A 144,179-nucleotide genomic window follows, 5' to 3' on the forward strand; every position below is an offset into this window, starting at 1 on the left:
CACATAGTTATTATAAGTTGCTGCCTAGTTCCTCCACTCAAGTCTTATCATCAGAGCTGATGTTAGGACAGCCATTCTGCAGGCTGAACCATAGCTGTGTCACCACCATCATCAATTTACCCTGTTAGCCTTTTAACCACTTTCCCTCCAGATAATTTACCCCCCTTCCTAACCAGGCCATTTTTTGCAATATGGCGCTACATTACTTTAACTGACAACTGAGCGGTCATGAAACGCTATACATAAATTAAATGTATGTCCTTTTTTTCCCACAAATAGAGCTTTCTTTTGATGGTATTTGATCACTTTTGCGGTCTTTATTTTTTGTACTATGAACAAAAAAAGACCAACAACTGTGTAAAAACAAAACAATATATTCGACTTTGCTATAAAACATATCCAGTAAAAAAAAGGAAAAAAATACAATTTCTTCATAAATTAAGGCCAAAATGTATTCTGCTACATGTCTTTGCTAAAAAAAAATCCCAATACGTGTAAATTAATTGGTTTACGTGAAAGTTATAGCATCTACAAATGGCAGTACAAATACTGAAATTTTAATTAATTATTTTTTTTACTAGTAATGGCGGCGATCAGTGACTGTGACGGGCATTCTGACACTTGGGTGGGAACTGACTGACATCTCCAGTGACACTAATACACTGATCAGTGCTAATAAAATACTAATGACAGGAAGGGGTTAACATCTGGGGTCATCAAAGAGTTAACAGTGCGCTGTGTTATGTTTTACATAGTGTGCTGTGTGTGTTTTACTATGTAGACAAGCTGATTTGTATTGCTCTGCTGTGCAGAGCAATACAAAGCAGCCTGTTCATGCTGACAGGGGAGAGATCTGTTTTGTTTACACATAGACCTCTCTAGTCAGCTCCGCTAACGATCACTGATTCCGGACGAGAATCGGCGGCCAGAACGTGGTGATTGACATGTTGAGGAGCCAATAGTGGTGGGGTAAGGAGCGTGTGCGCACATGCGCCCCCTACCCAGAAATGCAAATCATGTATATATACGTGATTTTGCACACCCCTGCCACCCTGTAGCAGTACTTCTGCTATAGGGCGGTCAGGAAGCGGTTAAAGAGACCTGATAAAACAAAAAAGAATTGTGCGCTGCCAATGTGCTAAATAAAGTGCTGAATAATGAGCTGCTGCAAACACGTGTTATGTGTGTTCTCATAAAAAACCAAATCAATCAAATAAAATGTGTTGCGCTGCTATCAACTAACAATATTAGTAAAAACAAATCTTAAGACAAACTCAAACATGACTAGAGTCTACGCAAAAAACAATGAAAAACTAATTCTTTAGAATTTCAAATAAAGTGGAACATCTTCCTACTGGTGACTGCACCCAAAATCCCAGTGCTGCAAGTCCTCAATGTACGTGAATCACCACAGTGAACATAGAAGTCCAGGTGGACTATCACCTTCTCACAAGGACCTGTATGTGGACACAGGTCAGAAAAGCATCTCCCCTATAAGTGGGGGTAACACATAACTTGCTCCTCTGTGGGCAATCTTTCCCTTGTGAATCACTACTGAACCTTCCAATGGCACCTCATTTCAGTGGGTAAAGTTTCTTAGGCTCTGCACTAACCGAGAGTCTAAACTGCAGCTTCTCCACCAAGGAGAATTCTGGGTGCAGTCACCAGTAGGAAGATGTTCCACTTTTTTTGAAGTTCTGAAGAATTCGTTTTTTGTGTGGAGTCATGTTTGAGCTTGTCTTTAGATTTGTTTTTACTAATATTGTTTGTTGATAGCAGCACAATACAGTTTATTTGATTTATTTGGTTAAAGAGACCTATTGTGCCAATAGTCGTGCAGTCTAGAGAGAAGTTGCCCTGTGTTAGCAATCACCTCTGCCAGCTTAACATCTTATTGCGCTAGATCTGCTAGTGACTAGTGTTTTAAAGGGCATTTACACATAAGACCAAGGCATGAGGCCTGAGCCACAGGGTTGAAAAAGAGATCCAGGAGGCTTGAATGTTGTTTTGTCATATTGATGATGATAAGCTCCTACGTGGGAAGATATTTTTGTGAATTTTGCTTTTCTGGGGCAGTGGGCAGCAAAGGCCCTAAAATGTACTTCTGGCGTGGAGTAAACTCACTGTATAAACGCATCTGCCATGAAAACTAACAACCCCATGTCACGGTTTGTATATATACACACACTGTGCTCAGAAAAATTAAAGGAACACTTTGAAAACACATAAGATCATAATGGGGAAAAATATCATGATAGATATCTATACTGGTATGGACTGGGTAATGTGTTAGGAATGTAAGGATGCCCATCATTTGATGGAAATGAAAATTATCAACCTACAGTGGACTGAATTCAAAGACACCCAAAAATCAAAGTAAAAAAATGATGCAGCAGGCTAGTCCATTTTGCTGAAAGTTCATTACAGCAATGCAGAATCGTATTCAGTAGCTTGTATGGCCCCCATGTGCTTGTATGCACATATTGATGTGCCATCCTAGAGGAGTTGGACTGCCTGTGCAATCTCTGTAGGATCCAGGTATCGCCTCATGCTACCAGTAGTGACACTAACCTTAGCCAAATGCAAAACTAGTGAAAACCAGTCAGAAAAGATATGTAGGGTAAAAAATGCCAGTGGCCTCCACCTGTAAAACCATTCCTGTTTTGCCCATCTAGTGCACCTGTTGTTAATTTCATTAACACTAAAGCAGCTGCAACTGATAACAACCCCCTCTGCTACTTAACTGACCAGATCAATATTCCAAGAGTTTAATTGACTTGATGCTGTACTCTGATTAAAAGTGTTCCTTTAATTGTTTTGAGCAGTGTATATAGCAATTATAACAAAAAAAAAATCAAACCTAGCTGTGTCCCTATACAGATTTGATTATTCAAAGAATGCCATGAGAAATATATTTATATAATATATACATAAAAACTCAGAACCACTTACTGGGGTTGATATAGTCCTCATTCAAATGGGCACACCACTCTGTACACCCATGTGAAGGGCTGTATTCATTTGCCCAGGATGCACAAGTATTCTGTGCAATTGTATGCAGCTAACCTGTTGAAATCAATGACAGGCAGCCACCTTCATGGACCTTCACACACATTGGATCCACATGGATGTGTGTGCTGTGATATGTGTGAAGGTCCCTGCAGATCAGTACAGCCAACTGCCTCTCATTATTTCAACAAGATACCTGCATTCCCCTATATAAATAGGACACCTGTGCATCTTGGGTGGCTAAAGACAGCCCTTCACAGTAGCTTAGTACGCCCCTGCAAATGCAGTCTAATTAAGGACAAATAGATTATCTGCTTTGCAAGGAGATTTTCCCCAGAGCTTAGTGAGTGAGGTGATTTACACTGCTATCATCCATTCATAAGCAAGAAAACATATTTTTTATTTCCTTTGTCCAAGATTAAGTATTCTTTGAAAAGTGAAATTTCACCACAGCTAGCTTATTTAGCTTTAGTAAATCAACCCCAGTGTCTCATGTAATCATGAGAATCATATATATATATACATATATATATACATTAGGGGTTGATTTACTAAAGGCAAATTGGCCATTCACTTTGCAAGGAAAGTTGCATTTTGCAAGGGAATTTGCTAGAGAGCTTAGTAACCCACATGAAAGAAAAATGTTTTTGAAATATATTTTAAACATATTATTTCCAAATATATTGACATATATTTGAAATACTACAATTTTGGCTGTATTCAATATATTTCAAAACTATATTTACATTTTTATATATATATATATATTGAAATATATTGAATACTGCCATAATTGTAGTATTTCAAATACATGTCAATATATTTGGGAATAATATCTATCTATCTATCTATCTATCTATCTATCTATCTATCTATATCTGTATGTTGAAACTTGTTTTTTATATAGTACAAAATTTATGAAAATTTTTTAAAATATATATATTTTAAATATATTCTTCAGTTTTATTTAACATACAAAAAAGTCATTTTTCCATATATGTTTACATATATATGTAAATGCATTCCAAAAATGTAGATTACATGTATTTCTAAAGACATACAGTATATTTTAAAAAATATTTTTCATATATTTTGCAATATATAAAAAATGCATTTCAACATTCAGTATGTGTGTGTGTATATATATATATATATATATATATATATATATAATACTAGTTTTTCAAACATATGTCAATATATTTGGGAAGAATATTTTTATAATATATTTTTATTCCACATGGAAAGTGAGGTGAAGGTCTATTGGCATCTTTCATCCAACCATGTTCAAGCCAAAATGCTACTTTTTTATTTCCTTATTTGTGTATCCTTTCAAAAGTGAATCTTTGCAACACACTACTGCGTCCAGCTGTCCTTCTCCAGCCTAGATGCACAACTGTAAGTCTTCCCTGAGAATGCGTTTGTGGGATACTGGTAGCCAATCCTTGAAGTTCCAGCCCTCATAAGGCTGTGCACAGCACACAAGAATGAGCAGCCAGTCTTCCACAACTGGCTGCTCATTAATAACCTATGATGACATCACAAATTACTGGTATAATGATGAATTAGTAGGTGTATCTGTGTGACTTGGTTAAAAATAGACATCCAGAAATCAGAGGCAGTCTAGCCAAAATCAGCTTAAGATCTTTAAATTCACACCTCCAGCTCTGAAGGGGTTACTACAAGGATCCCAGTGGGGCACCACCAGAAGGAAAGGCTAATCTGGTCATAGCAGGATAGCAGTCACAGCAGAGGTATGCTCAGTAAGGAGAAGTCATTAAGATGGTAGGGTCAGAATTTGGTGTTACCAACATATAGGCATGGATCCATCCTGCCTTCTATTAATGGTTCAGGCTGGTGGTGTAATGGTGTGGGGGGATATTTTCTTGGCACTAGGAAGGTGTACCTAATAAAGTGGCCAGTGAGTGTATATGTGTAAACTGCAGTGTCAGCATGAGGAAAGGACTGTCGATAACCGGCATTTCCTATTTATCCTGTGATCAGCTGTCATTGGACACAGCTGGTCACATGGTAAAAGCGGCTGTGATTGGCCCATCCATTAGTCATGTGATCAGCTGTGTCCGAAGATCGCGCACATTGCTCACCCCAGGGAGTGTGTGGGGGGTGTGGTTCTGGGAGGACGTCCATGGACACCCTCCCAGAACTTCAATCCACCGTGCTGTATCCGTCTTTTGGCTATAGCACGGTGTCTTGGAAATTCGCTTTAACGAATTTCTCCTTACCGTGAGTACTCGCAGTTGGATGCGCAGAAATCCCCCATAAAGCTGTGCGAATCTCGCTTACCACGACTGCAGCTAAACTACACGATTCCTGCCCATCCAAATACTTTGGTTCTGTTGAGATGTGGGAGAATTGGAGCTCCGTTACCCTAGAATGATCAAACGACACTCTCAGGATGGTGTTGCAACTCACATAAGGGCTGATTTTAGACCCAGCTCTCTGTTTTATTAAAAATACACACTTGCCCCCCACATGAATAAAGTCAATCCCCTCCCACCGAACAATGCAATGGGGAGTACCTATACACAGGATGTACATTCCAATTGGAGCATAGCCTTTCCTATTATCTATCACTGGTCCTCCCCCATGAGTCTTCTGAGGTCAGCAGACTTCCTCCCCTTCCCCCCCATGAGCCATCTGAGGTCATATTTCCTGTCCTACTAGCTTCTATTGGTATGTAAATTCCTTGTACAAGCATCTCCTAAAAATATCAGTCTGTACCTGGATGGGCCCGATACGATCTTTATTAAAACACATCCATCCAAGATACAGTTCAGATTAGTAATGGGTTGTAAGATATGCATAAGCCTACACGTGGAGTTCACACCGCTTGCGCATTGCGTTATGAAGCCCACGTGGTACTATGCTGCTGATATGTGGATACAGGCCCACGGTCTACTGACAGCAGCATTCGCATCGAATGCCGTGGTGGTATACACGCCGGTCTATAAGCGCAGATCTGCCATCTCATCCATTACCGAGCTGAGTACTGTAATACATACATTGTACATGCGCATGGCCCAATTGCAGCCTTCAGAGCTTTAATTAAGCCACACGAGAGACATATGAATAACACGAATATATGACACATTTAAAGTTCGACCAACAATACAAAATTTCCATGACAACGGTCAGGAACTGGTTAAAGGAAATTGAAAAAACATATTTGATGGTCAGATACACCAAGTGAAAATATAAAGGAAAAAAAGGAAACTGATGCTACCACCACATCTAAGAATTGATGAGCTGCAATTTAATAGATTTTTTGTTTTGGGTTTAGTACTTCATAAAGCGGAGTTCCACCTGAACAAAAAAAAAAATAAAAGTCAGCAGCTACAAAAGCTGTAGCTGCTAACTCTTAAAATACAGACACTTACCTGTCCCTCGGTCCAGCGATGTCCTCACCACCGCTGGTTTCACTGGCTGTCTTCTCTTCCTGGTGCCGGCATCTTCAGTGTGGGCACCAGGTTGTGACAGCTTGTGGCATCACAGCTGGGTGCCCAATGCGCATGCACGAGAAGCGCTGCGCTTTGTGAATGGTCCCGTAGTCTTCTGGAACCTGTCACATGTCCCAGAAGACTATGGGGAGGGAAGTGGGGAGAACAACTTCCGCTTCTGATTGCCTAGGCGATCGCAGCTGAAGTGGGAGCGGGTACCTGTCAAATTGGGGTACCCCCCACTCCCCAAAGGTGCCAATACTTAATAGGGAGCAGGGGACAAAGGCTTAAAGCGGAACTTCCCCTTTTGGGTGGAGCTCCGTTTTAAGGACACCCCAGGCATGTTATGTAAATTAATTTTGCATTTTAATGTTTCACTTAAAGCACTAGTAAAATCACTGCTCCCCACCAAGTGTGTTTGTTTTTTTTTTGCATTAGTACATATACCCCAGAGCAATGTTCAGCCCCCACGTCTTTTTTGTACCTATTAGCCTAGAAAATGAAAACATTATTTTTAAAATTTGGCTCATATCCAGTGAGTATGAATTTGGCACCCGAACTTCTGTAATGTAACTTCTTCCTTGAACCAAACCCAAGTACATTAGGCTTATCCCTACTAAGTTTGAATTCCATTCTCTGGCAGAGTACAAACTCTCCATAGAATTGAGCAAGGAGTGCATATGCTGGCATGGACCAGAATATTTCGAGAAGTGCATCTACAGCTTTGTTGGTGATAGCTTTCTGGAATAGGGGAAATGTGAATACAAGTCTGAGAGGAAGGAGCAGGGGAAGTTTCAGTATACGTAAGTGTACCTGCACCACAGGTCTCTCAAGTAATCTATTTGTATGATCAGTAGATTCCATTACATCTGCTGAACAGGCAATATGTAGAATCTAACCAAGCAATAATTGTGTAGGGTATAGTTTAAAGTGTTACTAAATGCATTTTTTTTTCTTTAAAATAAAAAAGAGGCTATACTTACCTGCTCTGTGCAATGGTATGGCTCAAAGCAGATCCTTACCTCCTCTTTTGAAGTCCCTTGCTAGTGCTGTTCACTTCTCCTTCCTCCTGGTGCCCCCTCAGCAAGCCTTGTGCTAAGGGGGAACCCATGTTGACATGTTCCCAAGCTGGGCTTTGTTTGTCCATAGAAAACCATAGCCCCAGTAAGCCAAGCCCCCATTCCTTCACAAGAATTTGACTGATAGCAGAGGGAGCCTATGGTTTCTGCTGCTGCCTGTGTCTTTTGTGAGACTAAGAGGAGGAGCAGTGCTGCAGATGGGGCAGTACTGGATCAGTGAGAGGAGCCAATTAAGTGTTTATTATTATTATTATTATTATTATTATTATTATTATTATTATTATATTATTATTATTTATTTGCTCATCAATAATGTATACATTTGCCTGAAAGGCAAGACTGTTTTTCAAAAAAGGCATACATCAAAAAAATTAGAAAAATAAACATGGTGGCCTATGCACACGAAATTGAAATTAATTATGCTGGAGTACTTTATTATCTATAGAATGTGACATTTTTTTCATTATACTGTTTCTTTGCATTTTAACTGTTTGTCACTATGAGAATCATAACATACATACTTGTAGTCTTGTCAGCAGAAAAAAAGTGTTTAATTCTTATACTTTGCAAGACACATCACTCACATTTTTGTCAGCTGTGTGGAAATACTGCTTTTTCTTTCTCTCTGCCACTTATCCCTACCAAGTGCCATGCTGTTAGCCTGCAGGAAAGAAATAAATTCAACTAACAGCTAAAGAAAGCTGAAGTTACACCCTTTATCCAGCTGCTGCATGAGATGATGAAAAAGTTTTCTTTCTAAATATGCCACTGATCTTTTTATTTATTTATTTTTTTACTTTTACAAAATTGTGTTTTTTCACTTAACCCTTATAGGTGTCTTTTTGCTAAAGAACATTAAAGTATATTTAAACCCTTACCTTCTAAAGCAACCCATACAGATTTTCATAAAAATGAAAGAAAAAACATTGGTGTATAGATATAAAAAACATTATAAATACCTTATTTTCCCTTTATTATAAATGATCACATTCCCTCTGTTCTCAGCTGTATATGAGCTGGGGGAGAAGAAACAGCCAAACACTGAACTTCCCAGTGAAAGACTGTGCATGTGTGTGATGGGAGGGGGAGGTATCAGAAAGAGTCTGATCATTGGAGGAGAGCAGTGTGAGTTCCCAGCACAGCTATAGAACTGGCCACGGTGTGCGCTCCTGCCTAGTGTAGTCAGTTTTTAATAGGAAAGCAGAGAGACTGGAAGGAACACCAGGGATTTCACACAAAGGAAGCAAAGAGAACAGGATTTTTTTTTTCACATAAGTACATGGTACAGCAGGCACATATGAGAAATATGACATGTTGGGTTTACATCTTCCATTTTTTTTTGCATTATATTTTGATATAGCTGTAGCGCATGTGAACATAAAAGCTTTTGTAAACAAATGTCCATAAACACTTAGTGGTGTATTTATAAAGGATTTACAGAGCTATTCGTCCTGTAAAATTGCATGTGCATTTGCATTTATTCTGTGAGAAAGGATACCTAATTGAGTGTTACTGGGCTATTTTCCCTCCAGGTGGAATGTTATTCATTCCTAAAGAAGAATGAATCAAGAAAATACTGCATTATAACCAATAAATGGAGCTGATGATCATATGATATAAATACTTACACAAACAGTAATAAAAAAAAAAACTACCCTGCAAAGCCCAAGTTTATTTATATATATGCTAGGCCAATTCTGGCATATCTCTCCTGCATGTAAAATCATCATTTTGTGCTAGAAAATTACTCAGAACCCATATATATATATATATATATATATATATATATATATATATATATCTGTGTGCAGCAATTGTTGAAATATCTTTTTTTGGGGGAAAAAAACACTTTAATGAATTTATAGAATAGATAACCCCATTTTTTGGTAAAATATAATAGATGATGTTACGCCGAGTAAATACCCAACATGTCACACTTTAAAATTGTGCACACTCGTAACATGGTGCCAAACTAAGGTACCTACAAATTTCCATAGGCAGCACTTTAAAAATTTTTACAGGTTACCAGTTTAGAGTAACAGAAGAGGTCTAACACTAGAATTATTGCACTCACATTGATACGCCACATGTGTGGTACGAATGTTGTTTACATATGCGAGTGCGACCTACATATGTATTCGCTTCTGTATGCAAGCACGAGGGGATGGGGGCACTTTAATTTTTTAAAATTATTATTATTTTATTTTTATTTTTTCATTTTTACGCTGTTTTTTTCTATCTTTTTTAAAAACTTTTATTCCTATTACAAGAAATGTGAACATCCCTTGTAATAGAAATAAAGCATGACAGGTCCTCTTTAAGAAGACAGCTATGGTCAATAAGACCCCAGATATCTCTTCTTCCCTGGAAAGCATGAGATCAAATAAATTAATCTTTGTATTCCAGGAGAAAAAATAGCAGATTTACATCTGCCAGGGCCAGAAGTCACGTCATGACGTGACTTCTGGCCTCTCAGGATCATAGAGATGGCCGGGGACCATCTGGTCCATAGCCAGCTCTGTAGTAACCCAGTGCGACCACCGGATCAGATCCTGGGCTGTGCAATCACACAGGAGAGTCTAGGGAAGAGGGGGGATGTCCCCTCTCACTGCCTGTAAAAGTCATCCAGCAGCTAAGCTATGATATTCCACTCCAGACAGTAATGAGCAGACACCAACCCTCTTTCCAGAGAAATGATGAAAAATTAAGAAAAGAAGAGGAATGCCAGAGATGGAGATGACACTTGTCCGTGTACTCATGAAGGTGCAGGGAGGTATTGTATTTCTACTGCAGAAAAGAAATTAGTAAAAGTGCTAGGAAAGAAAAATAAAGTCTGTCATTGCTACCAACTGTAAATGTAATAAGATAATACAACATTTTACACACATACTTATTGCATGAGTTGTGTTTCGCTACGAATGACTTACTGCTAAAACTAAAGAACACTACTCCATACTCATATTACTATATACTCCATGCACTTTTCTTCCATATTTGCTTCCTGGTTCTCCTCTTACCTTAGTGTTCCTTCAGTGTCACCTAAAATTGCATTTCATCCTTTCTCCTTTTTTTTTGTTTGGGCTCTGTCTTCTGACCCCTTCTGTTCATTATCTACACCTCTTCGATTGTTCAGTTGATAACCTTCCATAGCTTCCAATACAATTACTATGCTGATGACACCCAAACCTATCTTTTTACTCTTATGAGGAAGTCACATTGTGCCGAAATGCGTTGGTGGCATGGTTACGTGATGTCATTACGCTGGAAGTACTGGGTTGGCCATTTTATTTACTGTTACTGTGGAAGGATGTCTCTCCTTAAGGGTGTGATGTGGATTGTTTTTAAAGAAGCAATTACTCCTGTACACGGGATCTGTGCACTTTGTGACTATATTTATCTCTGTAAATAAAGTGATAGTCCGGAATTACTGCACTATGAGGAGTTTCTTTTATTCTACCCCATATCTTACCAGCATATAGGAGTCATTAAAGTCATTAAAACCACTGATCAAAGGCTGTTAAGAGAGTTACCCAGATCAGTGGGAAAGCTATTTTTTGACCAAATCTAACAGTTGGTCAATGAGAGGAGGTAAGGGGTAGTATTAACCGGTGAAGGTGCACTAAGGTGTTACAGCAAGTGGACACTTGGAACACATTTGAGTTTGATTAGTGGATATCACATTGAATTGAAGCATGGGAAGATTTAAATTTATATATTATTAAACTAACTTATTAACCAGCTGCCGACCAGCCACAGTACATACTGTATACTGCGGAAGGGTGGCACTGCTGTGCAAAATCACTTATATATATATGTGATTTTGCACTTCAGGTAGGGGGTACGCACGAGGCGCGTGACCACCCTACCCGCACTGCCAATCACAGCCGCGGGTGTCAATCACCAGGTCCTGACCGGTAATTACCCACAGGAGCCCGAATATTACCGACAAACACTGACAGGGAGGATGGCTGCAGTGTTTACACACGCAGGTCCAGAACGCTGAGCACAACTTTGTGGAACAGTGTGGAACACACCCCCTGCCCCCTAGTAAAACACTCCCCTTACACAGTTAACCCTTTCATTGCCTCCAAATGTTAACCCCTTCCTCCCCAGTGCCATTAGTACATTATCAGTGGTTTTTTTTTTCACCGATCACTGTATTGGTGTCACTGGGGATGTCAGTGACCACAAGTCAGTTCCCCCCCAGTGTCAGAATGTCCGCCGCAGTCCTGCCATAAGTCGCTGATTGCCACCATTATTAGTATAAAAAAAATTATTAATTCCAGTATATATATACCGCCATTTGTAGACACTATAACTTTCACGTAAACCAATTAATTTACTGTACATGTATTGGGATTTTGTTTAGCAAAGACGTGGCAGAATACATTTTGGCCTAAATTTATGACGAAATTTGATTTTTAAAATTTTTACTGGACATGTTTTATAGCAAAAAGTCCAAAATATAGTTTTTTTTCTCAAAAATGGCGGACTTTTTTTTATAGCGCAAAAAATAAAAAAACGCACAGGCGATCAAATACCTCCAAAAGAAAGCCCAATTTGTGGGGGAAAAAGGACGTAAATTTCATTTTGGTGCATGATCACACAATTGTCAGTTAAAGTAACGCAGCGTCATAACACAAACCGCTTATGTAACCGCTTCCTGATCGCCCTATAGCAGAGATACTGCTACAGGGCTGCACAGGTGCGCAAAATCACATATATATACATTATTTGCACTCCTGTGGTTTTCACGCCCCCCCAAATAGCATCAGTACTGCACCAGTAATCACATTTAACCCCTTGATTGCCAGGAACACGCTTCTACACAATAAACCTTCATTGCTAGTATAGAATGTGAACGGATCAATATCTTTGATTAGATCAGCACTATACCAGCGTTCACATTAGTATAGTGTCCCCAAAAACACAGCATTAGTGGGATCAGCCCCGGCACCTGCCAACACTTGCGTTTAGCCCCTATGCTTACCCACCCCCTTCTCCCTCAGCAAGTGCGGTGTCAGTAGGTCACTGTCACTTGATAGAAAGGCATGGTATTCAGGTGGTTTGAAGAGTGAGTGATGTGTGGCATAAACTTCTAATGCTGGGCATAAAATGCCCCCACCCCCCAAAACGACCCCTTTTTGGAAAATAGACACCCCAAACTATTTACTGAGAGGCATGTTGAATCAATAGAAGAATTTATTTTTTTTTTTTAAGTTTTTGGAAAATGACAAAAAAAATATTTTTTTTTTTACACAAAATTGTCACTTAAATGATGTATTGCTTACACATGCCATGGGTTTATGTGGAATGACTCCCCAAAATACATTCTGCTACTTATCCCGAATATAGGGGTGAAAGACATTTTGGCAGTCTAGCCAAGTACAGGACCCAAAATCCAATAAGCACCTTCAGACTTTTAAAGGGCTTTATTTCCTCATTACACTTCCTGACTACCTATCACAGTTTCGGAGGCCCTGAAATGCCAGGATAGCACCAACCCCCCCAAATGACCACTTTTTGGAAAGTAGACACCCCAAGGAATTTGATAAGAAGCATGGTGAGTATTTTGCAGATCTCCTTTGTTGCCACAATTTTTTGGAAAATGAAGAAAAAAAACAAAAACATATTTTTTCTTTTTTTATATTTCAAAACCTTGTGAGAAAAAATAAGATCTGCAAAATACTCACATGCCTCTTTTTAAATTCCTTGGGGTGTCTAATTTCCAAAAAGGGGTCATTTGTGGGGGTTTGGTGCTATCCTGGCATGTCAGGGCCTTCGAAACTCTGATAGGTAGTCAGGAAGTGAAATGAGGAAGTTATGTACCTTCAGGCTTTCAAAGTGGTCATTGGATTTCAGGTTGCTATATGTGGCTAGGCTCCCAAAAAGTCTCACACATGTGATATCCCCATACTTGTTAGAAGTAGCAGAATGTATTTTGGGGTGTAATTCCACATATACCCATGGCTCGTGCAAGAAATATATAATTTATATTTCAATATTTTTAATGAGAAGCAGGCATACAATAGCATAAAGCGAGATGGCAAAAAAGTCCACCTACATGGCGGAACGATATATAGAATCACGATCATAGCACTGATAGGCACGCAAGAAGAATTGACTAACAATGGCAACAGGAATACACACAGAGAGTGCCATTACCATCAAGACGTACAGGTTTCATCAATCAATAAACAGAGACTGAACCGTAGGAATAAACCAAACGTATCAAAAACAATTCAGCGGAGAAAGAAGAAAAAGAGAGAAGAAAGAGAGAAAAGAAAGAGGAAAGGAGAAAAAGGGGGGGGGGGGGGGGTCAGCTGTAAGACTGAAGTAGTGTTTTATAATTGGATTCAATAAGATCAGTGTTAATCGAGATCTTTGATAAAGTAAGAGCCACATTCCGCCATGTATCTAGATCTAATGAACTATTTAAATCCCCCTCCCATTGAGTCATGTAGGATAATTTAGTGAGGGGATCAACAATGGAAGCATAAATAATGGATAAACGACCTCACAGCATCCCATCTGCCCCACAGGAGACCTCAAGGGAAGTAAGCGCACAAGGTTCTGAGAGTAATCTAAATTTGGTAGTGATAAAAGAGTGAAGTTGGTGATAACAAAATATTTCTCCGGGAGGCATCTGATATTTTGTCAAAAAATGTTGAAGAGACCGAGGGCAAAACCCATCTAAATAGTCTCCGATACGCAACAGACCCTTATTAATCCACCATTGGAACACCGATGGAGATAGACCCGGGGCAAACTCAGGATTACCAAATACTAGAGCTAACGGGGTATGTGGGGAGGAGAAAGGTTTGCGAGCTCACCATCTATCCCACACTGATAACGAATAGGATAGAGTAGGACACAAAATAGGAGGACGCAATCCACTGGGAAGCCACATGAGAGTACCAATAGCATATGGATGGCACGATAGAGCCTCAATCCCAACCCACTGGGGGACATACCCCCTGGCCGTAGTACACGATAACTGTGATATTTGAGCCGCCTGAAAGTATGCCAAGAAATTGGGGAGTCCCAAACCGCCATGCCTCTTCAAGGAGAATAAGGTAGACTTGTTAATCCTAGGGAATTTTCCCCTCCATATAAATCTAGAGACTGCTGTTTGTAGTAATAACAGTTCCCGTTTGGGGACCATGATTGGTAGCGTCCGGAAATAGTACAATAGTCTCGGTAAAAAGGTAATTTTAATAGAATTAATTCTACCAAACCAGGAAAGAGGAAAACCTGCCAGTCTAGTAAGTCATGTTTAAGTCATTTGAAAAGCGGGAGATAGTTGGTCTTGCATAACGTCGATATAGATTTCGTGAGGTGAATCCCTAGATAGGGGAGAGAACCAGGGGCCCACTGAAAATCAAAATTTTCCTGAAGGTAACAAACCTCCAAATCGGGTAACAAGATATTTAAGGCAACCGTTTTAAACGAGTTAAGCGTAAGACCAGAGGACTCAGAGAACCGACGAAACAAGTGCAAGAAACCAGGTAGAGACGTTTGAGGATTAGATACATACATGAGAACATCATCAGCAAATAAGGCGCATTTATGATCCCGTTGACAACAGTAGACGCCCGAGATGGTGGGATCAGCGTGGATAGCAATCACAAGTGGTTCCATTGCCAAAGCAAATAGCAATGGAGAAAGAGGATATCCCTGTCTAGTTCCTCGTTCTATCAAAAAAGGGGCTGATTTATATTCACAAATGGAAACTTGAGCAGACGGATTAGAATATAGGGCCGTAACAGCGTCGTAAAATGAGGGCCAAACCCGAATTTGTCTAACGTCTGAAACAAGTAGTCCCAAGACAGACTGTCGAATGCTTTCTGAATATCCAGTGATAGTAGGAGAATTTCCCTCTGTGATGACCCGTCCCAATTGGACTGCACAGCTGACAGCAAAGCTAGAGTCCGACGAATTTGGTCCGATGTTTGTCAACCACTTATGGATCTTGACTAGTCATCATGAATATATAGGGCCATAAATTTATGGGACGTAGGGCCAGGATTTTAGTAAGAATCTTTAAATCTCAATTAATTAAGGGAATAGGCCGGTAATTGGAAACCATAGCGGCGTCTGTGAGGCTTGGGGATGACACTGACGAATGCCTTATTTTCACCTGGGAGTACCATTCCCCCATCCCGCAAATAATTAAAATAGAGGGCCATATGGGGCGTCAGAATATCAGGGAAAGCTTTATAATAATTATTGGGAAGACCATCCCGTCCTGGGGCCTTATGAGAGGCAAGAGATTTCACAGCATTCCTGATTTCTTCACATGAGATAGGCCATTCCATCATCTCCCTATGGGCCTCCTGGAGGGGGGGAAGTGAAACATACCCCAAAAAGGTGTCAAGAGATGAAGAAGTACCCCCCTTGGGCGAGCTATAAAGTTTAGTGTAGAAAGAATGAAATTTGTGGAGGATCTTACTAGGGTCTTGGGATAGCGAATCGTTATCCAATCTGAGTTTGGGGAAAGCCATCTGGGAATGTCTGGAAGTCAGCTTGTGTGCTAATAGAGTGCCAGGTCTGTCCCTCTAAGTAAAGAATTTATGATTAGACCAACAAAGCTGTTTGTCAGCAATGGTAGTAAGACATAAATTAAGTTCCAATCGGCCCTGGTCAAGTTTAAGTAACAAATCTGAACTGGGATTTTGCTTATGTTGAGCAACCAGGTCATTGTATGACTGAGTTTTAGTGGTAAGTAGGTCATTTTGGGCTTTTTTAAGTGGAGAAGAAAGTTGAATAATACACCCCCTGACTGAGGCCTTATGGGCTGCCCAATTAACCGCCAGGTTCATGTCCTCTGCTTTATTGAAGTCAAAGAATGCTTGTAAGTGTGAGGAGATTTCCCGACAATGAGAGGGGTTATCCAAAATAGAGTCATTAAGACGCCAGTGAAAAGCCGTCTTACCAGGTGTCCCGGGTGACAAGGTTATAGAAACTGGGTCGTGGTAAGACCAGGGCGTGGAGAAAATTTTAGCAGTAAGAAGTTTGGGGAGTGAATGTGTATGAAGAAATATATGATCAATGCTGGAATAACTGTTATGAGCCCTGGAGTAATGGGAGTAGTGTCGAGAAGTAGGGTTAGCTTCTCTCCACACATCAATAAAGTCATAGCGATATAATAGTTGGGCCAACTAAAAGGAGGCTGAAGCATAACGGTTTAGGAACAATCCAGAGTCTGGTCCAGTGATAAATTGGAGTCACCGGCCAGAATAACATCACCCTCAAATTCCCCGGCCAGAGTGCTTAGCAGGGACTGAAAAAAAAAATTCCACATTATTGGTATTTGGAGTGTAATAAATTAGAAAGGTGATTAAGTTTCCTCCCAAGTGGCCTTACACCAGAAGATATCGCCCCTCCCTGTCCCGGATAATTTTAGATTTGGTAAAGGACAGTCGGCGAGAGAAGCAAAGGGCCACCCCCCGTTTTTTCTCTGTAGCATTAGCAAAAAAGCAGACAGAGTAATTTTAATGGATATAGCGTGGAGAGAAGGGGGGGGGAGAAATGCGTCTCCTGCAAGGCAACTATGTCTGCCCCAAGGTTGTGGTACGAGCTAAAAGCCTGTATGTGTTTGGAGGGGGAATTGAGCCCCTGAACATTGTGAGAAATTAGACGAATACCTCCTCTAGTAGACCATAGGGAAGACATTATAAATTATTATTATTATACATTATTTATATAGCGCCAAAATGTTTGCTCAGCACTGTACATTATAGTGGGGGACAGTACATGAGACAATACAGTAACAAGACAAAACACGAGGGGTTTGAGGGCCCTACTCTTTCGAGCTTACAATCTAGGAGGGAGGAGATAGTGGTACAGGAGGAAGTGGCTGTGGGGGATGGAGTAGTAGGAGGAGTGTAGAGTGTAGATCAGCAATTAAGTGAGGGTGGGGTAGGCTTCCCTGAAGAGATGGGTTTTCAGGGTGCGCCTAAAGGTAAGGAGGGAAGGTGACAGTCTGATGGATTGGGGTAGAGAGTTCCAGAGGATGGGGGAAGTCCTGGAGAATTCCTGCAGTCAGGCATGGGAGGTGGAGACCAGGGAGCTAGAAAGTAGGAGGTCTTGTGAGGAGCGAAGATTACGAGTAGGGTGGTATTTGGGTATCAGGTCGGTGAGGTAGTTTGGGGCAGCATTATGAATGGCTTTGTATGTCAGTGTTAGTAGTTTGAATTTAATGCGTTGGGCAATCGGAAGCCAGTGGAGGGATTGGCATAGGGGGGTGGCGGATACAGAGCGGTTAGTAAGGTGGATGAGTCTGACCGCTGAGTTCAGGATAGACTGAAGCCGGTATAGTCTGTGATGAGGTAGGCCAGTGAGGAGGGAGTTGCAGTAGTCGAGTTGTGAGATAATAAGGGAGTGAAAGAGTTGTTTAGTAGTGTCTGGGGTTAGGAACGTACGTATTTTGGAGATGTTGCGGAGATGGAGCCTGCATGAGTTTGCCAACGATTGAACATGGGGTTTGAAGGACAGGTTTGAGTCAAGATTGACACCTAGGACTTTGGCTTGTGGGGTGGGACTGATGGTGGCGTTGTTGGTTGTGATGGAGAGGGTGGGGGGCACGGGCTGGGGGGAAAATTAGGAGCTCAGTTTTGGAAAGGTTCAATTTGAGGAAATGGAGCGACATCCAGTCTGATATGTTGTTCAGTAGGTGGGCGATACGGGGCGGAGATTGAGGGGGTGAGGTGAGGGTGGAGAGATAAATTTGCATGTCATCAGCGTAGAGGTGGTAGTTGAAGCCATGGGAGTGTATCAGTTTGCCGAGGGAGGAGGTGTAGATGGAGAAGAGAAGGGGCCCGAGGACAGAGCCTTGGGGGACCCCAACAGAGAGGGGGAGAGAGGGGGAGGTGGTGGCATTATAAATAATTAAGGAGCCAAGCAGGATAGAGATCCTCCATTCCTGAAGAGTGAAAATGTTGCCCTCCATTCCTGAAGAGTGAAAAGAGCCCCTAAATGTTGCCAGCTGACCCCGGAGGAAAACAAAGAAAGACAAAAAGAGAAAAATTGGAATAAAAGAAAAGAGAAAAGAGAAGACATTCGGAACACAAAAGTCTGCATGTCAAGTAACCCAACAGTGGTACACGAAACAATACTATAGAAATGAATTAGACTATGTACCAGGAAAAACAGAGCAATAGCCCTGTAGTGGAATGGATCTACCCAGAGAAAAGATCTCGGGGAAGAGTCTTCCAGTCAGGGAGAGCGCAAACACACTCTCCGGCACCGACAGTAATAGTAACCCATCAGCAATAAATAGTGCATATAAATATAAGAACAAAACAATTGAACCTTCTGAAATTATATTCAGCAAACAGATGTAATGTAATCCCCAGGTCCAACCCCCCCCCCCGCCAATCCCCCCACAACAACAGAGCAGCAGCGGCCAACGCTCCCCAGGAGCCACAGAGAGGCCACTACCTATCAAAAAATCACAGTGAAAAGTCCCCAAAAGGACACGGGAGTTCAAGAGATTTTCCCTGGTGGTTTCCGTGACCCATTCTTCTCAGAATTTGGCGTAGTCCACAATGGTGAGAGCAGCAGAGGTCGAGAAACCGATCCTGTAGGGGAATGGGATGCTGGACTGCGAGAGATAACACCCAGCTGAATCAGCAATTCCTCGCCATCCTGGAATGTAGAAAACCCATAGGGCTTTCCATTAAGAGTGAACTGCAGGCAAAAGGGATAGGCCCAATGATATCTAATGCCCTTCTGAACTAAGTGAGAGAGTACTGGCTTGAGGGAACGCTGCTTCTGGATAGTGGCCGGAGAGACATCAACAAAGATTTGTATCTTGTGCCCTGTAAGCTCCAGGTCCAGATTCTCCCTGCCATACCTCATAACCGCTTCCTTGACCTGGAAAAAATGAGCCTTGACTATGATATCTCTAGGAGGCCCCCCTTGCCGGGGGGGGGGGGATCAATGCTGTTTGAATACAATCTATCTCGAGATGAAGGTCATCAATATCGGGCAAAGCAGACCGCATGAGGGTGTGTGCGCAGCTAGTAAGCTCCTTAACTCAGGGAGTCCTCGAATGTGAAAATTGTATCGCCTGGCCCGATTCTCCAAATCATCAATTTTAGAGTATGCTTCCTCCAGGTGATCTTGCAAGTCGGTAATCATGTTGGAATTTTGGGAGACACTATTGGCTGTCGCATCAACTTTAGCCTCAATACTTTCCAGGCATTGGCCCAAGACCTGAAAATCCTGCCTAAGGTCAGCCGCCAATTTTGAGGTAGCTCTATCCAGTTCCCGTTGCAGCAAATCTGCGAACCAAGCTATCAAGGTCACGTCACCGGAATATTGTGGCAGTCAGGAGGAATTGTTGGCGAGGAGGCCGGGCTGTCATCTGCGGGCTCTGGACCGCTATGCTGGCTGGAGAAGATGGCAGCCATCTTGCTGCTCAATGGCGAGGAGGCAGGGGAGTCACGGCCTAAGGAACAGGCCGAAGCCTGGGACTCTGGTGGTACAGGGCTGGAAGGTGACCGGGGGGGCCGCAGGGGGTCACTCACCCTAGTTGGTGACACTGTTGTAATCCTCCTCGGTCCTGTGAGAGACGAGGTGCTCACTTTTTCCCTCTGGGGGAGAGGTGCTGCCGTGAGAGAGGCAGAGGAGGTGCCAGGAGCCGCGGGCGCCAATCCGTGCACCATCTTGGGCCTCCCTGTCCCCGCAGGGAGCAGCATCTGGGAGCCTCCACGGCTCTCCCCTGCCATTTTCCCCGGCATATTACGGGAACCCAAGGTCCGGTCCATCTCCGGGGGGGGGCTCAGGAGCTAATCAGCACTATGCCCTTATATGGGCTGTTATTGGCCCCAGAGGTGTGCGGAGCTATCGCCGGGACATCTGATCCCGGTGGCTGCGCATGCGCACTCCCCGAAATATATAATTTAAATGACAACTTGTCAAAAAATTTTTTTGTCAGTTTCCATAAACTTGTGGAAAAAAATAAATCTTCCATGGACTCAATCAGACTCCCTTCTGCATAGAAACCAATCAGCTTCCAGGTTTCATTGCCAAAGCTTCATTGAACAAGCTGAGGTTAGAAGCTGATTGGTTTCTATGCAGAAGGAAGTCTGATTTTGGACTCTCCAGCTTTAATAAATAAACCCCAATATGTCTCTCAGCATATAGCTTGGGTGTCTGCTTTCTGAAAAGGGGTCATTTGAGGGTGTTTGTACTGTCCTGGTAATTTAGCACCTCAAGAAATAGGATAGGCAGGCAGAAAGTAAAAGTTGTGTAAATTCCATTATCTATACCATAGTTTGCAGATGCTATAACTTTAACACAAAGCAATCAGTATACACTTATTGGATTTTTTTAACCAAAAACGTGTAGCAGAATACATTTTGGCCTAAATTTATGACAAAATTTTAGTTTTTTTGGATATTTTTTATGACAGAAATGAGAAAATATCGATTTTTTCAAAAACATTTTTTTTCTTAAAACTTTTTTGTTTATAATGCCAAAAATAAAAAGCGCACAGGTGATAAAATACCACCAAAAGAAAGCTCTATTTGCTTGAAAAAAAAGGACAGAACTTTCATTTATGTACCATATTGCATGACTGCGCAATTGTCAGTTAAACTAGTGCAGAACTGTATAACAAAAAAATGGCGTAAATTGCAGTATCTATACTATAGTTTGTAGACGCTATAACTTTCACACAAAGCAAACAATATATATAACTTTGAGTTTATTATATATATTCTATAGCCGAAAGTAAAAAATAATGTTTTTCTTCAAAATTTTTGGTCTTTTTTTATTTATAGCGCGAAAAATAAAAAGTGCACAGTTGATCAAATACCACCAAAAGAAATCTCTATTTGTGTGAAAAAATTTTGTTTGGGTACAGCATTGCATGACCGCACAATTATCAGTTGAATTAGTGCAGCGCCGAGTATCAAAAAGAGGCCTGGTCATTAAGGGGGGAAAATCCTCTGGAGGGCAAGTGGTTAAAGCTGAAACTTATTTCATGCTCTTGTTGGTCTTGAAGTCATCAAAGAAAAAAAACAAAACAAATGTTTTATATACATATATATATATATATATATATATATATATACACTGTGCATATATATTTATTCAATATCATAAGTAAAAGTGGTACATGTTTGTTATACCTTTAAACATATAATTGCAATTATTTGAAATGTCCATTGTTTAAAGTTTTTTTTTTACATTTTCAGCAATATTGAAATATCAAGTCTTTCTTTCCACTTTTATCCAAATACTGTGTTTTGATATTTGTGTTTATAAAGTAAGATATTTCTCTTTTCTGTGAAATATATTAGCCAATTCATCCCAGTCTTGGAGAAATTCCAGGAAGCCATAAAGAAAATTTTAATAGCTTTCACTAATCTGCAGAAATTTTAACTTACATGACTCTGCTGCCACTTCTTCTCCTTTCATCTATTCTTTATAAGGAATCCATTGAACTTTAATTAATATGAAAAATTCTAGTTTTCATCTGATTTAAATTTGACTGTCATAATGCTTATCCTAAAAGTAGCACAGGGTAAAACCAAAGTAGCATAATCAATATGCTTCAAGAAAACTGACAGCTGCAAATTTCACATTTAAAGTAATCAGAGAAAATGGATGGAGTACTATAAAACATCTTGTAGTGCAATACCGTGTATTAGATGATGATATCCTAGAACAACAGCAGCTGCCCTTATTGCTCCAAAAAGTGTGTGTGTATATACTGTATGTACAGTATATACTATATATATATATATATATATATATGTACTGTATATATACACAGTGCTCAGCATAAATGAGTATTCCCCAACAGGGGCAGACTGACAACTCATGGGGCCCCTGGGCAATAGGGAATCATGAGGCCCCTGTGTCCTTGCCCAAACTCAAAAAAGCCTATGAAAAAGGTACTAGGGGCATCTCATGGGGCCCCCTACTGACCCGGGCCCTCGGGCAGTGCCCGAGTTTCCAAATGGTTAGTCCGCCCCTGCTCCCCAACAGATTTGTCAGAAATACTTTCCTTTCCTTTCAGAATCAACAATATTTATTGGACACTATACTACAAAATACAAATGTGGGCGACTTATTGCAAACAAGATTTGTTAATTTGCACACACAAAAAAGTATTTTTTATAACAAATGCATTCAAGACCATGTTGCAAAAATAAATACACCCCAATGAAAGTCTTAGGAGCAAAGCTAAAATTTTAGATTACAAAATCCTAATTAACAAGAATTCCACTATAGGTGAGTCTAATTATTCATTAAACATGTATCTAGCAGATAGTTGATTATAAAAGGGTGTTACTTAAAAAAGAAAACCCCCTTCCCATTTCATGTTGTCAGCAATGGCACCACATGGAAGAGAAATGTCACAAAGCCTGAGAAATAAAATAATGTCTTTACACATGAAAGGTGAAGGCTACAAGAAGATCAGCAAATCTTTACTTATCAATCAGAATACTATAGAAAAAGGGATACAAAAATTTTACAAAGATGAAATTGCAACCATCTCACAGAGACGTCCAAGCCGTCCTCAGAAGTTAACACCTTGACAGGAGCATCCTTCTTGATGAGAAGGATTGAAGAAAATTGTCACGCAAGTTCACTGCTGTTAGCTAAAGAAGTAGCCAAACTGGTGTACAATATGATGTAAACTGCAGAGGAATAGCATGCATGAGTGTCGTCCATGAAGGAAGCCTCTCTTAAAGCCCACGCACAAAAAAGCCCACCTAGAATATGCCAGGGCCCATGCTGAAAAAGAAGAAGACTGCTGGGACTCTGCACTCTGGAGGGATGAGACCAAAATAAATGTATTTGGAACTGATGACTTCAAAACTGTATGTCGCAAAGGTGAGGAGTACAAAGGAAAATGCATGGGGCCTACAGTAAAACATGGCGGTGGCAGTGTCCTTCTGTGAGACTGCATGAGTGCTGCTGGTGTTGGGGAGCTGCATTTCATTGATGGTATCATGAATTCACAGATGTACTGCTCTATATTGAGAGAGAAGATGCTACCATTACTCCTTGGCCGTCATGTACTTTTCCAACATGACAAGGATCCAAAATACACATCTAAGGCCACTGTCACATTTCCAAATAAGAACAGGGTGAAAGTGATTCAGTGGCCAAATATGTTTCCTGATCTGAACCCTATCAAACGCCTATGGGGAATTCTGAAGAGATAAGTTGAGCACCCCTCTCCATCCAGCATCCAGGCTCTAAAAGAGGCAGTTCTTGAAGAATAGAAAAATATAGATGTTGCAGTATGTCTCCAACTTGTTCATTCCATGCCTAGAAGAATTGGTGCTGTTCTTGCAAATCATGGAGGTCATACAAAATACTAGATGTAGTAGTTTTTGTTGTGGGGTGTATTCATTTTTGCATCACCTAATTTGAGTAAAACTGTAGATTTTGTAATCCAAGATATATTATTACCCTTACTTTCATGTAATGAGCTAAACCAGGGGTCTCCAAACTATGGCCCTCCAGCTGTTGAAGTACTACAAGTCCCATCATGCCTTTGCCTCTGAGAGTCTTGCCTGTGGCTGTCAGAGTCTTTCAAGGCTGCATGGGACTTGCTTTTCCTCAACACCTGGAGGGCCGTAGTTTGGAGACCCCTGAGCTAAACAAACGTTCTATAAAACTCAGTTTTGTCTAAATACAAACACTGTAACAGTTCACTATTTTTTAATGCAAATAAAAAAGGGACAATGGATGATTCTTGGTGACTGGTGGAAATAAATTGTAGGCTAAATAGCTATATACACAGAAATGTAGTTTGACCTCTGAGGCACTTCTTTACATGTGAACTGTTGTGCATTTCTGTGTTTGATGCTGTAGTCCAGTGTAGCTGTACTTCTAGAATTAGCAGACACCAGCCTCCAGCACACAGCTAACATCAGCCACGAATTTGTTCCTAAATCCAGCAATAGACTCTGTCAACAAACTATTCATTTAACATTTTGTTTTTACTGATTGGTGTTTTTAGAAAAGCTATTTTAGCAGCCCTCACAATTAGTTATGCTACACTTTATACAAATCCCAGAATGCCTTACTCCTTCATTTTTGTTTCTGTTAAACAACAAACCTCAGCGTTACAACACATCTCTCCTCATCCTGGACTTGCACCTACTTCCAATACCCCTCCCCCTTGCACTAATGTCTGCTTGAACTGGCCGTACACCACCTTCTATAACAAATGTTCTGTATCAGAAAAAGGAGGAATTGGGATGCTTAACAGAATCAAGTTTACAATGTCTCAGAAGCAACATTACTAAAACAGATTAGCAAAATTTATTGACTATGGAGTAGAACTTCTGGTAATCCATTGGTAAATAATAAACAATGTACCAGTGGACTCCAGCAGTCATATAGGGCAACACCACAAAACATGTATCTATCATGTTATCATGTCACTGTTTAATTTGGGGGAAGAGCTGAGCTAATGGACTTCTGGCATACTGTATGTTGCATCACACCAACACAGAGTACAAATGTCTTTCTAAAATGCACAATTCACTTTTAACAATTGACAACAATCTAGATAAATCCAACCTTATTCCCTATGTCTGGTCTGTAATGATGGAGTTAATAGGCATTTTTGATTATTGTCCTAAAGGGATAACCTTTTAAATTAAGTGGGAAAAGACTCAGCAGTATTAAAAACGAAATCCCTTTTGGCTGACGCTGGTCATATACCCCCCACATACATACGTATACAACTCACCTTCTTTAACCAAACTAATGAGTCTACTTCTTCCCAAAGGATAATAGGAAGCTACGAAAGCCTTTTTTAGAGGCCTTTTCTTCAAACACACGAGTACTGTTAATCTGGTAGTAGACAGAGTGAGGAGGAGGTTCATCAGCAAGTCTGCCAGATATTACTTACCTCTCTAGTCTAGTAGAGGAAGACAGGGAAGTCAATGATGGATAACGTGCTCAATTCCAACAGGACAAAACAATGGTAGGAGAATTGACTGCTGCTACTGATTTAACAATCTATGGATCCTTTGATGATTTTGAAAACTTCTGAAGATTTTTACCAAGCATAGTATAAATCTAAAATCAGTTACACCCTTAAGGAGCCTAATACTCTTCTGTACTCTTTTACTTTTCTCCAGTTAACTTAGGCTGACAAGGTTTCCTTGGATGCCCTCCTTTCACAAATTAGACTGCTCCCTATTACACTTAAAACCATTAACAAAGAAAAATGGTTCTTCATCATGAGGGATGCCATTGTTGTGGTTCTTTTGAATAAAAATAAGAATCTACTCTTAGCTGATACTTACAGATCATTTTTACTGTTGAATAGTGATGTAAAAATCTTGGCTAAGATACTGGCAAAGCACCTAGCCAGGGTAATCTCAAATAAAATTGACCCTGATCAAACTGGGTTTATGCCTGCCAAGTTCACAGCAGTCAATATCTGTGGGGTTTGTTTAAATATACAAATTTCAGCAGACAACATGGGAATTAGAGCCTTGCTCAGACTAGATGTAGCTAAAGCTTTTGATAGCATGAATAGCTTTACCTTTAGGAAGTTCTTAAAAAATGTGAGTTTGATTGCAGGTGCAGCTTTTATACACTAATTCCCTAATTTGTGTCAGGGTTAATGGTTCCTACTCCTCCAGTTCCCCCCCCCCCCCCAACCTTACCCCTTCACTATATACTCTTGCAGTTGATCCACTTGCTGCTCTTGTTAAAAAAATCTTGACAGGTGGTGGGCTGTGTCTAAGGAACTGGAGGATAAGATTGCACTGTATGCAATTCATGCAACCCCTGGTGGATCACATATTCATACTGTCAAAGTATTCAAAATTTTCAGAATTTATATCTCAAAATATACAGTATTTTTGTATATCTTTCTCCCAGTCTTGCTTTTCTGATGTAAAATTTAGCAGTAACTGTTCTTTCTGGTGCAAACTAATGTTATCAAATGTTGGTGGAGTAAAACTTCTCAAAATTGGGAAGATTCCACTGCTACTGTATAGTCTCCAAAACTCCCTCTACTGGATTCCCCTGTCCTATTTAAAAAAAAGTAATGGTGTATTCTGAGACCTTATTTGGAAATTTAAGGCACTTAAAATTAACATAATGCCCCTACAGTACCCTGAAGATATGGGAAGCCTCTAAGCTCCAAACCCTGAGATCCACTTCCTTGCCTTCAAATTACAACATCTAGCTGACTAACTATACGTGGTATAACAGCTACCCCTCCTGTTATCATAATATCTACTGATATTTTGGGGGTTAAAACCTAATGCTTACGCTGGAAACAGTTAATAATTATGTAAAACCATATGCCAGCAACCCTATACTGTATCCTCTGGGGAAGTTATGTATGCTGTTTAACTAGCGTTGGGTATCAGGCATTGTCCATGCATAGCCCTCTATGGCATAATAAATGGCATAATAAATCCCTCATTGAACTTTTTAAGCTCCTTATATTCCCACAATAGAAACAAGGTGGATACAGTGGCCACTTTGCATAAGCATGGTGTCCTTAAAAGTTTCAATAACTGTGTCCAGAGTTTGAATGCCACAATAAATCCTATAAATATTTATAACTCCACCAGACCCTGCAAGTGCATGATATATTTAAACCCAAAAGGTTTGACCTCACCCCCCTGCTTGATAACCTGGTTCAAGTGACTAACATGAGTGGACTGATCATATATTTATTCATCACTAATTTGCAGCTAATTACTACATACCAAAATTATTTCCCCTAACAGAGTAAACATGGGTGAACATGAGGTGCTGTGGGAAGGGTGCTTTATGTTGCAGAGCTTACAGCTGGAATTTCAGAAATGTTGGTCTTTATGCCTTGAAAGGTTTGATAACTTTTGGGGGCCCTGTCCCACCTCCTTCTATTCCTATTAAGTTACTAAAATCCTAAATGGTAACGTAAAGTGTAGAAAATGAAGACTTGGTAGCAGGGGTGGACTGACAACTCATGGGGCCCCGGGCAATAGGGGATCATGGGGCCCCTTTGTCCTTGCCCAAACTCAAAAAAGCCTATGAAAAAGGTACCAGGGGCATCTCATGGGGCCTCCTACTGACCCCGGGCCCTCGGCCGGTGCCCGAGTTTCCAAATGGTCAGTCCGCCCCTGCTTGGTAGACAATATAGAGTGGACAGGTGTTTATTGCTTACTAACATACATGAATTGAAAACGTTAATATAAAGACTTAATGAGGATGTCCTTCTAGCATTTTCATGTTCATATAATGTTTATTCATTTTATGTACTGAATATGAACTCAGTTTTTTAAAGATTGGGTTTTACAAAATAGTCTTACATTCAAACCGTGTCAGTTAGTAAATTGGTAATTCATGAGGGTGATCTGAGGAAAAGAGATATAGACTTGAGTGTCATCAGTATAGAGATGGTATTGGAAGCCATAGGAGGCAACCAACTGATCAGAGAGGGAGGTATAGACAGAGAATAGAAGGGGTCCAAGGACAAAGCCTTGAGGGAGCCTTACAGAAAGAGTAGGAGAAGAGGAGTTTTAGGTGACACCAAAAATATTTTAGAAAGGGAGCAGGTGAACCAGGAAAGAGCAGGTTCTTGGAGGTCAGGAGAAAGGAGTTGTGGGTGGTCAACTGTTTCAAAGGCAGCAGAAAGGTCTATGTATGCATACGTAGTAGTGGCCATTGATTTTAATGGTCAGTAAGTCATTAGTGAGTTTTAGTTAAGTATCTGGCCTGGAGTCTTGGCAAAAGTCTTGGGGTCAATAAGGCTATTTTCAGTAAAGTAGCATTTTAGCTTTGTTCATTCTGATTGCCTTTGCAAGTACTGAATTTTTCCTGTTCTTTGTTTTTTTGTTTTGTTAAGGACTGAAAAAAATCAATAAAAATGTATATGATTTTTAAAATGATCTACTTTCTGCTGGTAAACTCTTTCTGACATTTTTCCTGGATGATTTTATTTTTAGGTAACAAAACACCAACCTTATGTCTAAGCCTTTTCACTTATCAATTTTTTCACAAAAGTTTGTGCCTGCCTGCACTTTTTTAAGTATATCTGAGATGAATTTCTAGTGTAGCAAAAAAACAGCTTTAAAGATATACTGCTACAGGGCGGCAGGGGTGCACAAAATTATGTGTATATATACGTGATTTTGCATTTCTGATAGGGGGTGCATGCGTCTCGTGCACGCACTGCCTGCACCGCCATTCGTGGTCGCGACTGTCAATCACCAGGTCCCGGCCAGCGATTACCCACCAATGCCCGGTGACTACCGAGCATCTCCGAAGGGAAGGAGGACTGTCTTGTTTACTAAAAGTTCTCTGCCCTGTTAGCTCAAGCACACCCCAACCATCCAAAGCAGTGTGCTTACAGTGAAGCACACTGACAAGGCCCCCTAGTAAAATACTCCCTGCACACAGTTAACTCTTTGATTGCCTCTCATGTTAACCCTTTCCTGCTGAGTAAACCAATTAATTTACACGTATTGGGATTTTTTTTTTAGCAAAGATGTGTAGCAGAATACATTTTGGCCTAAACTGATGAAATTTCATTTTTTAAATTTTTTTACTGAACATGTTTAGTAGCAAAAAGTCAAAAATATTGTTTTTTTCTTAAAATTGTCGGTCTTTTTTTTTATAGCGCAAAAAATAAAAAACGCACAGGCAATCAGATACCACCAAAAGAAAGCTCAATACGTGGTAAAAAAAAAGGACGTAAATTTAATTTGGGTGCAGGAGAGCAAGTGGCTAATTGTTTCCAAATGTTTGAAATTGTTTGAAATTTTGAAAATGTTTGAAATGTTTCCAAATTGTTTCCAAATGTTTGAAAAATGTTGTATATGAGGACACAGCAGGGGATTGTGGGGCACCTGAAGTGAAGGTTTGTGGTATTATGAGTGCACAGCATCTTTTTTAGACTTTTTTTTAAAAGGATGCAGTGAGGTGCTATAAAAAAGCAACTTTTGAACAGGCTGTAAGAAACAACTGCTTATTCACCCCAAGCTAAAATGATTTTGGTACATAAAAAAGGCACCTCAGTACTTCAGTTCAAAGAACACAAACATAGTTTGGTAAAGTAGATGTAGCACCAAACAGTGAAGTCTTATATAAGCATTAACACATACTTGGAACATAAGAAAGAGAGTTAGGGGAAAAGGAGACATGTTTCAGGCTCAGCTTGCGGTGGTGTACACAGGCATGGCGAAATTGCACTGAGCATTGGTCAGGGTGCATGATTAAATAGTCCAAACCTACACGTTGTGTACACTGTTCGCAGTCTGCAGGCCTTGTACCCACAACATACTCCATAGTCACTGTGCTCTGTGGGAGAGTCTCCTTTATATAAAAGTTCATTATAAAAAAGAAAAACTAAAATCGAATATACATAGATTGCTAATACTTTTTCTAAGCCTAACTCAAAGAATACCTTACTTAAAAAAACTTGCATACTACACAGCAACAAGTAACTATTGAGAAAAGTAACCATTTGGAGAAGTGCAGGAGTCAGTTCTATGTATACAGAACATGGAGAAATAGTGTACAATAGCCACAGTAAAAAGCATGTCATACATATGCTGGAAATTGGGAGGAAAAAATGCCCCACTGTCAGTTGTGGGAAAAAGGCCTGTAGCACTCCCATGCCTTCTCTATCTGCTTCAGACCCTCCCAGTCAAATTCCCAAGCTCTTTTCTTAAATGCGTCAGATGGAATTTCACCATTTTCTATCTCAATCTGCTTCAGACGCTTACTGTCAAATTCCTGGCCTCTTTTCTTAAAATTTCACAATTTTCTATGGGCTAACAAGCAACACACACTGAGTGCTAGTAACCAAGTAAAACATAAACTGAAAAGCAGCATTGGCTTTCCTGATCCTGTTCATATGTCTAGGGCTATAGATTGGAATAAACATGCTGCAACAAAGCTCAAAATCCAACTGAAACAGGCTCAAATGCACTGCCCTTAGCAGGTCCTTTTGTGGTAGCCATAATCACAAAAAATCTCAGCGCATCATCATCCCCTGATAGGATGGACCCTTCAGGCTCTAGTTTGAGATATCCAACTTCTCTTAACTAGATTTGTTTATTCCTGTTACTGTCCGGCTATTGGTCACCCCTCTTTTCAGCCCTTCCTGCTTGCCGGCAGATGTAGGATTCAACATTCAACTGGCAGACAGTCCCTCACATTCAAGCTATGTTGACCTGGGAAACTACCCTGCAGCCTTCTTATTGCACCTGATTAACATGTCTAAGAGATATTAGAAAAACTCCCTTTTGATTCACTTGATAAGTGGGTCCAGAGCATGTACAGTATTCTGCTCAAATGCAAACAAACCTCACCTACTTCTATAGCTCTTTGGCTTTCACAAGTTGAAGATATATACACTATGGAAAGCATTATTTTATATTTGTTATCACAAAAGTGAGACATTTAGAAATATATGGTTTTATTGGGTAGCTTTCACTCTCTCCCAGGAATATGGAAGTGCTCTTGTTGCAGATTAATTTGCTTAACCTTAACACCTTGCTACTGGATGTCCAGGCTTTGGATTATCAAATAACTAATAACTTATCAGGTCCCAACCCCTTCTGGTTTTGTCTTTCCTCCTTTATCTTTCCCTTTCCTGCCCCTACCTCCACTTCCCACCTGCATTCACAACTACCAGTATGAAAAATACTTCTTGTACTAGAAGTATTTGCTCTTACTATGCAGTCGATTTACCATTCTGATGTGACTGTCATCAATTGCTCCTAAACAATTAGGAAAAGCACATATTTGCCAAAACTACTGAACAATTTCATTCCTCCTTTGTTCAGTAGGAGTAGGCATCATCAATTTACTTTACCAATAAAATAAATGCATGATTTACTCATGGGGAACTCAAAATCCATGGATTCATATGAATGAATAGTAGCAAGAAACCTGTAACAGTAAAAGCCTTGAAAATCCACTAGAGAGCTATAAAGATCATTACTAGAGTGAACAGTGGGCACAAAAAGTGATAAGAGTGGTACTGCAGGAAAAAAATACACTCTTTTGTCCACTTATGTCTACTTTTGGACAATTGGATTTTTCTCAGGACTGTAATGGAGCTTATGTAATGGCAATTTTATTCAGAAATATTTGCTTAATTTTGTTATTTGTTTTTTACATTAGAACTAAATGCAATTTTGATGAGGATGGGGATGAGAATGATCCAGATGAGCAAGCTAGAAATTATGCTATGAAGGGGTCAAGACTGCCATCATTATCCAGGAAGCACAGGAGGAGGTGGTCCTTCTTATTCAGTGGCGTCACATCCACAATCAGCTTCCAGCATACAAGGACAACAAACCCCCCCCCCCTTTCACAGATACTGGTAGGGAGGCAACCTAGCAAAAATAGAGGTTGGAAAGAGAACCACATTTTTACTGTTTGATTCTTTTTGTAGCCCCTCCTGTTAAAGGTGTCAGAGGAAAGATTGGTCTCTTTGAGACAGAACATGCTTGATCTGATCTCTGCTTACTAGAATGATACATCACTAGTGTAAGCAGCCAAGCATGTTGGCACCACCATTTTAAACACTTCTCCTAACCAGGGCCCCTATAACTCCAAACAGGAGTGTCCTGTGAAGACGTTTGGATACTGAACTTGAACTGAACTGAAATCAATAGGAGCTGAATCTGTCAAATTAAAAAGATCTCTTTTCCAGGCTAATAGGCAAAGGTTTGCAAGAAACAAAAAGCATGGATGGTGAATAAAGCACCTGGACCAAATTACTTACACCCAAGGGTCCTCAAAGAGCTGAGCTCTGTTATATCTAAGCTATTGTTGCTAATTTTTAGAGACTCTTTAATGACTGGCATGGTATCACTGGATTGGTGTAAAGCCAATATGGTGCCTATTTTTAAAAAGAGGGGCAGAGGACACTATTGTGGGGGGCTGAAGGTGCCACCTAGTAACCCTACCCCCTGGGGATCTTTGCTTTTCTCCATGTCATCCAGGTAGATTCCAACCTTTGAAAAGTTGCCTACCCCTGGTCTAGTGTATATTGAGATTTTCTATGTGCGTTTGTTTGTTTTTTAATTTGTTGAACTAGATAGACTACAACAGGGGTTGGGCTTGGCCCCTTAGTGCCAGTGAAGGGAATTTGTAAGGCGTCAACATACCAAGACATTTTGGACAATGTCATGCTCCCAACTTTGTGGGAACAGTTTGGGGATGGACCCTTCCTGTTCTGATATGACTGCGCACCAGTGCACAAAGCAAGGTTCATAAAGACATGGATGAGCGATTTTGGGGTGTCGGAACGTGACTGGCCTGCACAGAGTCCTGACCTCACCTTTGGGATGAATTCAAGTGGAGACTGCGAGCCAGGCCTGACCTCACAAATATGCTTCTGGAAGAATGGTCAAACATTCCAATAGACACAATCCTAAACCTTGTAGACAGCCTTCCCAGAAAAGTTGAAGCTGTTATAGCTAGAACCTGTCAGGATGGGACCAAAGGTCATTGTAAAGGGTCCAAAATTGCCCCTTCTTTTCCCTTTCTGTGAGCAGAAGTGAACCCATATACCATACCTACAACTACATCATCTTAACATGGCAAAGTCACACAATACGATCGTGCCAGGGAGAGCAGACATTGTTCAGGGACAGGTGAGATCCTCCACACACAGTGCACACTGCAAACAATGAAAAGCCTGTAGAAGAAAAAAGTTAAATCACAGTAACTTATCTTTCCATATGTAGTTTGTCAGCAACACTCCCTATGCTTTCCCTTTTACAGCTAAAGCCCATTATCAGCGTTGCTGTTGTGATGGGCTGGCTTATCCAAAAACCCCTTATTGGCTCTTTGAAATCATCTGGTCTGGCAAATTCATGCATTCATTCGCTAGAACCGCAAACCTTGAACACACAGGTCTCTCTTTGAACCCATGATAGCTGTAAACCTGAACCTCATCCATACTCCAAAATATTGTTTATACTCACATTTCATGATTAGCAGCATAAAAAAAAAACACATACAAAGGATTACCAATACAATTTAAAACTTTTACATTCAAGGAATGGACTTATATTTGCTAATATAATTTTTTAATATTTGTGAAACTACTTATTTGTTTAACAAGTAAGGAATGTTATTTTCATAAAAATGCATGCTTTGAAAGACGTACATGATTTTTAACACATTATTAACAGCTAATTAGAAATGCTGAGTTAAGCTAGGAGTAACTGGAAAATGGAAATTTGCTTACAACTAATGATTTATTATAAACATTAAACAGAAAATACTACTCATTAAACAGCACAGCAGTACTCTTTTGTGAACGACTGCTTCTGACTTCGATTTACTGTCTCCAAAGTGAAATATTATTTATAACATAGAAAAACAACTTCAAAACTATTATCAGTAAAGAGGTTTTAAACTAAAAAAAACAAAAATTATTATATTAAAAGATACAAATCTGTAATCGTGGCAGATACATTTGTCTTGTTTAGGCCTTCTTTTTTTTTTTACTTTATTTTAACCTGGTGATCTGACCATCAAGATACTCCCTTTATTAGATTTGCTCTACTTCAGTGGAGTAGCAAAGGAGCCACTTTTGACCGGCAACATTGTCAGTCTAGGGAAAGGGTAATGTTAGATGCAGATGCAGATTTAGATGGATTTGACTATCAAATTAAAGCTGAACTCCAGCTAACATTTTTAAGCAATTACAGCAAGTTTATTTTTTTTTTTTGGGATAATGGTTTTACATAAATAATTAAAGGGAGGACATTATAAGAACCCCTGTCAGTTTTAAATGATTTGTCTCAACTCTCTAACTGCCAGTTTTGCAGGACAGCTTGGTCTGTTAAAGAATGTTGGATTACCAGGTGAAAATAAATTAAAAAACCTAGAAATTAATCAGTGTTGCTAAACCCCCAAAGTAAGATTTACTGACAGGAAGCCCAAAATTTACAAACAGCGACAATTTTTTTTTAATCGAACACAACAAACACTTTTCTCCTACGCTAGGAAAAGACTCAGTGGACCCAATAGGAATGTTCTAGAATTTTCTGGAATATGCACTGCTTGCTGCCCTCAACAGACCGGGGTGGTCCAAATACACTGGATGCAAATAGAGAAACAGAAAAAGGGCGCACCAACCTAGTGCATTATCGTTTAAAGATTTATTGAAGAAATAAAATATGTATCATACTCAGAATAGACATAAAAACACAGGCATGTCAAACTGAACAAGATGTAGGATCCAAACAACATCTGAGTCCATACGATGGAACCCTGGATGACCAACTGGCTAACACTTTTCTAGGACACAACCTCTTCCTCAGAGCCAACCTGAGGAAGAGGTTGTGTCCTCAAAACGCGTTGAGATCTCTTTCATTGGAGCTGTGAAAATGTGTGTCACATTTGCTCAGCTATTTTTTACATACTTTTGTGCACTAGTATGACAGCACTGACTCACTGTACTGTACTTGGGGAAGAGCAGCGTTTTCACACTCAGAGAGAGGATGTAGAACTACAGAACAAACCCTCTCCTCATCTTCATAAAATCTTGAACAATGTAGCTGATAACCTTTGCACCCTTTACAGGCAAAAAGCACAGGAAATGATAAACTCACAAGTATTTTAGAAGGATAAACATACTTTTTTACACTCAATGTACAGGTTCCAGCACAGCATGTTTTTAACAGCTCATTAATTTCAATGGACTGGCACACCTGCGAGAATATGCAAAAAGTATGGCAGGTGAAACTTTCAAAATGAGCTGCACAAAACCGTCTGGTACTGTGGTACCATGGGTTTTAGTGGCAGCAATGTGCTTGTGTTTTGTAGATGTGTTTTGAGTACCATTAATAATTAATGGCACATGTTTTCCCATGCGGTGTGGGAAACGTGCATAGAAATGCACATTTTTTGACCAGCAATTGGTATAAATGGGCTCTTACTGACAGACTGCATCATAGATGTCATTTTTTGTTTTGCCTTTGAAACTCCTCCCAATCACCAAACACATGAGGTGTGAGTCTGCCCCCCCCCCCCCACAATGATGCCAGTCTGTGCACGCCCTACTTAATGACAGTGCCTAGGTGCAGAGTCAGCAGTGTCCTGAGGCCACCAGCATCACACTATTTAATAGTAATAGAAGAACAACACATTGCAGAGACTAAAGACTAGCCACCCCTGTACAAAGAGAACACTAACAAAATAGGGAATGTGCTAATAAGAGTTTCTAAAAAATAAAAAGAAAGAAACCTCAGCGCCCAGGACCTCCTTCCCCACACACTTAACCACGTGAGATGCTTCTGTGCATAAGTATAAATCCAAAAAATATTTTTTTCAACTAAAAACAGCGCAAAACACACCAGAAAGCAATCTATAAAATACCCAAACTATAAGCAATATTAATGCAAATTATTACAATTTATATATAAGTGTCAAAAAACAAAATATTTTGTGGCACATACAAAAAACAAAAAAATAAAGTCCAGTGACATATCCAAAAAAACGTCCCGTGATAAAAAAACAAGCTAAAAATTCTTCAGTGCCAATAATAGTCCTTCCACCATCCACCAGTGCAAAACCAACATGAACCGCACTCACCAGATGTTTGGTGAGTATAACACCTTTCAGGATTATTAAGGACTCCTGGACCCCCTTTTTATTAGCCTCCAGATACTGCCTCCTCTAGAACATAGATAACCTCCTCCGATTCCTCCCCTCACCGACTCCACCAAAATTCAGGAAGAAAAAAGCCAAATAGCGTGATACCGTTATGACTTTCAATCCCAATAACCCTTAAACCAGACCACTCACATTTATAAGTATAATAACCAGCATTTTATTGTTATAATAACAATTTTCCATAAATCTTCTAGTAAGACCCCACAGCCAGGTAACCCAGCAGGATGACAGACCTCAGAATCAGCTTCCTCCACTAGGCAAGATGGCCCCTGGAACGCACCGCTCAGCGTGCGTTCCACTTCACTGGAAATGATGTCGGACGCCGGGACGGCCAGCCGGAAATACGTCAACGTGTTTCACCCCACCCACAGGGCGTTCTCAAGACCTGCTGAAAGCCAGATTCTCCAACTCTCCCTACCCCCACATTCATAAGCTGCAGGAGAAAAATGGAGGGCATTGGTTCCTTTATATGCCACCCCTGCTGCATGGTTTGTTGCACTGGGGCCCTCTGATATGAATAACAAGAATTTTAGCAAATAATGAATAACAAATACAAATGACTTTGGTGAATCCTTCATTCACCAACAAAGGTTTTATTGTTGGTGATCTAATTGTTTATTGTTGGGCTCTAATTGTCTAATTGGATGTAAACAGACATGTGTCCATTTATATCCAGCAGAGAGGAGAATGGAGGTTTCAATCAGGTAAGCCTGAAAAATGAACAGGTGGACTCAATCGGAACATTTGTGTGAAAGGGGTCTTATTGTCGCATTCATAAAATGCTCTCCTGCAGCTGGTAAGTCTTGCTTTTGATTTTTTCATAAGGACGGATTTTAATTTGTCCTGGAGGTTTTGGAGTTGGCTCCCACTTGTATTGCCAATGACTTCTTGTGTACCTTTTCCAAAGAATGGATTTCCAAAAAGGGAGTCTGTCTGAGAGTTGAGGTATTTCTTCCCATGAAACCCTAATTAGAATTATCCCTCATATTGCACATTTGTGCATTTTCCAGAGACTGAAAGAAGAAATGTGCTTGGTATTGTTTGGGGTAAAGAACAAATCTAGTCTCTATAGAATATTACTTTTTAAGTCAGGTTCTATATGAGTGTCTCATTTAGTTTCTAATGCTATGCACTGGGTGATGGGTCACCTAACTCAGGGAGCAATGTGTGAGGATGTGGTTGAAAAGGGTGAAGGAACCAACAGAGGTGGATAAATGCAATACGAAAATGCAATTAATTTTGGTTTGTTGCAATATGAAAATGTAATTGATTTTGGTGTGCTCTATATCCTATGGTGGGCCAAGTAAAAAGTGTAGTCTCTATCAAGTGTGTTGAGAGTTCTGCGGCTATCCACTAAGTGATGGTAGTGGAGCAGTTTTTTGGTCTTTCACAATTTTGAGCATGATAAGTGAGATGTGTTCTTAGAAATGTCCAGCAATGGGTCTAACACCAAGTTACAGTCACCCCCTAGAAGGAGAATTCCCACTTTATGTTGTTCTACCTAGGTCTAGAGATGAAACCTGGCCCTCATATGGTAAATGTAAACTGACTAGAGTATGGGAAGGAAGGGGAAGAGAGTACTGCTTCGCTAGGGAAGGAGGTTTATAGGTATGGGTAAACTCCCACTGAAGGACAGTAGAGATGAGCGAATTATTCAAAAATTCGATTCGACTGATTCGGCGAATTCGTGAAAAAATTTCGATTCGAGTCGAATATATTCGCTGCGAATTTAACTTATAAAAGGGTGTTTCTAGGCTTCAGAGAGCCTTTATATTAGTGCAGAACACTGTACCTTTAATTTAAATGCCCTTGGAGTCTGCTGGGGAAGAGAAATAATACTGTCAGTCAGTATGACATGCAGATGAGTGCCGTCGATCTTAGAATCACCGCACACTTCACTCATTTGGGCAGTCACGGGGCCAAAACCAGAGTGTGGAGCCACAGTGTGGCGGTGGAGGCAGCAGCAATGGGAGGCCATACAGCACCCTATGACAAAATGGAACCCACCAGCAGTGTGAGGAGACCTGAAAGTGGCACATGGCAGAGTGTGGCGATGGAGACAGCAGCAATGGGAGGTGGTACAGGGACCCATGGCACACTCTGGACCTGGCAGCAGCATGAGGAGGCGGTACAGGGGCCCATGACAGATTACGGGCCTGGCAGCAGCATGAGGAGTTGGTACGGGGGCCCATGGCAGATTACGGGCCTGGCAGCAGCAATGGGAGGCCGTACAGGGATCCATGACACACTCTGGACCTGGCAGCAGCATGAGGAGGCGGTACAGGGGCCCATGACAGATTACGGGCCTGGCAGCAGCATGAGAAGTCGGTACGGGGGCCCATGACACACTCTGGACCTGGCAGCAGCATGAGGAGGCGGTACAGGGGCGCATGACAGATTACGAGCCTGGCAGCAGCAACTTGGACAGGAGGACGTTCAGCTTCTGCACCGTCGGGTGCGTGCTCGCAAACTGTTGTCTCTTGGAAACGGATTCCAAGAAAGACTGCTGACGGAATCCGTGAAGAGGAGTAGCAGGAGAAGGAGCATCTGAACGAGCGGAATATGCCAACAAGCGACAACAGGGGCCCATGACAGATTACGGGCCTGGCAGCAGCACGAGGAGTCGGTACGGGGGCCCATGGCAGATTATGGGCCTGGCAGCAGCAATGGGAGGCCATACAGCACTCTATGACAAAATGGAAACCCTCCAGCAGTGTGAGGAGACCTGAAAGTGGCACATGGCAGAGTGTGGCGATGGAGACAGCAGCAATGGTAGGCCGTACAGGGACCCATGAGACACTGTGGACCTGGCAGCAGCATGAGGAGGCGGTACAGGGGCCCATGGCAGATTAAGGCCTGGCAGCAGCAATGGAAGGCCCGTAATCTGCCAGCACCCTATGACAAAATGGAACCCTGGGCTGGGGCAGGCAGAACCGCCGTATCTTTATCACGGTTTTCCAAGGCCACCGAATGGCGACGCTGCATATGCTGACGCAACGCTGTAGTCCCAACATGGGCCCCCTGGCCACGCATGACTTTCTGGCCACATAGTCGACATACGGCTACGTTACTCGGGCGGCTTGATGAAAAATTGCCACACCGCCGAGTAGGAAACTTTGCCCCCGCTACTCCTCACTGGCTGACTGCTACTTCCTCTGTGCACACCGGCACCACTACTGGCCGTGGTGGTAGGCTGCAGTGGAGCTGGTGCTCTACTCTGTGGCCGTTTGCCTCCACTGACACTGCTGCGACCCTGCTGCCTCCTGGCAGCAGCAATGGGGAGGAGAAGGCAGTACAGGGGACCATGGCAGATTACGGGCCTGGCAGCAGCAATGGGAGGCCCGTAATCTGCCAGCACCCTATGACAAAAAATGGAACACACCAGCAGTGTGAGGAGACCTGAAAGTGGCACATGGCAGAGTGTGGCGATGGAGACAGCAGCAATGGGAGGCCGTACAGGGACCCATGAGAGACTGTGGACCTGGCAGCAGCATGAGGAGGCGGTACGGGGGCCCATGGCAGATTACGGGCCTGACAGCAGCAATGGGAGGCCCGTAATCTGCCAGCACCCTATGACAAAAAATGGAACACACCAGCAATGTGAGGAGACCTGAAAGTGGCACATGGCAGAGTGTGGCGAAGGAGACAGCAGCAATGGGAGGCCGTACAGGGACCCATGAGACACTGTGGACCTGGCAGCAGCATGAGGAGGCGGTACAGGGGCACACGGCAGATTATGGGCCTGGCAGCAGCAATGGGAGGCCCGTAATCTGCCAGCACCCTATGACAAAAAATGGAACACACCAGCAGTGTGTGAGGAGACCTGAAAGTGGCACATGGCAGAGTGTGGCGATGGAGACAGCAGCAATGGGAGGCCGTACAGGGACCCATGAGAGACTCTGGACCTGGCAGCAGCATGAGGAGGCGGTACAGGGGCCCACGGCAGATTACGGGCCTGGCAGCAGCAATGGGAGGCCCGTAATCTGCCAGCACCCTATGACAAAAAATAGAACACACCAGCAGTGTGAGGAGACCTGAAAGTGGCACATGGCAGAGTGTGGCGATGGAGACAGCAGCAATGGGAGGCCGTACAGGGACCTATGAGACACTGTGGACCTGGCAGCAGCATGAGGAGGCGGTACAGGGGCCCATGGCAGATTAGGGGCCTGGCAGCAGCAATGGGAGGCCCTTAATCTGCCAGCACTCTATGACAAAATGGAACACACCAGCAGTGTGAGGAGACCTGAAAGTGGCACATGGCATGACGCACTGTGGACCTGGCAGCAGCATGAGGAGGCGGTACAGGTGCCCATGGCAGATTAGGGGCCTGGCAGCAGCTATGGGAGGCCCGTAATCTGCCAGCACCCTATGACAAAAAATGGAACACACCAGCAGTGTGTGAGGAGACCTGAAAGTGGCACATGGCAGAGTGTGGCGATGGAGACAGCAGCAATGGGAGGCCGTACAGGGACCCATGAGACACTGTGGACCTGGCAGCAGCATGAGGAGGTGGTACAGGGGCCCATGGCAGATTAGGGGCCTGGCAGCAGCAATGGGAGGCCCGTAATCTGCCAGCACTCTATGACAAAATGGAACACACCAGCAGTGTGAGGAGACCTGAAAGTGGCACATGGCATGACACACTGTGGACCTGGCAGCAGCATGAGGAGGCGGTACAGGGGCCCATGGCAGATTAGGGGCCTGGCAGCAGCTATGGGAGGCCCGTAATCTGCCAGCACCCTATGACAAAAAATGGAACACACCAGCAGTGTGTGAGGAGACCTGAAAGTGGCACATGGCAGAGTGTGGCGATGGAGACAGCAGCAATGGGAGGCCGTACAGGGACCCATAAGACACTGTGGACCTGGCAGCAGCATGAGGAGGCGGTACAGGGGCCCATGGCAGATTAGGGGCCTGGCAGCAGCAATGGGAGGCCCGTAATCTGCCAGAACTCTATGACAAAATGGAAAACACCAGCAGTGTGAGGAGACCTGAAAGTGGCACATGACATGACACACTGTGGACCTGGCAGCAGCATGAGGAGGCGGTACAGGGGCCCATGGCAGATTAGGGGCCTGGCAGCAGCTATGGGAGGCCCGTAATCTGCCAGCACCCTATGACAAAAAATGGAACACACCAGCAGTGTGTGAGGAGACCTGAAAGTGGCACATGGCAGAGTGTGGCGATGGAGACAGCAGCAATGGGAGGCCGTACAGGGACCCATGAGAGACTCTGGACCTGGCAGCAGCATGAGGAGGCGGTACAGGGGCCCACGGCAGATTACGGGCCTGGCAGCAGCAATGGGAGGCCCGTAATCTGCCAGCACCCTATGACAAAAAATAGAACACACCAGCAGTGTGAGGAGACCTGAAAGTGGCACATGGCAGAGTGTGGCGATGGAGACAGCAGCAATGGGAGGCCGTACAGGGACCCATGAGACACTGTGGACCTGGCAGCAGCATGAGGAGGCGGTACAGGGGCCCATGGCAGATTAGGGGCCTGGCAGCAGCAATGGGAGGCCCTTAATCTGCCAGCACTCTATGACAAAATGGAACACACCAGCAGTGTGAGGAGACCTGAAAGTGGCACATGGCATGACACACTGTGGACCTGGCAGCAGCATGAGGAGGCGGTACAGGTGCCCATGGCAGATTAGGGGCCTGGCAGCAGCTATGGGAGGCCCGTAATCTGCCAGCACCCTATGACAAAAAATGGAACACACCAGCAGTGTGTGAGGAGACCTGAAAGTGGCACATGGCAGAGTGTGGCGATGGAGACAGCAGCAATGGGAGGCCGTACAGGGACCCATGAGACACTGTGGACCTGGCAGCAGCATGAGGAGGTGGTACAGGGGCCCATGGCAGATTAGGGGCCTGGCAGCAGCAATGGGAGGCCCGTAATCTGCCAGCACTCTATGACAAAATGGAACACACCAGCAGTGTGTGAGGAGACCTGAAAGTGGCACATGGCAGAGTGTGGCGATGGAGACAGCAGCAATGGGAGGCCGTATTGGGACCCATGAGAGACTCTGGACCTGGCAGCAGCATGAGGAGGCGGCACGGGGGCCCATGGCAGATTACGGGCCTGGCAGCAGCAATGGGAGGCCCGTAATCTGCCAGCACCCTATGACGAAAAATGGAACACACCAGCAGTGTGTGAGGAGACCTGAAAGTGGCACATGGCATGACACACTGTGGACCTGGCAGCAGCATGAGGAGGCGGTACAGGGGCCCATGGCAGATTAGGGGCCTGGCAGCAGCTATGGGAGGCACGTAATCTGCCAGCACCTATGACAAAAAATGGAACACACCAGCAGTGTGTGAGGAGACCTGAAAGTGGCACATGGCAGAGTGTGGCGATGGAGACAGCAGCAATGGGAGGCCGTACTGGGACCCATGAGACACTGTGGACCTGGCAGCAGCATGAGGAGGCGGTACAGGGGCCCATGGCAGATTAGGGGCCTGGCAGCAGCAATGGGAGGCCCGTAATCTGCCAGCACTCTATGACAAAATGGAAAACACCAGCAGTGTGAGGAGACCTGAAAGTGGCACATGGCATGACACACTGTGGACCTGGCAGCAGCATGAGGAGGCGGTACAGGGGCCGATGGCAGATTAGGGGCCTGGCAGCAGCTATGGGAGGCCCGTAATCTGCCAGCACCCTATGACAAAAAATGGAACACACCAGCAGTGTGTGAGGAGACCTGAAAGTGGCACATGGCAGAGTGTGGCGATGGAGACAGCAGCAATGGGAGGCCGTACAGGGACCCATGAGACACTGTGGACCTGGCAGCAGCATGAGGAGGCGGTACAGGGGCCCATGGCAGATTAGGGGCCTGGCAGCAGCAATGGGAGGCCCGTAATCTGCCAGCACCCTATGACAAAAAATGGAACACACCAGCAGTGTGAGGAGACCTGAAAGTGGCACATGGCAGAGTGTGGCGATGGAGACAGCAGCAATGGGAGGCCGTACAGGGACCCATGAGACACTGTGGACCTGGCAGCAGCATGAGTAGGTGGTACAGGGGCCCATGGCAGATTAGGGGCCTGGCAGCAGCAATGGGAGGCCCGTAATCTGCCAGCACTCTATGACAAAATGGAAAACACCAGCAGTGTGAGGAGACCTGAAAGTGGCACATGGCATGACACACTGTGGACCTGGCAGCAGCATGAGGAGGCGGTACAGGGGCCGATGGCAGATTAGGGGCCTGGCAGCAGCTATGGGAGGCCCGTAATCTGCCAGCACCCTATGACAAAAAATGGAACACACCAGCAGTGTGTGAGGAGACCTGAAAGTGGCACATGGCAGAGTGTGGCGATGGAGACAGCAGCAATGGGAGGCCGTACAGGGACCCATGAGACACTGTGGACCTGGCAGCAGCATGAGGAGGCGGTACAGGGGCCCATGGCAGATTAGGGGCCTGGCAGCAGCAATGGGAGGCCCGTAATCTGCCAGCACCCTATGACAAAAAATGGAACACACCAGCAGTGTGAGGAGACCTGAAAGTGGCACATGGCAGAGTGTGGCGATGGAGACAGCAGCAATGGGAGGCCGTACAGGGACCCATGAGACACTGTGGACCTGGCAGCAGCATGAGTAGGTGGTACAGGGGCCCATGGCAGATTAGGGGCCTGGCAGCAGCAATGGGAGGCCCGTAATCTGCCAGCACTCTATGACAAAATGGAACACACCAGCAGTGTGTGAGGAGACCTGAAAGTGGCACATGGCAGAGTGTGGCGATGGAGACAGCAGCAATGGGAGGCCGTATTGGGACCCATGAGAGACTCTGGACCTGGCAGCAGCATGAGGAGGCGGCACGGGGGCCCATGGCAGATTACGGGCCTGGCAGCAGCAATGGGAGGCCCGTAATCTGCCAGCACCCTATGACGAAAAATGGAACACACCAGCAGTGTGTGAGGAGACCTGAAAGTGGCACATGGCATGACACACTGTGGACCTGGCAGCAGCATGAGGAGGCGGTACAGGGGCCCATGGCAGATTAGGGGCCTGGCAGCAGCTATGGGAGGCACGTAATCTGCCAGCACCTATGACAAAAAATGGAACACACCAGCAGTGTGTGAGGAGACCTGAAAGTGGCACATGGCAGAGTGTGGCGATGGAGACAGCAGCAATGGGAGGCCGTACTGGGACCCATGAGACACTGTGGACCTGGCAGCAGCATGAGGAGGCGGTACAGGGGCCCATGGCAGATTAGGGGCCTGGCAGCAGCAATGGGAGGCCCGTAATCTGCCAGCACTCTATGACAAAATGGAAAACACCAGCAGTGTGAGGAGACCTGAAAGTGGCACATGGCATGACACACTGTGGACCTGGCAGCAGCATGAGGAGGCGGTACAGGGGCCGATGGCAGATTAGGGGCCTGGCAGCAGCTATGGGAGGCCCGTAATCTGCCAGCACCCTATGACAAAAAATGGAACACACCAGCAGTGTGTGAGGAGACCTGAAAGTGGCACATGGCAGAGTGTGGCGATGGAGACAGCAGCAATGGGAGGCCGTACAGGGACCCATGAGACACTGTGGACCTGGCAGCAGCATGAGGAGGCGGTACAGGGGCCCATGGCAGATTAGGGGCCTGGCAGCAGCAATGGGAGGCCCGTAATCTGCCAGCACCCTATGACAAAAAATGGAACACACCAGCAGTGTGAGGAGACCTGAAAGTGGCACATGGCAGAGTGTGGCGATGGAGACAGCAGCAATGGGAGGCCGTACAGGGACCCATGAGACACTGTGGACCTGGCAGCAGCATGAGGAGGCGGTACAGGGGCCCATGGCAGATTAGGGGCCTGGCAGCAGCAATGGGAGGCCCGTAATCTGCCAGCACTCTATGACAAAATGGAAAACACCAGCAGTGTGAGGAGACCTGAAAGTGGCACATGGCATGACACACTGTGGACCTGGAAGCAGCATGAGGAGGCGGTACAGGGGCCCATGGCAGATTAGGGGCCTGGCAGCAGCTATGGGAGGCCCGTAATCTGCCAGCACCCTATGACAAAAAATGGAACACACCAGCAGTGTGTGAGGAGACCTGAAAGTGGCACATGGCAGAGTGTGGCGATGGAGACAGCAGCAATGGGAGGCCGTACAGGGACCCATGAGACACTGTGGACCTGGCAGCAGCATGAGGAGGCGGTACAGGGGCCCATGGCAGATTACGGGCCTGGCAGCAGCAATGGGAGGCCCGTAATCTGCCAGCACCCTATGACAAAAAATGAAACACACCAGCAGTGTGAGGAGACCTGAAAGTTGCACATGGCAGAGTGTGGCGATGGAGACAGCAGCAATGGGAGGCCGTACAGGGACCCATGAGACACTGTGGACCTGGCAGCAGCATGAGGAGGCGGTACAGGGGCCCATGGTAGATTACGGGCCTGGCAGCAGCAATGGGAGGCCCGTAATCTGCCAGCACCCTATGACAAAAAATGGAACACACCAGCAGTGTGTGAGGAGACCTGAAAGTGGCACATGGCAGAGTGTGGCGATGGAGACAGCAGCAATGGGAGGCCGTACAGGGACCCATGAGAGACTCTGGACCTGGCAGCAGCATGAGGAGGCGGTACGGGGGCCCATGGCAGATAACAGGCCTGGCAGCAGCAATGGGAGGCGCGTAATCTGCCAGCACCCTATGGCAAAAAATGGAACCCACCAGCAGTGTGAGGAGACCTGAAAGTGGCACATGGCAGAGTGTGGCGATGGAGACAGCAGCAATGGGAGGCCGTACAGGGACCCATGAGAGACTCTGGACCTGGCAGCAGCATGAGGAGGCGGTACAGGGGCCCACGGCAGATTACGGGCCTGGCAGCAGCAATGGGAGGCCCGTAATCTGCCAGCACCCTATGACAAAAAATGGAACACACCAGCAGTGTGTGAGGAGACCTGAAAGTGGCACATGGCAGAGTGTGGCGATGGAGACAGCAGCAATGGGAGGCCGTACAGGGACCCATGAGAGACTCTGGACCTGGCAGCAGCATGAGGATGCGGTACGGGGGCCCATGGCAGATTACGGGCCTGGCAGCAGCAATGGGAGGCCCGTAATCTGCCAGCACCCTATGACAAAAAATGGAACACACCAGCAGTGTGAGGAGACCTGAAAGTGGCACATGGCAGAGTGTGGCGATGGAGACAGCAGCAATGGGAGGCCGTATTGGGACCCATGAGAGACTCTGGACCTGGCAGCAGCATGAGGAGGCGGCACGGGGGCCCATGGCAGATTACGGGCCTGGCAGCAGCAATGGGAGGCCCGTAATCTGCCAGCACCCTATGACGAAAAATGGAACACACCAGCAGTGTGTGAGGAGACCTGAAAGTGGCACATGGCAGAGTGTGGCGATGGAGACAGCAGCAATGGGAGGCCGTACAGGGACCCATGAGACACTGTGGACCTGGCAGCAGCATGAGGAGGCGGTACAGAGGCCCATGGCAGATTAGGGGCCTGGCAGCAGCAATGGGAGGCCCGTAATCTGCCAGCACCCTATGACAAAAAATGGAACACACCAGCAGTGTGAGGAGACCTGAAAGTGGCACATGGCATGACACACTGTGGACCTGGCAGCAGCATGAGGAGGCGGTACAGGGGCCCATGGCAGATTAGGGGCCTGGCAGCAGCTATGGGAGGCCCGTAATCTGCCAGCACCCTATGACAAAAAATGGAACACAGCAGCAGTGTGTGAGGAGACCTGAAAGTGGCACATGGCAGAGTGTGGCGATGGAGACAGCAGCAATGGGAGGCCGTACAGGGACCCATGAGACACTGTGGACCTGGCAGCAGCATGAGGAGGCGTACAGGGGCCCATGGCAGATTAGTGGCCTGGCAGCAGCAATGGGAGGCCCGTAATCTGCCAGCACTCTATGACAAAATGGAACACACCAGCAGTGTGAGGAGACCTGAAAGTGGCACATGGCATGACACACTGTGGACCTGGCAGCAGCATGAGGAGGCGGTACAGGGGCCCATGGCAGATTAGGGGCCTGGCAGCAGCTATGGGAGACCCGTAATCTGCCAGCACCCTATGACAAAAAATGGAACACACCAGCAGTGTGTGAGGAGACCTGAAAGTGGCACATGGCAGAGTGTGGCGATGGAGACAGCAGCAATGGGAGGCCGTACAGGGACCCATGAGACACTGTGGACCTGGCAGCAGCATGAGGAGGCGGTACAGGGGCCCATGGCAGATTACGGGCTTGGCAGCAGCAATGGGAGGCCCGTAATCTGCCAGCACCCTATGACAAAAAATGGAACACACCAGCAGTGTGTGAGGAGACCTGAAAGTGGCACATGGCAGAGTGTGGCGATGGAGACAGCAGCAATGGGAGGCCGTAAAGGGACCCATGAGAGACTCTGGACCTGGCAGCAGCATGAGGAGGCGGTACGGGGGCCCATGGCAGATTACGGGCCTGGCAGCAGCAATGGGAGGCCCGTAATCTGCCAGCACCCTATGACAAAAAATGGAACACACCAGCAGTGTGTGAGGAGACCTGAAAGTGGCACATGGCAGAGTGTGGCGATGGAGACAGCAGCAATGGGAGGCCGTACAGGGACCCATGAGAGACTCTGGACCTGGCAGCAGCATGAGGAGGCGGTACGGGGGCCCATGGCAGATTACGGGCCTGGCAGCAGCAATGGGAGGCCCGTAATCTGCCAGCACCCTATGACAAAAAATGGAACACACCAGCAGTGTGAGGAGACCTGAAAGTGGCACATGGCAGAGTGTGGCGATGGAGACAGCAACAATGGGAGGCCGTACAGGGACCCATGAGAGACTCTGGACCTGGCAGCAGCATGAGGAGGCGGCACGGGGGCCCACGGCAGATTACGGGCCTGGCAGCAGCAATGGGAGGCCCGTAATCTGCCAGCACCCTATGACAAAAATTGTAACACACCAGCAGTGTGTGAGGAGACCTGAAAGTGGCACATGGCAGAGTGTGGCGATGGAGACAGCAGCAATGGGAGGCCGTACAGGGACCCATGAGAGACTCTGGACCTGGCAGCAGCATGAGGAGGCGGTACAGATGTCCACGGCAGATTACGGGCCTGGCAGCAGCAATGGGAGGCCCGTAATCTGCCAGCACCCTATGACAAAAAATGGAACACACCAGCAGTGTGTGAGGAGACCTGAAAGTGGCACATGGCAGAGTGTGGCAATGGAGACAGCAGCAATGGGAGGCCGTACAGGGACCCATGAGAGACTCTGGACCTGGCAGCAGCATGAGGAGGCGGTACTGGGGCCCACGGCAGATTACGGGCCTGGCAGCAGCAATGGGAGGCCCGTAATCTGCCAGCACCCTATGACAAAAAATGGAACACACCAGAGCTGTGTGCGGAGACCTGAAAGTTGCACATGGCAGAGTGTGGCGATGGAGACAGCAGCAATGGGAGGCCGTACAGGGACCCATGAGACACTGTGGACCTGGCAGCAGCATGAAGAGGCGGTACAGGGGCCCACGGCGGATTACGGGCCTGGCAGCAGCAATGGGAGGCCCGTAATCTGCCAGCACCCTATGACAAAAAATGGAACACACCAGCAGTGTGAGGAGACCTGAAAGTGGCACATGTTTGGGGCATGATTCATGGCGGATTTAGTCAGTTGTGTCAGGAACTGGTGGTTTTCAAATCCAGACTAATCCACGCCTGATTCTTTTTCACAAACGTGAGTCTCTCCACACTTTGGGTGGACAGTCGTGTCCTCCGCGGGGTTACAATACCTCCTGCCGCACTAAACACGCGCTCCGATGCCACGCTACTGGCCGGGCATGACAGCCTTTCAAGGGCAAATTCAGCTAGTTGGGGCCAAAGGTCAAGTTTCGTTGCCCAGTAGTCAAAGGGATTGTTTACCTCGGTTGGCAGGGTGCTGTCCAAGTAGGCCCAAGCCTGTTTTTTGAGGTCCTGCTCCAGGTCCACCTGATGCTGCTGCTGCTGCGGCTGGTTAGTAGTTTCCTCACTGCGCTGGTGAAGAAAGCTACTCATCATCGACCGCAGACTGAGGCAGCCGCTGCTGGTGGAGCTGCCACTGCTCCTACCACCCCACCCCTCCCCTGCTGCCATGGCAGCGGAACGCGAGCGCACAGGGCCCACAGTGTCTGAGGATGGACGTTGGCGCACAAAGGCAGAGACCAACTGACTACATAGATAGTTTTTATAGTACGTTATTTTGGCCTCCCTCTCAGCAGGTGTGAAAAAGGCCACCATTTTTGAACGGTAGCGAGGGTCCAACAAGGTGGACAGCCAAAAGTCATCCCTCTGTCTGATGGTTATTATTCGGCTGTCGCTACGCAAGCAAGCGAGCATGCTATGGGCCATCTGTGCCAAGGAATGCGAGGGACTCCCTGCCTCCATCTCCACAGCATACTGCCACGGTGCGTCTGGGTCCTCTGTCTCCTCCTCCTTCTCCTCTACCAGATGCTCCTGCTCCTCCACTCCTGTCCGCTGAGTTGAAAAACCACCCATTTCACTCAATAATTCCTGAGCACCAATGTCCTCCTCTACCTCCTCCTCTTCTTCCTGTCCTGCCCCCACAGGGGTCATGTGGCGTTGAGATCTGTGCGCCACGTCTACCGCACCCTGACCAGCCATTGTTAACAGCATTTGTTCCAGGACGTGCAACAGAGGAATGACGTCGTTCATCCCATAGTCCTGGCCTCCTCAAAGGGCCTGAGCAAGCGGCAGGTGTCACGCATGAGCTGCCAATGGCTGACATCGAAGTTACACAGGGGAGTACCTTTATCCGCTTGTAACATCAGGAAATCGGTGATGGCCTTTCGCTGTTCGTAAAGGAGGTCTAACATGTGTAGGGTTGAATTCCACCTTGTTGCAACGTCGCAGATCAGGCGATGCTGTGGAATTCCGTTCTGCCGCTGCAGCTCAAGGAGGGTGTGCTTTGCGGTGTAGGAATGGCTGAAATGCATGCAAAGTTTACGTGACATTTTAAGGATGTCTTGCAGTGGGATGGTGGATTTTAGGAACCGCTTGACAACCAGATTGAACACGTGAGCCATGCATGGCGCATGGCACAACCTTCCTTGACGCAGAGCAGACACCATGTTCTTTCCGTTGTCGGTCAACATGGTTCCGATTTTCAGTTTGCGCGGAGACAGCCATCTGTCGATTTCTCTGTTCATCACACTGAGAAGTTCCTCCCCTGTGTGACTACGTTCGCCAAGGCATACCAGGTGCAGCACAGCGTGACACCGTTGCGCCCTGCACATGTGATATGCCGGTCGGGTAATGGGACTTGGCACGGGGGTGGCGGCTGAGGACACGGCGGAAGAAGAGGTGGTAGAGGCGGACATCTTTTGTGGACCAAGGACGTGCAAACGTGGAGGCAAAAGCGGCGTGACCTGTCCAAGTTGCTGGTGCGGCTGTGCCGGCACCACGTTCACAAAGTGGGCCGTAAATGACATGTACTGTCCCTGACCGTAGTTACAGCTCCACACGTCGACGCTGCCGTGCACTTTGGCAGAGACCGACATGCTCAAAGACTGGCCCACCATCTCTTCTACATGTGAATGCAGGGCTGGCACTGCCTTTTTGGCGAAGAAATGACGGCTTGGCACTCTCCACCGCGGCGCGGCACAACCCATCATTTCTCGGAAAGGTGCTGAGTCCACCACTTGGAAAGGGAGGGACTGCAGCACCAGCAACTTGGACAGGAGGACGTTCAGCTTTTGCACCGTCGGGTGCGTGCTCGCAAACTGTTGTCTCTTGGAAACGGATTCCAAGAAAGACTGCTGACGGAATCTGTGAAGAGGAGTAGCAGGAGAAGGAGCATCTGAACGAGCGGAAGATGCCAACGAGCGACAACTCCCCTCAGCAGAGGTGTTGGAGCCTTGACTGGCTGATAGAGGGCGATTGCCGTCGGGTGATGGAGCAAGTAACGGAGCGGGTGATGGAGCGGGGGCTGGGGCAGGCAGAACCGCCGTATCTTTATCACGGTTTTCCCAGGCCACCAAATGGCGACGCTGCATATGCTGATGCAACGCTGTAGTCCCAACATGGGCCCCCTGGCCACGCTTGACTTTCTGGCCACATAGTCGACATACGGCTACGTTTACTTCCTCGGGCGGCTTGACGAAAAATTGCCACACCGCCGAGTAGGAAACTTTGCCCCCGATACTCCTCACTGGCTGACTGCTACTTCCTCCGTGCACACCGGCACCACTACTGGCCGTGGTGGTAGACTGCAGTGGAGCTGGTGCTCTACTCCGTGGCCGTTTGCCTCCACTGACACTGCTGCGACCCTGCTGCCTCCTGGGCAACCCACCGACTGTTTTGCTCACTGCCAAGCTGCCACCCTCTTCTCCTGATGATGCAGAAGCAATAGCCTGATGACGACGAGGCTGCCAAGTGCGATCAGCCTCATCATCATCAATTAGGGTCTCCGCCTCACTACTAGCCCCCTCGGCTGCGTGTGGGTCAGGAGACAGACCTGACTCTAGACCGGCTACCGAGCCACTCTCCTCACCACTACTTCTTCGCCTGGCTGCTGAAGAGGCGGATGTCTCCCCCCGTTCCTGACCGCCCTCTGTTAGCTCTTCCTCACTGTACAGTGGGGCTGAGCCCACAGCATGCGATACTTCGCTTGGTGAGGGAACACCAAAGGACAGGGGCAGGTCGAGGACACGTGATTTCAGTGGGCTTGCTCCCGGGCCATGCCAACTAACGGTTGTGTCTGACGTACCCACCGACCGTTGGCTGTAGGTGTCAGAGGTGACCTGGGAAGAGGAAGACGACCGAGCCAACCAATCGATGACGGCAGGGTTGTCGGTGGAGACATGACCGCTGAATGACACCGGGAGCAATGGCTTCTGGCTGCGACTAGTGCTGCCTCGACCCCTTCCTCTGCTGCCACGTCTGCTCGCTCCTAAAACATTGCCTCCTCTGCCACTCCTCTGCATGTTGTCTGACATACTCTTTAATTCAACGATTATGTGTCCCTGAGTAACAATTCTGTGTCCCTGAGTAACAATTCTGTGTCTGTCCCTGAGTAACAATTCTGTGTCCCTGAGTAACAATTCTGTGTCCCTCAGTAACACTTCTGTGTCCCTCAGTAACAATTCTGTGTCCCTCAGTAACAATTCTGTGTCTGTCCCTGAGTAACAATTCTGTGTCTGTCCCTGAGTAACAATTCTGTGTCCCTCAGTAACAATTCTGTGTCCCTCAGTAACAATTATGTGTCTGTCCCTGAGTAACAATTGTGTGTCCCTCAGTAACAATTGTGTGTCCCTCAGTAACAATTCTGTGTCCCTCAGTAACAATTCTGTGTCCCTCAGTAACAATTCTGTGTCCCTCAGTAACAATTCTGTGTCTGTCCCTCAGTAACAATTCTGTGTCCCTGAGTAACAATTCTGTGTCCCTGAGTAACAATTCTGTGTCCCTCAGTAACAATTCTGTGTCTGTCCCTGAGTAACAATTCTGTGTCCCTGAGTAACAATTCTGTGTCTGTCCCTGAGTAACAATTCTGTGTCCCTCAGTAACAATTCTGTGTCCCTCAGTAACAATTCTGTGTCCCTGAGTAACAATTCTGTGTCCCTCAGTAACAATTCTGTGTCCCTCAGTAACAATTCTGTGTCTGTCCCTGAGTAACAATTCTGTGTCCCTCAGTAACAATTCTGTGTCCCTCAGTAACAATTCTGTGTCCCTCAGTAACAATTCTGTGTCCCTCAGTAACAATTCTGTGTCCCTCAGTAACAATTCTGTGTCTGTCCCTGAGTAACAATTCTGTGTCCCTGAGTAACAATTCTGTGTCTGTCCCTGAGTAACAATTCTGTGTCCCTCAGTAACAATTCTGTGTCCCTCAGTAACAATTCTGTGTCCCTCAGTAACAATTCTGTGTCTGTCCCTGAGTAACTATTCTGTGTCCCTGAGTAACAATTCTGTGTCCCTCAGTAACAATTCTGTGTCCCTGAGTAACAATTCTGTGTCCCTCAGTAACAGTTCTGTGTCCCTCAGTAACAATTCTGTGTCCCTCAGTAACAATTCTGTGTCCCTCAGTAACAATTCTGTGTCTGTCCCTGAGTAACAATTCTGTGTCCCTGAGTAACAATTCTGTGTCCCTCAGTAACAATTCTGTGTCCCTGAGTAACAATTCTGTGTCCCTCAGTAACAACTCTGTGTCCCTCAGTAACAATTCTGTGTCCCTCAGTAACAATTCTGTGTCTGTCCCTCAGTAACAATTCTGTGTCTGTCCCTGAATAACAATTCTGTGTCCCTGAGTAACAATTCTGTGTCCCTGAGTATCAATTCTGTGTCCCTCAGTAACAATTCTGTGTCTGTCCCTGAGTAACAATTCTGTGTCTGTCCCTGAGTAACAATTCTGTGTCCCTCAGTAACAATTCTGTGTCCCTCAGTAACAATTCTGTGTCTGTCCCTGAGTAACAATTCTGTGTCCCTCAGTAACAATTCTGTGTCCCTCAGTAACAATTCTGTGTCTGTCCCTGAGTAACAATTCTGTGTCCCTGAATAACAATTCTGTGTCCCTCAGTAACAATTCTGTGTCCCTGAGTAACAATTCTGTGTCCCTCAGTAACAACTCTGTGTCCCTCAGTAACAATTCTGTGTCCCTCAGTAACAATTCTGTGTCTGTCCCTCAGTAACAATTCTGTGTCTGTCCCTGAGTAACAATTCTGTGTCCCTGAGTAACAATTCTGTGTCCCTGAGTACCAATTCTGTGTCCCTGAGTATCAATTCTGTGTCCCTCAGTAACAATTCTGTGTCTGTCCCTGAGTAACAATTCTGTGTCTGTCCCTGAGTAACAATTCTGTGTCCCTCAGTAACAATTCTGTGTCCCTCAGTAACAATTCTGTGTCCCTCAGTAACAATTCTGTGTCCCTCAGTAACAATTCTGTGTCTGTCCCTGAGTAACAATTCTGTGTCCCTGAATAACAATTCTGTGTCCCTCAGTAACAATTCTGTGTCCCTGAGTAACAATTCTGTGTCCCTCAGTAACAACTCTGTGTCCCTCAGTAACAATTCTGTGTCCCTCAGTAACAATTCTGTGTCTGTCCCTCAGTAACAATTCTGTGTCTGTCCCTGAGTAACAATTCTGTGTCCCTGAGTAACAATTCTGTGTCCCTGAGTAACAATTCTGTGTCCCTGAGTATCAATTCTGTGTCCCTCAGTAACAATTCTGTGTCTGTCCCTGAGTAACAATTCTGTGTCTGTCCCTGAGTAACAATTCTGTGTCCCTCAGTAACAATTCTGTGTCCCTCAGTAACAATTCTGTGTCTGTCCCTGAGTAACAATTCTGTGTCCCTCAGTAAAAATTCTGTGTCCCTCAGTAAAAATTCTGTGTCCCTCAGTAAAAATTCTGTGTCCCTCAGTAAAAATTCTGTGTCCCTCAGTAACAATTCTGTGTCCCTCAGTAACAATTCTGTGTCTGTCCCTCAGTAACAATTCTGTGTCTGTCCCTGAGTAACAATTCTGTGTCTTTCCCTGAGTAACAATTCTGTGTCCCTCAGTAACAATTCTGTGGCCCTAAGTAACGTTTCTGTGGCCCTAAGTAACGATTCTGTGGCCCTAAGTAACGTTTCTGTGGCCCTAAGTAACGTTTCTGTGGCCCTAAGTAACTATTCTGTGGCCCTAAGTAACGTTTCTGTGGCCCTAAGTAACGTTTCTGTGGCCCTAAGTAACGTTTCTGTGGCCCTAAGTAACGATTCTGTGTCCCTAAGTAACGATTCTGTGGCCCTAAGTAACGTTTCTCTGGCCCTAAGTAACGTTTCTCTGGCCCTAAGTAACGTTTCTCTGTCCCTAAGTAACGTTTCTGTGTCCCTAACTCTCTCCCTCATTACAGACAGCTCTGCCTCTCTTGAATGACTGGAGGCAAATGGAGAATTCTAAAATGGCCGCCATTTATAGCTCGACCATTACACAGTGCTGGCTGGCTGGCTGCTGATTGGCTAATGCGATCACATGTCATGAATGAATGCATTATGGGTCAGCGCGCCTTGTCTGCGCGCCTTCCCAGACATCCCCGCTCCATCGCCGCACATGTCGCCGCCATTTTAGGAAAAATTTCGATTCGCGCATCCGAAGTATGCTAATTTTCGGATTCGTCGCAAATCGAAATTTTCCTAATATTCGAAACGAATTCCACTTCGCCTAGTTCGATTCGCTCATCTCTAAAGGACAGTACAGCAATAGCAAATGTATGCAACTATGGGAAGAAGTGAGATAGTAGATCTAAGCAGGGTACAAACTTTTGGACCTGTCAGAATTTCCTGTCAAAATAAAAAGAGGATGGGAGTTAAATGCCTCTGGTTCACCTCCAAGTGAATGAGAAATGTCGGGGAAAGTGGTCAAGAACGGTTAGCACCTAGGGTGTGACAAAATAGCAGGGAAGAACCCTATAATGCAGAGATTCACCTTAATCCTTTAAGCAGTTAAAATAATAGTAATGTAACAAAAATGACTTCTTTAACATAACTGTCCTATGCTGTTGGTTGGAGGAGAAAGTAAAGTGCAACTCTTAGATAACAAAAGAGAGCAGTACACTCTTAACTACATTAATCAGGCCAATCCTGAGGAACAGTGTGGATTGACATTGCAAATATTGTGCCAACTTCAAGGCAGTCCCTTCCTTCCACCAAGCAAAAACACAGAAATATAAGCAACAAAAAAATGAAATACCAACTTAGGCTAACTTAGGAAGGAAACAAAAAAATACAAAATAATAAGTAGTCAAGTCTAACAGGAACACATCGTGTGTCAGTGGTAAGCAGTGAGGGAGATATTCACCCTCCACCTGTCAGGGCTCCCAGGTATGACCAGAGGTGTGTGACTGATGCAGGGAAACGCAGACTTCAGATATGTGATAAACAATACAATTTATTAACACTAACCATACAAACATAAACGCAGTGCAATACTAAACATAATACAGTGCAAACAAACCCAACCAATCACCCACAGATAACAGTACATACAAGCAAGCGTCGTCAGGCAGGCCGGGTCAATATCAATTGGGCAGGTAGGTACAGGGGGAGCAAGCAGAGAATGGTCGGGGTCACAGGCCAGGTTCAGCAGGTAGCAAGCAGCGTAGTACAGAGGGTCAGGCAGAGGGACAGAAACAGGATGCAGGACAGATACAGGGCCCAGGACAAACACAATACCAAGGCAGAGTCTGTGGGTCTGGCCATCCCTTAAATACCCCAGCATCATCAGTTCCAGGTGTTAGCTGGCTGAAAGGTTGAGTCTCTGATTGCTGGGAGCACCCGCTGGCCAGCCCTGGTACTGCAGATCAAAAGGCAGGTGAGTCCCACCATTGCTGGCCAGTCCATTCCTGACACCACCCCTGAACATGGAGGGCTCCCATTGAATGTCTTCAGGAATGTTACAACTAGTTGTGTGATGGACTAGGAGCGAGTAACCTCCCCAACATTCCCTAGGTACATCCACCCGGTTTAACCTGAAGTTCTAAACTTTTTGCTCTGACATATACAAGACTAATAGCCATGTCCATCCACTACAAGCAGCACATATAGTAAGACCAGTTGCACATCATAGCATTTCTGATCATGGGAGGGTAACACCTTCATTCTTGTCCATGTAGTTTGGACTACACTTGAGTGGTGAAGTCATCCTGTTCCTACTGCTAGCTGTAAGGGGGAAATTAAAATCAGTCTCCAAGAATAAGTGTGAGGAGAATGAGTCCAACCTAGTATTCCACCACATGTAGAGATGGGAATCCAGAAGGTAGCAGTAAAGGGCTCACAGAGAGGAAACCCCAGTGTCTGGGCTGAGTACGGCAAGTTCTCACAGATTGCAATTGTTAGGATAGATGTTGAGTCTGAGACATAAAGACATGACTTCACACTCCTCAGGTCTTTGGAGATGCTGGCAACAAAAGAATAGATGAAAAATAGTCCCAGGACAATCTGCTAGGGAATTTGACTCTCGGACGATCTGTCTTTCTTTACTCCAGGGTCAGTTTGAGAATGAGTGTGCTGCAGGTATCGGGAGCAAGATCTCCATTGTCTCTATGGTATTGTTTGTAATGATCTTCATGGCTCTTGGATGTTCTGGAAATGGATGCAGTTTGGGACCTCAATATCCTCACAGATCAAAAACTGAAACAGAAGCGGAAACTTTGAAGATATTTAAATAAAGAGGGTAGCCTCCCCTGTATGTCGCTGCCAGGGCCCATAGGTGATTTAGAAGAGGTTTAGAGGACAGCACCTATATATTGTCTAGAGGCACGTATAAAAGGGTAAAATCTGAATAGCTGCCTCATGAAAATGTAGAGTTCCTTACTGCCATTCCTTATGGATTATAAACTCTTTGATAGTAAAAATGTGGACCCAACAGAGAATATCGTGTTTGCATAGAAGTATGGGCAGCCGGCAGCCTTTGGACATGATCTAGCTCTATTGAGGTGGCAGGGGGGGGGGGGGGGGTTGCCCACTAAGATATTAAATATGGCAGTTACCATTGTGTGGAGATCAGGTCCTGCTGTGGCTTCAGGGATGCCCCATAGTGGAACATTATTGCTTCTGCTTCAACTCTCTGCATCCTCTAACTGGAGCTGCAGAGAATTGAAGCACTGGTGCTGGGTTCTGACCCTCTCCTCCAGGGCTGTAATTTGGGCTTTGATGTGATTCCAGAGAATGGAGTTTATGGTCAGACAGGGCTGCTTTGGCAAGTTGCCTGAGCATCTGCTGTATATTCATTTTGGTCAGGAGAGCTTGAAGGAGCCTGTGGATGTTGTGTCCTCTGATGAGACAGAGCTTACTATTTGAAGGAGGAATCCAGATACAACAGAACTGATGTAGGGATGGGAGAGGCCCGTATACTCAGTTCAGGCAGTGCTGCTGCCCAACCTGCAGGGCAGGACTGAGACAAAGAGCTACATCCTACAGGAATGCCTGGGGTTGCAGCCATGTGGGCGCCATGGTGAGACTCATGATCTTTGGTGCACTCGTCTGGACTGACCAGTAGAAGTGGAAATACTTGAAGGTCTCTGAGGCTTTCCTACTTTTAGGCATGGATCACAGAGATTGTTATTCTGAAGATTAAGCTGATAAGTCCCCCCCATGCTGTACAGAGCTCAGGCAAAGAACATCCTCATCCTATCAGGGTTCAACAACACCCCCAATTTTCTCTATTTTCAAGACTAATAAGCAAGGGATTGACAAATAAAGAGCATGGGGTACTGGGCACTGCCAGGTAGACATATAAAATGCAAAAAAAATTACATTTCCTCTTAATAACATGCTAGGGGGATGCTTTACACCTGCTTATTCAGGGAAACCTCTGTATGATGTACTTACAGAGAAAACATTACCAATCACCAGCTGATAAATTAGATTTCCCTGCTGGTTTGTTCTTTTTTTGTTGTAAAAAACAGCATTAAGATCCCCAAATCTAACAAAGTGCATAGGGAGCTAGGCAATGTCCCCCGATTCTTTAAAAAAAGGGATATCCCTCCCCTAGCATTCTTGAGAAATGGGGCACATAGTAACTCAATTACAAAAAAACAAACAAGTAAATAAAAGCACTGACACCTTACAAAAAGTGCTTGTGTGAATTTTGGGTGTACCCACATTATTTCCAAACTTACCATTGGTTGTTATGGTGTACTGTAATTTGCATCCACAGCATCACAGTTTGGTGGCAGCAACAACAAACCTAAATGTAGATATACTAGGCACAGGCAGCCTACTCTCTAAAAAATAAGAGCTAAAACCCTTAGGTATGGGTGGGAAAATTAGTCAGTTGCACCATGGTTTGATGCTAGTGTCATCAGACCTAAATTGGAGTCATAGATATATTTCATAAAAAAATTAGTGCTGCTGCACTTACAGTATCAGTGTTTTTTTTAGCTAAGGGGGGAGGAGGTGATGGAGAGGTGGATTTTTTTTTGAGCTTGGCAGCACCACTATGTCTTTTCCCCTCTTCAGCTGCAGCAGTGCATTTTAAAGTGTTACTAAACCAACAACAGTAAAATCAGTCTGTATATGCAGTAGAGCATGCTTGTTATACTCACTGTAGAACCTAAGGGGTTGATCCTCTTCATTGTGTAAAAATGCTGTTTGATCCTGACTACTCTGATCCTCCCCTTCTTCCAGTGTCCCCCTCTTATCTCCTGATAAGAAATATGGTGTGGAGACACTCTGCACATGCTCAGTTTGGTGTATATTGCTAGAGAGGTTTTTTTTTCTTGGGAGAGTGCATATGATCAGCACAGTCCAGACAGAGGTCAGGGGTTCTGCATCCTCCTAGAGCAGAAAGAAAACTCCTCCTACAAGCTTTAACCAATGCTCTGCTGAACACTGATAGAAGTCACAAGTCTGCTCTAACTGCTGATGAGAAAAGGTATTTAGCAGTTTACGTTTACTAAAATAATTGCATTTCCATGTTCTGTGTACTGTAGGAGCCCGGATAGAGTGAATGCAGGGTCCTGGGTTTAGTAACACTATTCTTTGTAAAACTGAGAAAAATTTTACAAATTAAAATTTAGAGTGACTCCCTGGAGAAGAACTCTCAGTATGAGAACAACAAGTAGGACAAAAAGCTTTCACCTGCTACATCCTTTTCAGTCACCCATGGATCAGCCAATGTGCAATGAATAATTAGTTTCTACAACTTAAAGTGATTCTAAAGTCATTAAAATTACAAACATGTCATCCTTACCTACTCTGAACCTCCTCTTTTGGGTTCTCCCGCAGCAGGGGAAAGCGTTGGATCCCTGACAGGCTCAGCAAAGTGTTTAAAGAGGATGGAGGGAAATATTTAGTGGGGTTAGAGAATGCATTAAGGTAAAAAACACCCAGCCTTAAGAACCACTTTAAAAAATCTACATAGTCATATAATTTTTTCCAAGAGCAAGAATATTGTTGTAGATAGCATTATGGATCATTATTTTCCTCTGTGCAATCACTTTTGAAAAATATTCCAATTTTCTATGGAGACAGTTGAATCCTGGATTATACATTATTTGCTATACACCATGAGGCTGATTACCAAAGATGTTTAGAATGTTCACACCAAACAATGTCAGGTAATTTACCTAAATTTTAAAATCATGTGAAATAAAACTCCTGCTTTCTTGTTTCATCTGCACATGATTTTATAATTCAAATGAATATTCACACAACTAATTAATATATACAAAGATCGGTGCTTGCTCAGTATATAGTGGTATGCATAAGTCCATAAAACCTGAAATATAATTCTAAACAAAATAACAAAATAAAAGCCCACTTAAGTGCATTTCCCAACACCATACTGTGCTATGGGTCCTTTAAATGGATGCTGGATCATGCCAATCTCCCAAAACTTTTTCACCACTTGTGTCCATAAAAAAGTGCACACTTACCAGAGGATATTGATCCCTTTTAACAGGATGGTCAGACAACACTAAATTCCCCAAGGATGTTTTCTCATGAGGTAAGTCTCCAAACTTGCCTTTATGTGGTTGTGGCATTCAAGTGCACTCAGTGATCAAACAGAGAAAATCCATTTAAAAGCATCTTAGTGTAGTATTTATTATAAATAGGTATTCAGATAAACTATAAAAATATCACTCACATTTGACAGTGCCTGCAATAATGACACCAGTGTATACAGTCTGTGTAATTTCTTGGTTACCGCACCACCTCAATTGGTTGGCGTGCATTCCAAGCCTCCGTTTCATGGGTCGTATATGATATCATATTGGACCTGGAAGTAATGGTCCTTAAGCTTCTTCTATGTATGTTTCACCAGAGTGGTATCTTCAGAAAGTAATGAGCCACCATTTCAGGGGATGTTTATAGGAACAAAACTGATTTGATTGGACGGCCACAACAAAATGGCCTCCACTACTACTACCAATAGACTAATATAAATACCATATTTCACTGGCTGTATATTTTGATATGGTTTACAATAACAAATAAAATAAATTAAAAATGAGAATAAGAATAAAATAAAGAGAAATGGTCCATATCTATCTCTAGCTACCTACACTTTTTCAATAAAACTCTATGTATATAAAATATGGGTGATAACCCCTAGAGGTCCTATAACTCAAATCCATATAAAGGCCATAGCTCCCTCTTGTGGTATTAATATATATAGGTGGAATATCTCCCAACAATATGGGGATATACATAATTTAACCATCCATTACTCAATTTTTCTACAAAAAAGGTAAATAATATAATATTTTATTTAAAATAGATATGTTTATAAAGACATAGAGGGATAATTCCACCGTACTGGATATTTTTCTCTTCATACATATGCAGACCCCTATACAATTATTTAACCCCATCAGAACCAGGGGCGGACTGACAACTCATGGGGCCCCCAGGCAATAGGGGATCATGGGGCCCCTGTGTCCTTGCCCAAACTCAAAAAAGCCTATGAAAACGGTACCAGGGGCATCTCATGGGGCCCCCTACTGACCCCGGGCCCTCGGTCATTCCGCTCCTGATCAGCACCCCAAATCTTTGGAGAGATCTGAACTATAAACAATTAAGATCCATATATAAATTTAACTTCATTAGGTCCAGGGTCTGTAATTTATATATCCATTGGGTTTCCATTTGGGAAACCTTTTTCCGCATGTCTGTTCCCCTCTAGTGTTTTGAAACCGTATCTATTGACCAAAATGTTAATAGTGTTTGCTCATAGTTGTGCTTTAATCTAAAATGATGTGTTGGCTTACCCACTTTTTTTATATTGGTGACATGCTCAGCAATTCTTTTAGAGAGTTTCCTGGTAGTCCTTCCTATATATTGCACTTTGCAAAGGCATGTTAATGAATAAGTCACATACCTAGAATCACATGTAATGAATTTCTTAATACCATAATTTGTATCCGTTACCCTCAATGTAAATTTTCTATATTTCTTAGGTCAGGAGCACTTTTATAAATAAATTAGGGACTTTTCGGGAGAATATTTTTTTGGTCCCTCAATAATATGGGCCAGTGTTTCTGGATACTTTTTTCCACCTCCTCATATTGTAGATTGTATCTGGTCACAAATTCCATATCAAACTTGGTTTCGTTTTTTGGTTTGGGTACCAGGAGGGCATCCCTATCCATATTCTTAACCAAATTTCTGGTCCTTTCTAACTCTTGTCTTTGGTACCTATTTCCTGGAATCTGTTTATCAATTTATTTGTTTGCATCATATGATCCTCCTCCCTGTCACAATTGTGCCTAATCCTCATGAATTGTTTTTTTGGGATAGCCCTCACCCACCATGGATGGTGGCAGCTTCTGACTGAAATGTACCTATTTCGGTCAGTTTCTTTGAAGTAGGTTCTGTTACCCAAACCTTTCTCCTTTTTATATACTTCCAGATCCAAGAATTGAATTACCTGCTGGTTCCATGTACTTCTGTAAATCTGATCCCATATTGGTTACAATTCATATGATCTAGCAGGATCTGCAGATCTTCCTGCTTTCCCTCCCAAATCATAAAGCTGTCATCAGTATATCTACTATATATCTTTAGTAGGGGCAATTTTAAAGAGAACATCTCCTCTTCCTCCCATTTATTAAGGAAGATGTTGGCAATACTTGGGGCATATCTTGCCCCCATCACCACCCCTTTGATTTGATTCAAAAATTCCCTGTTGTAGCAGAAGTAATTGTTTGCCATAGCCATCTCTAGAGTGTCTAAGAACTCTGTTGGGGAGATTTTAGTTTTGAATATTTTTGTAACGCCCATTTAGCAGCATTCAAGGGATTAGGCTGCTTGATGTTAGTATAGAAAGACTCAATGTCTACTGTAACCAGTAGTGTCATTTCTGTGCTGTCTACCCCTCTGAACATATTGATGGCTTTAAGATAGGCTTTCCCTTCCATAGCTATGGGCTGTAAAAAGAAGTCTATGTACTCCCCAACCCTGGAGTAAAGTGAATTTATACCACTTATGATGGGTCGTTCAGGTGGGGTAGTTTTATTTTTGCAAATTTTTGGAACTGGGTAAATGACAGGCATTTTGGGGACCTTAGTGACTTTTCTTATTCAAAATTCCTGTTTTGCTCTCTTTCTTCACTAGTTTCTCTAATTTACCTTTTATTTTTTTTTGTGGGGTCCCCTCACAATTTTTTATAAGTACTAATATCCTGCAAAATCTGTTGCATTTCTCTTTTATAATCTTCCTTATGTAACTGATTGATTATTTAGTCTGTTATGTATAAACTCATCATTAATAGTTTGTTCTCCCTTTTTTGGATTCTCCCCAAATCATTTTTTTTATATTAAGTTTTCTTGAAAATTTCTCAATATCAGTGTAGGCATCAAATTTGTCCAAATATTTGTCTGGGGCAAACTTGAGACCCTCATTCAAAATGGACAATTCTGCTTGGGCAAACTGAAAATTTGTTAAAGTAAAAATTCCTGATTCAAGATATCTCTTTTTTAGGGATGTCCTTGATGTTCAAGTCAAACATAAGTTCTACTCAAACATCAGGTGTTCATGTGTTTTGGGAACACAGGAACCGGTAGGGCGTTCGGTGGGCTATTCGCCCGCTGCACTCCACAATGCACTGCACTCTGACAGTATGTTGTGATTGGCCAAAGCAATGCACCTGACCACAGGGCATGCTGGGTCAATGATGTCACAAGGTGACGGGGTCACCCAATTGATGTCACCAGGTGGCCCTACCCCTTAGATATTTAAGAACTGTCAGGCCAGTGGAGCTGTCAGATGACAGGAGCCAGCTTTGAGAGCAGAACCTTTTTTTTTTCTTTTTCTTGGGTCGGCAGTGGCATCGTGATTAACGTTGGATCTACTTCGAGGGCGTTTTTTTAATTTAATAAAGGACTCGTCAAAAACTGTCTACTGTAATTTTTTACACTGCCCTTTTTTTGTAAATGAGTAGTAGTACTGTGTACCCCATACTCATTCACATGGGGGGCAGGTTCTGGGAACCCCCCTTGTTAAATCTGAATCCCCCTCTTTCCCTCATTCCCAATAGCGCATGCCATTTTATTGCTATCTTTCTGCTCTATACAGCTACTAAGAGCAAATAAAATGCCTGGTATTTCACTGTTACTTGATACATTGCACACAAAACTGCAGTGTTTGCAGAATCAGGCCTGATCTCTGTTAGCACTTGCCGGTACATTTTGATGACTCTCATATGCAGCAGAGTGCCAGTACTAGTGCCGCTCTACCTTTTGGTGAACTGGCGAGCACCAGCGGCCTAGTACATCCTGGTCTTTCACATACCAGCACTGCAGTATCACTTGGTGACGTGGCGAGTCCCATAAGTGCAGTACAAGCTGGTGCAGTAGCAAGCGCAAGTATTATCCTGCAGCCAACAAGAATTCGCACACAGGTCCATAAAGCCCCTCATATCCTCCCAGATATGCTTGCAAATCCCAATTGGCAGCCCATAAATTCTGCAGCACCCGTACTTCCCCCATTCACTGCCCAAACCAGAATTCAGGTGGAAACAGCAAATTTAACTACTCCCCTTGATTTTTTGGAGCTGTTTTTTATGGAAGATCTGTATGCATTGATTGTGGATCAAAGCAATTTATATGCACAACAATTTATTGCCGCCAACCCAAATTCAAACCTTGTCAGACCATTCACATGGAATACCATTACGGTTTCTGAATTTAAAGTTTTTTTGGGCCTAACTCTCAACATGGGTATTACTAAAAAAAATGAATTGTGGTTGTGTTTCTCCACAGACCCGATTCATCATATGCCCATGTTCTCTGATGCCATGGCCAGGCATAGATATGAGAGTATAATGTGTTTTATGCATTTCAACGACAACACACTCTGTGTCCTTGGGGTGACCCTGAATTTGACCGGCTCCACAATATTTGCCCCCTTGTAAATCACCTTAACCAAAAATTTGCAGATGTCTATACTCCCCAGCAAAACATCTGCATTGATGAGTCCCTCATTCATTTTTCTGGCCGCCTTGCATTCAAAAAAATTCTCCCCAGCAAATTCTCCCCAGCAGACATGGGGTTAAGATGTATAAGACCTGTGAGAGGGCAACAGGCTATACATATAAGTTTTGGATTTACGAGGGAAAAGATAGTCACGTGGAGCCCCCCAGATGCCCAGACCACATGGGGAGCAGTGGCAAGATAGTTTGGGACTTGGTGTCATCTTTTATACATATGGAGTACCACTTATAACTGGACAATTTTTATATAAGTATGCCACTATTTAGGCATTTGTACAATCTTTTATGACTATAAGTACGGTATCAACTACCACTAAGCTAACCTAAATATCCTTTCACATAATAGAAAAACTTTCACCCTTGAAAGTGCAAATCAACACACAAAAATCTAATAAGTAAATAAATATCTGTTAAATTCATTCACAGCTGTATGGCATATGAAGCCAAGCGCGTTTCGACAATTCCTCAAAGACAACATACTGGACCTCAGCACTGGGAAGTCCTGCAGCTCGTACTGGCATGGACTCCGGATGGTCACCATCAATTTATTTACATATTAGATTTTTGTGTGTTGATTTGTACAATCTTGGAATTGGCGCATGTTGCACCGTGCAACCTAATGTGTGCCCACCGTTAGAAGTGGGTGGGTGCAGGGTGGTATATTCTAATGATGGACATACCACACACTTTTCTGGCAGAGATTTCTTTTCTTTTTTCATTCAGCCCACAGGCTGCATAAAAAAAAGAACTTTGAATATGTACCCAACAACTGGTACATCACTGGACTTTGGATGGTTATACCAGGAGGATGCCTACAGCTGCAGGCATCATCCTGGTATTGTTTTTTTCAGCTGGCGATTGGCTTTCATGTAAAAGCAATCCAGTGGCTAATTAGCTGCAAGATTGCTTTTACTAGCTGCCTTTCACAGCATTCTCAAGCAGTCCTGTGCCATCGAGGGAACCTGAGAATGCAGCCGGTGTTTCTGCCAACTGACCATAGAGCTGATTGGAGACCGAAATGGTGCCAATCATCTCTATAGTCTAAGAAATCGGAAGCTATGAGCATTTCATCACTTCAGTTTCACAGGATATAAACAGCTCCATTTGTAAATTGGGAAAGCATCTGATCACACTGATCTTGGTTTTATTAGATAATGTAAGGGCAGAGGAGATATCTAGAGTCTTATAGACCCCAGATTTCTCAAAAAAGAATATATGACAATGCCCATTGAAGTTATAGGGGATATTTGCATTCCCTGTGATAGCATTAAAAGTGTTAAAAAAAAAATGAAAGGGACAGTATAAAAATAAATCAAAATAACTTTAAAAAAAAAAAAAAAAAGCACCCTCGGCCCCCCACGCGAGCACACCTGTATGCGCAAGCATTGACCCTGTGCCGGTATGTAAACAGTGGTTGCACCATGCATGTGAGGTATCACCGTGAACATCAGATCATGGGAAGTAATTCTAATACTAGATATACTCTGTAAATCTAAAATGGTAACTTGTAAAGGCTTTTAAAACGTTGCCTTTGGATATTAAAAACGTATGCAGTTTTTCACCATTGCACTGGGCATGCACAGTTTTAAAGCATCTCATGTTTGATATCTATTTACTCGGCATACCATCATCTTTTATATGTTACCAAATAATTGCCCAATATATTGAGTACTATGTAACATAAAAAATTTCAGCACCCACCATTTTATTTACTAGGGTATCTGCTTTTAAAAAATATATAATGTTTGGGGGTTCAAAGTAATTTCCTAGCAAAAAATACTGATTTTTTTCATGTGAACAGAAAAGGCTTGGTCTTCAGGTGGTCAGAAGAGTGAATGATGAGTGGCATAAACTTCTAATGCTGGGCATAAAGTGCCCAGACCCCCAAATCGACCCCTTTTTGGAAAGTAGACACCCCAAACTATTTGCTGAGAGGCATATTGAGTCAATAGAAGAATTTATTTTTTCACCACAAGTTTTTGGAAAATGACAAAAAAAATTTTTTTTACAGAAAATTGTCACTTAAATGATTTATTGCTCACACATGCCATGGTACATCTGGAATTACTCCCCAAAATGCATTCTGCTACTTATCTCAAGTATGGGCTTACCACATGTGAAAGACTTTTTGGCAGTCTAGCCAAATACAGGACCCCAAAATCCATTTTTAAAGGGCTTTTTTTCCTCATTACACTTCCTGACTACCTATCACAATTTTGGAGGCCCTGAAATGCCAGGATAGCACCAAACCCCCCAAATTACCCCCTTTTGGAAAGTAGACACCCCAAGGAATTTGATAAGAAGCATGGTGAGTATTTTGCAGATCTCATTTTTTGCCACAAATATTTGGAAAATGAAGGAAGAAAACAAAAACATATTTTTTCTTTTCTTTTTTTATTTATTTCAAAACCTTGTGAGAAAAAAATGAGATTGCAAAATACCATGCCTCTTTTTAAATTCCTTGGGGTGTCTACCTTCCAAAAAGGGGTCATTTGGGGGGGGGGGGGTTTGGTGCTATCCTGGCATTTCAGGACCTCTAAGACTGTGATAGGTAGTGAGGAGGTGAAATGAGGAAATAAAGCCCTTTAAAATTGGATTCTGGGGTCCTGTACTTGGCTAGACTGTGAAATGAGGAAGTCACGCACATTCAGGCTTTCAAAGTGGTTATTGGATTTCAGGCTCCTGTATGTGGCTAGGCTCCCAAAAAGTCTCACACGTGTGGTATCCCCATACTCGGTAGAAGTAGCAGAATGTATTTTGAGGTATAATTCCACATATACCCATGGCATAATTTAAATGACAACTTTGTGCTAAAAAAAATTTTTTTGTCATGTTCCAAAAACTTGTGGAAAAAAAAATAAATCTTCCATGGACTCAATATGCCTCTCAGCAGATAGTTTAGGGTGTCTACTTTCCAAAAAGGGGTCATTTGGGTGTGTTTGTACTGTCCTGGTATTTTAGCACCTCAAGAAATTTGATAGGAAGTCAGAAAGTAAAAGCTGTGTAAATTCCATTATTTATACCATAGTTTGTAGATGTTATAACATTCACACAAAGCAATCAATATACACTTATTGGGATTTTTAACCAAAAACATAGCAGAATACATTTTGTCCTAAATTTATGATGAAATGTGAATTTTTTTATATTTTTTATGACAGAAATCAGAAAATATAATTTTTTTTCGAAACTTTTTTTGTTTATAGCACCAAAAATAAAAAGCGCACAGATGATCAAATACTACCAAAAAAGAGTTCTATTTGTGTGAAAAAAGGATGTAAATTTCATTTATGTACCATATTGCATGATCGCGCAATTGTTAGTTAAACTAGTGCAGCGCTGTATAACAAACAATGGGGTAAATTGCAGTATCTATATCATAGTTTGTAGATGCTATAACTTTCACTAAAAGCAATCAATATACACTTATTGGGATTTTTTTTACCAAAAACATGCAGCAGAATACATTTTGGCCTAAATGTATGACTAGTTTTGAGTTTACTATATATTTTTTATAGCCAAAAGTAAAAAATATTGTTTTTCTTCAAAATTTGCTGTCTTTTTTGTTTATAGCGCGGAAAATAAAAAGCGCACAGGTGATAAAATACCACCGAAAGAAAGCTCTGTTTGTGTGAAAAAAAGGACATAAATTTTGTTTGGGTACAGCTTTGCAATTATCAGTTGAAATAGTGCAGTGCCGAATAGCAAAAAGAGGCCTGGTCATTAAGGGGGGTAAATCCTCAGGATGGCAAGTGGTTAAAGAGACTGTGCAAATCAACACTGATCCCTCCCTTTTGTGTAGAACATGCAGAACTACAGGCACTCTGTTACTGTAACTGCAAGTAGAAAAGATTAGTACTGTATCATAAGAAAGTAACAAAATATCCATGTGTTTATCATAAATGTTCAATACATGGCTTGGGCAATGCACTGTTGTTGCAGAGCTCCTCATTCAGCCTCAGGCTAAAGGATTCATTCAAGTTGTGCCTGGAGCTGTGTGATCTTACAAAGTAAAAACAAACAGATTGAGGAAACGTGTTGCAGAAACATTCTCTGCTTCGATATGATTATTATTATTGAATAATCACACTGCTCACATAGTCATGAATAAATCTGATTGGTTCCCAATTAGATCTCTAGCTAACAAGACTGAAAGTGATGGGAATTGACCCTAATTGGGACAAAGACAGCAAAATAAATCTCAACACTGACAGAGAGTCCAACCTTTCTCTGGTATGTCCTAAAACTAGACAAAAAAGATAGTCGTATCATTTAGGAGAATTACCAACAAGGACCTTGATTCACTATGGACCATCATAGGAGGTCATAGCAACACTCCTACTGTGTTGTTGTACTTTTGTTTTTTCTTCTACCCTACTGAGATTTGCACTATCATATGTTTCTCCATTGTGCCACTCCTAGCTTCCCAGGTGGTGTTACTGTAAATATTTTTCTACTTCAATGGGCAATCATTGTTTTTCCATATCACATCCCACATTGGTTGCAAAAGGAAACCTTTGAATCTTGTGCCAAATACACATTTGCTAGGTATAGTGACCAATTTGGATGGATTATATTAGTCAGTGTACAGAAAGGAGAGGTGGATATAATGAATTATTACTTTCTGTTTGTCCTGGGACACCAAAACAGTCAGTATGACCAGACCTGAAGCTGCGAGATAAACTAAGGCAGACCATAGATTATACATTTTTTTCTGTTGCATCACAAGTGGAAGGAAAGAAAATTGCTTGATTCCACCATCAACACAATCAGTGTTGATGGGAAATCCCTCTCACAGCACTATTGCATTCTTCCAGTTGTAGGGATATTGTAATTATATATATATATATATATATATACACATTTTATGTGGTGTATTCTCATGTTATTGACCAAGCCAGAATATGACCGAGCTAGATGTATTTTAAACAACAAAAGCAGCCAAGAACTCTTTGCTATATTAATTTTATGCAAGATAACCTGGGCACTCAGGGGCCGCCTTGTTACATTTCAAAGTAGGTAATTTGCAAGGGTGATAAAATGCAGATAGCTCACTCAGACTTGAAAGGAGTTGGTCAACATCTGCTAAAAGAGGTATTAAATATGGTAAATAGCATTCTTCAAAAGGTAACTTGTATATCCAATTAATAGTAAAATAATGCATCTGTCCAAGCCCAAAAGGCATTACCTATCACCCAGAAGATCAAAGGGGCTACTAAAAATGGCCAATCAGAGTGCTTGCCATTGTACTGAATGGGAAAAATGTGTAAATTAAGGAAATTTATTTTTGGTTAAATGTCACAGGAAGGTTCTCTTAAGGTTTCTAATGATTGCATGAATATTCTAAGTATCCTGTCATCTGCCTTGTCTGTACTTCTGTCTTATGAAATATCACTGAACTGATTAAATGCATCTCCCTGGAAAATAACTGTTAGTTGCTGCGGGAAAAGTACATATATAAATATACACTGGTCATACATCCTCCATCATTGATATAAGACAACAGATTTGTCTTATGAACTGTTTTTGTGTGGACTCATAATTGATAAGACAACACCGGTGAAGAGCCTTTCTGGAGTTATGCCATACTTGTACTGTACATTGTATTGTAAATATGGTTTTGTGTGTAATTTTTAAATATCATGTAACTCACCATACTTATAATGTACACTTTGTTATAAATACGGTTTAGTGTGTAATTTGTATATATTGTGCACTCCTATCAATAAACGTATATTGCAGTTTGAACTACAGTCAGGTCCATAAATATTGGGACATCGACACAATTCTAACATTTTTGGCTCTATACACCACCACAATGGATCTGAAATGAAACAAACAAGATGTTCTTTAACTGCAGACTGTCAGCTTTAATTTGAGGGTATTTACATCCAAATCAGGTGAACGGTGTAGGAATTACAACAGTTTGCATATGTGCCTCCCACTTGTTAAGGGACCAAAAGTAATGGGACAGAATAATAATCATAAATCAAACTTTCACTTTTTAATACTTGGTTGCAAATCCTTTGCAGTCAATTACAGCCTGAAGTCTGGAACGCATAGACATCACCAGACGCTGGGTTTCATCCCTGGAGATGCTCTGCCAGGCCTCTACTGCAACTGTCTTCAGTTCCTGCTTGTTCTTGGGGCATTTTCCCTTCAGTTTTGTCTTCAGCAAGTGAAATGCATGCGCAATCGGATTCAGGTCAGGTGATTGACTTGGCCATTGCATAACATTCCACTTCTTTCCCTTAAAAAACTCTTTGGTTGCTTTTGCAGTATGCTTTGGGTCATTGTTCATCTGCACTGTGAAGCGGCGTCCAATGAGTTTGGCTGAATATGAGCAGATAATATTGCCCGAAACACTTCAGAATTCATCCTGCTGCTTTTGTCAGCAGTCACATCATCAATAAATCCAAGAGAATCAGTTCCATTGGCAGCCATATATGCCCACACCATGACACTACCACCACCATGCTTCACTGATGAGGTGGTATGCTTAGGATCAAGAGCAGCTCCTTTCCTTCTTCATACTCTTCTCTTCCCATCACTCTGGTACAAGTTGATCTTTGTCTCATCTGTCCATAGGATGTTGTTCCAGAACTGTGAAGGATGTTTTAGATGTCGTTCACAGCTCCTCCATTCACCCCCTCCTCCATCATTCGAACCCTCACCCACATCTTCAATCTCTCCCTCTCCACTGGCACATTCCCCTCCCCCCTAAAGCATGCACACATCACCCCCATACTCAAAAAAACCTCCCTTGGCCCCACTGACCCAAACAACCTTAGACCCATCTCCCTGCTACCATTCACTTCCAAGCTCCTTGAGCGCTTGGCCTACAATCGCCTAAGCGCCCATCTCACTGATAACAACCTCCTTGACCCACATCAATCTGGCTTCCGTCCCCTACACTCCACCGAAACCGCCCTACTTAAAATCACTAACGACCTGCTGACCGCCAAAGCTAATGGCCATTACTCAGTCCTCCTGCTCCTCGACCTCTCCACGGCCTTCGACACAGTCGACCACCCCCTTCTCCTTACAAAACTGCACTCCCTTGGCATCAGGGACGCTGCTCTCTCCTGGTTCTCCTCCTACCTATCCCAACGCTCCTTCAGCGTCACCTATAACACTACCACCTCCCCCACTCTCCGCCTCTCTGTTGGAGTCCCCCAAGGCTCTGTCCTCAGACCCCTCCTCTTCTCCATCTATACCTCCTCCCTTGGCAAACTGATACACTCCCACAGCTTCAACTATCACCTCTATGCCGACGACACACAAATTTACCTATCCACCCCCCACCTCACCCCATCACTCTCCGCCTCATCGCCCACCTCCTGAACGACATGTCAGACTGGATGTCGCTCCATTTCCTCAAGTTAAACCTGTCCAAAACCGAGCTCCTGGTTTTCCCCCCAGCCGCGCCCCCCCCCCATCCTCTCCATCACTACTAGCACCGCCACCATCAATCCCACCCTACACGCCAAAAAAATGGGTGTCACCCTGGACTCGAACCTTCCAACCTCATGTCCAATCACTATCAAGGTCATGCAGGCTCCACCTCCGCAACATCTCCAAGATACGTACATTCCTCACCCCAGACACTACTAAACAACTCGTACACTCCCTCATCATCTCACGCCTGGACTACTGCAACTCCCTTCTCACTGGCCTACCCAAACAAACGCTATCTCCACTCCAGTCTATCCTGAATTCGGCAGCTAGACTCATCCACCTTATCAACCGCTCCACATCTGCCACCCCCCTCTGCCAATCCCTTCACTGGCTCCCGATTGCCCAGTGCATCAAATTCAAATTGCTAACTCTGACCTACAAAGCCACTCACAACGCCGCCCAAACTACCTAACTGACCTGATACCCAAATACCACCCTACCCGTGCCCTTCACTCCTCACAGGACCTCCTACTCTCTAGCTCCCTGGTCTCCTCATCCCACGCCCGACTGCAAGACTTCTCCAGGACTTCCCCAATCCTCTGGAACTCCCTACCCAAATCCATCAGACTGTCACCTACCCTCCTCACCTTCAGGTGCAACCTGAAAACCCATCTCTTCAGGGAAGCCTACCCCACCCTCACCTAACAACCGATCTCCTCCACTTCTCCCACCACTCCATCCCCCACAGCCACTTCATCCTGTACCACTTCCCCTCCCTCCTAGATTGTGAGCTCGAAAGAGCAGGGCCCTCGAACCCCTTGTGTATTGTACTGTTACTGTTTTGTCTCATGTTCTGTCCCCCTTGCTATTGTACAGCGCTGAGCAAACCCTTTGGCGCTATATAAATACTGTATAATAATAATAATGTAATTTGGCAAACTCTAATCTGGCCTTCCTGTTTTTGAGGCTCACCAATGGTTTACATCTTGTGGTGAACCCTCTGTATTCACTCTGGTTAAGTCTTCTCTTGATTGTTGACTTTGACTGACACACACCTACCTCCTGGAGAGTGTTCTTGATCTGGCCAACTGTTGTGAAGAGTGTTTTCTTCACCAGGGAAAGAATTCTTCGGTCATCCACCACAGTTGTTTTCTGTGGTCTTCCGGGTCTTTTGGTGTTGCTGAGCTCACCGGTGCGTTCCTTCTTTTTAAGAATGTTCCAAACAGTTGTTTTGGCCACACCTAATGTTTTTGCTATCTCTCTAATGGGTTTGTTTTGTTTTTTCAGCCTAATGATGGCTTGCTTCCCTGATAGTGACAGCTCTTTGGATCTCATCTTGAGAGTTGACAGCAACAGATTCCAAATGCAAATAGCACACTTGAAATGAACTCTGGACCTTTTATCTGCTCATTGTAATTGGGATAATGAGGGAATAACACACACGTGGCCATGGAACAGCTGAGAAGTCAATTGTCCCATTACTTTTGGTCCCTTAACAAGTGGGAGGCACATATGCAAACTGTTGTAATTCCTACACCATTCACCTGATTTGAATGTAAATACCCTCAAATTAAAGCTAATAGTCTGCAGTTAACGCACATCTTGTTTGTTTCATTTCAAATCCATTGTGGTGGTGTATAGAGCCAAAAATGTTAGAATTGTGTCGATGTCCCAATATTTATGGACCTGACTGTACCTCTGTTGTCTTCATATCTAGCTGTGTACAGTGTATATAAATACTCCTATAGTGACTGTACTATATTCACAAATACTGTACACTTAACATAGTTAACAGATGGTGAACTACTCATTGGTCTCAAATTTGGTAGTCTCTTTTAGCAATACTTTAGGTGGGTGCAATATTTACAAAAACACACTAATGAAGGGTTTTCTATTGAATGCTAACAATGAACATTGGGTGCCTTGTATGCTTAATGTAGATATGTCCAAAAACAAATTAGCTTTGTTGTGCAGTTTGTAATCAATTGGTAGCTTACAGGTAATATATTAAGGAAGATATAATTTTAGGTGTATGTTTTAAAGGCTAAATATAATATAATAATTGAAGATATTACCTCCTTTTTTGGGCTGCTAGTTTTAGTCTTTCTGGACATGAGTGAATACACTGAACCTGACAAGATGGCCCTCTGCCAAGGAAAGTAGCCATAGGTCTAAAGCCTTTATCCTTTATAACAGAAACCAAGGCCTTCAGGGCAACACTACCTTCTCTTTTGTTGGATATTCTAGCACATGGGAAAAGGTGTAAATTTGCAGAATAGTTCATTTGTGTTCTAACAAATCTGTTCCCAGTGCACAAGGATCCTGATTCTGGGGAAGTATATCAGCAAGAAATCATTGTGATTGAGGGTCATGGGGCCTGAGAGACTGGCATCTGAGGTTACCAAAATCTAGTTTCCTGGGCTGAGGGACGTCCCCAAGCCAAAACAGTTCAAAAAGTTTACCAGGAAAAGGCGCTTTTCACTTGTTCTGAGATCCATATTTGAAAGGTGCTTGTCTCAGTGCAGTTAAGAAGATGCAAAAAGATAACTGGAGCCTCCAGAGATGCCATCTTGCCCATGAAATTGCCAGAATAGTAGCCAGTAGAACTGACAATAACTGTTGGACTGACAGAAAATGGCACGTTTGCATGTCCTTTATCTTCTAATTAAATGCAGTAACTTTCTTCCGCTAAAGATGCATCTTCCCTGCACATTGAGATGCACCTGATTTTGGTTAGGCTTTAAATGTAACATTTGGTCTCGGTTGACTATCATCACTTCTCTTGGTTTGCCCACTATCATGATATTGCCTTGGTGGTTATACATTTGCACTCCCATTTCCCCAATAACTGCTATCAGGGCCAGAAGAACCTTCATGATTGTTTTTTGAATGGCATCCAGTGTTACATATGAAGAATTTCCTTCCAATGCGGTTCTGAAGTGGACTGTGTGGGGGGAGATGCTTAAGGACATGTACAGTAACTGTTTAATTGTTTATTATGTCATCAATAAAAAACAGTGCTCAAAGCTCTTGTATTAAATACTTGGCCCAGCCTTAAGTCTGCAATTGTTGCTTAAATGGCCTGCTACATGTGGTGTCATATTTTATTTGCTGGTCTTGCAAACATGGACATTATATTAAGCATTATTACACCTGCATACTGTACTCTACAGCTTTATGTAATGTTACAATGCATACGCTGTTATTTAGTTGTTATATAGAGATGAGAGAATCGAAGTAGCCGAAGTGGAATTCGAGTCGAATATCGGAAAAATTTCGATTCGCGCCGAATCCGAAAAATAGCCTACTTCGGACGCGCGAATCGAAATTTTTCCGAAAATGGCGGCGGACATGTGCGGCGACGGAGCGGGGATGTCTGGGAAGGCGCGCAGACAAGGCGCGCTGACCCATAATGCATTCCTCAATGACATGTGATCGCATCAGCCAATCAGCAGCCAGCCAGCCAGCACTGTGTAATGGTCGAGCTATAAATAGCGGCCATTTTGGAATTCTTCATTTGCCTGCAGTCATTGAACAGAGGCAGACCGCTCTGTATTAGGGACAGAGTTAGGGCCACAGAAACGATACTTGGGGACAGAGAAACGTTACTTAGGGACAGAGAACCATTACTCAGGGACACAGAATTGTTAGTGAGGGCCACAGAATCGTTACTTAGGGACAAAGAAACGCTAGTTAGGGCCACATAATTCTTACTCAGGGACAGACAGAATTGTTACTGAGTGCCAGAGAATTGTTACTTAGGGCCACAGAAACGTTATTAGGGCCACAGAATTGTTACTCAGGGACAGACAGAATTGTTACTGAGTGCCAGAGAATTGTTACTTAGGGCCACAGAAACTTTAGTTAGGGCCACAGAATTGTTACTCAGGGACAGACACAGAATTGTTACTGAGGGCCACAGAACTGTTACTTAGGGCCACAGAAACGTTATTAGGGCCACAGAATTGTTACTCAGGGACAGACAGAATTGTTACTGAGTGCCAGAGAATTGTTACTTAGGGCCACAGAAACTTTAGTTAGAGCCACAGAATTGTTACTCAGGGACAGACACAGAATTGTTACTGAGGGCCACAGAACTGTTACTTAGGGCCACAGAAACTTTAGTTAGGGCCACAGAATTGTTACTCAGGGACAGACACAGAATTGTTACTGAGGGCCACAGAACTGTTACTTAGGGCCACAGAATTGTTACTCGCACAGACACAGAATTGTTACTCAGGGACACAGAATTGTTACTGAGGGCCACAGAACCGTTACTTAGGGCCACAGAATTGTTACTCGCACAGACACAGAATTGTTACACAGGGACACAGAATTGTTACTGAGGGCCACAGAACCGTTACTTAGGGCCACAGAATTGTTACTCAGGGACACAGAATTGTTACTGAGGGCCACAGAACTGTTACTTAGGGCCACAGAATTGTTACTCGCACAGACACAGAATTGTTACTCAGGGATACAGAACTGTTACTGAGGGCCACAGAACTGTTACTTAGGGGCACAGAATTGTTACTCGCACAGACACAGAATTGTTACACAGGGACACAGAATTGTTACTGAGGGCCACAGAACCGTTACTTAGGGCCACAGAATTGTTACTGAGGGCCACAGAACCGTTACTTAGGGCCACAGAATTGTTACTCAGGGACACAGAATTGTTACTGAGGGCCACAGAACTGTTACTTAGGGCCACAGAATTGTTACTCGCACAGACACAGAATTGTTACTCAGGGACACAGAACTGTTACTTAGGGCCACAGAATTGTTACTCGCACAGACACAGAATTGTTACACAGGGACACAGAATTGTTACTGAGGGCCACAGAACCGTTACTTAGGGCCACAGAATTGTTACTGAGGGCCACAGAACTGTTACTTAGGGCCACAGAATTGTTACTCGCACAGACACAGAATTGTTACTCAGGGACACAGAACTGTTACTGAGGGCCACAGAACTGTTACTTAGGGCCACAGAATTGTTACTCGCACAGACACAGAATTGTTACTCAGGGACACAGAACTGTTACTGAGGGCCACAGAACTGTTACTTAGGGCCACAGAATTGTTACTCGCACAGACACAGAATTGTTACACAGGGACACAGAATTGTTACTGAGGGCCACAGAACCGTTACTTAGGGCCACAGAATTGTTACTCAGGGACACAGAATTGTTACTGAGGGCCACAGAACTGTTACTTAGGGCCACAGAATTGTTACTCGCACAGACACAGAATTGTTACTCAGGGACACAGAACTGTTACTGAGGGCCACAGAACTGTTACTTAGGGCCACAGAATTGTTACTCGCACAGACACAGAATTGTTACACAGGGACACAGAATTGTTACTGAGGGCCACAGAACCGTTACTTAGGGCCACAGAATTGTTACTGAGGGCCACAGAACTGTTACTTAGGGCCACAGAATTGTTACTCGCACAGACACAGAATTGTTACTCAGGGACACAGAACTGTTACTGAGGGCCACAGAACTGTTACTTAGGGCCACAGAATTGTTACTCGCACAGACACAGAATTGTTACTCAGGGACACAGAACTGTTACTGAGGGCCACAGAACTGTTACTTAGGGCCACAGAATTGTTACTCGCACAGACACAGAATTGTTACACAGGGACACAGAATTGTTACTGAGGGCCACAGAACCGTTACTTAGGGCCACAGAATTGTTACTGAGGGCCACAGAACTGTTACTTAGGGCCACAGAATTTTTACTCGCACAGACACAGAATTGTTACTCAGGGACACAGAACTGTTACTGAGGGCCACAGAACTGTTACTTAGGGCCACAGAATTGTTACTCGCACAGACACAGAATTGTTACACAGGGACACAGAATTGTTACTGAGGGCCACAGAACTGTTACTTAGGGCCACAGAATTGTTACTCGCACAGACACAGAATTGTTACTCAGGGACACAGAACTGTTACTGAGGGCCACAGAACCGTTACTTAGGGCCACAGAATTGTTACTCAGGGACACAGAATCGTTTAATTAAAGAGTATGTCAGACAACATGCAGAGGAGTGGCAGAGGAGGCAATGTTTTAGGAGCGAGCAGACGTGGCAGCAGAGGAAGGGGTCGAGGCAGCACTATTCGCAGCCAGAGGCTAGTGCTCCCGGTGTCATCCAGTACAGTGAGGAAGAGCTAACAGAGGGCGGTCAGGAACGGGGGGAGACATCCGCCTCTTCAGCAGCCAGGCGAAGAAGTAGTGGCGAGGAGAGTGGCTCGGTAGCCGGTCTAGAGACAGGTCTGTCTCCTGACCCACACGCAGCCGAGGGGGCTAGTAGTGAGGCGGAGACCCTAATTGATGATGATGAGGCTGATCGCACTTGGCAGCCTCGTCGTCATCAGGCTATTGCTTCCGCATCATCAGGAGAAGAGGGTGCCAGCTTGGCAGCGAGCAAAACAGTCGGTGGGTTGTCTCCATCGCCACACTCTGCCATGTGCCACTTTCAGGTCTCCTCACACACTGCTGGTGTGTTGAATTTTTTGACATAGGGTGCTGGCAGATTACGGGCCTCCCATAGCTGCTGCCAGGCCCCTAATCTGCCATGGGCCCCTATACCGCCTCCTCATGCTGCTGCCAGGTCCACAGTCTCTCATGCCATGTGCCACTTTCAGGTCTCCTCACACTGCTGGTGTGTTGAATTTTTTGACATAGGGTGCTGGCAGATTACGGGCCTCCCATAGCTGCTGCCAGGCCCCTAATCTGCCATGGGCCCCTATATACCGCCTCCTCATGCTGCTGCCAAGTCCAGAGTCTCTCATGGGTCCCTGTACGGCCTCCCATTGCTGCTGTCTCCATCGCCACACTCTGCCATGTGCCACTTTCAGGTCTCCTCACACACTGCTGGTGTGTTGAATTTTTTGACATAGGGTGCTGGCAGATTACGGGCCTCCCATAGCTGCTGCCAGGCCCCTAATCTGCCATGGGCCCCTATACCGCCTCCTCATGCTGCTGCCAGGTCCACAGTCTCTCATGCCATGTGCCACTTTCAGGTCTCCTCACACTGCTGGTGTGTTGAATTTTTTGACATAGGGTGCTGGCAGATTACGGGCCTCCCATAGCTGCTGCCAGGCCCCTAATCTGCCATGGGCCCCTATATACCGCCTCCTCATGCTGCTGCCAGGTCCAGAGTCTGTCATGGGTCCCTGTACGGCCTCCCATTGCTGCTGTCTCCATCGCCACACTCTGCCATGTGCCACTTTCAGGTCTCCTCACACACTGCTGGTGTGTTGAATTTTTTGACATAGGGTGCTGGCAGATTACGGGCCTCCCATAGCTGCTGCCAGGCCCCTAATCTGCCATGGGCCCCTATACCGCCTACTCATGCTGCTGCCAGGTCCACAGTCTCTCATGCCATGTGCCACTTTCAGGTCTCCTCACACTGCTGGTGTGTTGAATTTTTTGACATAGGGTGCTGGCAGATTACGGGCCTCCCATAGCTGCTTCCAGGCCCCTAATCTGCCATGGGCCCCTATATACCGCCTCCTCATGCTGCTGCCAGGTCCAGAGTCTGTCATGGGTCCCTGTACGGCCTCCCATTGCTGCTGTCTCCATCGCCACACTCTGCCATGTGCCACTTTCAGGTCTCCTCACACACTGCTGGTGTGTTGAATTTTTTGACATAGGGTGCTGGCAGATTACGGGCCTCACATAGCTGCTGCCAGGCCCCTAATCTGCCATGGGCCCCTATACCGCCTACTCATGCTGCTGCCAGGTCCACAGTCTCTCATGCCATGTGCCACTTTCAGGTCTCCTCACACTGCTGGTGTGTTGAATTTTTTGACATAGGGTGCTGGCAGATTACGGGCCTCCCATAGCTGCTGCCAGGCCCCTAATCTGCCATGGGCCCCTATATACCGCCTCCTCATGCTGCTGCCAGGTCCAGAGTCTGTCATGGGTCCCTGTACGGCCTCCCATTGCTGCTGTCTCCATCGCCACACTCTGCCATGTGCCACTTTCAGGTCTCCTCACACACTGCTGGTGTGTAGAATTTTTTGACATAGGGTGCTGGCAGATTACGGGCCTCCCATAGCTGCTGCCAGGCCCCTAATCTGCCATGGGCCCCTATACCACCTCCTCATGCTGCTGCCAGGTCCACAGTCTCTCATGCCATGTGCCACTTTCAGGTCTCCTCACACTGCTGGTGTGTTGAATTTTTTGACATAGGGTGCTGGCAGATTACGGGCCTCCCATAGCTGCTGCCAGGCCCCTAATCTGCCATGGGCCCCTATATACCGCCTCCTCATGCTGCTGCCAGGTCCAGAGTCTGTCATGGGTCCCTGTACGGCCTCCCATTGCTGCTGTCTCCATCGCCACACTCTGCCATGTGCCACTTTCAGGTCTCCTCACACACTGCTGGTGTGTTGAATTTTTTGACATAGGGTGCTGGCAGATTACGGGCCTCCCATAGCTGCTGCCAGGCCCCTAATCTGCCATGGGCCCCTATACCGCCTCCTCATGCTGCTGCCAGGTCCACAGTCTCTCATGCCATGTGCCACTTTCAGGTCTCCTCACACTGCTGGTGTGTTGAATTTTTTGACATAGGGTGCTGGCAGATTACGGGCCTCCCATAGCTGCTGCCAGGCCCCTAATCTGCCATGGGCCCCTATACCGCCTCCTCATGCTGCTGCCAGGTCCACAGTCTCTCATGCCATGTGCCACTTTCAGGTCTCCTCACACTGCTGGTGTGTAGAATTTTTTGACATAGGGTGCTGGCAGATTACGGGCCTCCTATAGCTGCTGCCAGGCCCCTAATCTGCCATGGGCCCCTATACCGCCTCCTCATGCTGCTGCCAGGTCCAGGAGAACGTAGTCACACAGGGGAGGAACTTCTCAGTGTAATGAACAGAGAAATCGACAGATGGCTGTCTCCGCGCAAACTGAAAATCGGAACCATGTTGACCGACAACGGAAAGAACATGGTGTCTGCTCTGCGTCAAGGAAGGTTGTGCCATGTGCCATGCATGGCTCACGTGTTCAATCTGGTTGTCAAGCGGTTCCTAAAATCCACCATCCCACTGCAAGACATCCTTAAAATGTCACGTAAACTTTGCATGCATTTCAGCCATTCCTACACCGCAAAGCACACCCTCCTTGAGCTGCAGCGGCAGAACGGAATTCCACATCATCGCCTGATCTGCGACGTTGCAACAAGGTGGAATTCAACCCTACACATGTTAGACCGCCTTTACGAGCAGCGAAAGGCCATCACCGATTTCCTGATGTTACAAGCGGATAAAGGTACTCCCCTGTGTAACTTCGATGTCAGCCATTGGCAGCTCATGCGTGACACCTGCCGCTTGCTCAGGCCCTTTGAGGAGGCCACGCTATTCGTGAGTCGGCAGGACTATGGGATGAACGACGTCATTCCTCTGTTGCACGTCCTTGAACAAATGCTGTTAACAATGGCTGGTCAGGGTGCGGTAGACGTGGCGCACAGATCTCAACGCCACATGACCCCTGTGGGGGCAGGACAGGAAGAAGAGGAGGAGGTAGAGGAGGACATTTGTGCTCAGGAATTATTGAGTGAAATGGGTGGTTTTTCCACTCAGCGGACAGGAGTGGAGGAGCAGGAGCATCTGGTAGAGGAGGAGGAGGAGGAGACAGAGGACCCAGACGCACCGTGGCAGTATGCTGTGGAGATGGAGGCAGGGAGTCCCTCGCATTCCTTGGCACAAATGGCCCATAGCATGCTCGGTTGCTTGCGTAGCGACAGCCGAATAATAACCATCAGATAGAGGGATGACTTTTGGCTGTCCACCTTGTTGGACCCTCGCTACCGTTCAAAAATGGTGGCCTTTTTCACACCTGCTGAGAGGGAGGCCAAAATAACGTACTATAAAAACCACCTATGTAGTCAGTTGGTCTCTGCCTTTGTGCGCCAACGTCCATCCTCAGACACTGTGGGCCCTGTGCGCTCGCGTTCCGCTGCCATGGCAGCAGGGGAGGGGTGGGGTGGTAGGAGCAGTGGCAGCTCCACCAGCAGCGGCTGCCTCAGTCTGCAGTCGATGATGAGTAGCTTTCTTCACCAGCGCAGTGAGGAAACTACTAACCAGCCGCAGCAGCAGCAGCATCAGGTGGACCTGGAGCAGGACCTCAAACAACAGGCTTGGGCCTACTTGGACAGCACCCTGCCAACCGAGGTAGACAATCCCCTTGACTACTGGGCAACGAAACTTGACCTTTGGCCCCAACTAGCTGAATTTGCCCTTGAAAGGCTGTCATGCCCGGCCAGTAGCGTGGCATCGGAGCGCGTGTTTAGTGCGGCAGGAGGTATTGTAACTCCGCGGAGGACACGACTGTCCACCCAAAGTGTGGAGAGACTCACGTTTGTGAAAATGAATCAGGCGTGGATTAGTCTGGATTTCAAACCACCAGTTCCTGACACAACTGACTAAATCCGCCATGAATCATGCCTCAAACATGTGCCACTTTCAGGTCTCCTCACACACTGCTGGTGTGTTCCATTTTTTGTCATAGGGTGCTGGCAGATTACGGGCCTCCCATAGCTGCTGCCAGGCCCCTAATCTGCCATAGGCCCCTATATACCGCCTCCTCATGCTGCTGCCAAGTCCAGAGTCTCTCATGGGTCCCTATAGGGCCTCCCATTGCTGCTGTCTCCATCGCCACACTCTGCCATGTGCCACATTCAGGTCTCTTCACACTGCTTGTGTTTTCAATTTTTTGACATAGGGTGCTGGCAGATTACGGGCCTCCCATAGCTGCTGCCAGGCCCCTAATCTGCCATGGGCCCCTATATACCGCCTCCTCATGCTGCTGCCAAGTCCAGAGTCTCTCATGGGTCCCTGTACGGCCTCCCATTGCTGCTGTCTCCATCGCCACACTCTGCCATGTGCCACATTATGGTCTCTTCACACTGCTTGTGTTTTCAATTTTTTGACATAGGGTGCTGGCAGATTACGGGCCTCCCATAGCTGCTGCCAGGCCCCTAATCTGCCATGGGCCCCTATATACCGCCTCCTCATGCTGCTGCCAAGTCCAGAGTCTCTCATGGGTCCCTATACGGCCTCCCATTGCTGCTGTCTCCATCGCCACACTCTGCCATGTGCCACTTTCAGGTCTCCTCACACACTGCTGGTGTGTAGAATTTTTTGACATAGGGTGCTGGCAGATTACGGGCCTCCTATAGCTGCTGCCAGGCCCCTAATCTGCCATGGGCCCCTATATACCGCCTCCTCATGCTGCTGCCAGGTCCAGAGTCTCTCATGGGTCCCTGTACGGCCTCCCATTGCTGCTGTCTCCATCGCCACACTCTGCCATGTGCCACTTTCAGGTCTCCTCACACACTGCTGGTGTGTAGAATTTTTTGACATAGGGTGCTGGCAGATTACGGGCCTCCTATAGCTGCTGCCAGGCCCCTAATCTGCCATGGGCCCCTATATACCGCCTCCTCATGCTGCTGCCAGGTCCAGAGTCTCTCATGGATCCCTGTACGGCCTCCCATTGTTGCTGTCTCCATCGCCACACTCTGCCATGTGCCACTTTCAGGTCTCCTCACACTGCTGGTGTGTAGAATTTTTTGACATAGGGTGCTGGCAGATTACGGGCCTCCTATAGCTGCTGCCAGGCCCTTAATCTGCCATGGGCCCCTATATACCGCCTCCTCATGCTGCTGCCAGGTCCAGAGTCTCTCATGGGTCCCTATACGGCCTCCCATTGCTGCTGTCTCCATCGCCACACTCTGCCATGTGCCACTTTCAGGTCTCCTCACACACTGCTGGTGTGTAGAATTTTTTGACATAGGGTGCTGGCAGATTACGGGCCTCCTATAGCTGCTGCCAGGCCCCTAATCTGCCATGGGCCCCTATATACCGCCTCCTCATGCTGCTGCCAGGTCCAGAGTCTCTCATGGGTCCCTGTACGGCCTCCCATTGCTGCTGTCTCCATCGCCACACTCTGCCATGTGCCACTTTCAGGTCTCCTCACACACTGCTGGTGTGTAGAATTTTTTGACATAGGGTGCTGGCAGATTACGGGCCTCCTATAGCTGCTGCCAGGCCCCTAATCTGCCATGGGCCCCTATATACCGCCTCCTCATGCTGCTGCCAGGTCCAGAGTCTCTCATGGGTCCCTGTACGGCCTCCCATTGCTGCTGTCTCCATCGCCACACTCTGCCATGTGCCACTTTCAGGTCTCCTCACACTGCTGGTGTGTAAAATTTTTTGACATAGGGTGCTGGCAGATTACGGGCCTCCTATAGCTGCTGCCAGGCCCTTAATCTGCCATGGGCCCCTATATACCGCCTCCTCATGCTGCTGCCAAGTCCAGAGTCTCTCATGGGTCCCTGTACGGCCTCCCATTGCTGCTGTCTCCATCGCCACACTCTGCCATGTGCCACTTTCAGGTCTCCTCACACACTGCTGGTGTGTAGAATTTTTTGACATAGGGTGCTGGCAGATTACGGGCCTCCTATAGCTGCTGCCAGGCCCCTAATCTGCCATGGGCCCCTATATACCGCCTCCTCATGCTGCTGCCAGGTCCAGAGTCTCTCATGGGTCCCTGTACGGCCTCCCATTGCTGCTGTCTCCATCGCCACACTCTGCCATGTGCCACTTTCAGGTCTCCTCACACACTGCTGGTGTGTAGAATTTTTTGACATAGGGTGCTGGCAGATTACGGGCCTCCTATAGCTGCTGCCAGGCCCCTAATCTGCCATGGGCCCCTATATACCGCCTCCTCATGCTGCTGCCAGGTCCAGAGTCTCTCATGGGTCCCTGTACGGCCTCCCATTGCTGCTGTCTCCATCGCCACACTCTGCCATGTGCCACTTTCAGGTCTCCTCACACACTGCTGGTGTGTAGAATTTTTTGACATAGGGTGCTGGCAGATTACGGGCCTCCTATAGCTGCTGCCAGGCCCCTAATCTGCCATGGGCCCCTATATACCGCCTCCTCATGCTGCTGCCAGGTCCAGAGTCTCTCATGGGTCCCTGTACAGCCTCCCATTGCTGCTGTCTCCATCGCCACACTCTGCCATGTGCCACTTTCAGGTCTCCTCACACACTGCTGGTGTGTAGAATTTTTTGACATAGGGTGCTGGCAGATTACGGGCCTCCTATAGCTGCTGCCAGGCCCCTAATCTGCCATGGGCCCCTATATACCGCCTCCTCATGCTGCTGCCAGGTCCAGAGTCTCTCATGGGTCCCTGTACGGCCTCCCATTGCTGCTGTCTCCATCGCCACACTCTGCCATGTGCCACTTTCAGGTCTCCTCACACTGCTGGTGTGTAAAATTTTTTGACATAGGGTGCTGGCAGATTACGGGCCTCCTATAGCTGCTGCCAGGCCCTTAATCTGCCATGGGCCCCTATATACCGCCTCCTCATGCTGCTGCCAGGTCCAGAGTCTCTCATGGGTCCCTGTACGGCCTCCCATTGCTGCTGTCTCCATCGCCACACTCTGCCATGTGCCACTTTCAGGTCTCCTCACACACTGCTGGTGTGTAGAATTTTTTGACATAGGGTGCTGGCAGATTACGGGCCTCCTATAGCTGCTGCCAGGCCCCTAATCTGCCATGGGCCCCTATATACCGCCTCCTCATGCTGCTGCCAGGTCCAGAGTCTCTCATGGGTCCCTGTACGGCCTCCCATTGCTGCTGTCTCCATCGCCACACTCTGCCATGTGCCACTTTCAGGTCTCCTCACACACTGCTGGTGTGTAGAATTTTTTGACATAGGGTGCTGGCAGATTACGGGCCTCCTATAGCTGCTGCCAGGCCCCTAATCTGCCATGGGCCCCTATATACCACCTCCTCATGCTGCTGCCAGGTCCAGAGTCTCTCATGGGTCCCTGTACGGCCTCCCATTGCTGCTGTCTCCATCGCCACACTCTGCCATGTGCCACTTTCAGGTCTCCTCACACACTGCTGGTGTGTAGAATTTTTTGACATAGGGTGCTGGCAGATTACGGGCCTCCTATAGCTGCTGCCAGGCCCCTAATCTGCCATGGGTCCCTATATACCGCCTCCTCATGCTGCTGCCAGGTCCAGAGTCTCTCATGGGTCCCTGTACGGCCTCCCATTGCTGCTGTCTCCATCGCCACACTCTGCCATGTGCCACTTTCAGGTCTCCTCACACACTGCTGGTGTGTAGAATTTTTTGACATAGGGTGCTGGCAGATTACGGGCCTCCTATAGCTGCTGCCAGGCCCCTAATCTGCCATGGGCCCCTATATACCGCCTCCTCATGCTGCTGCCAGGTCCAGAGTCTCTCATGGGTCCCTGTACGGCCTCCCATTGCTGCTGTCTCCATCGCCACACTCTGCCATGTGCCACTTTCAGGTCTCCTCACACACTGCTGGTGTGTAGAATTTTTTGACATAGGGTGCTGGCAGATTACGGGCCTCCTATAGCTGCTGCCAGGCCCCTAATCTGCCATGGGCCCCTATATACCGCCTCCTCATGCTGCTGCCAGGTCCAGAGTCTCTCATGGGTCCCTGTACGGCCTCCCATTGCTGCTGTCTCCATCGCCACACTCTGCCATGTGCCACTTTCAGGTCTCCTCACACACTGCTGGTGTGTAGAATTTTTTGACATAGGGTGCTGGCAGATTACGGGCCTCCTATAGCTGCTGCCAGGCCCCTAATCTGCCATGGGCCCCTATATACCGCCTCCTCATGCTGCTGCCAGGTCCAGAGTCTCTCATGGGTCCCTGTACGGCCTCCCATTGCTGCTGTCTCCATCGCCACACTCTGCCATGTGCCACTTTCAGGTCTCCTCACACACTGCTGGTGTGTAGAATTTTTTGACATAGGGTGCTGGCAGATTACGGGCCTCCTATAGCTGCTGCCAGGCCCCTAATCTGCCATGGGCCCCTATGTACCGCCTCCTCATGCTGCTGCCAGGTCCAGAGTCTCTCATGGGTCCCTGTACGGCCTCCCATTGCTGCTGTCTCCATCGCCACACTCTGCCATGTGCCACTTTCAGGTCTCCTCACACACTGCTGGTGTGTAGAATTTTTTGACATAGGGTGCTGGCAGATTACGGGCCTCCTATAGCTGCTGCCAGGCCCCTAATCTGCCATGAGCCCCTATATACCGCCTCCTCATGCTGCTGCCAGGTCCAGAGTCTCTCATGGGTCCCTGTACGGCCTCCCATTGCTGCTGTCTCCATCGCCACACTCTGCCATGTGCCACTTTCAGGTCTCCTCACACTGCTGGTGTGTAAAATTTTTTGACATAGGGTGCTGGCAGATTACGGGCCTCCTATAGCTGCTGCCAGGCCCCTAATCTGCCATAGGCCCCTATATACCGCCTCCTCATGCTGCTGCCAGGTCCAGAGTCTCTCATGGGTCCCTGTACGGCCTCCCATTGCTGCTGTCTCCATCGCCACACTCTGCCATGTGCCACATTCAGGTCTCTTCACACTGTTTGTGTTTTCAATTTTTTGACATAGGGTGCTGGCAGATTACGGGCCTCCCATAGCTGCTGCCAGGCCCCTAATCTGCCATGGGCCCCTATATACCGCCTCCTCATGCTGCTGCCAAGTCCAGAGTCTCTCATGGGTCCCTATACGGCCTCCCATTGCTGCTGTCTCCATCGCCACACTCTGCCATGTGCCACTTTCAGGTCTCCTCACACACTGCTGGTGTGTTGAATTTTTTGACATAGGGTGCTGGCAGATTACGGGCCTCCTATAGCTGCTGCCAGGCCCCTAATCTGCCATGGGCCCCTATATACCGCCTCCTCATGCTGCTGCCAGGTCCAGAGTCTCTCATGGGTCCCTGTACGGCCTCCCATTGCTGCTGTCTCCATCGCCACACTCTGCCATGTGTCACATTCAGGTCTCTTCACACTGCTTGTGTTTTCAATTTTTTGACATAGGGTGCTGGCAGATTACGGGCCTCCCATAGCTGCTGCCAGGCCCCTAATCTGCCATGGGCCCCTATATACCGCCTCCTCATGCTGCTGCCAAGTCCAGAGTCTCTCATGGGTCCCTATACGGCCTCCCATTGCTGCTGTCTCCATCGCCACACTCTGCCATGTGCCACTTTCAGGTCTCCTCACACACTGCTGGTGTGTTGAATTTTTTGACATAGGGTGCTGGCAGATTACGGGCCTCCTATAGCTGCTGCCAGGCCCCTAATCTGCCATGGGCCCCTATATACCGCCTCCTCATGCTGCTGCCAGGTCCAGAGTCTCTCATGGGTCCCTGTACGGCCTCCCATTGCTGCTGTCTCCATCGCCACACTCTGCCATGTGCCACTTTCAGGTCTCCTCACACTGCTGGTGTGTTGAATTTTTTGACATAGGGTGCTGGCAGGTTACGGGCCTCCTATAGCTGCTGCCAGGCCCCTAATCTGCCATGGGCCCCTATATGCCGCCTCCTCATGCTGCTGCCAAGTCCAGAGTCTCTCATGGGTCCCTGTACGGCCTCCCATTGCTGCTGCCAGGAGGCAGCAGGGTCGCAGCAGTGTCAGTGGAGGCAAACGGCCACGGAGTAGAGCACCAGCTCCACTGCAGCCTACCACCACGGCCAGTAGTGGTGCCGGTGTGCACGGAGGACGTAGCAGTCAGCCAGTGAGGAGTAGCGGAGGCAAAGTTTCCTACTCTGCGGTGTGGCAATTTTTCGTCAAGCCGCCCGAGGAAGTAAACGTAGCCGTATGTCGACTATGTGGCCAGAAAGTCAAGCGTGGCCAGGGGGCCCATGTTGGGACTACAGCGTTGCGTCAGCATATGCAGCGTCGCCATTCGGTGGCCTGGGAAAACCGTGATAAAGATACGGCGGTTCTGCCTGCCCCAGCCCAGGGTTCCATTTTGTCATAGGGTGCTGGCAGATTACAGGCCTCCCATAGGTGCCGCCAGGCCCCAAATCGGCCATGGGCCCCCGTACCGCCTGGTCACGCTGCTGCTGAGCCCACAGTGTGACCTGGGTCCCTGTACGGCCTCCCATTGCTTCCACTCTGCCATGTGCCACTTTGAAATCTCCTCACACTCCTGCGGTTGTCCATTTTGTCATAGGTTGCTGGCAGATTACAGGCCTTCCATAGGTGCCACCAGGCCCCAAATCGGCCATGGGCCCCCGTACCGCCTGGTCACGCTGCTGCTGAGCCCACAGTGTGACCTGGGTCCCTGTACCGCCTCCCATTGCTCCCACTCTGCCATGTGCCACTTTGAGGTCTCCTCACACTGCTGGTGTGTTCAATTTTTTGACATAGGGTGCTGGCAGATTACGGGCCTCCCATTGCTGCTGCCAGGCACGTAATCTGCCATGGGCCCCCGTACCGACTCCTCATGCTGTGACGTTGCAACAAGGTGGAATTCAACACTACATATGTTAGACCGCCTTTACGAACAGCGAAAGGCCATCACAGATTTCCTGATGTTAAAAGCGGATAAAGGTACTCCCTGTGTAACTTAGATGTCAGCCATTGTCAGCTCATGCGTGACACCTGCGCTTGCTCAGGCCCTTTGAGGAGGCCACGCTATTCGTGAGTCGGCAGGACTATGGGATGAACGAGGTCAAATCGGCCATGGGCCCCCGTACCGCCTGTTCACGCTGATGCTGGTCCCACAGTGTGACCTGGGTCCCTGTACCGCCTCCCATTGCTCCCACTCTGCCATGTGCCACTTTGAGGTCTCCTCACACTCCTGCGGTTTTCCATTTTGTCATAGGTTGCTGGCAGGTTACAGGCCTCCCATAGGTGCTGCCAGGCCCCAAATCTGCCATGGGCCCCCGTACCGCCTGGTCACGCTACTGCTGGGCCCACAGTGTGACCTGGGTCCCTGTACCGCCTCCCATTGCTCCCACTCTGCCATGTGCCACTTTCAGGTCTCCTCACACTCCTGCTGGTTTCCATTTTGTCATAGGTTGCTGTATGGCCTCCCATTGCTGCTGCCTCCACCGCCACACTGTGGCTCCAAACACTGGTTTTGGCCCCGTGACTGGCCAAATGAGTGAAGTGTGCGGTGATTCTAAGATCGACGGCACTCATCTGCATGTCATACTGAGTGACAGTATTATTTCTCTTCCCCAGCAGACTCCAAGGGCATTTAAATTAAAGGTACAGTGTTCTGCACTAATATTAAGTCTCTATGAAGCCTAGAAACACCCTTTTTTAAGTTAAATTCACAGCGAATTTATTCGACTCGAATCGAATATTGTCCACGAATTCGCCGAATCAGTCGAATCGAATTTTTCATTTCTTCGCTCATCTCTATTGTTATATTCAATAAAAATGTATTGAATATAAAATCAATGTGCAAAACCAAAAATCAATGCAAAATCAATGTGCAAAACCTTTCTCTTCTTCCTCCTTAAACAATTTATCAGTTTAATTCACCAATGAAGTGCCAGTTGAAGTAGGAGGTTCTCTTCACTCCATGTTTTCTTTTAAAGCTTGATTGAAATGTCTGCATGCTTTTTGGCTACTGCTTAATGTATTAAGGATTTGACCTCTGATTATGTAACCAGAGCAGCTTCTAAATATCTTTAGCATTCTCAGAGCTGTGCAGACCCAGCACAACCTTTCTGTGTCTGAAGATAGGGTTGTGGGCAGAGAGTACTTGTTTTCAACCTGAATGTCACAAAGGAGATCAATCAAATGATGTTTTATCTCTGTGGTAAACTAAGGAAGCATAACTGGTGGGAGAGGGGTCTCTGTCACCATAACTTGATTTTTCTGACTTCTTGCTGTAGTTTATTTTACCTCACTGCTTAACCTATCTCTATATAATGAAATCCAGCTCACAGGCTGCTAGTCAGTGTGGCATACTTCATAGGATTGGAGTGTTTATAAAAACCATCTTCCACCCGGCCACTGTATAAAAATGGAGCTTCTTTGTTTTGGGAAGACATTCCACAAGGAACACAGACGTAAAAAAAAAATCATCATGCCTCTTACTAAATACTTTGGACTGTCTACTTTCCACAAATGGGTATTTTGGGGATATTTGTACTGTGCTGTCATTTTAGGGCTTCAGGAGATTATATATGCGGTCAGAACATCAGGATTGATCTATTTTCAAATATGAATGCCATAGCTTATAGACTCTATAACTTTCCCACAGACTAAATAATATACACTGGTCGAGTTTTTTTTTTACCAAAAAAATAAGCAGAATGCATTTTGGCCTAAGTTTATGAAAAACGTTTATTTATTTGCAAAAATGTATAACAGAAACTAAGTAATTTTAAGTTTTTTTTTTTTTTTTTTTGGTCTTTTCATTTATATAGCAGACATAAAGAAAAAAAGCAATGATTACATACAACCAAAAGAAAGCTTCATCTGTCTTAAAAAATTATATAAAATTAATTTGGATATAATGTTGCAGGACTGAGTAATTGCCATATAAAGTATGACTGCTCAATTCTTACAAATAGCCTGGTCTTGAAGTGGTTAATGACACTGCATAGCTTGTATGTTACATTATACTATTGTGAAGCCAGTTTTATACTTACAGCTGTGAATGTTATTTGTCTTAAAATAGTTTACATGATGAGGCCAGTGTGCTCTGGTGTCTGTTTATGTTTTATACTAATGGAATTTTGAATTTATTATACATATTAAAGGTTAGGAGTTTATATTTTACCTAAAACAGCACTAAACTTAAACCAGTGTGAAGGTACTTCACAAACTTAAAATCTGGTAAATATAATCTTAAAATGAAGGCAGTACACTATCTCCATTTGATGTTTTAGGAATATTAACTTTTTACATTTCTTCAATCTGATGTTTAAAACTATGCAGTGCATAGTTTACAAAGTCATATTTATTTTTTAAATAAACAAAAATGTTCAGATTCTATTAATAAGTAATAGCAATGGTGTTTGTCAGCTGTGATATACCTTTTTTCCTACATGTATAGTTCTATAAAAGCACAATAATAGGTGTTCTGCATTCCTCTAATTTACTTTACAAATAGAAGAGAGAATAAAAAAACAGTTCTTAAAATAAACACATTGCTGCTCTAATTGGGTTTAGTGCTGACATTATGAAAAGAAAAGTGTGGGTTTGCTCAACTAAAAGCAGAGAACTATATAACATACGTTGGTATTTGTTCTTTTCTTTAATAATATAGTCTAAAACAATTGCATGGTGATACTGGGGTGACAGCCCTAATTTAGTTTCATTTGAAATAAGACCACCTTGCACATTGAACAATTCAAATTTATAGACAATACCCGTCTAGTTCTGTTAAATTTGTGACCAGTTTAACCACTATTTCCATATTTTTCTAAAAAAAAAACCCACATCTCAAAAGAAGTTAAATGTTTTTCTGATTATTAGTTGTTTGAGCAGATGATCAGCTTTTCTATCCATGTTTTTACAATACATTGAAAATGTAACTCTGCCTTGCTGTAAATTTCAAGCAAATTTAAAGGCAATATAATAAGATATATATAACAAATATGTGATAATAAATATAACCACAAAAAATAGCGCTCACAAAATGTAACCAATTATATGAATATATGTATATATATATATATATATATATATATATATAAATATTACTTATAATACTATTCATAATATTAATCAACCACACGCTCTTGACCACACCCTATTATCACATATTTGTTATATACATTTTGGGTCATTGCTGTATAATAGCAGCTCCTACCTCAGAGAATTGATTAATTATTTTCTCAGTTCAACATTCTTAAGGCGAGATGATGTAGGCTTTGGTATATGTTGATTTTTTATTAATATAATTCACCAAGGTTTATATTATTACATAAAATATAATAAGATAATCAGCTTATAATTGATATTAAATTCTGCGTAAAAATAGGTCACATTTATCATTTGTATTAAGTTAGAATTGTTCTTGGTAAATAAACAAGCAACTCAATTCACAATTTGCACCAGAAATGACACACATAAGAATGTGCGGAGAGAAGAATGGAGGTTACCATTACTGTTCTCTTTCTGGAAATTCTAGCAGCTTGGCTTTTATGTTCATCTCATAACTTCAATATATTCTGAGAAGAAGTAAATCTCGTATTTATTATAATTGCCTATATGTCATGATAACAAAGTGTATTGAACTGCGGATTTCAGTAAAGGTAAAAACCAGAGGAGCTTTACCCCAAATCTTGGCACATTATGAAATTACTTTTCAAAATTTCAATTTGTTAAAGGCTGTCCTAATGGAGGAGTATGGGAGACAGATATATGAAACTATAAAAGCTTGCTCAAGTATTTTTTTTCTTGCACAGTAAGGGACAAGGATTTGGATGTGGTGAGGGAGCTTGTTCAAACACAATTCAGTATCAGATAGCTGTGAAACCACTCGATTATTTTTTTTTCTTTTCCTTTCTTTTCCAGAAATGTTATATTTTAACTTTTACAGCACAATTACAAAATTACAAAGAAAACTTTTTAAAAATTTGTACACAGAGGAGTGGGATACATTATTGATCAGAGGAGGCAAAATAAAGTAAAAAAAAAAAGATGTGTTGTCTGTGTCTTCCATAGCAGGACAACTTCCATGTGTCAGAATGTGTGGAAATACTTAACCAGATTTGTTAGAGGAAGTTGCAATGTTTGCTGTTCTATAGAGGTACTGTGACATCAATAATACCAACCATATTACAAGTAACATTATAACAATGGGAACTGTCACATGGCATTCCATTATGAGTATGAACAATGAAGAGATTTGTGGGGTACCTTGGATAGGGTACAAGTCAGCATATGGTTAGTCAGGAGGTTTTTCTTTTTTGGTTGAATTATTCTTCCTAAGGGCTCATTCACACTATATGCATTGGGTTGCTGCAGGTAGCATGGGGCCGCATTGCTCACATGTTATATAGCACAGACCTTCTTAAAACAAGGTAAAATTACGTCTTATTCCATCACATTAACATAATTAAAATGATTATTACTCTTTTCAGGACAATGAGCAATGCCAATGAAATCATTGCTTTTCACCCCCCTAGCCAGATGCACATCCAGAACAGCTGATGTATAGTGCCAATATAGCTTAATATTATAGTGCAATTTAGTGCATACAACTTTTTTTGTTTTATTTAAGTCCGCGGAGGTGCCACAAAACCCGTAAGTTGAGAAAAAAACGTGCAAGTGCAAAACACCAGCAGAAAAAAGTGCCCTTATGGGTGTTCTTTTGTCCACCTCCCGAAGGATAAGGACCTCTACCCTGTTCCCCTGAGGCACAAGGCTCCTGACAGGGACAAAGTGTTTCCAACATGGTCCACCTAGCCAAAAGGATAGGCAGGCCCCTTTCTTTGTGGTCAGTTGAAGCTGACCACCAAGTACTTAATCTTCCAAAGAAAGACCCCCCCAAGAATCAGGGGAGGAAGGAACCTAAGTGTCACATATCCTCCCCCTAGATGTTAGGGTAGGCCCAAGGACCCACAGCCTCCATCCATTGAGAAAAAAACACACACATAAGTGAAAGATGACAAACACGTGGAGAAAAATAAATGAATAAATATGTGGCTGTGCAATTGTGCACTGGCTAGACCCTTAGGCCTGTAGCAAAAAAATTGCCATGGACTGGAAAATTGCCAAAAAGCCTAGCCCTAAAAGTCGCAGTGCAAAAAAAGTGCTGTGACCATGTGCACTTCTCATACGTGGTATCCCATCCCCATTTGTTACTAAGAGTATCCCTAGGGTGACCACTCCCAGGGGGCAGAGCTCCACAGACTTTTTGCCTCCCTGGCCCCTAGGCAGACAAGGTAGACCCATTCAAATCAGGAAGAACTGGGCCCATCTGGTTTTCTCAGGGCAATTACTCCTGTGCCCCAACTGCCTGTGGGTGCCCCGGTTTCTGTTCCAGCCAGTACTAGCCTTCAGAGCCCCCATCATACCAGCAGGGGTACTATACAGCCAGCCATTCTCACCAAAAGGCAAAAATGATGGTGGAGCACCCCTAATAAACACTGATAAGAATGGATAATACACTTGAACTTACCCAAAAAGCAGAGAAACAACCAGCAATACAGTATAACCATGAAGGTTATGGTGAAAAGGAAATAAAGCAAACAAAAAAAATAGGCTTTTTTGGTTGCTTTAATCCCTTCTTACCATATTCTGTATAGTTATACCAACAAGCATTAAAGGAATAGTAATTTAGCTTCGGCTATGAAAAAAAAAAACAATCAGAGCAACACAAAATGTTAAAAAGCTCATGACAATGCACACCAATATGCATGTTAATTATAACATATGCAATGTGAATCCAGCCATACTCACATGGAATTATTTTAATGTGAAAATAAACTCAACATAGGACATTTTCTGCATCTGTGAGTATATTAAGCATAAAAACTTGTATGTGCCCATATCATCCAAAGCCTTGATGTTTATGAGAATGTCACTGTTTATTTTTCCTGTTCACATCACTTGTGCATTCTCAGATTTTCACACAATCACAACACACTTGTCTGTGCCATGATCTGCAAGAGCACCTTGTTGTGCTGACATCACCATAACTCTCTGGGACAGGTGCTCATCTTGAGAATTTATATTGAGTTCCTTAAACCCTATGTGAATACCGACATTACTGGGGTTAAATATATGTGTCAGTTTTCACATCTGCATAGTCCACAGCTGACTATTAATTGCCAAGGGGATGTGCTGCGACATTGATAACCATGACACTGCATCATGGCAACTTATTTTCAAACTGAGGCCTGACTATCTTGCACTGCATATGCAATTTTGCTAAAGGCTGTCCATGCAGGCTGTCCATTCCTAAATAGGGTTTAGGAAAAAGAAAGGAGGACATTTTTAAAGGCTGTGTCTGCTTCAGGAGGGAATTTAGGGGAACTAACCAATTGAAAAAAAAAAAGAGCAATAATACAGCAACATAGAATGACAGTCACCAGAGTTTAATTATTTTTAAAGTAAAATTTAAACTCTTAAGCATTTGCACAATTGGATTCTTGAAACAACCAATGGATAGTTAATGTAAAAGAACCACTCAGTGTTATCATGTTTAGAGTCCAGTACAGGGGTGGACTGACCATTTGGAAACTCGGGCACTGCCCGAGGGCCCGGGGTCAGTAGGGGGCCCCATGAAATGCCACTGGTACCTTTTTCATAGGCTTTTTTGAGTTTTGGCAAGGACACAGGGGCCCCATGATCCCCTATTGCCCGGGGGCCCCATGAATTGTCAGTCCGCCCCTGGTCCAGTATACATGATCTTGTCATCTGCCCAGCAAGAACTCTTGCCTCCATCATATTCTTGTTCAGATATTGGTTTTGCTCACTGTGCAATCTCCTTTCACAGAATGGAATACATTTCTTCCAAAGTTTGGCAGAAATGGCAGCTTTTCTTTTTATCTCTGCAAATGCCATGGAACGGCATGGTGTTGCCAAGGCATGGTGTTGCCTTCCAGCCAGTTTTTTTTTCAGGTTACCAGCATCTTTCAGTATCAAGCAACTTAGCAAGAGCAAAACACAATACATGACAGGAATTGTGCAGAAGTAGTCAATACTTCTCACACATATGAACTGTCTTAAAATTCTTGCCTGTAAATTGGAATGATCACAGTGCAATAAAAACTTGGTTTACAAAACCATGTTCTTTCATATATCAGCTACAATGTATTTAGGTAATAACTACAATTTATTAATTTCTTGAAATTATATATAATTTCTATAAACATTTCCAAAATGGCTTGATAATAAGTCAGTAGTAAAGGAAAAATAGAAAGGAAACAATATCTAGACTTTTAATCATCAAGAACAACTATTATTTGAGTGTTGCAGCAATTGCAAGACATTGTTAACAGGGTGGTCACAAGGGAATTACAGTGTTCTATACTCAAGCTTTATTACAGGATTAAGAGATTTTTTTTTATCTCTCCTATCTTGAAAAGAAGTACATTTATAGATATTAAATGCTCTCTCTCACAGGTTTTTCAGCAGTTATTTGTCAAGTGTGACACACTGCCAACTGCATCTTTCAGAAAAGTTTTTAGTTCACATCTCATTACCCTTCATGTCAGAGCGCTTCTATGCTGTTTTAGCCCTTTCTAGCTCTGATCGTGTTATTATCTCCACTTGCAGTGCTGATGCGTGAGTTTGAGCACCACAGGGCATTTGATGTGTTGTGCTCACTGTTTTTTTCTTGTCTTAAACCTTCCTTTGGAAAACTGATGGCTCATTCTGTATGTGGTTTGGGTAATAATAGCATTAGCAGCTAAGGTGCTTTAACAAGTAATAATGTCTTACATTTTGTGAATCCTCTCATTCAAATATAGTATTTTATTTTCCTGGCCAATTCTTTTTTAATCTTATTATTATTAATATTCATTGTATTGTATGAGCTGAAACTAAAGTTATGCAATGGTTTCAACATTTTTTAATTGGCAGCAATATTGTGTTGTTTTATGTTTTCCATTGCATATTAATATTACCTTTTTAGGATATCATTTATAAACTTATAAAAATGTAAGTATACAGCACAAAAACATTTTTTTATCATTGTCACGCACTTTGTTTTTATTTGTTGTTTTGCACATCATGCTAGGGGCATTTTTAGAAGATGCAGTCACTTTTGTACTATCCCGATGCTCTACAGTATATACACTGTTCAAAAAAATGAAAGGAACACTTTTTAATCAGAGTATAGCATCAATTCATTTAAGCTTCTGGGATATTGATCTGGTCAGTTAAGTAGCAGAGGAGGTTGTTAATAAGTTTCAGCTGCTTTGGTGTTAATGAAATTAACAACAGGTGCACTAGATGGGCAACAATGAGACTACCTCCAAAACAGGAATGATTTTACAGGTGGTGGCCACTGACATTTTTTCCCTACTCATCTTTTCTGACCGTTTTTCGCTAGTATTGCATTTGACTAGGGTTAGTGTCACTACTGGTAGCATGAAGCGATACCTGGACTCCACAGAGGTTGCACAGGCAGTCCAACTCCTCTAGGATGGCACATCAATACGTGCCATTGCCAGAAGGTTTGCTGTGTCTCCCAGCACAGTCTCAAGAGCATGGAGGAGATTCCAAGAGACAGGCAGTTACTCTAGTAGAGCTGGACAGGGCTGTAGAAGGTCCTTAACCCATCAGCAGGATCGGTATCTGCTCCTTTGTGCAAAGAGGAACAGGCTGAGCACTGCCAGAGTCCTACAAAATGACCTCCAGCAGGTCACTGGTGTGAATGTCTCTGACCAAAAAATCAGAAACAGACTTCATGAGGGTGGCCTGAGGGCCCAACATCCTTTAGTTGGCCCTGTGCTCACTGCCTGACACCATAGAGCTCAATGGGCATTTGCCATTGAACACCACAATTGGCAGGTCCGCCGCTGGCGCCCTGTGCTTTTCACAGAAGAGAGCAGGTTCACCCTAAGCACATGTGACAGACTTGAACGGGTCTGGAGAAACTATGGAGAATGTTCTGCTGCCTGTAACATAATTCAGCATGCCTGCTTTAGTGGTGGAACTGTGATGGTCTGGGGAGGCATATCCATGGAGGGACACACAGACCTTTACAGGCTAGACATTGCCACAGGTATCAGGATGAAATCCTTGGACCCATTGTCAGACCCTACATTGGTGCAGTGGATCCTGGGTTCCTCCTGGTGCACAACAATGCCCGACCTAAATCCAATAGAACACCTCTGGGATACCATGTTTCGGTCAATCCGATGCTGTCAGGTTGCACCTCAGACTGTCCAGGAGCTCAGTGTTGCCCTGGTCCAGATCTGGAAGGAAATACCCCAGGACACCATCCATAATCTTATTATGAGCATGCTCTGATGTTGTCAGGCATGCATACAAGCACATGGGGGCAATACGAACTACTGAGGACCATTCTGAGTTGCTGCAATGAAATTTGAGCAAAATGGACTAGCCTGCTGCATAATTTGTTCACTTTGATTTTCAGGGTGTCTTTGAATTAAGTCCTCTGTAGGTTTTACTTTTCATTTCCATCAAACGATGGGGCATCCTTACATTTCTAACACATTACCCAGTCCATAACAGTATAGATATCCAGCATGATATTTTCCCCATTGAGATCTGATGTTTTCAAATTGTTCCTTGAGCAGTGTATGTATCCCCATACCTTTCTCAGTGTTGTGCATTTAAGTATTTAGAGCAAATCATTTTTAAGCCACTCCTGTAATGTATCCACTCTACCATAACTATACTTTCACTCTGCTTCTTTACGTAGGAGCCTCTGCACAGTGTCTCTACCTTTTTTCCCTGGATTGTATTTGATTGTGGATTTCCTCCTGTGCCACGGAAATCCTCATGCACCCCATCAATTCACTTCCTAAAGTGACTAAAGCTAGTAAATGTCTTTAAAGTCAACTTATTATAAAAATTAAAATGTTCTTTATTCTAGCAGCTGGCAAACAGATAAACATTTTAAACAATTTTATCTAGTCTTCTTTTTTCTGATGAAAGCTCCTACCATGTACCATGATCTAGTACTTTGTATATACTTTTGGAAAATTATTAGAGACCATTTTGCATCAAAAACTGTAAACCGATATATATAAGGGGGAATCTAAAACTGAAAATGAACCATCAACACCATAAACGTCTATACAAATTTAAGCCCAAAAAGTGCATCAAGCCATTTAAAGTGAAAAAATGCAAATTAAAAATAAAATACATTATTAAATATGAAAACTGTGAATTTTATTGATCAGTATATGGTTGTTATTATTGGAAGGGGACTCACTCAATTGATAGCTCTACGGGATAAAGGCAGCATACAATGCAGCTCTTTAAGGGATTATTGGTACCATGTTTATTTGTAGGTGTTCATACAAAAACAAATTGCTTCACTTCACCATAAAACAAAACAAAAAGGCCTGATTGATAAAAATGCTAAGTCGGCACTTAGTGGACAAGAAACAGCTAGCACCAGAGAACAAAATGCCCAATTCCCCTTGATATATGTAAAGATACATGGGTGTAGCGTGAAAAAAATGTAAACATCAAAAATTATATACCATTAATCAGTAAAAAAAAACCTCAGTGCAAGTAAAAAAAATATTATGTAGAACTAAATTAACAAAAAAAAAAGTTAATGTGAAACAATAATGAACAAATATGAAACCAATCAGTCCATATATCAGTGTGTATAATAAGTCCACCAGTTCCTGAACATATGGTGCATAAATTCCTCCTTTACTTCATTTATGATGTGTAAATAGCACTGTCAAAATCTACTGTGCCAAAACCACCACCAGCACTCCACACTCAATGGAATGCCAAAAGTTATAAGCAGCAACAGCGCTCTACAGTATGTAATCACCCAGGTGACAATAGCTCTCTCATGGAAGCGGTCTCAGGGGTGCTGAGGATACACTAGAGAGTGAAACACATTGGGTTGAGTTTAGAGTGCTGATGTCAAGCCACCACATTCGTAAGTGCTGTCAATTTTATGTTTGATTTTCAGCTATGTTTTGTGCTGCAGGAGCAGATTTTATATAACTACTACAGTATGGAAGTTATATTTGGTTCCGTTTGCTGAGCATCTATCCCATACAGCCACACTCATTCATGTACCCTGGGCCGTGAAGATCTAGTTAGTGGACACGTGTAAAAGTACCATTTCCATGAGAGAGCAGTTGTCATCTGGGTGATTACATAGAGTGCTGTTGCTGCTAATAACGTTTGCCAGCCACATGGTCTAGTGAATGAGGAGTACTGGCGGTGGCTTTGGCACAGTAGATTTTCACAGTGTTATTCACACATCTTGAATGAAGTAAAGGAGGAATTTATACACATATGTTCAGGAACTGGTGGACTTATTATAAACAGTGATACAGACTTTTGATTGGTTTCATATTTGTTCGTCATTTTTTCTTGTTAATTTAGTTCTATATATTAAGTTTTTACTGTTACTGAGGTTTTTTAACTGATTAATGGTATATACTTTTTGTCATCTCTCTCTAGCTGCAGGTAACAGCTGGATGTGTGGATACATGTTGCTCTGAGGAAGAAGGGATCACCCTTCGAAACGCGCCAGGTTCACCCTGAGATTCTTCCCTTTCGATGGGATTCGCACGAACTATTCCAGTGCTTCAATTTTGGATTTTATATGCCTTATATATTGCCACTTTTGTGAGTATATTTCTTAATTTAATAAATTCACCATTTGCTTACTGAGGTAATGTGCAAGGTTAATGTGCTTTTGTTTTTGTTTTTTGTGCAGTTTGTATCGGGCTTCCCCAGCATCGTGTTAGAGCTTCACAACCTTTGATCGGTTTTTGGATGAACTTTCATATATTGTTCCATTGGCCCACTTCTGATCTGGGTCCCTGAGAGCAGGTGTTGTATCTTTTTCCCCTGAAAAACGACCCCACACCATAATCCCCCCTCCACCAAACTTTACATTTGGCACAATGCAGTCAGGCAAGTACCATTCGCCTGGCAACCGCCAAACCCAGACAAGTCCACTGGATTGCCAGACAGAGAAGCATGATTCATCACTCCAGAGAACATATCTGCAGTGCTCTAGAGTCCAGTGGTGGCATGCTTTACACCATTGCATCCAACACTTTGCATTGCACTTGGTGATGTAAGGCTTAGATGCAGCTGCTCGGCCATGGAAACCAATACCATGAAGCTCTCTACACACTGTTGTTGTGCTAATATGAAGGCCACCAAACTTTATCAATTGTCTATCTGCAGAGTGAAGCAGAGAAGAAGCTGAAAAAAATGTATTCATTCTTTTCTTGTACAGTACAGAGTTTCAAATCCCTCAGTGTATTGTTATGTGGCTCCATTTCTTGCTGACAGTGTGAAGTCATGGAAACAAAAGGCACATGACAGGCAGTCATGTTCCAGCTTGTGTCTCTGTGAGAAAAACGCGGTCACAGCTGAGAGCTAAAGTAAGAGAGGATGAGGGAGGCAGCTCACTCCAAACATAACCACCCACTTAAAACTTTCAAACCTGAAGAGGACCATTACTCAGCTTTAACCAGGACTTGGAATGGGGATACAGAAAAAATGGAGCAACATAGGAAAGAAAGAAAAGCTGTTCTGTGGTAAGGGTTGTTAATGATATCTATTTGTACTATCCCATACTTCTCCTTTAAGGAGACATCAGGAGTCTATTAGACTCCAAAGGTCTCCCCTGTCCTCCACTCCAGTTAATCGAGCACAGATCATGCTTGCTTAGCTATTTCCTCAGGTACAGTAGCTGGGGAATGACAACTCTGAACCTAGGAGTGACATAATACACGTTGTTTCCGGGTACATTTATTGCAGAAGATATCGGAATGCATGTTCCTCTATCTCTTCCCACACAAAATATTCAAACATTTGATCATGGCTCTTTGGTTTTTATTGTGGATGGAATCAGAGGAAGTGGGAGGCAGCACATTCTCAGTACTGTAAAAGTGATCTGGGTAGCTATACAGCCACTCAGATTGCATGTACATAAAAGCCAATCACTGGCTTAAAAAAAAATACCAAGCCCAACAGTGAGCTTATTTTAACCAACTGAATACCAGGGTTAAACATGTAAAAGTATTATTTTTTTTATTCATATTAAAAGTCTAATGATGAAAACATACATTTTTATCCTTTTCAGTGTTTCCATTATCATGCTATTTCTATAACTTTACAGCTAAGTATCTATTTTTCTGTCTTTAGACAATGCTGCTGAAGCTGTTTTACTGGCCGTTTTCCAAGAAAGACAATAAAATCTATCAAACAGTTATCTACTACATTTCTGTTGAAGCGGATGCTTAAGTTCAATTTGTGAAGAGACACGTGGAGCCCTAAGGACAAGCTTGAAGAGAATGTTATGCCATGCAGAGAAAACTACACATTTTCAAGTCACCTAATGTCATTCTGATGATTTCACATTTTCTATTATTTAAAACATATGCAGTTGAAATATGAGGACCTAGTACATTATTTAAAAAAATATAAAAAATATTTATATATATATATATATATATATATATATATATATATATATATACTGTATATATATATATATATATATATATATATATATATATATATATGTTAATACTGTAATATGTACCATGTATCTTTAGTGTGATAGAATATAAAAATACTGTGATCCTTAAAAAGATGTTTTTGGCATTGCTCTTTGTGTCCCTTGGGGGTATTTTTTTTTCACTTACAGTCCCAAAGACACAACATGGGAAGTTGTTACTTGAAGGAGTGCATTTCTCTTTATGTTCTATCCCTGTGACAAAGTCTTTGGGATAAATAGTGAGGGTGATTATAGATGCCAAGCACACAGGGAAACAATGCCTTTGCATGCACAATTTATACCGCCCTACCTACAGTACTTAGTGCAGGCAAACAAACTGTAGACTTTGCAAGTGCAGTTGCTCAAGAGCTTGAGTAAATGAGGTAAAGCTTCACTTTGAAAAAAAATCCAATCACATGGAAAGAAAAAATAAATAAAACAGCATTTGTTCTTGCACATGATTAGATGATGGAAGTCAGCAGTGCTTCCCCTCATTTACTAAGCTTTTGAGCAACTGTACTTACAGAGTGCAACATTTTGAATTCCTTTTATTTTTGCCCTTTAATTTATTAAAGTTTTTTGTGAAAGTGGTTCCAAAGCCCAAAGGTTTTTTACCTTAATTCAACCATTCAGTATCACAGAACTCCCCCAACCCCCACTTATACTCACATGAGCCCATCTTCAATCCAGCACTGTGCATGAGAGCAGTGGCTCTCTTGGCTCTGTCCCTCCTCATCCTGCAGATTGATATCAGCAGGAGGCATTGGCTCCTGCTGCTGTCAATCAAAATCTGTGATGAGAATTCAGGGGGGGGGGGGGGGCTGGGCCGACCCTTCTTGTCTGTGTCAAAAGATGCAAACAGGGCAGCTCAGGAGCAAGCAATGCCACCATGGGAAGTGGATTCTTATGGGGGCAATAAACAACAAATAAAGGAGCACTCCCAACCTTGTGGAAGTCAATAGAATCACAAGCCCAGGAACAGTTTAAAACAAGTTTAAAAGAATGATATGCAGGAGTGCCCAGATTGATACATTTCCAAGCCAGTGGAGAGGAGAAACACGTATTCCCAGAAGCTGGAGGATAACACATGATCCTGGACCCAACAGTTGCTCAGCCCAGGAGTCTCAGGACAATGGAAGGAGTGTGTGGATGGCAGACGCCAGGATCACTAAGATGGATGTCCACCAGATGTCACGTGTCCCAGATCAGGTTGTAATGTAAGTTGTGTTCCTAAGTTCTCTGCTTTTCCATCCTCAGTATAAAAAAAAAGATACTCCATTTTTATTTCCTAATGCTAAATATCTGCTCAATTGATATGAGATTGTAACCTGTCCAAATAGACTGTGCTGCAAAACTATGATTTTTCCATTTTCAGTGTCCAAAAAAGGCACTTTTTTCATTTGAAGATGATAAATGCCTGCTCAGTCTCTCAGAAATTGCAACCTGCCCAACAGGATGTCTAGCTGTGGTGCAAGCCTGTATGCTATTTCCATTGTCATTGTGCAAAAAAGACACTTATTTTTAATTTGAAGATGCTAAATGCCTTCTAAATTGCTCAATAGTCATCACTTGCCCACACAAGCTTGCTAGCTGTGGTATGATATTTCCAGTCAGTGTCCAGAAAATAATTTTTTGGATGCTAAATGCCTGATCAATGTTTCAGAAATTGCAGCTATGGAGCCCACCAATGTACTTTTTTTCATAACTGAAAAATTAGCAATTTTTTTCAGATGCTAAAAGCCTGCTCAATCCCTTTACAAATTGAAGCATCTCCACACAGGCTTGCTAAGTTTAGTGTCAAATTGTATGATATTTCTATCAACAGGGAAAAAAAAGACACTTTTTTGTATGGATGCTAAATGCCTTCTTAACAGCTTCCTGACCGCCCTATAGCAGAAATACTGCTACAGGCCGACACGGGTGCGCAAAATTATGTATATATACATGATTGTGCATTTCCAGGTAAGGGGCTTGCGAGAGGTGCATGCGCGCCCTACATGTTCTGCCATTTGTGGCCGTGGCTGTCAACCACGGATCCTGGCCGATGATTACTCGCCATTGCCCGCTAATTGCTGATCATTTCCGACGGGGAGGAGAACTGTTTGTAAACAAAACAGTTCTCCTCCCTGTCAGCTCATGCACACTGCTTTGGATGGCAGTGCAGAGCACAGCCATCCAAAGCAGTGTGCTTACAGTGAAGCACACAGACACAGCACTTAGTAAACAGCACACAGTTAACCCTTTGATCGTCCCTCATGTTAACCCCGTCCTGCCCAGTGCCATTAGTACAGTGTCAGTGCTTTTTTTTTAGCACTGATCACTGTATTGGTGTCACTAAAGATGTCAGTGACACCAAATTAGTTCCCCCCAGTGTCAGAATGCCTGCTGCAGTCCCGCTATAAGTTGCTGATCACCGCCATTATTAGTAAAAATAAAAAATAATTAAAAAATCCCAGTATACCGCCATTTGTAAACCCTACAACTTTCACGTAAACCAATTAATTTACACGTATTGGGCTTTTTTTTGTAGCAAAGACATGTAGTAGAATACATTTTGGCCTAAATTTATGACAAAATTAGTTTTTTAAAACATTTTTACTGGACATGTTTAATAGCAAAAAGTCAAAAATATTGTTTTTTTCTCAAAATTGTCAGGCTTCTTTTTTTATAGCGCACAAAATTAAAAATGCACAGGAGATCAAATACCACCAAAATAAAGCTCAATTTGTGGGGAAAAAAAAGGACATATATTTAATTTGGGTGCAGTGTTGCATTACCGCGCAGTTGTCAGTTAAAGTAAAGCAGCACCATAATGCAAAAATGGAAGGGGGGTAAATCCTAAGGAGGGCAAGTGGTTAATTTTTCAAAAACTGTGGCCTCTCCACACAAATATGCTAGCTCTGGTGCAAACCCATTTTCTATTTCCCTTATCCATGTTAAAAAAGACACTTTTTGTGGATTATAAATACTTGCTTAATCACTGCTTATCCAAACAGGCTTGCTAGTTGTCATGCAAACCTGTATGGGTTTTCCATATTCAGTGTCTAAAAAAAGAAACTATTTTTTTTTAATTTAGATGCATTATGCCACCTGAATCCCTTAGAAATTGTGAACTGTCACAAAATGCTTACTAGCTGTGTCAGATGTCTGTGATAGTGAGCACTTGCAGATCACCAACTCAGGGTTCCCCACAACGTGGACTGTATGCTCCAGCCTGCTTCTTCACCAGGGTCCCTGATGATGGGGATAGACTTGAAGCAAGCTGGAACCAGGTAGTGGCCCGCAGGTACACCCAGCTGACGATGCAGAGTCCACTTGAATGTGCAGAGTACAAATGACAGAAGACAGACGGAAATTCAGGAAGCAAGCTAAGATCAGGGCTGCCGTCAGGCAAACATGGGTGGTAGATGAATCCGGGGTCTGTACATCTGAAGTCAGACACTGAACACGCATATTAGTAGGTAAAAATGAAGCTCAGAGAACTGGGAAGTTTCTCAGGCAACATGGACTGCTCTAAGCATGTCTTATATAGGGAAGCAAACTGGGAGGCAGGATAAGAAGCAATGGAAGGGAAAGGAAATATAAACTCACAAAATAGCAGGTGTCACCCATAGATGAGCACAGAAGCCAAACAAAACATGTGAAAGAAATACAGGTCTACAAGAAGCACTGCAGCAAGGAGGTAAGAATTACGCAGGCAGGAAATTTGCAGGCTAAATTTTGAAAAGCTGTGCTGCAAAAGCATATGATTCTTCCACCTTCATTGTTAAAAAAAGACAACAATTTAAGATGCAATTTGAAACAGAAATAGTGGCCTCTCTATAACGGCTTAATAACTGTGCTGCAAAAGTGTAACATTTTATCCATCTTTGGTCTGCAAAAGAAGACACTAACTTTAGATTTCAGGGTACAATTTGATTTCACCTTTTTTGTTTAAATGTTTTATTTATTAAGTAAATAGCTCTAAATGTTGTTGTTTTTTTTCATGTAACTTGCCTGCTTTCTCTCTTTGGAATAGTGCACTAGCAAAACAAGGCTTCAAGATGTCTGCAATAATTTCGTACAATTTTTAGTACATACTGTCCAAATAATCAGTTCAGTTTTTCTGCCTTTTGGTTTTTCTGCCTAATTTATACTTTAGGTGTACCAAACCTGTCTAGTCCCTCCATCTTGTATTGTGTGCCCATCAAGGGCGTATTTACCACAAGGCAAACAAGGCACTTGCATAGGGTGGCATTGTTCAGGGGGGAAGCACCTCCCCTCAGAAGAAGGGAGGAAAGAAGGGACACATGCACCATGGGAACCAAGTGGGATCTGAGAGAGGCTGTGGGCTGCTTGATGGTGTATGTAGAGCCTGGCTCTCATTACCGGGGATGTCTGGAGCTGTGAAGATGAGTGTCTCTCTATCGCTGGAGGGTGAAGGGTAGTGGAAGGCTCTCCCGGGTGGGAAGCAGGGGTGTTGTTGGTCAATGTCATTCTCTCTCCATGGGAGGGGGAAGGGGGGTTGTGTTGGTCGCTGTCCATGGGGCAGACAATTTTTGTGTTGCCTAGGGCAGCACAAAACCTAAATACACCACTGGTGCCCATGCAATATTTCTTGTTCTTGGCTAGGACATAACAAACTGATTTGTTTTTTAACCAAATAAAATATCCCCAATTCCTACTCTGACATATTGGCCAAATAATAAGAAGTGAGTTTCTATAGTATTGAGGACTGCTGTGTTTGAAATATCTTACTCTACTTATTTTTTGGAAAAATAAAAGTAGTCATCTCTCACTCTTATATTGCTGTTTTGGGCCCCAGTCAAAGTTTTTGCATTCGCTCTTGCTACTGTTTGAAAATTTAGCTTTTGTCTTTGAAACATGGCACTGTGATTTTTTGTTTCTTCTTCACAAACTGCCTCAGCTCTACAATATGAGTTTGTGGTTGGAGGTGTTTTGATGCAATCTGAGTTTACACTTTGTTCAAATGTACACAATGCATTGTGCTACTGAATAGAAGATATGCTATGTTTTGTGGCTTGTTTCTCAAATTATATTTGTGATCATTTGGCAATATATATGATATTGATAACTTTTGCATTTGTTTTAAGAATATAGCTTACAATAGTGTTTTGCTGTATTGCCTCTGCTTCCTCCAATGCCTAATTAAGGCTTATTATTGCTGCAAAGAAATAAGTTGTTTTTGTGAAGAATAACTACTAAAAAGTGCTTTGAGAGTAGAAATCAATCATATTGGGTTGCTGCTACTGCATGTAAGTCAAGCAATTATGTAAAACTAAAGTAAAATATTTGAATTTGTGTGATACAAGAATATGGTGTGACTGATGCTGTCTCTAAAATATAATGTTCTGTAATTCCAGGTATAGGTATTCCCCAAATGTATTATTTAAATTAATTGTGTATTTTAATGTTGCCTTTTAAATCACCTGAAAATAACCTCTCCCCGTCAGTACCTTCCCCCTTCACCCTTTCTTTGCCCATTCCTTGACTTTAAGCGTAGAAAATGGTTATACTGAAAACAAAAGTTCAGCTCTGATTGATTGCATTGGGGTTCAAATTCTGTCTAACCCCTAAAGGTTTAGGAGTGTGTCTATGGGAATGTTTGACTAATCTTCAAGGTTGTGGACAGCCTTCCCAGAAGAGTTCAAGCTGTTAAAGCTGCAAAGAGTGTGCCAACTCAATATTGAACCTGACAGACTAAGACTGGGATGCCATTAAAGTTCATGTGTGCAAAGGCAGGCATCCCAATACTTTTGGCAATATAGTGTGTGTGTGTATATATATATATATACATATATGTATAGGGTTTGGACAAAATTATTGAAACAGCAAGTAAAAGAACAAAATCGTTACCCAATATGGTGTTGGACAATTTTTGGCATTCATGATTGCCTGAATTCTTCTGGGAATTGACACATATAAGTCTCAGATGGTCGATAATGGAATCTGATATCACTCTTCATGAAAAAATCATTTGAGTTCTCGTAGAGATGCCGTAGACGGAAAATGAGCCCTAACCTTTTTCTCCAAAATTGATCATAGTGGCTCTGAGGTCCAGCGACTGCAGTGCCCAGTCTGCATGCTCATCAAACCATGCTTTGACAACAACACCAGCTGTGTGAATTGGAGCATTATCATCTTGGTAAAAGGTGCTGTCTTTGGGAAACAATGTCTTCACTATAGGGTGCTCATGGTTGGCCAAAATTTGTACATAGTCGCTCGTAGTGACGTAGTGACAAGGGGTTGATGGAGTCTGCAGAACACCAAGATATGTCTGTCCAAACCATGATTGTGCCACCATGCTTTACTGTTCACCATTTGTAAACATGTCCATGGTTGGGAACAATGTGAAACCTGATTTATTGGACCGTAAAAGATTCCATTAATCAATAGTCCACGATGTATGGGTGTTGCACTACTCTCTCCTCTTCTGAGCATTAATATCGGTCACTAGTGGTTTGGCAAGTGTAGCTCGCCCCTGAATGTTTTGCTTATGGAGTTCCCTCCACAGGTTTTGTGGACACAGGCTTTGGAAGACTGAGACTGAGCTCTGCAGTCACTTTTATAGCAGCTGTTTTCTTATCCTGGGTCACAATCCTGTGCAATATTCTTTGTCTCGTTCGGTCAATTGACCATGCCAACCGCGCTTATGCTTATACAATGTTTTTCCGGAAACTGTATATGCCATCATAATCTTTGATACTGCACCTCGCAACATTGCAATAAACTGGCAACTTTTAGCTAGGCATCTCATCACACAGCACATCATCACTTCCACTTTTAATGTAAAACATGGCATCACTTTCACACCTGTAAATTATTATTATTATTATTATACAGTATTTATAAAGCGCCAATAGTTCGCTCAGCGCTGTACATTACAAAGGGGAACAGAACATGTGACAGAACAACAACAATACAATGCAAAAGATGAGGGGATCGAGGGCCATGCTCTTTCGAGCTTACAATCTAGGAGGGAGGGGATGGTGGCACAAGAGGAGATAGCTGTGGGGGATGGGGTGGTAGGAAGAGTGGAGGAGGTTGGCAAGTTAGCAGGGGGTGGGGTAGGCTTCCCTGAAGAGGTGGGTTTTCAGGGTGCGCCTAAAGGAGAGGAGAGTAGGTGATAATCTGATGGGTTGGTGCAGGGAGTTCCAGAGAATGGGTGACACCCTGGAGAAGTCCTGGAGTTGGGAATGGGAGGAGGAGACCAGGGAACTAGAGAGAAGGAGGTCTTGTGAGGAGCGGAGTGTGTGTGTAGGGTGGTACTTGGATATTAGGTTGGTGATGTAGTTTGGGACAGTATGGTGGATGGCTGTGTACGTCAGTGTTAGGATTTTGAATTTGATCCGTTGCGCAATCGGAAGCCAGTGGAGGGATTGGTAGAGGGCGTTGTTGGATGTGATGGTGAAGTCAATGGGGGGTGGTGTCCGGGCTGGGGGGAAGACAAGAAACTCGGCTTTTGAGAGGTTCAGTTTAAGGAAGTGGAGCAACATCCAGTCTGATATGTCGCTCAGTAGGTGTGTGATTCGGGCGGAGACTGAGGTGGTGAGGTGGGGGGTTGAGAGATAGATTTGTGTGTCGTCGGCATATAGGTGGTAGTTGAAGCCGTGAGAGTGTATGAGTTGGCCAAGGGAGGATGTGTAGATGGAGAAGAGAAGGGGCCCGAGGATGGAGCCTTGAGGGACCCCAACAGGGAGGGGGAGTGAGGGGGAGGTGGAAATCATATAGGGTTTCCGTATTTTTGTCTAACCTCTGTGTATGTATATATACACTGCTCAAAAAAATCCAGGAACACTTTTTAATCAGAGTATAGCATCAAGTTAAATAAACTCCTTGGATATTGGTCTGGTCAGTTAAGTAGCAGAGAGGACTGTTAATCAGTTTCAGCTGCTTTGGTGTTAATGAAGTTAACAACAGGTTCACTAGATGGGCAACAATGAGATGACCCCCAAAAACAGGAATGGTTTTACAGGTGGAGGCCACTGACATTTTTTTCCCCACTCATCTTTTCTGGCTGTTTTTCACTAGTATTGCATTTGGCTAGGGTCAATGTCATTACTGGTAGCATGAGGCGATACCTGAACCCTATGGAGGTTGCACAGGCAATCCAACTCCTCCAGGATGGCACATCAATATGTGCCATTGCCAGAAGATTTGCTGTGTCTGCCAGCACAGTCTCAAGAGCATGGAGGAGATTCCAGGAGACAGACAGTTACTTTAGGAGAGCTGAACATGGCCGAAGAAGGTCCTTAACACATCAGCAGGACTGGTATCTGCTCCTTTGTGCAAGAAGGAACAGGATGAGCACTGCCAGAGCCCTTGTAAGGGATTTCAGGTGAGATGAATCGTGAATAAAAATGCGCATGCGCATAGAAAATCCCCGGAGAAGAGTGGTCGGTTGTGCGCATGCGCGCAGAAATGCACGATCGCGCACATGCATGTCCACACGCACGACGATTTAAAGAGTGCCTCTGCCCACGCACCACCACTAGAGGATCCACACATCCCATTCCCATGCCACCTTCCTCACCCTTCTCCTTCTCCTAACCGCCGGTGATATCTCCCCGAACCCTGGCCCCCCACCTCCCCACTCCCCCTCTAGGCACCCTCCTGCTCCCGCCAGCTGCCGCAACCCCCTCAACCTCATACCCGTCCCCCTCCTCCCCGCATCCACCCCTCCTCTCTCGGTTGCACTCCTGAACGCCCGTTCGGTTTGTCTCCCACTCCCTCAACCTCCTAGCGGTCACCGAAACCTGGATCCAACCCACCGACTCCACCTCCCCTGCAGCACTCACCTATGGAGGCCTCGTCTGGACCCACTCACCCAGACCGAGTGGTCGCAGAGGCGGCGGGGTCGGCATGCTCCTGTCACCGCTGAGCACCTTCCAGGTCCTCCCTAACGCCCCCTCTCTATCCTTCTCCTCCTTCAAGGCCCACTGCATCCGGCTCTTCTCTCCCACCCCTCTGAGGATTGCAGTAATCTATCGGCCTCCTGGATCCATATCCCTCTTCCTGGACGACTTTGCCGCCTGGCTTCCCTTCTTCCTCTCTTCTGAGCTACCGACCATCATCCTCGGGGACTTCAATATCCCCATCAACGTCAACAACCCGGCTACTTCCCAACTCCTCCTCCTAACCTCCTCTTTCGCGCTCACACAGTGCACACAGTCCTCCACCCACACCGATGGGAACACCCTGGACCTTGTCTTGTCCCACCTCTGCACCCTCCACAACTTCACTAACACCCCCTTCCCCCTCTCTGACCACCGCCTCCTCACGTTTTCCATCTCCCCCTCCTCTAACTCCTCCCCCCCAAAGCGCCAAACCATCACCAGCCGTAACCTCCTCAACCTGAACCCGGCCCATCTCCACTCGGCAGGTGACCGTCTGTACGACAGTATCCTTCCACTGTCATGCCCTGACCTGGTCACTACTACGTACAACGACTCACTGTCAGCTGCCCTAGACTCCCTGGCACCCCTATCCACGCGTAACATCAGATGCCGACCGCTTCAACCCTGGCAGAATGACCATACAAAATGTCTCAAATGACGCAGTCGTGCGCTGGAGCGATTATGGGTCAAAACCAGATCCCCTTGTGCGTTCTCCCTCTACGAATCCGCGTTCCTCACCTACACCACCTCCCTCCACGCCGCCAAGCAAGCCTATTTCGTAACCCTCATCAACACCAATTCCACCTGTCCTCGCCGGCTCTTATCCACTTTCAAATCCCTGCTCTCTCCCCCCCACCTCCACTCAGAACCTCACTCACCACCCACGAGATTGACAATCATTTCCAAAACAAGATTGACACAATCCGTAAGGACATTGTCAATTCACAATCTAAGTCTCCACCTAGCCTCCCTCCCTCCATCACCCCCTCAACTCTCCCCTCCTCTGACCTCGCAACCGCACCGCCCCCCACCATACCTAATGCCCTGCACACTACAACCTCCCCAACACTCCGCTCCTTCAGCCCTGCTACCACTGAGAAGGTCACCAAGATCTTCACTGAAGCCCGCCTCACCACTTGCCCCCTGGACCCTATCCCCTCACAACTCCTCCAGTCACCCCCCTCCTCCATCATTCACTCCCTCATCCACATCTTCAATCTCTCCCTCTCTACTGGCATATTCCTCTCCACCCTAAAGCACGCACACATCACCCCCATACTCAAAAAACCCTCCCTTGACCCCATGGACCTAAACAACCTTAGACCCATCTCCCTGCTACCACTCACTTCCAAGCTCCTTGAACGCATAGCCTACAATCTAAGCGCCCACCTCACTGATAACAACCTCCTTGATCCACTACAGTCTGGCTTACGTCCCCTACACTCCACCAAAACCGCCCTACTTAAAATCACTAACGACCTGCTAATCGCCAAAGCTAATAGCCACTACTCAGTCCTCCTGCTCTTCGACCTCTCTGCGGCCAGTTGACCACCCCCTCCTCCTTACTAAACTGCACTCCTTTGGCATCAGGGATGCTGCTCTCTCCTGGTTCTCCTCCTACCTATCCCAACGCTCCTTCAGCATTACCAATAACGCTGCCACCTCCCCCTCTCTCCCCCTCTCTGTTGGAGTCCCCAAGGCTCTGTCCTCGGACCCCTCCTCTTCTCCATCTACACCTCCTCCCTTGGCAAACTGATACACTCTCACGGCTTCAACTATCACCTCTATGCCGACAACACACAAATTTACCTCTCCACCCCTCAACTCACCCCCTCACTCTCCGCCCGCATTGCCCACCTCCTGAACGACATATCAGACTGGATGTCGCTCCATTTCCTCAAGTTAAACCTGTCCAAAACCGAGCTCCTAGTCTTCCCCCCAGCCGTGCCCCCCCATCCTCTCCATCACGACTAGCAACCCCACAATCAATCCCACCCCACACGCCAAAGTCCTGGGTGTCACCCTGGACTCAAACCTTTCCTTCCAATCTCATGTCCAATCACTATCAAAGTCATGCAGGCTCCACCTCCGCAACATCTCCAAGATATGTACATTCCTCACCCCAGATACTACTAAGCAACTGGTACACTCCCTCATTATCTCACACCTGGACTACTGCAACTCCCTTCTCTCTGGCCTACCCAAACAAATGCTATCCCCACTCCAGTCTATCCTGAACTCAGCGGCTAGACTCATCCACCTTACCAACCGCTCCACATCTGCCACCCCCCTCTGCCAATCCCTTCACTGGCTCCCGATTGCCCAACGCATTAAATTCAAACTACTAACTCTGACATACAAAGCCATTCACAATGCTGCCCCAAACTACCTAACCGACCTGATACCCAAATACCACCCTACCCGTGCCCTTCGCTCCTCACAGGACCTCCTATTCTCCAGCTCCCTGGTCTCCTCCTCCCACGCCCGACTGCAGGACTTCTCCAGGACTTCCCCCATCCTCTGGAACTCCCTACCCCACTCCATCAGACTATCACCTACCCTCCTCACCTTCAGGCGCACTCTGAAAACCCACCTCTTCAGGGAAGCCTACCCCACCCTTACCTAACAACCGATCTCCTTCACTCCTCCTACCACTCCATCCCCCACAGCCACTTCCTCCTTTACCACTATCCCCTCCCACCTAGATTGTAAGCTCGAAAGAGCAGGGCCCTCAAACCTCTCGTGTATTGTATTGTACTGTTTTGTCTCATGTTCTGTCCCCCCCGCTATTGTACAGCGCTGAGCAAACCCTTTGGCGCTATATAAATACTGTATAATAATAATAATGTTAGGTGCTGACTGGTCTTCAGCTCCCCTGTGTCCTGCTTGTTCCTGCGTGATTCCTTTGTTGCTGACCCGGCTTGTTCCTGACCTGACTCTGATTGCTCTCCTGATTGATACTGGTTCTTGACTTCGGCTCTGCTCCGGACCTTGGGTTTGCTTCTGATTCTGTACGTGCTGTGCTCCTGTTGATGACCCTGGCTATTCCTATGACACTGCTCCTGTCTCTTACCCTCGCTACCTGCCTTGCTCTGGTGCACGCCCGGCGATCTACAAAACCCGCTCTGCTTGTTACTACTGTACCTGAATAAGAAGATCATCAGTCTTCCAAGGTCATCATCTGCAAGAGCTACAGACAACATCTACTGGCGCTCTTGTCCCCCTGGTCCCTAGACTCCCTCTGTTCCAACTCCAGTGGGGTCAGGGCTAGTGACACAAGTGAGGCCGACCTCGTCATTTCAGTCTCCCATCAGGTACATGACAGCCCTACAAAATAACCTCCAGCAGGCCATTGGTGCGAATGTTTATGATCAAACAATCAGAAGCAGACTTCATAAGGGTGACCTGAGGGCTCGATGTCCTCTAGTAGGCCCTTTGCACCATAGAACTTTGCTGCCCAGCACCATAGAACTTGATTGGTATTTGCCATTGAACACCAGAATTGACAGGTCCACCACTGGAGCTCTGTGCATTTCACAGATGAAAGCAGGTTCACCCTGAACACATGTGACAGATGTGAAAGGGTCTGGAGAAGCTGTGGAGAATGTTATGCTGCCTGTAACATCGTTCAGCATGACCATTTTGGTGGTAGGTCAGTGATGGTCTGGGGAGGCATATCCATGGAGAGACGCATAGACCTTTACAGGCTAGACAATAGCACCCTAACTGCCATTAGGTATTGGGATGAAATCCTTGGATCCACTGTCAGACGCTACGCTGGTGCAGTGGGTCTTGGGTTCCTCCTGGTGCACGACAATCAGAATATGGCGTTCCTGGAGGATGAAGGAATTGATACCATTGACTGTCCCCCACACTCACTTGCCCTAAATCCAATAGAACACCTCTGGGATATCATGTTTCGGTCCATCTGACGCTGCCAGGTTGCACCTCAAACTATCCAGGAGCTCAATGATGCTCATCATTGCTGAGGTTCAGGCAGCCCTGTCAGGCAGCACAGTAAACCTAGATACCAGCCTTTTCTCCACTGCAGTTAAATAATACATCTAGATCCTGATCTTCTTACCGGACTGTGATTGGGCAGTGAAGGAGAATAGCACACTGATATATTCATCCCTCTATCGCTCCTTTCTCCTCTTCTCAGCATGATCCTTGTAACACATGAGCAATGCAGCACACCTGATTGTCTCCTTCTGCTGAATCTTCCTCTCCTCATATGAGGGCTGCTGTACGGGAAATTGGAAGAAGTTGATACAAGGTTACATTCAGTGACTTATTCTAGCTTTTTGAAAAATATACTTAATGATTTTTTAAAATGCCTACATGAATTTGTGTTTTTATCTACCCAGAGTTCACCTTTAACAATAAAGGCAATGCTGCTAATTGATGTACTATGTTTCTATATTTATAGGTGCTTTGTAAAAAATCATAATTACTATTACTGTTGCTATGATAAACATATTTGGGACAGTACTAATTATTACATTGCTTTACAGGTTAATATTTTCACAATGTATTTAGCAGTTGCAGAACATTAACCACTTCCCGTCCGGCACATGTATATAAAAGGCCAGTCGGTGGCAGTGCAGGGTCAGGTGGCCGTTTATAAACGGGCTCCCCGAACCTTGCTTGTGCGCACTCCCTGGGAGCACACAGCACTGCGATCCGGTGCCCGCTGTGTCCTCCAGACAAAGTGGAACACCGATCGTCGGACGAGACCTCTGTGCGAGGTCCCGATCATGTGATCACTGATTGGCCAATCACTTCAATGATCACTTCTGACATCATTGCTTACTATGTGTGAAATCTGTGAATGATCACAGAGGTCACATGGTACAAGGCTATTCACAACAACCTTGTACCATGTGACAAGCTGTGACCAATCACAGCTCACACAGTAGTTCTCAATGGCTGCAAGAATGCAGCCAGAGAGAAGGAGAAGTGATTGCTTTTACAGCCTTTATGGGTGTAAAAGCAATCAGTGTAAAAAAAAAAAAAATCTTTATCACCCCCCACAAGTAGTACAGTGTCACCATGGTACTGCTAGGGTGACAGTATGTAAAAAAAAACACACATAAATAATAATATAAAAACATAAAAAAAATTTAAAAGTTTAAAAATTATAATTTTTGGTTATAAACTAATAGGGGTTATTTTTTTTTACTAAAAAGATAAAGGAATACATTTTAGCCAAGATTTATGATGAAATACTATTTATTTGCAAAATTTTAATATAATAATAATAAATAATAATAAATAAGAAAACCACTTTTTCATTTACATAGAAAAATTTTTTAAATCCCAGTGGTGAATAAATACTTCCAAAATAAAGCTTTATCTGTCTCAAAAAAAATGCTAAAAAATTCATATGGGTACAGTGTTGCATGACCACACAATTGTCATTCAAAGTGTGATAGCGCTGAAAGCTGAAAATTGGCCTGCACAGGAAGGGGGTAAAAGTGTCCGGAGTGGAAGTGGTTAATAGACCATGCCATACCAGGACAAGTACTTGAAGAGTTGCTAATATTATCTGCAAAATAACCAATAATTACAATTGTATTGAAAAAGAAGTATCAGTATAAGAAGGGCAGAAATACACTGAATGCAAAGTAATGCTACTGAAAAACTTCCAAAAAGAAGCCTCAAGGTACCTAAAAATATATATGATCAAACAAAAATTCCTATTCCAGGAGACCCTAGACACCAAGCCAATGAGAAACTAACAGAAAAAGAACTAAATGTGGACTCAACCAGAATAGGAAATTTGTAAATACTCAAGAAAAATAATTCAAACAAAGGAGGAGGTGATCAGTGGCGCACAAAAACATCTTTATTATAGACAAAATTAAACGTATAAAACAAACACAAAAAATAGTACCACACTCCACAGTTCCCAAGTAGGTAAATCCCCATCAGGGGAAAACTCATTAGTAGAAAGATAATTGTATGGATGACTCATATGTAAGACTCATTTGTAAGCTATAACATGTTCCATGCAGGAAAGAGTGCAAAGGCATAATAACAAAAAAACTCCTATGCTCAGAATTGAGAAGCCATAAGCACCAGGATAAACCCAGCACCAGACCAATCATACAATAAAGCTGATGTAAATATTAGTGTAATACAGGGAGGGATACAGGAAGGATAGCATACACTATACACCAAGGCATAAAAATCACAACAGCAACTGATCCTAATTGTATGACCACATGTAGTTCAGAGGAGGATGTAAATAATGTTATATGAAAAGCCTTTGACTCTCTCAGGTGCCAAGCTGTAGGGCACCATCCCGGGGAGATCCGAACAGGCCACTGTAAATTTCCCTCATACATGATCAGGTCAAGGACTAAGCTGGTGTATTGATGGATGTTCTTGAGAGTAGGTATGCTCTAGTAGTTGTTTTAGATGGAAAGTGCACTCCCTTGAGGGGATGTAATATGTAGCCGCCGTAGATAAACTAGCAGCGGGATTTGCCTCAAATTGAAGGTAATTAGTATAGTCAGTAGACACACAGAGTATGCAATAACTTCTCAATTAAAGGAATGGCATTAGTTGAAGAGAGGCACATTCCCTTTGATACACGGAGGTGCACATGATGAGACTTGTAAGTAATCATAGTAGGCAACAACTTGTCAATACACAAATTCTGGCAATTGAACAAGTTCAATTAAAAAATATATACCTTCACAAGAGAAACAGACCCCTGAGAGACAACAGGGAATAAGTGGAAGATGTGAGATGGAAAACAGTATCGGAGAGTGCTCCAGGTTATCTCTAGGAATGGCTAATATCAGCCAAAATATAGAAGATCGAGATATCGAAAAAATAGTGAATTCAGAGAATGTAGAAGAACAAGAGAAGACCTCACAATTGCCCACTAAAATAGAAATAGCAGAAATGTTTAAAGGACTAGAAAGATCCATAAAACAGGAAATGGCGAAATTACATAAAGATCTGGGACATGTATTATCAAGGGTGGAGGAGATGGAAGAAAAAATGGATAAACATTCCCAAGTCATACTGAATTTAGAAAAATGGATGATGGAAATGAGAAAAGAACAGAGGAATCTGCTATATAAATTGGAAGACCAGGAGACTAGGGATCGAAGATGTAATCTAAGGATACGAGGTCTGCCAGAGATCTCTCAAGGAGAAGATTTGATGGAAATAATAGGGAAAATGCTTGATATAGTAATGGACAGATCTGCAACAGAGCCTCTCAAAATTGATTGAGTATACGGAATTGGAAGATTCCAGCAAGAAGGTAGAAAGGAAAATCCGAGAGATGTGATTGTTCAATTCCATTACTACCAACATAAAGAAAAGCTTTGGAAGAAGATAAAAGGAAGAGCAGCAATAAAATATGGAGAAATAAAACTACAGATCTTCGACAGATTTAGCAGCTGAAACTTTAATAAGAAGGAGAACATTGAAACCATTGCTAGAACAAATAAGAAAGCAGAACGTTCGATCGGATGGAAAACCAAGACTGAGGTTCCCAGAAGACTTGAGAGATGTTTGTGAAAGTCTTGAGTTGCAGAAAATAGTTATTCCTGGTTGGGAGGAAGGGGAGAGGGAGATGGGGGGTATAGAAAAATAGGGGTGGCAGGTAGCTCCTAGGGGGAATAGATAGAAAAAATAATAATGGGAGGGGAGGAGAAGAAGGAGAAGTGGTGTTTTTTTTTTTGCTCCCCCTTCCGCACCATGGATCCCACATTTGTATTGGTGTGGAGGGGGAGGGGATTAATAATTTTTTTTCTTTCTCCCCCTTCTGCACCATGGTCCCCATATTTGTATTGGTGTGGAGGGGGAGGAAATTTCTTTTTTTTTCTTCATCCCCTCTTTTACATCTCCCCTGATTCCTAGAATATAGCGGGATATGGGAGATGGGACATGCAAAATGGAGAGGTGTGCATGGTCAGAGCTCCACCTTAAGGTTGAAGCAAAGGTGTAATTAGGACCACAAATGATTCGTAGGTAAAGTATAAGCCTAAAGGAGGTTATGGAGGAGAAGTTATATACCCGTTCGGAGTGTGGGAAATGTTTTTCAGAGAAGCCCTTTTCTTCATATATGACAGAGATCTCATACGGTGGAAAAGCCGTATTGGGGATAAGAGGGTGAGTGAGAGCAGCAAAAGTACTGAGATTAATATATTGCATGGGAACTGAACTGTATGTATTGAACTATATGTTTAAACTGAGGAGGGGTTTACCCAGGGGGTCTTAGAGGAAAATCAGAAGGAGGACAATGTAAAACAGATAAAGACCTAGAAGAATAGGACCTGAGTAGATGAGTTCGGGAGTGGGGGGAGAGAAAAAGGAAGAAAAGAACTGAGAGGGGGATACCCATGGAAGACAACCCATTTTGATATCAAATCAAAAATAGATCCCCTCCCAAAAAAAACAGAACTGTGGAAAATGTAAATAGTCCCTGACAGCATGAAAAACAAAGTATCAAAGGGAGGAGGGCCTAAGGCTTCCCAAACAGGGTCAATTAAAAATATATACCCTCACAGGAGAAACAGACTCCAGAGAGACAACAGGGAATAAGTGTAAGAGGTGAGAGGGAAAACAGCGGGGAATGTTCCAGACTATCCCTGGGAATAGCTAACAGTAGTCAACATATGGAAGAAGAAGTGGATATGGATAAAGTAGAAGAACAAGAGGAGAGCTCACAGATGCCTATTAAAGCAGAAATAGAAGAAATGTTTAAAGGACTTGAAAGATCCCTAAAACAGGAACTGGCAAAATTACACAAAGATCTGGGGCAAATATTATCAAGGGTGGAGGAGACGGAAGAAAAACTAGATAAACATGCCCAAATTATACAGAAATTAGAAAAACGGATGATGGAAATGAGAAAAGAACAAAGAAATCTGTTATATAAATTGGAAGACCAGGAGAATAGGGATAGGAGATGCAATCTAAAGATATGAGGCCTTCCAGAGATCTCCCAAGGAGAAGATTTGATGGGAATAATAACGAGAATGCTGAATACTATAATAGATAGAACTATAACAGAGCCTCTCAAAATGGAGGGAGTATATAGAATAGGAAAATACATACAAGAAGATAGAAAGGAAAAGCCAAGAGATGTAATGGTGCAATTCCATAATTTTCGGGATAAAGAAGAGCTTGGAAGAAGATAAAAGGAAGAGCAATAATAAAATATGGAGAAATAAATATACAGATCTTTGCTGATTTAGCAGCGGAAACATTAATAAGAATGAGAACTTTGAAACTGTTACTGGAACAGATGAGAAAACTGAATGTTCGATACAGCTGGGGGTTTCCAGCATGTTTGATCGGATGGCGAAATGGACGTTCAGCAAGACTGAGATTCCCCGAAGATCTGAGAGACTTTTGTGAGAGACTTGATATACAGAAAATAAATATCCCTGGTTGGGAGGAAGAAGAAGGAGAAATGTGGGCTATGGAAAATGAGGGGAGGCAGGTAGCTCTAAGGAAAAATAGAGAGTAGGAATAGTAAATAGGAATAAGATGGGAGGGAGGGGGGGTTCTCTCCCCTTTTTTTTCTCTCTCTTTCCCTCCATTTCTGCCTCTCTCTTATGATCTTTGAAGTTTACTAGAGTATGGCAGTACACAGAGGATGAGACACGCTTATTGGAGAAAAGTTCATGGTCAGAGCTTCACCTTAAAAGCTGAATCAAAGCTGGGGTTAGGACCACAAATGATTCATAGGCAAAATGTAAGTCTAAAGGGAGATGGGGGTGGGGGGCAAGAGGAGTGGGAGGGAGGAGGAGTGGAGGAGGGACGGGAGGGTGGGTGGGTGGTAGGAGGGTATGGGGAGGGGATAGGTAGTTTAAGACTCTGAGAAATAGTGAGAGAAACATCAGTCTGGAGAAATCCTAGAGATCAATGGGGAAGATGTGGAAGAAAGAGGAAGAGAGAAGAGATGGGGAAGATAGAGGTGTGGAGAGAAGAATGGAAGAGATTCACTTTGTGACTTATAATGTTAAAGGGTTAAATAGCCCTGGGAAGAGATTTGGGATTTTTAAAGAAATTCAACATAGATTTTCTTCAGTGGTTTTTTTACAGGGGACACATTTGGTGCAAGAATCAAATGTGAAATTAAATTCCAGATATTATCCAATGTGGTTTTATGCAGATTCCCCAATTAAACATGCCAAGGGAGAGGCAATAGGTTTTGCAAAACATATAAGGTTTAAGCTGGAAGACAGATTGGTAGATCCAGAAGGGAGATTTCTGTTTCTGAAGGGAAAATTACAGGAAATAGACTGTACCAGGGCTGGACTGGCCATTTGGAAACTCGGGTACTGCCCGAGGGCCCAGGGTTAGTAGGGGGCCCCATGAGATGCCCCTGGTACCTTTTTCATAGGCTTTTTTGAGTTTGGGCAAGGACACAGGGGCCCCATGATCCCCTATTGCCCGGCGGCCCCATGAGTTGTCAGTCTTCCCCTGGACTGTACCTTTGCAAATATTTATTGCCAGAATAAAAAACCGAAGGTATTCATAAAAAATACTCTGAGGAAGTTAATAGATTTCAAAAAAGGCAATTTAATTGTGGCAGGTGATTTCAATCTCTGCATGGATCCCCAGATGGATATGATGTCCCGTGTGCAGAGAGATGGTAGTAGGTTGATATTGGTTGACATTGATACCAATGTCAACTTAGATATATGGAGAATTAAGCACATGAAGGACAGAGACTATACGTTTTATTCTCATGCACATGAGGTGTATTCAAGACTGGATTATATATTGCTGGACCATCGACTTATCGAGTCTCTAGTCAAAGTAAAAATAGAAGTGATGTCAATATCATACTATGCCCCTGTCACAATGCAATTATTATGGGGAAATGAGCAGATCAGGGGGAAATTATGGAGGTTAAATGAGACACTTCTCCAGGATTCAGAGGTGGATCAAAGAATAAAAAAAGAAATAGAGCAATTTTTGAGGAAAATGATTCTGGGGAAGTGTCCGTAGCAACAGTGTGGGAGGCTCATAAGGCCTATATTAGAGGAATCCTGATAGCGATTGGAGCAAAAAAAAGAGGGAAAGAAGAGAAAAAAATAAACACTCTTCTTAGTGAACTCTGTGAGTTAGAGCAGATACATAAACATAAAGTATCAAAAGAAATTATGCAGAGGGTAATAAATAAAAGAGAAGAATTAAATAAATATCTGGAGGAAGAGAAGAGAAGAGTGTTCAATAAAATGATAAGTGAGAGATACAGATGGGGAGATAAGCCAGGAAAGTATTTAATGAGGGCTCGGAGAAAAAAAATAATCTAGGAACTATATAGAGAAAATAAGAGACCACAAAGGAGAATTAATGTATTCAACTAAAGATATAGCTAAAGTGTTTAAAGAATATTATAATAAGCTATATAATATTATCCCCCACAGCTCCACAAGGAAAGATGAAGTAGGAAAAATAGAAAAAAGGCAGGGTTACCAAAATTAAGTGAGGAGCAGTTAAAATCCCTAGAATCAGCAATAATGCAGGAGGAAATACACTTAGCATTAAAGAGCACTATAGCTGGGAAAAGTCCAGGACCTGATGGATATACAGTGAGATATTATAAAAAATATAAATATTTATTAGTAACTAAAATGAGGATACATATGAATGCATTGAGAGGAGAGATGGGAATGAGGAGGGAATCCTTACAAGCCCATGTAGTTCTCATTCATAAGGAAGGTAAAGATGATACTCACTGTTCAAGTTACAGACCGTTTTCATTATTAAGCACAGATACCAAACTATATGAAAAAGTTCTGGCAAACAGGTTGAAAGACCTAATGTCAGAATGGATACACATAGACCAAGTAGGCTTTGTCCCAGGGAGAGAGGGTAGAGATAATGGACTGAGATCTCTGTTTCTCATACAAAAAAGTAGGAAAGAGAAAATCCCTGAGGTGGTACTCTCTATCGATGCTGAAAAAAAACATAATGAAACAGATAGCCGTACATTCCCACAATACAGTATTAAGAAGTAGCAACCACATTTCAAATACATGTGTATAAGAAGCTAGTATGACATTGGTGCAGGGGCGGACTGACTATTTGGAAACTCGGGCACTGCCCGAGGACCCGGGGTCAGTAGGGGGCCCCATGACATGCCCCTGGTACCTTTTTCATAGGCTTTTTTGAGTTTGAGCAAGGACACAGGGGCCCCATGATCCCCTATTGCCCGGGGGCCCCATGAGTTGTCAATCCGCCCCTGCATTGGTGATACATATAAAACAAAAATTGCAAGTCAATACCCCACAGAGCATATATAGTGCTACTCATGCCCCTCTACTTACATACTTACATAACCCTCTACTTACATAAGTGGTGTCAGGAGCGTGTAAATGCTCCTGTTCTGTGACAGCTGCTGGTCTTATTCCAGCAACCTAGTTTTAGCTATGATGCATCCCTGTCTATCTGTTCAACTACAAGGTGATTGATGTGGCCAGTCTTTGGGTGGAGACCAAATCTGATTTAAGCTAGCCAAGCTTGCAGTTTCATGCTTGTGATAGCGCTGGTTACATGTGCTTCAGGCTCCTTGTTTGTCTGTCCTGCTCTGCTGTCTGGATTCCCTCGTTGACAACCTCAGAACAGACATCGATTACTTTCTGAAATCTACCTGACTTTTGATCTGGATTACCATTGGCCTTCTCTGCCTGTCTGCCAACCGCAAGTACCTGTTTGTTTTGCTCAATTCGTGCCTGCCTCAGGGTGGTGGCCAGGCACTATAGCATTGTGTATAAGTCCTGGGAGCTACAGAGTACCGGTAGGCCTGCTTGCCTTATGGGAAAGGAGACTGCTATTGATGAAGAACACCAAAGCCAGCTATACCATGACAAATGAGTGCAATAAAACGTGCCTTCACATAGAGTGCAGCAACTATTCACACCAGTCAGTTAAACATGTCAATCATCGTATGGTATATACCTTCACCTGCAATCTTAACATTGAAGTATCTGCATGGACACTAAGGCTAAGGGAGCTAGGCCAGGATTCCATAGCTTGGTAAATTTGCACAGGGTACAGTGTTGTTGCTCTTTCAGCAGAAGTTTACCTGTATTCACCAATCCTCATATGGAAGGGCTAGAGGAGATAGCCATTTTGACTTAATGCATTTACAGGCCAGAAATATCAGTCTAATGTAACAATGGAGGTCCTAGCTTGTGGAGAAAAACCTTCCTTATTCAAAAACCCTAGTGCACATGTTAGAGGGTCATTGTGTAGGTTTGTCTGAAATACTCGGTTAATGGTATCAATGACAAGGTGCCAACAGCACACCAGCTTGGGGCATTTCCAAAGTATGTGAAGAAGATCTGCAGGGGATCCTCCACATCTAGGACAATATGGAATCCTCCTATGGTGTAATTGGTACAACGTTTGTGGCTTTCTATACACCCTGTGTATGACCAATAGTTGTGACAATCTTTACATAGATAATGGAAACAACATAGGGACTTGCTCTAACACAGCTTGCCAAATTTGAAAATACTGCAAATAATCTTCTACTTTGGTGTGAACCCAGACCCATAGGTATTTAAAAGAGGCAACTATTTTAATCTGCCTTGCACAGTGGGGAAGTATCACTTTTTGGGAGTTTAAAGGTAGGAGCACAGATTTGTCCCAATTAATTATGAATTCGGAAAAGGATCCGAATGTTGATATGGTAGACATATGGGAGGATAAGAATGTATTGGTGTCCACCAGTAATAGTAAAGTGTCATCAGCATAAAGGGATAAAGGCAAGCAAATTGAAAAGTAGAGACACTTTAGTTCTAGGTGTAGCTTTGTTTTTGTTTGGGTAGTCTTCTCTTTTTTCTGTCTTCAATTTTTATATATATTTATATTCATGCATTGCTTTTTGTTGAATATATTTTTTCTGGACACCTTCTGTGGGGGACAGATGTAGCCCTAAGAGGATAGGCAGATGTATACCCAGTGTCAGGTGGTCTTTCAGGAAGAGCACCAAGGAGGCGTTCAGGTCCCTTGGCTGTTGCTGCAGTAGGCAGAGCTGTACACCAATATGGGTGGTTCTGCCCCAGTCCTGTTGTGGCTTCAGCATTCCCCCCTCCTGTGGTATGGGTTAAAAGGGACAATGGTGGCACCAGGTTGGTGTGATGTCCTCATAGGATGCAGATGTACTGTATCTGCTACTGGACCTTGGCTTACTCACCTCCTGGTGGGATGATCCTGAGGATTGTGACCTGGTACTGATGCAGAGCAAAACCCATATCCACCATCAGGAGCTCTGGTGAACACTGGTTAGCACTTAGACTCTACACCTCAGATTAGCCACTGTCATCACTAAAATGACCTGCTTCCACACTTATCCAGCTGATCGGTGGGTGCCTCGCTACTGCTATAGCTGCTGGTCTCTGAGTCTGAATCCAGATTATGACAACCCTTTGCATGTACCTCTTTTTCCTTGGGTGGCAGGGGATCCTACAGGAGAAATTAACAGTGTGTGATAATCACCTATGGCTGACTGAGCTTGAAATTTGTATTCCTCATGTAAGTACTGGATAATTATGAAACGTGATAGCTTTATAGTGTGATGGGTATAACTGAGAAGTTTGTGTATTTTATATACCCACTCCTTCCCCTGAGGAAGAGTTGAAATGGATTGGGCCATCCACAAGACTAACACCAAATACCTTACAAGATCTATTAGTATTCATGATGTTTTATGGAATATAGAGTGTGGAGATATGTATTCTGTTGTGTGAGAATTAGGCACCCTTTGTCAGCCCCTAATTGTTTTATGTGTTTATTTATGAATTTATACAGTACATACAAACTGTATGATGTAGATATTAGCTTGTGTATGGTTGCATCCCAAAATTCTCCTCCACACTTCAAATGATTTTGTTAGGTTATATCATTTGGGATGTTGGCTGATTGGACACAGCTGATCACATAGATTGGTGATTAGCTGTGTCCGCACAGGAGCGGCGTGACCAGGATGACGTGGTATGACGTCCACTCAGAGGGATAAATGGCCTGCCCAGCCATCAGTCTGCTGTTGGCCAGCAGGAACCAGTTAAATTATTATTTTATTATTTTACTTTTTTATATTATTTTGTATATTTTATGTATAAACCTTTGCTTTAGAAAAGTTATCTCTCTCCCTCTCTCTCTCTCTTAGTTTTCATTGATAATGCACTTCACTCCTGACAGTTGAGTTGAATCTGCTATTATAAATGCTCATAGAGTTCTGTGCAGATTCAAAAGCTCAGATTTATATTTCAAACAGAATACCCTTTTGATCATGTTTGGAGTATATAGATAAAACAAGCAATGTGTTAATAATAAAGAAAGGTGCTATAACTTTTAAAATTCCAGACTAGACTCATTTTAAGGTGATTACCCTTAGCAACTTATAACTTGTTAAAAGTATTTATGATTCCAGCTAATCACAAATGAATTTTGAATGTTTCCAGATTTCTGTCAACTTATAAAGCAGAACTCTGGGCAAAAACTTCTTTACTTGTCCTTGTTGCTGATTTTCTACCTTCACCGAATATGTCATCCATCTTCTGGTATACTCAGTAGTTGCTCTGAAATAGCCGATTCATTTTCAAATCAAAACATTAATTCTCTTTGGTTTCCTATTCGTAAGACTGTTTGCTATGCCTCCTACTCCCCCAACCACTGGTGTTGGCACATCCCTTCTGTAGTTCTTTCTCCAGGAAGGAGAGAGAGAGAGAAAGAGAGAGAGAGAGAGAGAGAGAGAGAGAGAGAGAGAAGATGATATTATGTACTCCCTGCTGTTAAACCTCCTCTTTGGCAGAGCGGATGCTGTTATCTTTTGAATCATACAGAAGAGGTCATGAAAATTCAATTAGACTTTATGCTATGGATTTTCAAAATTTAAAAAAAGTCAGATTTTTTTTCCTATCTCGGAGTTCTTCTTTAAGCTGGCCATAGATGGCTAGTTTCTTTTTGTCCAGCCAGTAGGCTGAATAAAAAAAGTGAAAAAAAAAGAAAAAATGCCCCCCCTCCACACACTGGGAGTTGGCACTGTCAAAATACACTGATCTCCTAAGATCTCATGCACACTGGATGTTTTTTACAGCTGCTGTTTTTGGCTTTTGACATTTGTTTTCTACAGCCAGTAAACTCCCCAGCATGTTGTCCTATGCGTCCATGTACACATAGACTGTAATCAGGCCGGGGCAGTTTTTTTAGCTGTAAAAACGCTCCAATTCTGAAAAATGCGGCAAAACGTGGTAGATCGCTGCAAACCAGCGTTTTTGGACTTTTATTGAGCAAAAAAAAGCAAAAAAATGCTAACACGATAAAAAGTGAAAAAATGTGGCTAAACGCTAATGCAAAAAACACTAAAAATGCTGAAAAACTCACGTTTTTAACATGACTTCACACAGTTAATTTTACCAGCATTATTAAAACATCCAGTGTGCATTTAGCCTAAAGGAAATAGAGGCTTCAATTGTAAAAATAAAAGAACAAGCTACTGTATTCTTCTTACAATCAGATAGGGGGCAGTTTATATTATCAATTAACCGATAACCTTTTTACTCAATTTCCATGCTTCCAATATAGAACAATTGTATGATACAAGCTATAGAGGTTTGTGTACAAGTGAAGGCACACAAGTAATTCTAGAACACTCCATACAACAATACAAGGCCTTCAAATTAATTTAAATATGTAAAAAAGAAGTGTGCATGCCCCTTTAAATCATTCGATCGTATGAATGAATATCTCAATTCTAATGTAGCCCTGTAATATACACAAATTATTAATAATATCAAATATGCATTTATCATAAGTGAAAAAAATAAAGTTCTTGGAGTCTCCTATCCTAGAAGATGCCTATTATGAGAAATAAGTCAGCTGGAGCTGGGCCTGTGACGTCATTACGCACTTGAGCGCTGGTGTGTCCTGCACCCGTGCTTTCTTTTTGTATACACCGCTCGTTACTTCTCTTATATTGTAAGTGCAATAGCTATTTAAATTAAAGGTTTTTAGTGATACTGTATTATAAAGCTATTCCTTTCTTCTGGCTTTAAACATTCCTTGGGGGGCGCATGCGCGGCCGGCTCCGGGGATGGACGCTCACTGATCAGAGCTCCGTCCGCCCGCCCGCCAGACTGACATCGGCACACTACGACCCCAGGGAATCCTAATCAGCTCAAAAGAGCCATTAACCCCTCGCCATCCGACAGGGCTATGACCCGCAGGAGGAAAGCGCCGGGTCACCCTGCCAATATGACAAGCTTTTACCCGGCGCTCGATTCCTGCAGCCAAGATGGCGCCGGCCCCCTGCAGAACGGCTCATCTGCCCAGTAACAGCAGCAAGGGGAGACCACAGGCCACCAGGCTGCATATCATCCGGACCCCAGGCTGAAGGGATCTCTCTATCCAGGAGACCCCGGTGAGTCCTCACCCCCCGTCTCCTACAACTAGCAGCCCGGCAAAATCCAGACCTAGGCTGGACATGGTATCGCCCCCTGACAGACATCTGCCTTCTCTTTCAGCTACTATACTTTCTGATACTGCTCCATCTTTAATTGAATCCTATCCTGCTTCTGACCAACCTATCACGGAGATTTCCATGAAGAACATGCTCCTTTCCCTGCGACAAACACTACAAAACGATCTGACAGTTTCACTATCCCAAATTTCCAATACAGTTCAAAATTAGGAAAAACGCATCCGCCATATTGAGAACAAATTAGGAGAGATGTGCACCACAAATAACGATCTTATAGACGCACATACAGACCATACAACAGACATCAAACAAATCAAGCTCAAACTGGCAGATCTGGAAGATCGCTCCAGGCGGAACAACATTAAATTCCGTGGGATTCCAGAATCCATAGCCACAGATGCCATTGTCCCTTTCATACAAAAAATATATGAAAAATCTTATTCCCACCCTCACTGACGTGGAATTGGCTATAGATCGAGCACATCGAATCCCCAAACCGTCATTTCTACCTGCGACGGTTCCCATAGACATATTGGCACGCATACATTTTTACCACGTGAAGGAAAAAGTGATGATTGCAGCCAGGAATCCGTCATCCATTTCTTCAACCCATGCAAACATTAAATTGTTCACAGACCTGTTTAAAGCCACACTAAACAACCGTAAAAAGCTCATCAGCATAACCAAAGTATTACGGAACCACAACATCGCATATCAATGGGGCTTCCCTACGAAACTCAATGTCAAACACCAAGGCAGATTTTTTGCAATCAGTTCCCTAGAAGCAGGCATTGAATTATTGAAATCATGGGGCATTATACCAACAGACCCACATCAACCAACATCTAACCGGCTGCAACTGATGGAAACAGAACGGGCATAGCCCCCACTCAGCCACTCAGGCACATTATTATCTCTGCGCTCAATTCCCTGGGCATCAATTTTTAACACACTAGCTGGCAATCAGCCCCGATCGAACAAACTGACCGTCCAAGTTCATCTAAAGCATGAGCTCTCGAAAGAGTCATGCTTTCGCACGCCTCCATTATACGCAGTAGCAGATACTGCTACACATGTCACTTGCGTTTTTTCCCCCTGTTTTTTCCCTTGTTCGTATTCCAAGCTACCAGTCATTGTCCGCTAAAATTACCCCTCTCAACAACTCTCTCCGCACAGTTGAACACTCAATCCACAAAAATAACAGTCTCGGCCTCACAGAACCGCACACCTAATGGACCATTGCCTCCACCACAGAGAAGTCCATTCCTCTTCAGAACATTTGAACTACCGAAGCTACGACATTCAAACCATCTACAATCAACAAAATGATAACTATATCTTCACTAAATGTCCAAGGCCTCAACTCTCCCTTCAAAAGGTCCTTGCTTTCGAGAGAAGTCCGCACCATTCAACCTGACATTGTATTCCTACAAGAGACCCACTTCGCCTCTTCTAAAATCCCTAAATTCAACATTCCTCAGTTCTCCACAATATATATGGCAACGAACCCTAAAAAAAAGAACGGCGTCATTACATCTATAAGAGACTCCCTGAAGTTCCAAACTATTTCGGAAACAGAGGACCCACAAGGTCGCTACCATATACTGATCTGCTATATCAACGATACTACATATACATTGGTGAACGTCTATGGCCCTAACACCAAATTCCATTCTTCAACAAACTTATCTCCACTATAAATCGACACAGAAAAGGCAGACTACTCATTGGCGGAGACTTCAACATCATCGGTAATCCTCTTCTGGACTCCTCATCCAACAACAAAAGATCTCCACGACGGACCTTCAACCAATTTCTCCATTCCAACGATCTGTACGACGTCTGAAGATGTCAACACAGTACAGAAAAGGACTATACCTACTTTTCTCCATCCCACTCATCCTACTCAAGGATCGACTTCTTCATCACCGATAAATGGACACTGCAACACATCACCTCCTCCAAGATTGGCACTATTACGTGGTCAGGCCATGCTCCGATCACAATCTCTCTTGACAGCAAACAACATTCGTCTATACCCCAATTATGGTGACTGAACTCGTTCCTGTTGAAAAACCAAGACTACAAGCAACAGATAATTGATGCCCACAAAACATTCTTCGAATTTAACGATACCCCTGATATATCCATAACCACTTTATGGTCAACATATAAAGCATACATGAGAGGTATTCTTATACAACTAAATGCCCGCATTAACAAAAACAGAACCCAACAAATAGATAATCTCCTAACATCAATCAAAACAAACTAAGAAAAAAACAAAAAATCTCAAGACCCAGTAACCTCTGCATCTTTGACAGCAGATAGAAATAAATTAAGATTATTGTTTGTGTATTCTTACCTCCTTTCTGCAGTGCTGTTTCTGATTCCTTTCACATGTGTGTTTGTCTGTGCTCACCTATGGGAATCCTCTGCTGTTCTCTGGGTTTTATTTCCTTCCCTTCCATCACTTCCTGGCCTGCCTCCTTGTTTGCCTGCCTATATAAGACATGCTCAGTCTAGACCACTTTGCCTGAGCAACTTCCTAGTTGTCTGAGCTCCTGTGTGTTGCTATTGCCTGTATCCTGCATTGACTACTCGTGTACTGACCCCGACTTCGTTCTCTGACTGTGCTTGTTTTCCACCCATCCTGACCTTGGCTAGTCTATCGGATTTCCATTTGTCTCCTCCCTGTCAGGGATGCGGGTGTGACCAGACGTGTGTGGACTGACACAGGGAAACGTAGGCTTCAGATATAGTAAATAATATAATTTATTAAGACTAACAATACAAACGCAGTGCAAAACTAAACATAACACAGTGCAAACAAACTGAACCAAACCTCCAACAGATAACAAACATACGATACAAGAGTAGTCAGGCAGGCCGGGTCGGTAGCAAACAGGCAAACGGAGTACCAGGAGCAGGCGGGAGAGTGGTCAGGACTAGCCGAGATCAGTACGGGCAGAGTTCAGGCAGCGTCAGGACAGCAGAAACAGGATCAGGAAACCAGGGCCAAGCAAACAGTACAACAAGGCACAGACTGCAGGTCTGGCCATCCCTTAAATACACCACCTGCAATCAGCCCCAGGTGATGGCTAATTGCCGAAGTGAGCCTCTGGTTGTTGAGAGCACCCGCTGGCCAGCCCTGGTACTGCATCCCACAAGGCAGGTGAGTCCCACCACTATTGGCAAGTCCATTCCTGACAGTACCCCCCCTCAAGGAGCGGCCTCAGGACGCTCCAAACAGTCCTAGCTGGGCAAAATGTTCCACCGCCCGGGTCCGGTGACTGGCGGAATTTCAAAGACTGGCACATCGGGCTGGGCACCGGGCGGAGGCACTTCGGGCTGGGCACCGGACAGAGGCACTTCGGGCTGGGCACCGGGCGGAGGCACTTCGGGCTGGGCACCGGACAGAGGCACTTCGGGCTGGGCACCGGACGGAAGCACTTTGGGCTGGGCACCGGACGGAGGCACTTCGGGCTGGACACCGGAAGGAGGCACTTCGGGCTGGACACCGGACGGAGGCACTTCGGGCTGGACACCGGACGGAGGCACTTCGGGCTGGACACCGGATGGAGGCACTTCGGGCTGGACACCGGACGGAGGCACGTCGGGCTGGGCACCGGACGGAGGCACGTCGGGCTGGGCACCGGACGGAGGCACATCAGGCTGGATGCCGGATCACCAGGCGGAGCAGCGGGCACCGGGCCACCAGGCGGGGCAGCAGGCACCGGGCCACCAGGTGGACCAGCGGGCACCGGGCCACCAGGCGAAGCAGCGGGCACCGGGCCCCCAGGTGGAGCGGCGGGCAACGGGCCCCCAGGCGGAGCGGCGGGCACCGGGCCCCCAGGCGGAGCGGCGGGCACCGGGCCACCAGGCGGAGCGGCGGGCACCGGGCCATCTGGCTCGACAGCGGACATTGGGTCACCAGGTACAACAGCGGGCACCAGGTCATCAGACATTGGATCGTCTTGCTCAACCGCGGGCACCAGGTCATCTGACTCAACAGCGGGCATCGGGTCACCAGGCACGACAGTGGGCATCGGGTCACCAGGCATCAGGTCATCTGGCTCGACAGCGGGCACCAAGTCATCTGGCAAGGCAGTGGGCACTGAGTCACCAGGCATGACAGCTGGCTCTGAGTCAACTGGCACGACAGCAGGCATCGGGTCACCAGGTATTACAGCGGGCACTGGGTCATCAGGCATTGGATCGTCTGGCTTGACAGCGGGCATCGAGTCATCAGGCATGACAGCGGGCATCGGGTCACCAGGCATGACAGCGGCACTGGGTCATCAGGCATTGGATCATCTGGCAAGACTGCGGGCACCAAGTCATCTGGCAAGACTGCGGGCACCGAGTCATCTGGCAAGACCGCGGGCACCGAGTCATCTGGCAAGACCGCGGGCTCCGAGTCATCTGGCAAGACCACGGGCCCCGAGTCACCAGGCACAACAGCGGGCTCTGAGTCAACCGGCCCGACAGCGGGCTCCGAGTCAACTGGCGGAACAGCAGCATCGAGTCGTCTGGCAAGACTGCGGGCACCGAGTCATCTGGCAAGACTGCGGGCACTGAGTTGTCTGGCAAGACTGCGGGCACCGAGTCATCTGGCAAGACCGCGGGCACCAAGTCGTCTGGCAAGACCGCGGGCTCCGAGTCATCTGGCAAGACAGCGGGCTCCGAGTCATCTGGCAAGACAGCGGGCCCCGAGTCACCAGGCACACCAGCGGGCTCCGAGTCAACTGGCAAGACAGCGGGCACCAAGTCATCTGGCGGAACAGCGGGCATCGAGTCGTCTGGCAAGACTGCGGGCATCGAGTCGTCTGGCAAGACTGCGGGCATCGAGTCATCTGGCAAGACCGCGGGCACCGAGTCATCTGGCAAGACTGCGGGCACCGAGTCATCTGGCAAGACCGCGGGCACCGAGTCATCTGGCAAGACCGCGGGCTCCGAGTCATCTGGCAAGACCACGGGCCCCGAGTCACCAGGCACAACAGCGGGCTCTGAGTCAACCGGCCCGACAGCGGGCTCCGAGTCAACTGGCGGAACAGCGGGCATCGAGTCGTCTGGCAAGACTGCGGGCACCGAGTCATCTGGCAAGACTGCGGGCACTGAGTTGTCTGGCAAGACTGCGGGCACCGAGTCATCTGGCAAGACCGCGGGCACCAAGTCGTCTGGCAAGACCGCGGGCTCCGAGTCATCTGGCAAGACAGCGGGCTCCGAGTCATCTGGCAAGACAGCGGGCCCCGAGTCACCAGGCACACCAGCGGGCTCCGAGTCAACTGGCAAGACAGCGGGCACCAAGTCATCTGGCGGAACAGCGGGCATCGAGTCGTCTGGCAAGACTGCGGGCATCGAGTCGTCTGGCAAGACTGCGGGCATCGAGTCATCTGGCAAGACTGCGGGCATCGAGTCATCTGGCAAGACTGCGGGCACCGAGTCGTCTGGCAAGACTGCGGGCACCGAGTCGTCTGGCAAGACTGCGGGCACCGAGTCATCTGGCAAGACAGTAGGCTCCGAGTCATCTGGCAAGACAGCAGGCATCGAGTCATCTGGCATAATAGGATCATCAGGCTGGGTAAGGACATCATGCTGGGTAAGGACATCAGGCTGGGTAGAGACATCAGGCTGGGTAGAGACATCTTGCTGGGTAGAGACATCATGCTGGGTAAAGACATCAGGCTGGGTAGAGACATCAGGCTGAATTGTGGGCGCCGAGGCACCAGGCTGCACCACGGAAGGCGGGTTCTCAGATGGCAGGCTGACTGGTTTGGATACTGGCAGGATGGTATTGGTTGGAAAGAATTTTCGCCTTTTCCTGGTTTTAGTTACCGGAGCACTGTAAGTAAGCGCAGGTTTGTAAATGGATGGAGCAGCTGAAGACAGAGAAGAGCTGGAGGATGGAACAGAGGAGGGAGCAGTTGCTACAGAGGACTTCTTTACAGGGTTAAAGAAAGGATAGGTGCAGCAAGTGGGAGCAGAGGACTGATATGTGGTAGTTAGCAGAGTATACTGGGCCGTCACTGGGGGTGCTGTCGGGGATGCAGGAAGAGTGCCTTGAGCGGAGGAATGACGTTGTAAGCTGACTGAGGCTGGGTGCAACAAGTCTGACCATGTCTGCAGTATGGGTTGAACAAAGCTCAGTTTACACAAAGCCTGTCTGGTCAAAGACTGCACTGCGTTTATACAATCCCTTAATACCTGTTGTGAACATGCAGCATAATGCTCCAAGAAGCAATCCACATCATCCTCTAATAACCATACCAGGGACTCTACCTGGTCTGCACTAAATGGTGGCAAAAAGTCATTCCTGCTTTCAGGGGTACCAGATGAAGCCAACTCTGCACAAACCTGAATCAAAGGTTGCACCTCAGAGAACTCTGTGCCCTGATCTACTAGAACATGAGCGATCTGTATACATTCTAGCAGTTGATCCCGGGTATACTCCCTCAGATTCTGATAAGCATATTCTCTGTCATCAAAAACCAGCAGCGACAAATACACCACCTCATCAAGATCCATCCTTCCCAGCAACAAGCCAAGATGGCTTCCCTGTGCAGCCACTTCTGGTCAGGAGGGCCTTGTTGTAATGTCAGGGATGCGGGTGTGACCAGAAGTGTGTGGACTGGCACAGGGAAACGTAGGCTGGGGATTAGATGCCACACCCTGGGGAATCCCAAGTTGATTATCTACAAGGGCTCACTACCACAGGTGCTGACAGCATCATCTGCAAAAAGGCAAATCTTTTGTGAGAATTTAGCTTTACTTTAAGAAAAAGGTGCCTGTGTTGATCTTATATAACATTGATTTCTATTGTATGGTACATTTAATTTGCATTACATATTAAACAGAGATTTACAAAAATCAGTGAGTTTTAATTAATTAGTCTCTGTTCACAAACTAATGTCCCCATTACAACAATTCAGAAGCACAACTATAGACATAACAAGGACAGTTTGGGCCAAAGCATATTTGCCAAGTCGTTTTTTAGATTGTGGAAGGAGACCTTACTAAAGAAGATCTTATAAACTGCAGATAATGTAATGGTTAATATTTAAAATAAGGCCCTGGCTCAACAATTCTACAGTGTGTGAACAGCCTTATCTACTAAAGTAACATATTATTCTGTTTAGCTATTTTTCAAATCCAGTCACCCTTTCCAGGCAGGGCCAGTACAAGGATTTTTGTCTACACAGTTGAAGGTGCAGGGGGAGCAGCAGGACAGGAGGGGGCAGTATGACAGGAAGGGGCAGTGTCACAGGAGGGAGGAAGTGTCGGTCTGATCACACATAGCTTGGGAATAACCAATCCTTCCAGATCTAATTCCAAAAATGTTTCTAGCATAAAGGAGTAAAAATATTCCATGGCAAATGTACGCTCATGCATTTCAGTCTAAAAACAGACCTTATTCATAGCTATGAATAAGGTCTGTTTTTAGACTCAAACATGTTAACGTAAGTTTGCCATGCAATATTTTTACTCCTTTATGCAATAAAGAAGATTTTTGTATTCACCTGTTGCTAACATTTTTGAAATTGGACTTGTACTTATAAGCAGATGGAGACTGCTAGTCGGGCACTATGAGCTTATATGCTTTAAGCCTAATACATTTGATAGGTAGTAGCAACCCACTTCTGTTTGGATTTGCAAATCCTTCCAGATCTCACCTATCCTGCAGAAGCTTCTTCATATGTTGTTAATGTAGAGGATCTGGTGCCAGGAAGGGTAGTTGTGTCCCAGGATAAGATCTCTGGTGGTAGCTGCAGCAAAAAGCAGGGGGCTCCTCCACCCTGACCTCTTCTTTTTCTGTCTTCTCCACTGTAGCTTCCATGGCACCCCCTGACCTGACCCACTCCACAACAGGTGGGCACATGCCATCATTCCTGACTGGAGCCTGCCTGACAGCAAGCCCGGACCTCACCACCACTCCGTTCTCCTCTGCATCCTGGCAGATCCACTCATAAGTGTTCCAGATAATAGTAAACACAAATTCCTAGGTGCAGTCTTCATAAAACTCTTCAGGTTTTCACCAAAAATAAATCGCTCTCCACCACCGTAAGTACTAAATGAACTCCCCAGAGCCCAATACTGGTTAGACTATAAACCCGCAAAACCCTCTGGGAGTAATGATCTGCAGCTTCACAAATCTCCACTCAAACAGCCACTCAAAAGAATTATTCAAAATAACTCCATTGCTCTCATAAAGGATGGAGGAAGGAAAGGAATAGGAAGCTCCCCATAGCATAAAACCATTTAAAACGCTTTATTAAATAAAACCAGTCAAATCCGTACACTCACATTTATGTGTGTCTCCACTGACACAGATATACAGACATTACCAGAAAGTCGAGTCATTTCTGGCCAAACTTGGTCTGATCAGATGCTTTAAAGGCAGAGGAGAGATCTAGAGTTTAACAGACCCAGAGTATCTGTCACTGACTATTGCTATCACAGGGGATATTTGCATTTCCTATGATAATGATAAAAGTGATCAAAAATAAAATGAAAGGGACAGTGCAAAAAAATAAAAATAAATAATTACAAAAGAAATTCACCCTGCCCTCCCCTTGTACTTGCACGCAAAGTCAAATGCAAGTTTTGTTCCAGTGTTGGTATGTATAAAAAGAGATTGCACCATGCACCACCACGAATGTCAGATCAAGGGCAGTAATTCTAGCACTAGACCTCCTGTGTAAATCTAAAGTGATACCTGCAAGGGATTTTAAAGTGTCGCCTATAGATATTAAAAATTTACTTTGTTTATCGCCGTTGCACGGGCGTGAGCAATTTTAAAGCATGTCATGTTTGCTATCTATTTACTCAGCGTAGAATCATCTTTTATATTTTATCAAAAATTTGGCAATATGTTGTGCTTTTGTGTATTAAAATTCGAAAAAATATATTTTTCACAAAAAATTGTGTTTGAAATTGCTGTGCAAATACTGTGTGACCTAAAAAATTGCAGAACCCACTGTTTTATTCTCTAGGGCCTCTGCTTTAAAAACATATACAATGTTTTTGGGTTAAAAGTAATTTTGTAGCAAAAATACTGTTTTAATGTATGTCAGAAAAGGCTTCATCTGCAAGTGGTTAGAGGAGTGGTTGATGTGTGGCATAAGCCTCTTGTGTTTGCTCTGAAATGCTAGGATAGTATAAGCACCCCCTCCACCCCCAAATGACCTTTTTTTGACACACCGAGGTATTTACTAAGGGGCATGGTGAGTATGCTGCAGATCTCATTTGTCACCACAAGTTTTTGGAAAATGAAAAATTTATGTTTTTCTTTCTTTGTTTTCTTTTTTGAAATCCTGTGATAAAAATGATATCTGAAAAACACTCACCATGCCTCTTATATTCCTTGGGGTGTCTACTTTCCAAAAAGGGGTCATTTGGGGGGGGGGGTTGTACTGCCCTGGAATTTTAGCACCTCAAGAAATGTTATAGGCAGCCAGAAAGTAAAAGCTGGATAAATTCCAATATATATTTATCACAGTTGTAGATGCTATAACTTTCACACAAACCAATTAATATGCACGTATTGGGATTTTTCATTTTACCAAAGACATGTAGCAGAATACATTTTAGCCTAAATTTATGACTAGATTTGAGTTTATTGTATTTTTTTTATAACAGAAAGTAGAAAATATAACATTTTTCAAAATTTTCATCTTTTTTTCACTTATATCACAAAAAATTAGAAACCCATTGGTGATCAAATACCACCAAAAGAAAGCTCTATTTGTGTAAAAAAAAAGACATACATTTTGTTTGGGTACAATGTTGCATGATCACTCAATTAGCAGTTGAAATAGTGAAGTGCCAAAAAAATGCAAAAAAAATGGCCTGGTCAAGAAGGGGGGAAACCTTCCAAGGTTGAAGTGGTTCAACTTATTTGTGGCCCCTCCCACACCACCAGAATATCATTGATGTACCATTTGTGTAACACCATCTCTGGCCACTTATTATATGCACTTTTCTCCTCCCATTTAGCCATTAGCAGGTTCGCTAAACTGGGAGCATATTTTGCTCCCATGGCTTACACCCTTGAGCTGCTGGAAGAAATCATTATTATACCAGAAAAAAAATTCTTTATGGCAAATTCCAGCAGTTTAAGGGTGAAAACTCTGTTTCTTTTTTAAATTCAACTTATTCTTTAATACTCATGTTACTGCGTCAAACACATCTTTCTGATCTATGCTAGTGTACAATTAATTGAAATCCACTGTAACTAGCAAACTTTCATTGATGAGTTTTTTAGATTTTAATACTTTCTCCATGGTCCTTCAAATAAAATTTTTCATTACAGTCTCTTTTAGGAGTGAATCTATATATTCCCCAACCCTAGAAAACAGGGAATCAATCCCACTTACAATAGGTCTTAACCTGTTTAGTATTTATACATTTTATATCATTTTATATAATTTTAAACTTCCATAAATTAATTTCCTTTATTCTTAGGATTAAACACAGACATTGTTTCAAATTACTGCGTTGGTATTCCATTTCACCTTTCCTTTTACCTCACATTTTTTTATATAATTTTTTTAAAGCTCAAAATATTTTTTAATCAGTTTTTTTACAAATGTTTGTAGGTCAATATATGTGTTAAATGTATTGATATTTACATGAGGTATGTACTTCAGCACTAAATCCAAAACCTTTAATTCAGATTCCGATAATATTACATTACTTAGATTACTTATAACCTTTTGTAGGTCACAAACATTGGCCTGTCAAATATTCTGGGAGATCTTGTGATTTGATAGGGCTCCCATTAGGACCTGATCAAGGACTGTCCTAGGGTGACCCCTAACTGAGTGGGGAGTGTGAGATATGGTTAGAGCACACAGTATATTTTTTTCTGATGTGCCCAGGTAATATGCTTGACTGGATTTTTTAGCATGTGAGTGGTTTTATATATTTTTAATAAAAAAGGTATACTGCAGAAAGTACTTTTTTTATTGTTTATCTACATAGCCTCAAGCTGTAGAGAGATATTAGGCCTGGATGGAATGGTGTGGCCCTTGTTGATTTTAACCCTTAGTGGTTACAAGCTCTTATTCAACCTATGAGTCAGTGGGTCCAAAGATATAACATGAGAACAGACCTGGCGGCACTGTGTGGATGGTTCAAATTATGGTGGAGGGCACTTTCAAGTATTGGAGGAGTCTGAACAGATACTTGGCTTTTCCACTGTTGGATTTATTTGGAAGAGAGATATTTATGGACACTTCAATTATTTGATGCACACTTTTTTTAATGCCTTGCTTGATATACTGTTTATATATTTATGGTTTATGTTTGATAGAGCGCCCCATACATTTTTTTTATAAATATCTTTTTCTTATCACTTATTGGTGCTGGCTAGCTACAAGTTAATTTTATTTTTGTTTTGCAGAGCAGAAGGTACATTATAATATTTTCTTGTATAAATGTAGTTGCATTTGTGCCAATGTCCAATGCATTGGAAAACTGAAGAATAATTCCCATGTGCACATTTTGTTGCTGTTGTGAAAAAACTCAATTTGCATAAGCTTATCATGATCTGAAAAGTAACAAATATAAAAGGAGAAAACACATTTTTTATTTGGCATCTGAACATTAAGTGGTACACCGCATCTCAAAGACAATGCACTCCATGAAGATTATCCTCTGCTGAAATGAGACTTGCTTATGTCGTAGCTTATTTCAGTAGCAAGGGCTCTTCATAATTCAAGTGGGGAAACATAATTCTGTCCTTGCATTCTTTCATTTATTACACTTATGCAGGATGTTATATTATAAAAGAACAAATGGTTGTACTTGATGCTGACAAAACATAAAATACACACTCATGTATTCCTATATATGTCTTTATTTAACATTTGTAGTCTAATGCCACAATCAAGCAGTAGTTTAGGATTGTAATATATATATATATATATTTCTTAGAATTATATGTTTATATTTGTAATAAAAAGGATCTGTGTGCTTGTGTTAAGACTACATACACTATAGTCATACAAAGCAAATATGTAGTTTATAAATATTGGTTAAAAAATACACAGCAAACCATGTTTGAGCTCAAGTATGGTATTTATATATATATTGGATTCATTTAGTGTCATGTTTACAGAAGGCATTAAAGCAGTATTAAACCCCAAAAATGTATTATAGAGCAGCTTACCAGTCATTAGATGTGGTGGCTGCATTAGTTTTCTTTTCTTTGGCTTTTTTCCCTCCGTTTGCATCTGGTGAACTGGCCATTAACACACCTCTGGTATTAGTGAAAGACTACTGTGGGTGAATAAGCCAGGACACAACAGACAGCAGCATTGGCAGTCTCTGGGGGTAGGGAGTGTATTTATGAATGTATTTAGCAGATTTGAATACAAAATACACATTTCAAGCCACACTCCAGCTCACACTTTTGAATCAGTTACAGAAACCATTTTACATGGTTTTTACATGAATAAATAAAGCTGATCATTTAATCATCTCTGCTAGTGGTAAATGGATGCTCTCTTCCATGTAAGCTGATACATGCTGCTGGAGAGCTTTAGCTTCTGAAAAACAGCAGACTTGCTGGCTGAACCACTAGAATAGAAAAAAGTAAGCCAAAAAAAACAATACTGCAACCACATCTAAGAACGGGTGAGCTGCAATATAATAAATGTTTGCTTTTGGGTTTATTACTGCTTAAGGGCCATTTTACACCATGCCCGCACATGAACCACACAAGAACATGCTCTGCAGGGGTGAACTGACCATTTGGAAACTCGGGCACTGCCTGAGGGCCCAGGATCATTAGGGGGCCCCATGAGATGCCCCTGGTACCTTTTTCATAGGCTTTTTTGAGTTTGGGCAAGGACACAGGGGCCCCATGATCCCCTATTGCCCGGGGGCCCCATGAGTTGTCAGTCCGCCCCTGGTGCTCTGCGTTTCTGTGCAATTCAGACCGCATGCAAAACACACTCTGCGATTTGCAATGGGTGTCAATAGAAAACTAACGACACCCCAAATGCAGGCCGCAAATGCAGTCTGTTTGCTCGCACCTGCCAGCCCTGGATTGGATGGTACTTTTCTGCTGCAGTGTGTTTTAAAAAGTAGTGCATGCATTAGTTTTGGTGAGGTTAAATGTTTTCAAAATAAATGGGCTGAAATTGCACCGCACAGAACCATATATGAATTACACAGGAACAGTGGCATCCTGAGGCAGGTGCAGGTGGGGGGTGCGCGCCGCACCGGGTAACACCTACCTCATGGGGTGACACCGGACCCATTCTACGAAAAGGTAAGTTGTAAAGCAAGCCGACGATCCCCGCAGGATGGCTCCAATCCATCCTGCGAGGATCGTCGGCTTTCTTTACAACTTACCTTTTCGTGGAGCGGGTCCGGTGTCACTCTGTCTAGGTTGCATGCCGATGATCCCCGCAGCATGGATCGGATCTGCAGATTGGGGAGCATAATGGATCGGACTCCTATCCATTATGCTCAATCTGCAGATCTGAGCCATCCTACGGGGATCGTCGGAGGGGGTGTCACCAAGTGTTATCGCACCGGGTGACACCAACCCTAGGGACGCCCCTGCACAGGAATGCACATCATGTTCCTGTGCGATTCCTGAAAATCCATCAGAGAAAAAGAGTTGGGTATGTATTTTTGACCTCCTTTTAAAATGCTATGTTTGAATATTAGGTTGGCACACTGGCCTTAATAAAGAGTCACTGATCCAGAACATGTATGCTGATCTGAAAAGCATACTTGTTTCAGGTCAGAGACTCAAAGAAATAAAGCAAGAGGGTTAGCATGACAGCCAGGCTGCTAGCATCTTCAGAATGAAAATTTCCAATGACAGCCCAAACGTTTTCTCATGAACAGTCTCTTTAAAATAATTCTTTCACATTAGTTTAATTGTGGAAATCTTATATCTTTTAGATTTAGGGATGTAAAACACAAAACGTAAACCTTAGAATCCTCTTGCTTTGTGTTTCCATTAGTATTCTGAGCTGTAGCATTGACACTTTGCCTATGACTGTTTTTACCATGTATACAGTGTGACTGTGCCAATATAGTTTGTAATCTGCAGCCGTTCGACTCCATGAAAGGCCAGCTCCTGACAGACAAAGAAACAGATGCCCTATACAGATAGATTGTTCAAACTTTTTTTTAACAATATCTAAATGTTAATTTCATGCAAATCATTACATTTCGGTAAAACATCTGCTTTACGGTGTACTGCTACATTCTCCATGACAAAATGCATAATAAAATAGGATGTTAATGAAAATATATTTATTAAAGTACACTTTTAGTCTCTATAACAAGCATGTTTACCAAGGCTTGACCAATAAATCTTAAAGCAATTTTGTCATGCAAATGTCACAGTATATGCT

The sequence above is a fragment of the Staurois parvus genome, unplaced genomic scaffold (genome assembly GCF_062004578.1).
Source record: "Staurois parvus isolate SC_StPar_1 unplaced genomic scaffold, SC_StPar_1.0 ptg000712l, whole genome shotgun sequence".
NCBI classification, from domain to species: domain Eukaryota; kingdom Metazoa; phylum Chordata; class Amphibia; order Anura; family Ranidae; genus Staurois; species Staurois parvus.